Here is a 121,896-nt window from a genome sequence, read left to right as displayed (position 1 = left end):
AGATTAAAATCAAAACGGGTGAACAAAGTCATTGCATTTTTTATTTTATTTTTAATGATTAAGTTGTGTAGGGGTGACAATTTCTGACATGACCTGTTACACACAGTGACAGAACTATTGAGGCGTAAGGAGGTGTAGCTGCACCTCCCCTTGCTAGAAAAATCTTTGTAGTGGTGGAAGGTTGCCCTCTCTTGAGGATGTTACTGCTGCACTCAGGGGCGAACCCACATCGGGGCAAAGGTGGTCAATTGACCCCCGCAGCGCTGTAATTCTCCACTTGAGCCAAATTTGTTGACCCCCACAACGGGCGCAGCAACTATGGTTGCCATGCGATGTAAGCTTTGTGAGGCGATGTCAATGGCTTATTTCTCTCAAAGAAGAATACCCAACTCTAACTCAACTTTTATTTTACTCTAGGTTTTAAGTGAACGACGTAAGATTGAGATGCGTGGGTTTTTTAATGAAACAATGTGTTTCGTGTAGTCTGGTTTCATACAATAAAGACACCACTGTTTGGTTTGTAAAATCCCTTATTTTACCAAAACTCTGCCTTTTGATTGAATTCCATAAAATCCCTACTGTGGAAGCAAAATATCTACGAATCCTAGGTCAAATAATTAAGCCAATCAACTTGGGAATTATTTGGCCTAATTGGGAGTTATAAGATTTAATTGGCAATTATTCGATTCTTACCCTAATTATCAAATCCCTAATTACATCAATCTCCACAAATTAGGGAAGAATAATTCCTTTTCATTTGTGGAATTGTTCTTCTGAAACCCTAGCCTCCAAAGCTCCTATAACTACATGGCTATACCAAGGGTTGAGGTACGTCTAAACTTCAATAATGAGTGATTGAAAGTCCAGGGACCGCCATGCATAATGGTGTCCTGTGCCGCCTTGGTCTGGAACTAGAAAACAAACCTATCCTCCTCCATATCAATAATCTGAACTTAGTGTCTTTGGTCTCAACAGTGCCGCCATCGTGCGTTTGAAAGCCTCCTTATTCAAAGGCTTTCGTGTAAGTAGTTTACCAACCAGAAAATACCTAGATGTAATGAGATTCTGAACCTCATGATGTTCAACAACTAGTTCCGCCTGCTCCTCATCGGTGAGGGCAAAACGAGTCATCAAATTGTCCATAAATCCAAAAAGGAACTCAAGAAGACGAAAACCCCATTGAACTCCCGTGCAAAGGCTGTATATGAGCCAACGTCCGCACGCCCCAGCCATACACCACCATTGGCTGCACTGCGTAGGTGAGAGTCGTCGTTGTCTGCCACCTGAAAACTATAACTCTCCTAAACCCTAGCGGAGGCCTAGAGGTTTTAGAGATACTCAGAAGCCTTGGTGGACCCATTTTTAAAAACCCAAAAACATCCCATTATTTATAAAGAAATAAAAAAGAGAAAAAAAAAGGAAGAGGTTTTATAGTTCTTTCTCTCTCTCTCTCTCTCTCTCTCTCTCTCTCTCTCTCTCAATTTCCTTTTTAAAATAATTTTGTGCCTACAAAAAGAAGAAGAAAAAAAACCATCATCTCATATATTAAAAGCAAGAGATTTTCTCAACGTCATCATTAAGATATTATTGCCAAAAATGAATGTTTGAATTCTAGTTCATGAATATACAAGGAATTAATCCTTTTTATTGGTTTAAAATAAATTAAGGAAATTAAAGAGAAAAAATTGAAGATACAGGCGGCTCATCATGATGGCAATGAACAGTTGTACAAGACAATCAAAGCTAAATTATGATTGTTTCTTCTCTTTCTTCCATCTACTCTGACATTAGTCTGTGTTGTAGTTGAAGGAGAATTAAAATTTTCATTCAAACTCAAAATGTACGTTGAGACTCATATGTGGTAGAAAGGATCGGAGTAGAGGATGGAGGGAGGGAGAGGTCTTGTGAACAAGTCCTAAAAAACGAGTTCAACAATAATGCATGTAGCAATGGTAAAGCCAGACGTTGCAATATCATATCATATCATAGATTCAAAATTGCATGTAGCAATGGTTAAGCCAGACGCTGCCCTTTGAGTTCAACAATTAAGAATCAAGATGTTATAAGGCTTTTGGCTTTTGGCTTTTTATTATGTTAATATTTTAGCTAGTTTTTGGAATGGAAGATGGTTTCCTGGGATTGATGATTGTGGGTGCCTGCTATATTGCCATGAAGATGCGGTAGATCAGTCGATCTTTGTATTAGGTCCTTTAAGAAATTTAGAATCAAGATGTTATTAGGCTTTTGAATTTTGGATTTTTATTATGTTAATATTTTAGCTAGTTTTTGGGATAGAAGAAAGAATGGGGGATTGATTGATATGCATATCATATCATGATATGCGTACCGTATTATTAATAACAAGGGGCAACGAAACTGGTCTAGGTTGGAATTCGAACAAAGGTACTGTTGATGCATCGATGAGTGGTGGAATAATAAAATTCAGGTGTGTGCAATATTTCTTTTTAGATTAATCTTTTGTCTTCCCCTTTTAATTTTATTAACATGCATTTATGTTAACAAACCATATGCCTTTATAATGTAGATAAATGTTGAATATGCAAAGTTGCATAAAAAAGGCATTAATCCTAAGATGGAGGAGAAGCTAGATAGGATGTTCATGAATACCACGGCCACTGGTGAACATGCTTGGGCACCTGTATGTGGTATACTCCCACCAGAAACTGAAGAGACATCCATGAGTGATGTTATTCCACTCGAAGGAAGTGATGACTCAGATGATTCCAATCCAATTGAAACAATTCAAGTTATCAAGAATGCTACAAAGAAATGGAAAATGAGAGTACCTGAGCAATTGAATAAAAAACAGCAAGATAAGAAAGGAAGAAAAATTGGAGGTGTTGAAAAACTAGATGGCCAAATTGACCACATTGTTGGTGTAGTTGAGAGTAGGAGCACAGCAACATCATTGATGATGAAAATGCAATTGGGCAGTAGTATTCCTGAAGTGATGGAAGTTGTATCATCTTTACCTGGATGTGAACCTACTAGCACTTCATGGATGTTTGCGACTCGATTGTTTTTGAATCAAGAGAAGCGAGAGATGTTTTCTACCATGAAGACTCCTAATGTCAAGTTTGCATGGCTAATTTATGAATTTAACAACCAATAAGAAGTTGGTGGTAGGATGGCTACACAAATTAGAACTGATATGTGGCTTTGGTTTCGTGGGATTCTTGATTGTGGGCATCTGCTATATTGCCATGAGGATGCAACAGATCAATCATACTTTGTTACCTTTAAGAAATTAAGAATCAAGATGTTATTAGGCTTTTGAATTTTGGATTTTTATTATGTTAATATTGTAGCTAGTTTTTGGAATGGAAGATGGTTTCGTGGGATTGATGATTGTGAGTGCCTGCTATATTGCCATGAAGATGCGACTGATCAATCGACCTTTGTACTAGGTCCTTTAAGAAATTTGGAATCAAGATGTTATTAGGCTTTTGAATTTTGGATTTTTATTATGTTATCATTTTAGCTAGTTTTTGGGATGGAAGAAAGAATGGGGGATTGATTGATATGCATATCATGATATGCGTATCGTATTATTAATAACAAGGGGCAACGAAACTGGTCTAGGGTGGAATTCGAGCAAAGGTACCGTTGATGCATCTGATGAGTTGTGGAATAATAAAATTCAGGTGTGTGCAATATTTCTTTTTAGATTAATCTTTTGTCTTCCCCTTTTTATTTTATTAACATGCATTTATGTTAACAATCCATATGCCTTTATAATGTAGATAAATGCTGAATATGCAAAGTCGCATAAAAAAGGTTTTAATCCTGAGATGGAGGAGAAGCTAGATAGGATGTTCATGAATACCACGGCCACTGGTGAACATTTGGTATACTCCCACCAGAAACTGAAGAGACATCCATGGGTGATGTTATTCCACTCGAAGGAAGTGATGACTCAGATGATTCCAATCCAAAGAATGCTACAAAGAAAGGGAAAATGAGAGTACCTGAGCAATTGAATAAAAAACAGCAAGATAAGAAAGTAAGAAAAATTAGAGTTGTTGAAAAACTAGATGGCCAAATTGACCACATTGTTGGTGTAGTTGAGAGTAGGAGCACAACAACATCATTAATGATGAAAATGCAACTGGGCAGTAGTATTCCTGAAGTGATGGAAGTTGTATCATATTTACCTGGATGTGAACCTACTAGCACTTTGTGGATGTTTGCGACTTGATTGTTTTTGAATCAAGAGAAGCGAGAGATGTTTTCTACCATGAAGACTCCTAATGTTAAGCTTACATGGCTAACTTATGAATTTAACAACCAATATGGCAGTTGACATATGACTTTGTTGTGGTTATGTTGGATGACTTATGACTTTGTTGCGGTTATGTTGTTTGGATAATTAGTTTGTTGTGCTTATGTTGTTTGGATAATTGACTTTATTGCAATGAATTATTATTTGGACTAAATTTACATCATAGATTATGATTAATTAGGAGTGTTGATGATTATAATTATAAATTGCAAGTTTATTTGAAAAAATAGACAATCCAAATGGTGAAGAGGAGGAGATTAACCTATCTATATGTGCTTGTGCACGAGCAATTGAATTATATTATCTGAAATATATTCATAAAAATCTTTGTATGGATTCTCCACAAATAGGTAATATCTGGTTGATGAAATTATTGCATGGGAATGACAGGCGATGCCATACTATGTTGAGGATGGACAAAGATGTATTTTACGGATTATCTAATGAGTTGCAATCTAATTATGGGTTAAGGGGTTCTAGGAATATGAATTCCATTGAGATATTGGGAATGTTTGTACACACGCTAGGACATGGTGTGGGGAATGGGTTAGCACAAGAAAGATTTCAACACTCGGATGAGACAATGAGTAGATATTTTAGTTACATGTTGGATGTTGTATGTCGTATGGCAATGGATGTCATCAAACCGATGTATCGTAAATTTAGTGATATTCTACAAGCAATATTGGGAGATTCTAGATATATGCATCATTTTAAGGTAAAAATTGCATCTTTCACTTCTCTCTCGTTTTTATTGCTAATTATAGTTGTATTGAAAATTTTGTCAAACTATCATTTTTAGGATTGTATTGGGGCTATAGATGGAGTACATCATGTTCAAGCTTCAATACCACCTCAAGATCAAGTACCTTATATTGGTAGGAAATGGATGCCAACTCAAAACATTATGGCCGTATGTAACTTTGACATGCAATTTATATTTGCATGTGTCGGGTGGGAAAGCACTACACACGATAAAAAAGTGTTCTTTCAGTTCTACGCAATGAAAATTTAAATTTCCCTAAGCCTCCAAGTGGTAAAAATTATGGTCAATTAACCTGTGTGTTTTTCTTTACTTAGTCCAATTATATATACATAGTAAGAAAAATAAATGTTGTATTTCATAGGGAAATATTATTTAGTAGATGCAGGGTGCCTACATATGAGAGGTTATTTGGGACCATATAAGGCGAAAGGTTTCATCTCCCGGATTTTCGTAGGGGAAGCCAACCAACGGGTTATAAAGAGGTATTCAATCATGTTCATTCTTCTCTTAGGAGCGTTATTGAAAGAACCTTTGGAGTGTGGAAGAAAAGATGGAAAATTTTAAGAGATATGCCTAACTATCCGTTCAATAAGCAAGTGAAGATAGTCATTGCTACAATGATACTTCATAATTATATAAGGAGGCATGCCCAACATTATAGACATTTTGATGCTTCAAATGATATTTTAAGTGAAGAGATAGGTGAGGATGTTGATGTACAACAAGAACTTCACAGTCTTCATGACAATGGAACACAAGAGATGGAAGCATTGAGAAATAGCATCGCTACAAGTTTAATGAATGCATCTAATTAGCTTCTTTTATATTGTAGTGATCTATTTGGGCATGTTAAAATTGAACAATTTTTGTATATTTGTTATGCTAACCCTCTCCGAAGCCCTCAAAACATATTGTTATTATTAATATAACAATATTTAGAACTACTTTTGTTACAATATTAATTTATAATTTATGGTAATATATGTGTGCTAATTGTAGATTACAATTTTTGATGAAAAAAATGTAAATTCAAAAAAAAAAAAAAATTTATGTAGTGAAGTTTGTTTTCTTTTTTTAAAGTAAAAAAAGAATGAAGAAAAAAACAAACAGTTTCATCATCATGCCATTTTCGGTCATTATACATATTAAAGCACTTTTGATAAAAATTTACCAAATACTTTAACTACTCACAACAGTTTTTCATATACAGTTTACTAAACGCCTAGCTGCTTTTTTTCACAGTTGATTATTTTCGCAGCACAACATAAGCAGTTTTTTTTTTAAAGCACAATAATGCCAAACTAGTCCTAAGTAGATTAAGAAATTGTGATGCCACAGAACCCTTTTTTTATTATTCTTTTCATGAATTTTCCATCAAAAATACAAAATTCTCATACAAAAAGCAGACATCATGACTAAAGATAGATCTTTTGGTGATATTCGGGATGGCGTATGGGAAATTACACGAAGGGTACAACCATCAATTTTGTCACAAAAAAAAAAAAAATACTGGAACAATGCCTTTGGACCAAAAGAATAGAGATCAAATTGCAACTCAATTTAAGTTTATCAATTAATTTCTATTAGTCAATCTAGTACGCATGGGATATATAGACATATATATATATATATATATATATATTTTTTTTTTACGCATGGCTAGGGCAACAACACTAGCAAATAGCTTGTAAAATGGGTTGAAGATTTGGAATCTTAGCTTTTCTGGACAGCATGATTTCAATAATTGTTTTGCAGGCTCCTTTGCCCTATAAATTCAATTGTGGTCAGTAGCCAGCTCCATCAAGGCAAAGAAAACTTTGCACCATAATGGTTAGCTAATCATGACTAAAGAAATAAGTAACTTATTTAATTATTCAATAAAGAAATAATAATTAAAACATAATTACTAATTAAAGTAATTCAAAAAGGATAAGATATTACTTAATTACATATATTAAATTAAGGAAGTTGACCAAAAGAAAAAGTAAAGAAACTAATTATATATTTTTAAAATTAAAAATTAAAATAAAATAAAGTAAAAAAATAAATGAACACTTCTCCCGACGAAATTTAGTCGGCACAAGTCTATGCCGGCAAAATTTGCCGGATTAGGTTTTTTCCGACTAAAACACCTTTGCCGACGAAATTTCGTCGGGAGAGGTCTTTTTGAAAAAAAATAAATATAAACTTATGATATTTAGGTGAATTAATTTTCAAAAATTTTATTGTTGGTAATTAAATAATATATTTGCCTTATTTAATTAGTGAAATTAGTAATTATATTTTAATTATTATTTATTTAGTGAATAATTAGTGTTAAATTTATTAATTAACTTCATGAATTATATTACTTAATAAATAGTAATTCAATTTTTCCTTTTTCTGTTTTCCTTTAACATTCACTAAGTAAAACATAACTACTAATCAAAGTAATTAAAAAGAGAGGTACTTAAAGGGTATAGCCGCGCGGCTGGACTTTTAAAATATTTTATTATTCGGAGTACAGCCGCTATACTTTGAAGATATTCTTTTGAGATGCCCTTTGTGAACACCCCACATCGAAAATTCACAATCCTATAAAGGTCTTTACGATGGTTTGGTAAGTGTGGTTAACATTGGAGAGTTGGAGTAATGGGCTTGGCTATAGGCTCGGCTTTGGATTTGACGCCAATTAATAATAATTATATTAGGCTTTGGAGAAATTTAATTAAGACACCTAAACGAGGATAAGCAATTAAATTTTTTTGTTTTTGACATATCCTTTCAATTTAAATTTGAATGATATTAGGTTTGAAAACTGCACAAAATAATTAATTACGAATAATGTTGCTCTTACCACATTCCCATGCCACCTTATGTGGCAGATGAGGTGGACAACCACATCAATTAAAATTATTTAATATTTTCTTTTCTTTTTATGATTTATTAACACTTTAAAAAAATGTTAATTAAACTTTCTTTATTAAAATACACTTCATTGATTTAATTGATGTGACATATGATATGAACATGCCACACCATGTAGTATAAAAATGTGGGATAAAAATGTGGTAAGTGTAGCATTACTCATTAATTATTATTTATTGAGCAATTTATGAAATAAGTAACATACCTTGGATATGCTTGACTTTTCTCTGCTTTATTATTTATTTTTAAATATATATATATATATATATATATATATACACAGAGAGCTTCCATTTGAATGACACCTCTTGTAGGGCCCACTCCGGATTGTATTTCACTAATTCAAACCGTCTATTTTGTAGATACTCATTCAAAGATCATCTCTACAAAAAATCACTTGAATCCGATATCATTTGACCATTCAATTGAGTTATTGAATCGATACAGTCCCCTTCCACTGAGGGATCCCTCAAATAATTTTATTTGAGGGACGCCCTTTAGGGTACCTTACAAAATTTTTTTTCCAATGATCCAAACCATCTATTTTTTTAGGTATTCATTCATAAATCATCCTTACAAAAAATTAGACAAATCAAAAACTGTTTCTACATCCAATTGTGTCCTACAAAATCAATAAACACGGTGCTTCAAGAAAGTACTAAAATTTTAAAAACTGAATTGAATGGTCAAATGATATCGGATTCAAGTAATTTTTTGTAGAGATGATCTTTGAATGAGTATCTACAAAATAGACGGTTTGGATTAGTGAAATACAATCCGGAGTGAACCCTACAAGGGTATCCCTCAAATAAGCTTATTTGAGAGATCTCTCGATGGAAGCTCTCTAGATCTGTATATATATAGTGTCAACTTAATAGCCTTTAGATGATTATTTTAATGACATGACAAGCTTTGGATAAAAATCAAATATATCCAAGCATGGAATCCGAATCCGATGGCAAATAGGTAAAATACAGAAGAAATACTCATTGATCCCTAACAATTGACAAAATTTGGACAGGTGAATGAAAATTTAGTGGATCAGTCACTTGTGAAAAGTTGAATCGTTCAAAATGTTGGGTTAAAACAAATTTCAATCATTATTATCTTTTATACAATATGACTAATGACCAATCAATTGATTTGCACACAAAAAATAGAATATATCAGTTTTCAAACAAAATGTAATTGTGAACACTGTAAATTAGAAAAAATGTATTTGGAATAATTAAGTAGAGAAATGGAACTTTCTTTTTGGTTAAGAACTTAAGAGGGAGCCAACCAAACCAAGGCCCGAACACCAATACACAAGGAAACTCACAAAATCCTGAATAGGAACTGAGAAGCCTAAATCAAGAATAATCGTATCAATGGCTGAAATATATTAGGAAACAAAGTATTAATGTAAGGATAATGAACGTCTACATTTACACGTGATGCATTTATTCATATTTCACAACGTTTAGGCAATATTAATAATTTAACGACACATTTCATTTTGAAAAATATTTAGAGAAACAAAAACAAAAACAAAACGTTAAAGTATATGAACTTTTGAGTCAAAATTCAAAGCACTATCTCATGCATTGCAAGCGCGTAAAAGACAGTTAATTAACATTGATTGTTGAATTTGAGTCCACCAAGTCCATGTGATTCTGTGTAAGACTGAAGCAATATATCAATGAAGGAGACGTAAAACTGAGTTCCATTTTAGGCAGGCAAACAAAATTTTTTTTTCCCTTCTCTTTTCATATATAGTACTCATCCAACGGTCACATTTCATGAGAATGTATGTAATATGCTAGGGTTTTTAAATGGTTGGAGTGTCTGACGAAATGAAGGTTTGGGGCCCCATAACTGAAGATAAATCATTATATTCTCATTGCAGTGTTGAAAAATTTTTAGGGGGAGGGTGGGGACCAATCAACAACAATTTTTCAACCTTTGTTCTTTATCCAATTTGGTTGTTCTTGGGGTAAATAATTAACTAGGGTTAATTTGTACCATACAATATGCAATAATTCAGTAATTCACTAAGAAAAAAAGCCTCACACACACAATTAAATTTACATGAAATCTTTGGTAATTTGTTGCCCTAATTAACATAATCTACATATAATTAGTCTCATCAAAACCAGGCAATGCATATGTATTGATTTGCTTAATTTACCCCTCTTGTTTTTTTCCTTATCAAAATTTGGCCAGGCATATAATTGGTGTACAAATAGTAGAAGTTGATGATGTAAATCAAAGTTTATGAGTCATTTGGACGTGCCTAAAAAAGTTGTGACTCATAAAGATCGTCAATTGCAGACTAATGACACTTTAACTAATTAGCAGAAATTCCACGATCATGCTTAATGACTAAGCCATGTTTACATAGATGATTAACACTTAATAATACACTTATCTAACGCCAACCCATAAGCCAACCCAAGTCGTCGTACATATATACATCAACCCAAGTCTTCGATTTGTTTGACATTTGGGGAAAGCCTAGTTGGCTCACTGCCTTAAAAAGTGTCTATAAATGGCAAAATCCATAAGGCTGGGTTTGCAGACGAAAGGGCAAAAGGGCAGGGGTGGTTAACAGTCGCTGCATGCAATAAGACACCAAAGTTTTGTAGTTCTCGACTGAAATTACCTATATACCCCATGTATCTGTAGCATGCATGAATGTGATCTTCTTCTGCGCACTAATTAGGGCATTGAGATTATTGACCATGGATGGACCACTTTGATACAACTGCAATTCCATGTGCTCCTTCTAGCTGCATTTTTAATTTACCATAATACAGAACTAGAAGCAATCAAGTACTTCTACACCTGCTAGGATCCATCCTCACAAAAAATATGCACATGAATTTCACCGTTTTTAATTATTTTTCTCGAGAAAAAAAACATGTGAATAGGTATTAACGATATAGAAGATGAATATTTATACTTAGTGCATAATTAACTTTAGCTCAATTATATATTTTGTACATGGTGTGACGAAGCTGTATTAGCACTGTCTCTCTCTTTCTCTTCACTCATTAATCTGAAATCAATTGGTAGAGAGGCATTTTGGTAAATAGTGGGAAAATGATGGGCAATTTGCCTACCTAAGTTTATCTAAATATAGAGAGTTGCTCAGTTCATTCAGCATTCCAAACTTGAAACCCAACAAGGCAAAGGGAGAAAGCAGAGGTAAAGCACCAATGCCTCTCTAAGTCTGTTGCTTCCAAACTCTTCCTTCTACCTCTCTCTCTCTCTCTCTCTCTCTCTCCCCAATATTTTCACAGTATATACCAAAATGTTAACATATTTACATATGTCGTCATTAGGGTTTTTAGAAAACTAGGTTCCTACTTCTGATCACAGTTCTTTGTTTATTGTGGCATTCCTTCATTTAAGATTTTTATTGGGTATAAGTCTCTCATCATTTATTTTCATCCAACAAAAATAAGAACCCCTTTAGCACTCTTATAGCATAGTAACAATTAAACATTTTTTTTTTCCATATATACAATCCATATATATATGTATATGCTCTTTGTTGTTCAAAGTTTATGTATTTTTGAACTTAGCTAATTGTTGGGTTTTGGGGTCTTGATCTAAATCAGGAATTTGAGCACTGGTAGAGTCAGAGTTCCATAATTTCTTCTCTAGCTTTTCCTACAAAGAAGAAATTGCATAAATATGGGAAGGGGAAAGATAACAATTTCGAGGATAGAAAACCGAACCACAAGGCAAGTCACTTTTGCAAAACGGCGGGCTGGCCTGATCAAGAAGACTCATGAGCTTTCTGTGCTGTGTGATGCTCAGATCGGTCTTGTCATCTTCTCAAGCACTGGGAAGATGTTTCAGTACTGCAGTGAGTCTTCAAGGTGATGAACTAGCACCTACTACGTACTACTTTTGTGGATCTCATTTTTCTCTTTGCTTTGCTTTGATGGGTTCCCTTGTTTTATTTTTTAAATATATTTTTGGTTTATTTTCTCTTTTTTCTTTTGTCAGAAGATCTTGTTTTGATTCATGGGTAGGGCTAATTTTTTTACCTTTTTATTTTTGCAAACTTCCACGCTTTGATTACTTGTAATGTGTTTGATTTGTTTCAATTTTCTCAACTCCTCTCCTTCCTTATGTCATGTTGTTATTTTTTGCCAGTTTTGGTTTTGTTTTCTGGAGTTCTTCTACTGATGATCTGGTCCTCCTCTCTCTCCTCCCTCCCAATATATTATTTTTTAATTTTCTTTTCTTTTTTTCTGAGCACCGTCGCAGGTTGATTTTGACACAGTACTAAGGTTTGGTTTTGAGTTTTGGTCCTTTAGCCTCATCAGATTCAAATGATTTGACCAATTGAGTACATTTACTTGCCATCTACCCAGATCTGCATACCTAGGGTTTTCCTATAGCATATTAATTTCTGACAGAGGCAACTTCATGATTACTGTCAGATAAAAACAAAGAAAATAAAAATTCCTGATTAAATTATTACTTCTGCCTCAGCACAGCTACAATCTCTATCGTCTGATCATACTCTTTACTTTTTGTTTTTCTTTTGTTCTACTTGCTCTTCCTTGTCTGAGTCATAACTACTTACATTTTGAGCAAGTGCATCACTAAATAATATATTGAAATGATCAAATTGTATAAAATTTATACATTAATTCCTTTTTATTTTGGATAAATTGTATCAAATTTATACATTAATTCAGTGGATTCAACGGATATTAATGTCAGCTGCATTCATATTTTGTATGGTTTAGCATGGAGGAGATGATTCAAAGGTACCAGGTTGCTAGAGGGACTAGAATATTTCAACACAACGACACGGTACGTATAAATTTGTAGCTCATTGATCATTGTGTACTGATTTTAATTCAAAATTAATTTGAACTTGATCAGGATTAAGAAATTGTAGCATTATTGAAATTTGTACGTATAGGAATATATGAATGCTGAGCTGAGGAAAATGAGGAGAGAAACTCAGAGTCTGGAACTGAGCTTGCAACGCTACACTGGTGAGGACCTGAGCTGTGTGCGCTTTGAGGATCTGGTGGAGCTTGAGCACCAGCTAGAGGAGTCTGTTAACAGGGTTCGAGCTCGCAAGGTATATTATTTAATTCATCAAATCCTTTTAGTTTATTTGGTGCTTATGTTTTTTATTTGTGTGTACGTACAGTTTGAGGTCTTGCAACAACAGATAGACAATCTTCGTGCAACGGTAATTAATTTGTTAAACACCTATTTCTCTCCAGTTAATTACCATATTAAAATTGTTAATTAATGATCTTGAACTTTGATCTGTCTATGTATATAATTATTTAATAATACTAGACCAAGAGGAGGGAGGAAGAAAATGAGCAACTATTCCATCTGGTGAGTATCATCAGAAGTTGTACCACAAGAAGTTTCCTTAATTACTAGTTTCATTTTTAATTAACATGAAGTGTTTAAATTAATTGTTGAATTTAAATGCATGCAAGATTCAGATTAAGGCGCATCAAGATGCAGCATTTGGTCATGATCAGCAGGCCCATGAGGCAGAACAGGTGGAGAATCTGCAGATTCTACCAAAGTCTGAGGAACATCGACACGTACTGGATCAGTTCCCATTTGGTGGTGAAGAACAACCAAGCAGTGTGCTTAAGCTTGCCACACTGCCTCAGCCTCAGTTCAACCCCTACTCTCTCCAGCCTCCTCATCAGCCCAGCCTCCTTGATTTCAATCTCAGCGGCCGCTCTATATACGGTACGTACACCTATATAGTAATTCGAGCCTTCTCGATTAATCTCAGCCGCCTCTACCATTATCGCTAGTAAACTAGTGTTTGATTATATGCAAACTACATTGGTTATGTTCTTCTGCAGAGTGACCAGCTTATGAGAAGGGCTAGCTTCTGGCATGCAGCACGAAAGAAGAAAAGGGGTGTCTGGATCCTCTCCATGCTGGAATTTATACAAGAGATATATATCTGAATTATTTTCAGGGCTTTTGAACTAGTTATATATATATATATATTTATATATATAAGACTTATTTAGAATATTATTAGCTAATCAGCGTTTTATTTATGTTCTTGAATTTTGTTTATAGCAAAAGTGGATGTTGGTTTCTGTTGATATATATATATGAGTGATCAGAGATCACTAAGAATAGATTGGTATATCTACCATTTGATTACTTAGCCAAAAACTAACGCTACTAAAAGTTCACATAAGGTCAGGGCATCTATGTCCTAATAAAAGATATCACGGTTTATAATAAGGAGAAATTCTTGAGTCCGACTGTCATATCAGGTCACCATATGACTACAAACACAAAACAGTGAAACCCTTGTATTTTGGTCAAATTCAGCCCCACTGAGTATGTTGCTGTATACCACATGCATACACAAGAAGTTCTAATCATCTCATAATTAATCACCTTATTAATTTATTTATTACCATCCTAGTTATCAACTTACCAATTTGACCTCTCGTACGTTGGTACCTCAAAATTTCCTGCGCTGTTACATTTCTCAGCATAGTGACCCAAAAAGTAAAGGTTTTTTTTTTATTTTTTTTTATTTTTTTTTTTATTTTTTTTTTATGGCGTGCGAATAAATGTGAGAGAGGGAGAGACAGAGATGGGAAAGTTATTTATTTTTAGGAAAATTTCACTGATCTACTCCTACGTGGTTTTATTCTCTTAATTAAATTTATTTATAAATAATAAAAAAATAAATGATGATGGGTTGATGAAAAAGAAAAAAGAAAAAAAGGTTAGGCCCAAATAAATAAGGGAATTACGCAAGGCAAACAGTAAGACTTTTCTTTTTTGGTAAATTAGGAGCAGTAAAATTGATGTGGCATAAGATCACACCCTTACTAATTACTATACTAAAACAGTAAAAAACTTTGCTTGTTTAAATTCTAGGAGAAACAATTAATTTTCTAATAAATTATTATTTATTTTTCAGAAAGGGGCAAATTTGTTTTTTTTTTTTTTTTTGGGTTCAAAAGGCACAAAACTTATTTTATTTTATTGAAGAGAAGTCAGAAAATTGAATATTGATGTGAAAATGTAAGCAAATAAATGTGTTTGTTAAACATCCCTACCAATATGAATCAATAATAAAAACGCTGAAAGAAATATGGTTCAGAATTTTAATTATGTCACGACTCACAACTATATCATATCATTTCATAGATTCAAGAATGCAAAATTCCAAAAATTTGCTCAATCAGCCTTTTTACAACCAAGGTGTCTCCCACTACGCGCACAGCGTATGTTAGCGCAGTGCGCCGAGCCCACCCCAAAAGCAATGCCTTTCGGTTTGAGTGAGCTCCGATCCACCAAAACCAAGAAGACCACCAAACCCTCGTCACCTTCTTCAACCTCTCCCCATGCCCACCAAACCCTAACCCTCCCTCAATTCCTCTTCATGGCGCGAAAATCCTCGCTCCTCAAGCAATCCCTAGCCACGATCGTCGTTGTCCTCCTCATCTACGCCTTCCTCAACACCTTCCTCACCCCCACCACCACTGCCAAGCTCGAGACCGCCCTCCCCTCCTTCTCTTCCGCTTCCTCGATCTCCTCCGACGTGTTTGCTTCCCGAGAAAATCAGCTTAATTTTCCCGGGAAGCCCGTGAAAGTCTACCTATACGACCTCCCCAAGCGGTTTACTTACGGAGTTATAGAGCATCACTCACTGGCCCGCGGCGGCCGACCCGACGAAGACGTTTCCAAGCTCAAGTACCCGGGTCACCAGCACATGGGCGAGTGGTACCTCTTTAAGGACCTGCTCAAACCCGAATCGGAACGGTTCGGGTCGCCCGTTCAGAAGGTCTTGGATCCGGAAGAGGCGGACTTCTTCTACGTCCCATTCTTCTCGTCATTGAGCCTAATCGTCAACCCGGCCCGACCGGCTTCCGGGTCCGATAAGCCGCTGTACAGTGACGAGGAGAACCAGGTGGCGTTGATTGAGTGGCTGGAGGAGCAGGTGTATTGGAAGAGGAACAATGGTCGAGACCACGTGATCATGGCCTCGGACCCCAATGCTCTGTACAAAGTGATTGACAAAGTCAAAAACAGTGTGTTGCTTGTTTGTGATTTCGGGCGGTTGAAGGAGGACCAAGGATCGCTTGTTAAGGACGTAATTGTGCCTTACTCTCACCGCATCAACACTTACAGCGGCGATATCAGTGTTGAGGACCGCAACACCTTGTTGTTCTTCATGGGCAATCGGTTCCGCAAAGAGGTACTTCTTCAATTGCTTACTAAATTCCTGTAATAAATTATCTTGTGGGTATGTTTGAAATGTTGCATTTTCATAGAGAATTCAATGATTGATTGTCATTTGAGTCCATGAATTAGGGATTTGAATGTGTATAAAGAAATTTTTTGGTGTACAAGTTTGATCTTAGTCTCAGTTATCTATCTGAGCTAATGTTTGGCTTTTGGGGGTCTATTTTTGTGTTTGTAGGGGGGAAAGATACGTGATTTGCTTTTCCAATTACTTGAAAATGAAGAGGATGTCATAATAAAACATGGAACACAATCCAGAGAGAGTCGACGGGCTGCTTCGCATGGGATGCATACATCAAAGTTCTGTTTAAATCCAGCTGGTGATACTCCATCAGCCTGCAGACTTTTTGATTCGATAGTTAGCTTGTGTGTGCCTGTGATAGTCAGTGATAGCATTGAGCTTCCATTTGAAGATGTTATAGACTACAGAAAGATAGCAATATTTGTAGAATCCAATGCAGCTTTAAAGCCAGAATTCTTGGTCTCAATGCTGAGAGGAATCACAACTGAGAGAATTCTAGAATACCAGAAGGAGCTGAATGAGGTTAGTCCAATTGCTTTGTATTTGGGGTTTGATTTGCCTTTTCTCGCTGTTGTCTTTCAAGTTTCATTCCGCTTTTGTTCTTTCTCTTGTTTTTGAAATTAATGTCTGCTTTACTTCTTGCCGTTGTGGCTTCTTTTACTCATTTCCTGTCGGAAATGTTTAACATTTGATTTGGTTGAAGTCCAAGGGTGGAAAAACAAGTAATGGTTAAATGACGATTAAAACCAGGAAAAGTTATTCAAATTTTACTTTTTGTTTGAGCATGGGGAAGGAAGCTAATGTATATGCACACACAAACACACATTGGTATTCTAATGTGAACCATGAGAGCATTTGTATCTTATCTGTGAGATCGGTATGAGTGACTGAGATGTAAGCCCCAACGTAGGTCCTCATTAGAGTACCTTTGTGTGTGTGCTAGCATGGCCACACTTGTCCATATTCTGAAATCCTCTCTCTCTCTCTCTCTCTCTCTCTCTCTCTCTCTCTCTCTCTCTCTCTCTCTCTCTCTGTGGCCAAAGTCTTGAATTTTGTATTAGTTATGCCTTCTGCAAGATGGCAGACGTGGCCATAAGGGCAAGGGTATGCTGAATACAAACTGATATGCATCTCTAGAGAACCCTGGGCTGGTTGTCTAGGCGGATTGGAATAATGAAGTGGAGTTTGTGGCAAATGTTGTTTAAGCATAAGAGTTCTACAATTGACGTTTTTGTGCATGCCAATTACTGCGGGTGCAATTTGTTGTTCACATTTTTATGAAATATTACAAAATAGTTATGCATTTATTAAGTAATTACAGTGCAAAGCTAAAGCCAGTTCCAAATATTAATCTGTATTAATCTTAATTTCTTGATTCAGGTGAAGCGTTATTTCCAATATGGAGTACCGAATGGAACAGTGAATGAAATCTGGCGCCAGGTTGCACAGAAGCTCCCTTTTATTAAATTGTCGATCAACCGAGACAGACGACTTGTCAAGAGGGATTTGAATGTGCCAGACTGCTCTTGTCTCTGCTCAAATCAGACAGGAATTATAACCAGCCTATAATGCTACTTTCATCAATGAGACTGTTAATCAGAGAGAACTCTCTCTACTTTAAAGGAGGCTACTCCACCTCTGTCAATCATTCGGTGCTTCATATTTAGATCTCCGCGCCTTGGATTGACTATTGGCTGAGAAGGATTCTTTTCTGCATCTTGGAAGAGTGATGACTAGTTAGTGCTTTGTTATAAGCTGCCTGTAACAAAGCTGAAAGATTCTTTGACAGATGGGGTTTTTTTCACTGAGGGGTAATAGAATTTGCCATGGTAGTACAGGGCTTTATACAATTTACTGTAGATACTGTTGTTTTACTTGGTCATGAAAACTTAGCAGCTGGAAAATTAAATTAAATTACATGTAACTTGTAATTCATTTGTACATTCGTAGAGAATAAAAATCAGATTTATTTGGGCTTTTGTTTGTTCTGTCTCCCTAACCAGCTTTTTTGGAGTTTGTCAATTGTTTTATCCGTTTTGGAACCCAAAACAGGATCAACTAACTCTCAGTCTCATAGAAGGATTATTGGTTTATATACATGTATCTTATGTTGGGTTACAATATCATAATAGAAGGTTTTTTGGTTCATATTCGACTTCCTCACAATATTTCTTTCATTTGAATTTTAGCGGGTTCATGTACAAGTACCTACGAAGCCCTTTTCCATCACTTGTATTCCAAGGATGTTAAAACTAGATTGGTAAATCTCAACATTGTATTCCAAGGATGTTAAAACTAGATTGGTAAATACCATAATGTTGAGAGTAGAAGTATGTAACCAATCCTTTACTTAAATACTTATTGGAGAATCTCCCTATAATAGAGTGCTGTGATGAGGCAAAAAAAGAGAAAACGGAAGACTCATGATTAATGGAACCTGATCCACTCCTCATTCTACATCGTCTCATATGCAATACAAAACCAAGTTTCCGCATAAACAAACAAGGGTCTACACAAACTTAATTATGCAAAAAAAAACTCCACTTATTCATCTCCCTCATATGAGATTTATGGTGTCCACCAGCAGCTTCAGATCTTCAACCAGCTGGCCATTTCATCTGTCTTCCACCAAGGACATGCAAGTGGAGATGATAAACAGATTGACCTGGACGGAGTGAGACCATTGATTATTGAACAAGCAAAGCATCACACAACTATGAAAGGAAGGTGACGGTAGAAACTATGCAGAGATACTTACATGCAGCTGGACCGTTGTTGATAACCACACGAAACCCATCAAGAATGCCTTCTATCTCGGCAACTATTTTTGCAGCATGGAGAAGTTGACCCAGTATTTCAACATGCCTAAGTTCAGCCTGCAAAGACAGAATGCACAAATCAAAAGGGAGCGTTTTCTATTCTGCATCATGCTTAGAGAATTTCATTCAAAAATCTTAATTGGAAAAAGTACTTGGCATAGTAAAAATGAAGATTAATACTGGAAGAAAAACCATGTTCGATATTATAAGGGCCAGGAATTACCTTTCTCAGCTCAGTTAATCCATCCCTAAACTTTGGGATGACTAAAACGTGAACAGGAGCCTGTGGGTTGATATCCCGAAATGCCAGGACCTTATCATCCTCATATACAATGCTTGATGGGATTTCCTTTGCAATGATCTTGTCAAATCTAAAACAGGGGGAGAAGGAAGTCCTAAATTCATATGTAAATTTGGATAAAACTTATTGTTTTAACGTGTACTAAATTTCCGTTTAGCTCTTACCCATTTCAATGAAATGTAAGCAATGATTGTGATAACTTTTAGTTATTGAACATAAATAAAATATCAAATTGATCAATATGAAGAAACAGATATTGCCACTTCCAGTGAAAATTTCCTCAGTAAGGCAGAACCCACACTGAGTTCCCATATTTTGATGGGTCAAAACTTAAAAAGTTATATACAAAGTTCCTGACTAAAAAAGTATGCTATGAACTTGAATGTGAGATCAAACCAGTTTTACTATGTCAAGGATGATACATTGTTGGAGCTCCACTGTTGGCATTAGCTGCAGCTACCTTGGCAGCAGCCTCCTCATCGTTTGTAGCGCTAACACGGCACAGGGATCTAAAAAAATATGTAACTGATAATTATATGCAAGGCACCAAGGGACAACCATACCAGTAATTAAAGTGGTTGCAAATGACATATATCACCTTAAAATAAACAACATGCTAAACTATAGTTATTTGACAACAAAATATTAGTATTCTTCAGCAACAGATCACCCATTTGGACCATTTGCAAATCATATTTCTACTATATCAGACTAGCGCGACAATTTTTTATTCTTACAAACTTAATGTGACTTGGATCTTGAGCAGCCAACAAATAGATAAGCATATGCATTGATAATTTGATAGAGTTACCGCAGTATAACAAAGTTGTATCATGAACCACGATGTACTCCAATAAACTATCGATATCTTATTTGGGAGCGCAAAAGTATTTCATATTGGATAAAGTATTCAACCAACTAGATCCTCACTGAGGGTTTCCAACAAACAAGCTACAGTGCTAAAATCTCAAAAGGCCACCGCATCCTGCCCCCATATTCAAGTCCCCTTTTTGATAATTTAAAGTTGGAAAGATGATGGGTAAGGAGATTTTCGGCTCCCAGGTAATGAACACCACCTTTGTGTTTTGTATGAAGTAACGAGCTCAAAAAGCATCGCATATAATTAATCTGCAGAGCATGCAGTAGTATGCCAAAACATTCGAGCAAGACCAAACATAAACCAACCAGTAGACACCACATTTTGGTTTTGGTGTCTACATCGTGAAAATTGGCAAAAGATGTCAAATGAACAATTTTCATGGAAAGAATGGTACATTTTCTACAACAAAACAGTCAAACGAACTCACCAAAAAGGGGAAACAACGCAAACTCTACAGAAAGCTTGTAGCCCTCCCAAAAAATAAAAAATAAAAAAATAAAAAAATAAAAAAATCCAAAAGGCCATCTTTTTCTCATCCTTAATTCTTAAATATAAATTAACAGATACCCAGGTGAAGATTATGGTGTAAGCTCAGAGCATCGCAAGGAGATTTGAGAACTTTCAATTTGGTGACAATTAGACCATCCTTTTTTCCTAGTGAAAAAACAGTTTAACAAAATATCAGAGAGAGAGAGAGAGAGAGAGAGAGAGAGAGAGAGTTTACCTGCGAGAACGAAGAGGAAGAAGGAAGGTTGTGAAATTGGGGTTGGAGGCTTTCACTGTCACAAAAGCTCTCACAGTTGTTGCTGCACGGTTCCTGTTCCAAATTCCAAATTCCAAATTCCAAAACAAAACAAAACATTATAGACGAAACCAACAAAGTGAGTGAAAGTCAAAGAGATAAACAGCAAGCGTACCTAAAGAGAGAAAAGGAGGTAACTGCAGCCATTGGGATTTGTTTGGAACCGAAGGAACTGTCTTTGAGGAACGAATGAACTGGAAAATGGGTTTGGCTAATGCGAAGTGGCAAAAGTATCGGTGGTATCTGGACCGTCCAAATAAATGGGTCATACCAAAAGTCTCCAAAAAAAACAAATAAATTCTCATTGAACAGTTGTGATTAAGCCGAAAATCCAATACCATCCAATCAAAACATGGTGTATATCGTGAATATAGATACACACACACAGAGGCTTACTAGCAAAACAGAGAACAAAAATGGCGAATTTTGTTCTGCAAGTACCAAACAACTTGAGGAGCTTCACTGTTTCTGCTTCGGTTTCATCAAATGGTACAAAAATCTCTCGCTCATATAGATTTTTTTTCTTATAAAAATGAAATCTTTTTTTATAAGAATTACATTTCAGGGTCTCCTCCTTTGAGTTCTAGTGGTGGCAGTGGTGGGGTTGGTGGACCAGTGATTTTGGAGCTTCCTCTTGATAAGATAAGGAGGCCTTTGATGAGAACCAGAGCTAACGACCCAATCAAGGTTCAAGAACTCATGGACAGCATCAGTGAAATTGGCCTTCAGACACCTGTAAGCACTGCTAACAACCTCAAACTCGTAAATTTCTTTATTGGGTTTTGTATATTTTCTGTTTGGCTTCCAAGAAAATGAAAGACAAATTATCTAGGATTAGTTTCGAACTTCTGAGTACTCACATGGTCCTGGTGATTGTTGCATAATGGACGATTTACTTGGGGGGATATGGGAATTTGTTCACTCATTTCTTAATTTTCTCAATTTTAATATATAAATATCAGGCTGTATTTGGCTCTTGTTATGTAATGCTTATTCTTAGAAAATGGACTTCTTTACATAATATCAGTACTCAATGACTCCATGTAATGAAATGCTGACGTATAGAAGTAGGATTTGTGATTATTTAAAAGGTAGACATAATTCATACAGGAATTGCAAGAATCCCCCATTTTATAGTAAGTTACTGGGAAGTATGCAACAAAGGGATCATGAAGGCACCATAAGACATACAAATAGAACTATGATTTTACTCTCGAACTCGGTCAAGTATGGATTTTAAAGTTTACAACCTTATCAAGAGAGTGTATTTTCATGACCAAGTGGTCTTATTATCCACACTCTTAAGCTGGTGTTGGAACCAACCCTACTAAAACAAAGGGATCATGAAGGTGGTTGTTAAATATGGTATGCTATGAATTAGCAAAGGCTAGTAAGAAGTGGAATGCCTTTTATTATTTTTAGGTGAGCCTTCAAGACTTCAGTTGTTTCTTTTTCCTTTTTCCAGTTTCTCTTAGGAAATACACTGGTTTATGTTTCTTTTAGTAGCATAAAACCAATTAAACAGATAATCTGGACAGTTGTCATTATTGATTGTCCATTTTTCTGGTTAGACATTTACCAGGTTTTATCAAATAAATTTTCTATGGAACACAATATATAGGAACATGTAACGAAAAGAGAATTATATATTCAGCTATGTAATAGGTAAAGCAGTAGGTAGCTTTTTGTATGTAGCTATTACATCTTGATACATATTCCAGAATCAATTTTAGTCTGACTCGTCTTACTAATGCAGATTGATGTGCTTGAGGTTGAGGGAGTTTATTATGGTATGCTCTTGTCATTATTCTCCACAAATAGTTATTATTCTTTATATTTCTTCCTTACAAATCACTGGAGAGTTCTAGTTGAAAGCAGTGAAGAAAAGAGAAGGCTAAAAAGCTTTGTATCAGAATATTATAGCCACACATATGCTTTCAGGATTATAGCTAATGATTTTGTCATGGTCTGGTAGGCTTCTCCGGTTGTCATCGTTATGAAGCTCACCAGCGTCTTGGCCTTCCAACAATACGCTGCAAAATCCGGCGTGGAACAAAAGAAACTCTCCGGTATTTTTGTCTAGTCTTATTAGTGCTTATTTAGTTTGACCTGTTTTTTTCAATCAAATTATTTATAACTTTTCTTCTTCTTGCAGGCATCACCTCCGCTGACTTCTTATGGGTTATCTTTCAGAGTGAATTCGCAGTTTTTACCAAGTTACGCACCTTGGTAATTATACTGCAAGTAATTATTGGGCGTGTATAATCTTATGCCTCTACTTGTTTGTATAAAATCTTGTCAATGTCATAATGTTTAGAAGGTTTATCTGTGTGGAATTCATAAAGAAAGTCTGATACAGTGGTGCAAATATTTGTTGCTTAGTTTGGTTTTCCCTTTTCACTAACAGGAATTGAAATCACAGTAAATAATTGATAAAGCGTGGTACAACTTATTTTGATGTGAGAACGATTTCTTGGAAGTTAGATATAAAGAGAGACTACAAATAAATAGATCTAATGATATCTAATCTTTGTTCATGTTTTATGAAGTTCGGTTTCTGTGGCAAGAATTGGGATGGAAGGGCACTTCATCTCAAATTTTGGGTCCGTTTGGGAGTGCTTCTAGAGCAGTTAAAAGCTCTTTTTGACAACCAAAAGCGCTTTTGACATTGTTTGGCAGAAAAGTTTAGAAGCGATTTTGGGTCATAGAAACGCTTTCTGGAGAAGCACCTGTCATGTGCTTCTTGAAGAAGCACTCACAAGTGCTTTTCCAATAAGCACTTCGGTTTCTTATGAAAATTTCAACGTGTTTATAATAAAAGCGCTTTAGGTAGAAGCACTTATAAGTAGAAGTGCTTCCTAAAGAAGCAATCTCAAACAAGCCCTTCTTTTTGACGTGCGCATATAATTTTGTTTACTTAAATAATTTTACTGCGACACTTCACATTTTACATGTTCGGTTATGGGACAAAATAAAAAAGCATTTACCCATTTCCAATTTCATCATTCACCAAGGTCCTATTCTGAATCACAGATTAGCTCAAGAAGGTTCAAATCTTCATTATGCATTCATCTGTATTGAAGCCATGTACATTGTGATTGATGCATCATAAACTTTACAAAATATGGTAAATCAGGAAAATATCGACTTCTCCTCTCCCTCTTTTAAAAAATAAAAATAAAATTATTCATTATGTCTAGAAGCCTTATGTGCGGGAGCTGCGCACCTCGTTGGCTAGTTACAAATCTTTGTTGCTTTGTTTCTTCTTTTCTTTTATTTTTCCCACTAAAAGAAATTGATTTCATGGTAAATATAAATAATTGATAACGCATGGCAGATTTTGAAGTACATAGCTTAATAAACAGACTGGATGTACACAGAGTGACACCAATAGGACGAATTTACAAGATTAAGTCCACTTATAAGGACGAAACTTTGTTTGGCAACCCTAGATATGCAATTTGTCAAAATTTGTATAAACTAGCTCACCTATCTAAATGTGGATGGAGGACTGAGCATTGACAAAATTACAGAGTAGATAAATTACCATCCCTTTATACCCCTTTTAACTCGTGCTTGGTTTTTTACTTGTACGATATTGGACCGGATCTTGAGACAGCAAACCTTGGCAGCGGACTGGGGCCGGTACTTCCTGAAGTTGAGCCTTCCACAAACTTAACTTTACTACGGCTTGAGCTGTAATCCAAAGGCCCTGAACGACGAACATTCCGTTGCCTGCTTTCACTGCTCCGTAAGCTTCCACTGTCAGTATCATAAAGGTGCTCCTGGCCATGGGATGATGATCCTTTGAAATAACCTGAATCATACTGGGGAGTGGGGTCGCCACGGGGATGTCGTACTCCAGGAGATGAATGTGTGAGTGATGCAGCAGGTGAATGGCGAGGTGAACCACTTAGTAATGCGAGTGGTGTAGATGGAGAATTTTCATAATACTGGCTGTATATCGAACGGAGAATGGCATACGGAACGTGGGGTTCGAGAGAGCTTCTTGGAAGATAAGGTGATATCTCACAAAGTTGGTCTAGGAAAATTAGCTGTGCTACAAGATGAGATCTGTGAAGAACAGTTGAAATCATTAGCAGCTTGCACATCATTAGCAGCTTGCACATGGCTAAGTAGGAGAATTGAGAATTTTGAGAGTCAATGACTCCATGAATTTTGAAATCATTAGCAGCTTGCATGACCATTTCTGTAAAGATAAATCAGTGTACCTGTTAGCTTCACTCCATGAATCCAATATAATGCCTGCAGAGAATTTGACGAAGAGCTGCATTGAGGATTTTATGCTTGCTTCAGCTGACAAACGACTTTGACTCTCAGGGTCCCCTGTATCAGCAGCATGTCCATTTGAGAGAGATTGTCTTTGCCGATGCTCACGTTCCAGTCTAACAAACTCACTCCCTGCAATTACAGCACTAATGCACCTGCGAACAAAATTTATTCGTGATAGGCATTAATACATTTCTCAAAAACACCCATAAAAATATTTTATTTCTTAATCAATGAACACAGAAGAATCAAGAAATTACATAAACAAATATATCCCAATTGAACTAAGCACTACTGGGTAGGTATAGGTTTGGATCATTTTGCCTTTAGTAACTTTAAAGAAAAAAAAAATTCCATCTTGTATTAAGAAGTATCTAGCATAAAATATAGTTCTATTTTAAGGTAAAAGTAAATGCAAGCCCACCTTGCCAAGCAATGGATATTGTTATTGAAGCCCCCCGTGTCCACATTGAAGGCAGTGGTATTCCAAATATTAGACGTCATGAAGGTAGCAAATAAATAAGGCAAGAAGCTCCATGAACCATCATTGGCACCTCCAACCTCTTCTAAGATCAATCTCACCCACTGAGAATCATGATCGTAGACTACACCAAAATTGTTTGTCACACTTTTCAATCTCCTGATTTCTATCTTTTCAGGTATTTCTTCAGGTATATGCTTAGCTATCCCAGTCAATAATGAATGTATCAAGGGCGCACCTTCTAAGAGCACAGCTCCAGAAGCTTCAGCTAGAAGTCTATCAAAAGCCAAGGCCAGCCCAGCTTGAACACAAAACCCAATCACGGTGTCTATATCGACTATCTGCTTTATTGATGCTTCTCTTTCTGTTCGGTCACCAGAATGCAGGCTGCCAGAAACTGCTTCTAGCACTTCACGGTTTGATCTCAATGATGTGTCAATACAATTTAAAAGTGCAGCAGTGTGTTCTTTCAGCATTCTGTCTAGCCTGTCAACTCCATAGCCACCAAAAATCCGAACAAAGGCCTTCAGTTCTTTAAGATCAGTGACTGAATCAGCAAAATATCCGCCAACAGGCCTTGTGCTCTTGAAGCATTTGTGAATTGGAGCAAAAAGGATTCCGGCACCAGATATATCCTTGATTATATTTTCAATGTACCAGTTGCAAACAGCCTCAGTGGCTGATCCAGTGTGTTGCTCTGCTGGCTTGTCAAACAAATGTAAAGAAGAAACTGGTCCTGAGAAGGCCTCCGAGAGCAGAACTTCTCGAATACCCTGAGTTAGGTCCATGCTAATGTGCTGCTCTGCCAGATGGATGATGCTTATGTGTCTGCGAATAAGTGACTCCAGAACAGAAGGCCGTTGGAGATCATTATCAGTTTTCAGTGCTGAAAGCAATCTTCTCCTAAGGTTCCCAAGGATGCATTCTCTCATGTACTGTAAAAAATGATTGGTATACTTTAGAAAAATGCAAGAATTGCATCATCTTGTGGTTGAAGAAAAAAGAGAATGCCTTACCTCCCTTAAGACAAAAACATGGTTTAGAACACATATTGGCTCCATATCATTCAAAACTGAGCATAGATTGGTCAGTCTCTGCACCGCAGCTTCTAACCTGCCATTACCAGGAAAAAACAAAGGCACTGTTAGCTGTGTCAATATTGGACTTCAAAAGAGTGCAATGCAAAACATATTCTGCATGAAACTAAGATGACAAATGACTTACATTTTAATAGAACTATTATTTTCAGGATGACTCTCCTGACCAGGAAAGGGGAAACCAGATGGTCCCTTTGGAGATTTAGCTGAAGGAATCGATACTCTTGATGCATAATTCATATAATACGCTGCCTGCTCTGGAAGAAGCTGAATATTTTCACAAAATCAGTTTTGTAAACATAACTGATGGCAACTGTTTCTTATTTCCGTGTGTTACAACATTAAATCAGACAAAAGTGATTACTTGGATATCAAGGGCACCAAATCCTCCTTCAGAATCAAGGATGTTGATTAATCCCTCCAGTCCTCCCATTATTGATTCAATGAGAGATTCAACATAAAGGACTGCATCCCTGCCAATTTTAGTTACCTGCTTTCAAAAGGAGTTAAGCACGGTCATTTCATTTCTGGTCTCATGCATCCATGTGCAAGCTGAAGCATCATGAGGTTTCAGTAAAATGAACTCCCAATTGTCTTATCTAATCAATAACTTTGGGTAAAATGTTATTTTCATCTTCCCAGCAAAAGATGATAAAAGCATCTTTATCAACCTGGAATCTTGAAGAAGAAAAAAAGCTCAAAAAAAGGCTCATTATCACTTTCTATAAGTAACTTAAGAAAAGAAAAGAGTTATGCATGCAACTTTATTTAAAGAATAAATAATGCATGTTGTGACACGTAGATATGTCTAGAAAATTTTAAGGGCCGGTTGAGGAACTTGATGGATCACCTCTTCTGGAACAATGGGAGAGGCACACTCTGGAAAACTACTTGCAACACCAAGCCATGCACAGCAATGCTGTGGACGCCCTTCTGGGCCAAACATAGTGTTCCTGAAGACCTATTTAAAGATAAAATAGAAAATCAATTTTAATTTGTCTCAAGTTTTTGGTTAACTAAAGGGGAGCTAGCAAACCAATTACAGCTAACGAGATCCAGAACTTACTGCTGTAAGGTGCTGATGGTAGAAATACAACTTCTTAAGGCTCGCATGCTTTGATAATTGAGATTCCAGTTCGTCAACACATCTGATTTGAAACAGATACATAAGTGCTATTATTGTCACTCTGACAAATTCAAATGCATATGCAGCCATGTTTTAATCTAATAATGAACGTTGGAGATGAAAGCATTTTATTTACTTCAGCAATTGCTTAACAGATATTTCAAGTAATAACTAAGAAACTATTATGATCATATTATGCTCAACACAATTGACCATAGTCAATTAGATCTTCATTTAACTTCTTGTGAGACTTTTCAGGTAAAACATTGTGCTATCCTGACTCCTAAGGTAACGTAATAAAAATGACAATTACCTTCTTGTTTTTCCTTTAAATATCCTAGAAGACTCATACGTCCTAAGAAAAAACGGCATTTCAAAAATGGCTTCTATTACTCACCAATAAAAAATTTAAATAACACTTTTCCCAATTGTTACATACAGTTGTAACTCGTAAGAATATTTATCTTCATCATTGTAATTAACTAACTGCAATGATGACTACAAAATCCATCACAATGGTCAAAACTAAGTCAGAAAGAGCACCTCGACCAATTGTATGCAGCATTTCCTTCCGATAATAAGCCTTCTTTCCCTGTAGAAACTGTAGCTTTCTCCAAATGTCTTATGTTTATAGATGATCGGGAAGATGTGACTATCATCAATATTGATAACCAATTCTTTCGGAATTCCTGGGTAGAAATCACAAAATTAACACTCCTATGTAAATTGAGAACTATGATACTAGAGCAATGAGTACAATATTGAGAATAATTTTTTATATAGAGCAATACAATGGGGGATGAATTAGGCACTATGCTATGAAATAAAACAACTAAAAGTAAATAGACTTGATTGCATAAAGTATATTTTAAATTTTTTTAATTAAACGAAAATCTGATGTAGCTTAAAACTCTGATAAGGTTTTGTAGAAATTTGTTGGACATGTGGGACTAGCACTTCTGATGAAATAACATAATTGAAGCCCATTTAATTAATTAACTCCACTCCCCACCATAAAAAGAAATAAGGCTACATGTTTTACAATTCCAGCGATTCCCTAATCAAGTAATTTATTTATACAACAAAAACGTAGTGCATTACACATACACACAACATCTTCCTCTTGCCAACAAGAGAGACAGAGACAGTAAATGCTTCCAACCAATGCCTACTGATATATCCATGACTATCTCTAAAATAATTTCCTCTAAACACAATTTATAATCCTTAGGCAGTTCATATCGGTCTAGTAATCTACAGCTATTTTAGCACCTAGATGTAAATTAAAGTGATGAACAAGAAATGAGAAACTCTATATGCAAGAGAGGTGCCAAATAAACACAGGCAAATATATATCAGAATCTACAGGAAACATCTATTTGGCATCCAAAAACCTCGGGAGATTTATTCTAAAGAAAATAGAGCATAGTCTGCAGATTTCTTACAGATAGATCGCATGTAATGGCAGACACATTTTCACCCTGTGGTTTTGGTATGTTTTCCAGCTGCTGAACAATCTGCTGGAAAAGACCTTTCAAGCTTGAATCTAAGTCAAGAGCCACCATCCCAGGGGTATTCAACAAATACCGGATTCTACCAGCACAAGAAGAAAGGTATGATAGTGCATAACCTCGAATCGCTGCATATAAGTTCGCAAAGCATAAAAATAAAGTACACTTTATTTTTAGAATAAATCTCTTACTGCAGTAATAAAACATTGTTGGACACATCCATTTGCAGTTAAAATCACATACAAATTCCAAGTTTATATGCGTTGAATATTGGTCAAGTGTCAAAGAGCATATGTCGTTACATTTTTGGGTTCTGCATTCTCACTGAAGTAATAATTTTAACATACATCAAGATTTCTACATACAAAAATTATCATATTTCCACTATTGAGAAAAATGGCATGGCATATATTAAGTTCAAACTAACCTGCAATGTACTTGCGTACTAAACAGCATAGATGGTCCATTCCATCTAATAAGAACCCAATAGTTGGATCACTCGGGTCCTGCAAACCAAAAAAAAAAAAACACAATAGTTGAAACCAAGCACTTCGTTATCAGTTTGAACATACCAGGACAAGAAATTTATCATGACGGATCTCAACAGGTATGGGCAAACATAGCTTACTATGTCAACTGGTACAATTCGAGTGGTTTTAGATTTTGATGACCCAATTCCAACATGTTGGAAGTACCAGATGACCTCACATTGAGCAAAAGCCAAGGCAGAGAATACCATCTGTCGACATCAGATAATCATAATATTATCAATAAGCACTAGAGAATATCATCGTGAAAAACTTTGTGGACAAAACCCAGCAGTCATTGACAGATAGAGAAGAAAAACCAATGGAGAAAATTATCACCACAACTGATTGGTTGAAGAGTTTCTTCATATCTCACTTTCAAGATTTACTCTCCAGTTTTTAACTTATCCAATTGTGAATGTATTAACTGATTATCCAATTGTGAATGTATTAACTGATTTCAAGCATTTTAGGATAAAAGGCTCCATAGATGTCAGCAGCCGACACTAACCATAGTTCAGAAGAATAAGGGAGCATGGTGATTTATGACTCAAACCCGACCTTTTCAAACAAGAAAAAATACAGACTACAAGTTCTGAAATTGCTGCCAAAGTGTTCATCAGAACTACCTCAATTTACATAAGTATGTCACTACCATCTCCTACCTCCTCAAGTGAGGAATCAAGATCAAGTTTGTTTTTTAAAAAAAAAGTTATTTATTAAGATACAGTTCAGTAAAAAGTTATAACTGATTGTCAACGGAGTAGGAGGAGTAGGACATGACAAAAGATGGGGCATTCAAAACCGTAATCAGTCACACATAGCAGAACAAATATTTGAAGCAAGTAGAAACTGTTGATTTTCCTTTCCTTTTATTATTTCGGTTAAACTTTTACAAAATTCACCCAGGAAAGGAACTTAAGACGAAATAAACCAAAAAATCACTAGTAAAAATAACTTAAATAACTACAAAACTTTTTCATCCTCGAAAGAAAGTCTTTTGAGACTTCATATGCTTAGTAAATTAACAAGAATCTGTTGTTATGGTAAACATCCATCTCCTGCGTAAATTTATGCCAACTTGTCATTTATAACTTGATGTGTTAATAGGAAATTCTAAGGTTTTTCCAATGCCTGATAATGTTTACTGAAAAATCCAACAACTTCCACCCCTTCCAGAATACACATTACAAGGAACACATGTAACCACTTAGTACAAAGAAACAACAATGACAATGTACCTGTATGTTTGGAGCCAACAAACTAGGCTGATCAGTGAAGAAAAGCACCATTCTTCCAATCTCTTGCTTTAACAATATTCTCCTCTCGCGATGAATGGCATCACACGAGAGTAATGCTTGCTCATGCACTTCACTGCATCAAGTGACCATTTTATTATATTCAAGGCACATGGTGCCACAAACATCGTCAAGCATAAAGAAATTCATTTGATGAGAACTAAGGGGTACTGATGGATATTTGAAACCTGAATACGGATATGCCCTCATGGGATACATGCAAATGAGAATTTCTATATCATTATTACACCAGGTATATTATGAAGTAATGAATGATATGGGCCACCACATGGATACATTAACATGATAAGTTTGGAACTACTAGTGTGTTATTTCTTGTGTTTGGCTTGATCTACATTGTTATGTCCATTATGCAAAACATCCACATTGACACCACTTGCATAAGCAAAACAACATCAAGGATTCAAAGGTCATCCTGCAACAAATTTGGGCAGACTACTTAAGCTGGCAACTAGATTTAGGGCACAGAACTATTAAATGTGTTACTTTTCTCTCAATCTTATTTCTGGCAAGTTCCAAGTTCAGCTTTTCATATTTAGACTTTGATTTATGTACGCACCTTATCATTTTCTCAACTTGCTTTGCTACACTATACTCCAGATCTGCTTCTTTTGCCTTCGTACGACCAGACTTTGCCATCTTCTTTGATTCTAAAATTCGTGGCAGGACATATAGTTGATAATCCTCATGCAAAAGTATATACTGCATGTTTAAGTTACAACAATAAGCTACTGAAAATGATGGAAGTAGTTTGAACGACAGAAAACAGGCAGCAAAAATCACCTCATCCCTGAACAATGTAAGAACAAGATTTTCTTTCAATACGACCTGAAAGCCACGACAGAGAAATAAAAATAAGGAAAAAAGCCAAACACATTGTGCATGAGAAATATAACAAAAAAGCACCTACCTACATACAAAAATAAAACTCCTAAGGCAAATGCCAAAATATGCATGTCTTCTATTCCATTTAAGATTGTTCAATTCAAATTCAATATAAAATTGGCAAGAATAATTAGAAATCATGTACAGTGTAAGGTTTACCAGAGCAATATCAATGCTAGTGACACGAAGTAGCTCATCAGGACAAACAAGATACCCAAATAAGACCCATTCACGATAAGAGGTGACGTTTGCTAGATCCTGAGCTCTCTGCAAATGGAACATAACATTAACCATATAATGCAGTTTGCAATAGCACCACTCTAACAAACCATTCAGATTAACAATATAAAAAGGAGAAACAATTTAGCAAATTTTGGCCAGTTTTAAAATTAATAATAGTAAAGATGTCTACCAAGGGATGGGCAGAATTTGTAAGTATGTCTGGATATCGAGGATGATATGGACTTAAAAAACCCTCATTTCTGAGCTTCCTTGTATCAGTTGACAGAAAAATAATAGGACCCACAGCCTCTAGCACCTGGAAAAGAAAAATGAAATTTAGTGGTAATAAATCTTCTACTCTAAATATTATTAAAATTATTTTCTAAGTTAATGGTTGTTCAAACTTCAAACATGACTGATTAAACTTCAAAAGCCAAATAGGTGATATTTCATGCCGCGTGGTCTCTCAAAATGAATTCCTCGTATCAAATAGCAAATAAGATCTAACAATTCTAACCCCTCCCAAACCCACTAGTTCCTGTGCATTTTTTATCACTGCTCAGAGATGGATAGAGGAATAAGGATGTGGAACAATCACCATCAGACAAGTAGTTTATTAAGATTTCCAATTTCCAATTTCATATAATGTATTTCTTTTCCATTTTGACAATTAAAACTTCTACTAAAATTGCCAAAAAAACTAGTGTATCTAATCCACATGGATATTGATTTCAAGGTAATGAAAAACTCCCAAATACTACATGAGATCCTTCTAAAAAGACTACTTAAGAGGCACAATTCATATATTACAATGTCATCAATGAAAAGCAAAGCTATATTTTTTGTTATCAATTATGACACTCGAGGAGGGGATTTGACCTTGGGGCCTTCTCTTCGTGCCCAGCAACAAAAACATAATTATCAAAACAACATTGATAAATTAAAGCACAAACTAACCTCTCCAATACGTGGGCTCACAAAATTTAGGTCTTCTTTTAATCCTTTCAATGGTGGATCATAACTGTCTATAAACTGAACCAACCTATTATCAACAGAAAGAAAATTATAATCAGTTAGGGCATAAACTTTTGCATGGACTTCTTTAGAGGTTAATGCTATTACAACAAAACCAAAGCAATTCATAAATAAATTGAATGAATTCAGGAATGACATGCAGCAAAAACAAGTAACTTATAACTAAAAATAGATCCTACCGATGATAAAAATCACAATCTCGGTCATTTCTGGACATGGAATGCAAAAGGTTATACATTTGTAGCATCATTTTCCTTGGCATCTGTAGTAAGCATAGTGTTAGCAGAACATCAAGTACAGGAATTAACTTATATGCATGCCCCGTTAAGACAAAGCAATTAAGTTCTCAAAAAAATAGACAGTGACAAGAAACAGATACTGAAAAAAAATAAATAAATAAATAAAGAGAGAAGAACAGAAATTAACTTACCTTCTCAGAGAAAAGGTTAACGCGGACAAAGGAGCAAAAGAGATCCATAAATGCATGTAGTATAAGCGAGTTCTGATGGGGCTGCAAAATACTGCGCCAAGTTATTAGAGATGCCATGTAGAAACCTTTGTGTTTTAAACAACAAAGTCATCTAGAATATATAAGGAAATAATGCAAACATTATTCTATTCTGTCAAAATTCCTAGTAAAATGTGACCTTTATTTACATGTTCACTGCCTAATAAAGTAAAAGTATATATTGGGAAGCATTTTATCAATTCATCCCTGCTGCATGTCATCAAATCAGTTACATTGAAAACATTACGTTTGTTACTATCACGAAAAAAGGTGCAAGATAGACATTGAGGCTCCTCTTGTGTCTGAAAAATTGAATTAAAAACTTTTCATTACAAACCTATATTTACATGATCATTTTCATGTACTTCTATCTTCATATGGCTGCTTCTAACAAGCACTATACATCTGATTTCCACAAATATTGTGACATTTACTAATTAGACTAACATATTGTTAACAATCCCATTTGTTTACATAACAGGGAACAATGTTTATTCAACTTTTTCGATCTACACGTTCACCATGTATCAATGAGTGTATGAGGACAGAGATATCAGAAAACCTTAACTTTATAACATCAATTTTATGCTTCTGGATATCAATTTGTGTGGCATCATATATAGAGTTGAAATAGAGAAAAAAGTGTCAATATCATCGTTCCACCCATAACCTATAATTCATACAGGTAAAATAAGTGATCATGAGACTCACCAACAAGGTAATAACTGTACTGCTCAGATCCAATATAAGTCGTAAAGCTTGCTCTCGAAAAGCCATCAAGTCAAGAAGTAGCTGATTCATGCAAAAGAAAAGCTATTAATTGACTCCATCTAAAATATGGTCATTTTAAAATCTATAAATGGGAAGCGAGCTAGTGATTTACAGACCATCTCTCAAATCAAAACCATCACCACCACCCCAACAACAAAAAATAAATGCTTATAATGATTCATGCAATAACTCCTGGTCTGGCCATTTATCAAATTGTTGTTGATAAACTTGCCACAAATTTAGACTTAGGTTTTAGCCTTTTATATATCAATAATAACTAATGAACTAATAGTTCATACCTAAACCTTTATAAAAGATAGATGAAACGAGTAAATGTCACTGATGAGAACTACCATGAGCTTAATTTAGCACCAAAAACACTAGACACTGGAAAACTAATGGTTCTATAGAAGCTTTATATAGAATATTCAGACAATGGAAGAATAAAAGTAAATGGAAATACTAACTCCGTACCTGGATCCATGGTTCCAAGCTTTGTAAATGAAGTTCTGCATTATCATGTAAGGCATCCCAAGCAACCTTATCAACCTGCATCAATATTATTCCATATTAACAATATTCAGCTAGCTCAGTAACGCTGACTACCACAAGAATACCTAATATTTAAATGAAAACAAATAAATTCTTACGCGGTCAAGCTGCAACTTGCTATAATGTTCAGGGAACTTCTTTGAGAGTAACAAGCAAATTCTTGGATGGTTAGGAAACACACCGGCTTTCCAAAATGCTTCTGAAAATACATGGCCAACTGGATCCGGGTAATCCAAAATTTGGTTCAACCTATATATTTTAGCCATAAGACCTTCTGCCACTTCAGTTAGTTGAACTACCCACTGCATGTTCAATCCTTTGTGGGACCCGCCTGAACTGTGGACCTGTCCATCAGGACCTGCATTCCTGGAGCTCCTCAAACTCATTGGAGAAGTTGTTTCTGGACCCAAGTACTCAGTCCATCTTGATGGACCCTCCCATTCTCGTGATCTCACTGAAGTCGGTGACAGTGATGAATCTTGGCTAGAGAAATGTTGTCTCGATCTTGCCATTGGTAAGTAATCAAGACAATTCTGCATTTAGTCATGATACTATAAGAGTAAGAAAGGATTTAAATTTGATATCAACGTTAAATTAGTCTGAAAAACTAATAAAACATTAGATATAATCATAGAATGCATTGAAAATAACTAAATTTAATACATTTGAGATGAATTTGAAATTACTATATGCAAGAAACCATCTGAAGTTCTGGTAATAAACTATTTCCTTTTAGAAAAACCGGCCGGGAAAGACCTCCAATGAATTGAGTTTGAACTAGTAAATTAGTAAAATTAGAGAACAACCATTTCCTATATGTAGAGCATTTCATAGTTTGGACCATTTCCAAATTAGCAGCATTATGTAAAAAGCAAATATATCCGAAACAAGTAATTCTACCAAACAGACACTGTAGCAACCACATGAATCAGAATGCAAACAAAAAAATTCCCCATTTGGCGGCTCGGAGAATGAGAGATTGCAAGGAAGCGAAAATTGTAAGCATTGTTAATTCTTTCGTAGTTTCGAAGACTGTGTTCCCTTGTTTCTTTCCCACATTTTCTAGGCAGACAAACGGAGCAAGTACAGGGAGCAAAAGAGAGAGAGAGAGAGAGAGAGAGAGAGAGAGAGAGAGAGAGAGTAGTAGTAACCTACAAGTCAAAGCTTCAAAGTTGAAACGTAGAGCAAATTGAGGTAGTTGAAGATCATGGAGCTCAGATCTGACTCTCTATACTGCCTTTAGGTTGTGAATTCTGATTTGTGAAGCAGCTCCACTATATGAGAATGAAAGAGAGAGAGAGAGAGAGAGAGAGAGTGGTTGGTTTAGTGGGAGAGCTGGGAATTTGGTTTAATATTTATTTATAATAAAAAGAAAATTGTAATTTTTTTTAATTAGTTAGTAGTTTTCAGACAGGCGGGCGTGGCCCGTGGTCGGTTTCTTTTCTTTTTTTACTTTCTCAAATGGCGAAAGAGTTGAACAAAAGAAGAAGAAGAAAATATCACTGTTTTCCTTTTCTTTTTCTGTTTTTTAACTTTTTTTTCTTTCCATTACAAATCCGAATTTAATGTCACCCCCGACTTCCTTTTGCAGTCGTGTGAGTTTTGAAAATGCTAACAAAACCCTAATATTTATATAAAATAAATAATCATATAAATCATAGTAGTAATTAAACAAATTTATTGTCAACAGAGAGTAGAAAGAGGATAGTTTTGCAGACCACTAATGTTTTAGTTCAAACCTTTATAACACATTGATTGTGTGTTAGAAAAGAAAAACAAGTTTATTGTGGAAAATCAAATTATTTATGTTTTACATATTCATTATTGATAAATGATATATTTGAAGTAGAGCTACTCTAAAAACAAAAACAAAAAATTGAAATATCGGTAGCTTAGGCCCCGTTTGATATAATTGCATGAGCCACATTCTCTGCCTGACCAATTATACGAAGCCATATAATAAATCGTTTCAAATTCAAATTATTACATCATAGGGTAAAAATATGAGGCCATATATATATATATATATATATATATTTTAAAATTCCCTCTATGTATTTAAAAATTAATAGTTAGAAATGTGAATTATTTTACTTTTAAGGTACATTTCGAATAGCAATCACTTGATTTTGAGTAGCAACAATACAAATGATTGAACCTAAAGTGTACAGCTTAGTGGCACCCATGATATTATTATTGCCACATATATATTAAATTTATTTTTATTATATTCTATATGAATAGCTTGACTTTTTGATGATGTGGGTATATATATTTAGAAGGATGCACTCCTTGTCATTTATAAGGTGGAAGACATACTTGGCTTGGACATTAAGCAACCATCATTACATATTTATTTTATTTTATTTCACTATTTTAGGGTGAGTGTGTGAGAGATTGTAGGATGCAAAAACTGCAGAAATCAATTTTAAAGATTTTTATAATAATGATTATTGTCTTTGTGGCCTTCAATATTATGATGGTAGTCATAAAATTAGTGGGCCTCATTTGGGTATTTCACAGGTAAGATAATTATAGGATTATAAAATTTGCTTATGTGATAACGTATTATGGGTTCTAATTGGGCTTTGATAAAATGGGTCGGGTTGACCCAACTTGATACTAAGTCCTTGAAGCCCGAGCCCTCTTCAAACTTGGACCAATTTGACAAGCTCTAATCTATCCATGGGTCGGAAGATTTTTTGGACAGTGGTAGCAACCCAAAGGGAAAAATAGAAAAAGAAAAAAAGTTCCAAGTGGGTTTCAATTTCATTAGACACTTGATGAAGATTAACTATCCATTTGCTCAAAACCATTACATCTTGTTTGGTGGGTAGGATTAGTAGTAGAATTATATTAAAATGAATGTGATTAGAATAAAAGATAATTTCATTATGTGCATTTGTATAGGTAGGATACATAATCCCACAACTCTAAACCTCGAGACTCAGAAGCTGCGACACAAAGTGTTTTGAAGACACGAGAATGCATCCCATCTCTCTTGACAACCGATAAACCCACCAACAGGAATAACACCCATCCTCTTCGACCCAAAATCACACAAATTTAATATGCAAACTAAGAAGAAAAAAATACAGAGGAAGAAGAAAAGAAAAACAAAATAGAGATAGGAAGAAGAACCACCACATACCCGGCTCAACCACCATCATCACTCAATCGAACCACCACATAACCAGCTCAACCACCATCACCACCCAATCAAACCACCACAACCATTAATTAGTAGAGAGAGAGAGAGAGAGAGAGAGAGAGAGAGACGGTCCTATGGGCTGGCTAACGTGGGCTATAACCCAAGTCACTTGATATTTTATAGCTGGAATTAATACCCTAGACCAACCAAACAGGCGCCAGATACCCCCAACCTACCTAAATAAAATTCCATTAACTAACCCTACAAATCATTGTCTCTTGCACATTAGACCATCCTTTAGCTTAGCCAACCTTTGCTCTTCGCAACAGACCATCCTTCGGCTTGATTTGTTGAATTGTCAAATATGATTTGCAATTGATCTTGGTGTTCTTACTTGTACCAAATAGAATTTGTTCATAATATAGATTATGAATCAATAATTAATTATTTTAATTTTGCGAAGAAAAGGGAGAAGAAAAGAGGAAGAAAGAGAGAAAAGGAGCAAAAGGAGGAAAAAAAGAAGAAGAAAGGAGATAAGATAGTTTTTGGGCTTTACTTTTTTTTATATTGTTTATAATAATTTTAGCCTCTAAAGATGTCATAATTAAAAAAATTAGAACTGAAATTAGCAAAAATACACCTAAAAAACAAATCACGTATTATTATTCTCAAATTGTATTACCATATAGTTTTCACTGTTTTTATTTTCTGAATTTGTTTTCCAATTAATCTACCAGACGTATTTTCGAATCCTGAAAATGCAACTTCGTTTTCTCGTTTACATTCTTATAAAATATTTTCAAAAAAATTATCCGAAAACATTATCCAACGAGCCCTTAGTGTAAATAACTCCTATGGTTATTTGTTTTCTTTGATTTTTCAGTCCTTTTTCGGTGCTTTCATTTCGTTGTTTGTCATTTTCTGGGAATTGCTTTTGGTAAAGCAAAAGAAATATCGGGTACGACAAGTAAGAGCATCTTAATGGAGATTTCATGCAAAATGTTAATAAATACTTTCCAAATGTCAAATAACATATTATTTTTTGTTTTCAATTTTTAATTGTAAATGGAGCTCATATTATTAAAAGTTTTTAAAAGAAAATTATCAATGGTGAGGTTCGGTCATGAGAAAATATTAAAATAACATTCATCATGGCACTTGCGGTTTTTAAATTCCTGTAAATTTTGTTTTTATATGTAATTTAACATATTGGTCGAAGATGCTATGACAAGAAAATGGAACTTTCATTTGCAGCACAGTACATACTTTTCTTTAGTAGGTAGAATTCTGTTGACGAAGACTTAAAAATAGCCACAAAATAAGTTTTAGTTTCTTCTCTTCTTCCCATTGTCCCCATTGACTGCAGACTTCATCTGCTCTTCATAGTATTTTGACCTTCAAAAGCAATCTTCACATACAGATACAGTACCAAACAAACACCTTTCAGACCCAAGTATCTCTCTCTCTTTTGATCATTTCTAATTTAGGCTTTTCAAATTAGGATTTACTTGGGTTTTGGGCAGCCATGGATTCTTTTAAAAAAATACCTGCAGCTTGTGCTTCCAATGTGGTTGTTTACTTGATGCTTGTTTGGTCCAAGGCCATGGACTGCTACTTACTGCCCATGTTGAGATTTCCTCTGTTGATCCTCCATGGCTTCTTCAAACGTTGGCTGATTAAGGCCATGACCCTGCAAATTGAAGAGTACCATGGTACAAGTACTAGAAATAAAGTTTATGATGCTTCTGCGCTTTACTTGCAGAGCAAGATCAGCCCTTCAACTCAGATTCTGAAGATTTCACAAACTTGGAGAGAGACTAGTTTAACTGTCAACTTTGCAAACAACCAAGAGTTTGATGACATGTATGAAGGAGTTCCGCTGAAATGGAAATTCAATTCCATGTCAAAGAGATCCAGTAGTTCTAGCACTTCCTCAGCTTTCAAGCCAGAGCAAAAGCAACACTTTGAGCTTGTATTTGACTTGCAGCACAAGGAAAAGGTAATAAATTTGTACTTGCCTTATGTTTTAGAGACATTTGAGGCTATGAAAAACGAAAGGAAGATTGTCAAGCTCCATACACTTGTGAGAATAGATGCTTTTAAAATAAGATGGGAGGCAATCAATCTCGAACACCCCGCAACATTCCAGACGGTAGCCATGGAACCAGAGCTGAAGAAAACGGTTTTGGAGGACTTGGACAGGTTTGTTAAGAGGAAAGAGTTCTATCAAAGTGTGGGAAGGGCTTGGAAGCGTGGGTACCTTCTATATGGTCCTCCAGGCACTGGGAAATCATCCCTAATAGCTGCCATGGCTAATTACCTCAAGTTTGATGTTTATGATTTGCAACTCACACATTTGAAAACAGATATGGAACTGAGAAAAGTATTGCTGTCAACATCAAACAAGTCGATCCTTGTTATTGAGGATATAGATTGTAGCCAGCCGGGGGTGCAAGATCGAAAAAATGCTAATGGCATCAGAAAGCCTGAGTTAGAAGGCAATCAGGTTGGTAGTTTACAAATTGTATCTGCAATGAAAGATTCTTTAGTAACATGGGCAATTTCTGTTATGTATATTACGCTTGACTTTGATGTGCTATTTAAATTGGCTTTTCTTTTGTCACACAGCTTACACTATCTGGACTGCTAAACTTCATAGATGGGCTTTGGTCAAGTTGTGGAGAGGAGAGAATCGTTGTGTTCACTACCAATCACAAGAGCAAGCTTGACCCTGCATTGCTGCGTTCGGGACGAATGGACTTGCACATCCACATGTCGTATTGCACCTACGAAGGCTTCAAAAGTTTGGCTTTTAATTACCTCTCCACAACTTGTGAACAGAAGCACCTTTTGTTTGAGGAGATTGAAAGCCTTCTGAAGAAAACAAAGGTCACTCCTGCACAAGTGGCAGAGCAGCTGATGAAGAGTGAGGAGCCTGAAGTTGCTCTTCAAGGTTTAATCACACTGTTAAAGCAAAAGAAAAACCAAGGGAAAGATGAGTATCAGGAAGAAGATGAATATGAAGGTGAAAACAAACAATTAACATATTTTATTTAGTAAGAGAGAAACAATTGGGCATATTGTTTTCGGAAAAACATGTAATTTCAACTCAGATACAACAATTGTCTTGTATTTCAGTTACCATATCTGACTAACGTGGCTCACTTTGACCTATTTAAAAAAGTTCATAACCTAAAGTGGCTTAGAAAATAAAAATTTAGGCCCCAAATTGAAACTCATTTAAAAGCTCAGCAGACAAAACGGCAGTTTATCCAACAGTTTGAGGACACACATGAAGGCATTGAGCTCAAATGGAAGCTCAATGCCCTGTCCAAGAAAAAAGAGTTCGAGTTTTCCTTTGACGTGGGCTACAAGGACAAAGGGGAGCAGTCTGCTTGCCTTCCTTATTTAATGGAGAGATTTAAGGTCATGAACGAGGAAGCAAAGATTGTGAAGCTGCACAATTGCAAGCTCAGATGGTTCTAAGATCAAATTGGATGAAACCGAATTTCGAAATAACTCTGCAACATTTGACCGTGGCCATGGACCCAGATCTGAAGATGGCAGTTGTGGAGGATTTAGATAGGTCTGCTAAGAGGAGAGAGTTCTATCAAAGGGTGGGAAAGGTTTGGAATCGACAGTATCTTCTATGCGGTCCTCCAGGCACGGGTAAATCGTCCCTAATAGCTCCCATGGTCTCATCACTCTGCTACTCCACAAGAAAGCAGACAAAGAGGTTGGGACAAAGACAAGGATGCAGGTGCAGTGTGTGGAGGAAAACTGACAGACCACCCCTGGAAGAAGAAGCGGCCTAGTTTTCAAGTAGTGTAGTTTGCTTTTCATGAAAAAAAAATACCAGTTCAACCTTTTCTTAGTGGTTTCCTAAGTTAATCAAAGAACAAACTTTTACACGTATTGAAAGGAAAAGCAACATTCTTGAAGAAATATGGGAGAAATTAGTTGAGGGTTAGCATTATCAATACATCTTTCCAGGAAAAAAAGCTATAATCAACTTTAACTAAAGAGACCTTTCATTCGGGAAACCATACTATTCAATGTATTTTAAAGTTAACAAAGGTTCAAGCAAATGTTTATTCCATATGAACTAAAGGGATGAAAACATAGGTACTACTGTACAAGCAACTGTTTGTCGCATATGAACTAAGGTAACTGTTTATTACATGCTATTCAAAACTCATAATGAACAAAACCTTGATTGGAAGAAATACAGTTTGCAACTTGGGTGTACACTGCAAGGATGACCTTTGCCACCTTTGCAAACTCTTTACCGCAGATTTTCAAGCTCTCATGACTGAAGTTCTGATGCAACAGTCTTTTTAGCTCTTCCACAACTTCAAGAGCTTGTTTCATCTTCATATTAAATCCAGATCAAGTCGTACTTGAGTTCCAAAGCTTCTTTGCAAAGCATGGGATAAAAAAGTCCAGGTGGACTCTTTCTCAGCTTTCATCTAGTTCTCTTGACTACATTCACTGAGGAGTTATTCCAGGAACAAAAGGAACAGCTGGCTTTTTCTTCCTCGTTTTCTCCACCAATACAGCTTGAGTTGTAAGAACCACCCCAGCAATGGAGACTGCAATCTGAAGGGCACATCTTGAAACCCTACAAGGATCTATAACTCCTGCATCTGGAAGATCTTCATAACTGCCATTCATTGCATTGTACCCAACTCTCCAATCACAACTTTTCGTCTTCTCCACAACAACTTCTCCATCATCCCCTGCATTAGTTGCAATTGATTTTGCAGGAGCAAGTAGAGCCTGCAGTTCAGACATTGAAAGATCTTCTTACTTGCATAAAAAAAGGTACAGGCCTACAAGGCACAACTGAATATAATACAAAAACAAAAATAACAACAAACGTGTCCATGTCTGCATGTGCGTGCATGCACGTTAATAATGTGCCAGTTTGTGTGTGCGAGTCAAGGAAAGAAATGGAGACCCCCACCTTCGCCACAAGGTCAGCACCTATCTGCTCATCTGTATCTTCCATAGAATTCTTTATGACAGGAATGAATTCGGACAGATGTACGTATGTTGCGCCGCCACCAGGCACCACCCCTTCCTCCATAGCAGCAAATGTAGCATTCTTTGCATCCTCAATTCTGAGTTTGCGATCTTCAAGTTCCACCTCAGTATGTGCTCCTACCTAAGGGACAGGTACACCAATTAATAATAAAGTAATGATAAAAATAGAAAGAAAAAAAAGTTGAGAAAAAAACATTAGTTGAAAAGATTCACTAAATTTTCTATAGAGGTTAAAAGAAGGCCAACAAACAATAAGCTTTGTCCAGTTTGCAGCACAAATGAACAATCATATAGGAATGAAAAAGAACACTAAAAAACGCATATGAATAAATTTAAAAAAAAAACATTTTCTACACACTTGATATCAGATATTGTAGCTCTTTCATATCACAGACCTTAATTACGGCAACTCCACCGCAAAGTTTGGCAATTCTTTCAGAGAGCTTTCTCGACAGGTATGCATTTTCTGTTTCTGCCAGATCCTTCTTGATCTGCAATATTCTTGCCTGAATCTCGGCTTTAGTAGAAGGGTCAGCAACTATTGTTGTTGAATTACTTGTTATTGTCACTCTTCTTGCAACTCCAAGTTGATCTGATGTTGCACTTTCAAGGGTCAGACCAAAATCTCCAGAGAGAAAATCAGCACCTGAAAGTTGCAATGCAAATTATTTTCTTATGAGAAGAAGCATAACAAATAGTGTTATATTTTCATGCAGAAATGTTAGTAGTCTGACACGTCGTTTTATAGACCTTAATAGCAGCTACGGAAGTTGAGGTGAATAACTTGATCTTCCTGTTTTCTTGAAAGGTCTTTTTTATTTGGGGTTTTTATTGAACTCTCTTAAAATCTTTGTAACTAGCAGATTAATATTTTTGATAAATAAAATTTATGTAATCATCAAATGCCATGTTAGTAAATGGTGCTTGCATCAAATTCTCTCATAATTATATAGCTGGATGTGTGTAAGAAAGACGGCTAAAGGTTGGCATATACTAAATATGTTTACCTGTCATGAGTGCAATATCTTGCAAAAGAGCTTTCTTTCCCTCTCCAAATCCAGGACATTTAACAACAGCAACATTAAGTAAACCCTGCATTTTGTTCACCACTAATGTTTCCAGAACTTGCTTTGAGATATCCTCTGCAATGATTAGTAGCGGGATACTCAATTGGGTTGTCTTTTCCAGTAAAGGAACAATTTCTTTAACAGTAGAAATCTTTTGATCAGTTACTAGGACCTTAGCTTTGTCAAACTCCACAACAGATCTTTCCTGGTTGGTAATGAAGTGGGAGGACATGTACCCCTTGTCAAACTGTACTGGACAAAAAATAAAAGATTCAATGCATGCATAAGAATGGGTACTAAGAGATACTCGAAAGATGTACAAATCACAAACCAATTCACTTGAAATATTTGTTGTTTAAACAAGACTTCTAACAGAAATTAAAGAAATAAAACAATCAACCAGAACCTAACTCTAGCTCTAGTATGAGATTTCCTTTGTGATATTTAACATTTAAAAATTATCTATAGGACTTCAAAAAGAGCTACATATATATGTGTGTGTGTGTGCGCGCGCGTGTGTGTGTGTGTTGCCATCTGATCATTTCCTCATGAAAATTCCCATTATCAGAATAGTTCAATTTTTAATTCATAGGTTTATAGACTTTGTCATCTTTTTTACTGGGAGAAAATCATTTTAATTACCTTCAGTCCTTCTTCAACTAAAATAGACGTTTCAAATGATGAGGATGACTCAATTGAGATTACTCCATCAGGGCCAATCTTATCAATAGCTTCAGCAATCAAGTTCCCTATGAATTCATCATTTCCAGCAGAAATTGAGGCCACAGCTGCAAAAAGGGGAAAACGCTATAAATATTGTACTGTATCTAAAAGAAATAAGAGAGATTAAAGAACGCTTGAAAAGTGATTCTAATCTAATGTAATTTGAATGACAAGAAATGATCACCTTTAATATCTTTCCTTCCTTTTACGGGAAGACTCTTCTTCTTCAAGACCTTGACCAACTCATTCAGAGTCTTATCCATTCCTTTCTTCAAAGAAATTGGGTTTGCCCCAAAAGCTACTGCCAACAGTCCACCTTTGATCATTTCTCTTGTCAAAATGATTGCTGTGGTGGTACCATCACCAGCCAAACTATTCATTTTACTTGCAACCTGCAAGTAAAACAGTAAAGATCTAAAAGTCATAAATTTATGCTCGGAAATGCACCAACATAAGCTTCTGTAAGATAACTATCTAGCAACTATGTATGACCTCTTGGATTAGCATTGCTCCGACGTTCTCAATTGTATCTGATAGCTCTATGGATTGAACAATTGTTACACCATCATTAATCACTTTCAGTGTTTCAGACTCAGAAAGAACAACATTACGTCCTGCATGTTTCACTTAAGATCAATCAACAATGCTCGTGTAAATGGAATCACCACTTAATTATTTACAAAAGTCTAAACCCAAAAACAATTTGCATTATTCTCAATTTGGTGCATCTTTTAGTTTCATATCACATAGCATCGCCAATAAGATTCACGCAGGCCTCAATTTGTCTCATATGTGAAACACTTCCAAGTCCTTGGAATAATATGTGTCATGATTATTCCAGATAAGCTGAAGGGTCGACCAACTAAATCAACTATGAATCTTTTTGGTATGACAACAAACCAACATTTAGCAAAACCATGCAATTAAATGGTCAGCCTCTAACTAAAGAAAGAAAGGTATCATATAATACTAGCTACACTGACTGAATTCAAAAAGTTTACTACAACTTCTAACATATGGCAACAAACAATCACGACTCTTTGTATGTCATGCAACAACTGAGCAACTTTCATTTACTTGGGTCTCTACTAGTACAAGATAAGAAAATACATCATAATAGATTAGAAGACAATATGCTTTGGAAAGAGTTAATAATGAAAAAAGATGAAAAGCCAGATACCTTTAGGTCCTAAGGTCAGAGAAACAGCATCAGCAAGCTTATCTATCCCAGCTTGTAAGGCCTCCCTGCTTTCTGTACCAAAAGATATCTTCTTTGGGCCTGCTCTGACCACAAGACTCCTCAAAGCCTGTGGTCTTCTCCAAAACCCAGGTGCTCGTTGCTTCACAAAAAGGCTCTGCAGCTGCAATACAAACCATTAGCCCAAATCGATAATAAACAGAGAGAGAGAGAGAGAGAGAGAGAGAGAGAGAGAGACTTACAGAGAAGAGAGGTTTGTGAAAGAAGAGTTGAGCGGAAGTGAAGGAGACAGACATTTCTGTTGCTGGCTGAACAAGGTTTTGGGAGTTTAGGACGAGTTTCTTGAATTTTGAAGGTTTTTTTTCCTGGAAAATTTTGAGGGGTATGAATACGCAAATTTAGTGGCGTATCCCGTATTGGATACTCATTTGGATACGATACGCTTTGGACACGGTCAAGATACGCTGGGGACAAGGTCAACCCAAGGTCAAGACACGGCGGGGATTCTGTTGCAATTTAAAAAATAAAAACTCTATCTCAGAGGAGGAAGAGATCGAAGATGCTGAACATAGAAGCCTCTGTTTGAAACTTTCCCGATTGAGAACCAGACAGATTGAGAAAATAACCATAGAAGGGATAGATAGAGAGAGAGCTGAACCCACCCACAATCACAGTTTCAACTGAAGCCTCTGCTTGAAACTTTCCCAATTGAATTTGAAAAAATAGGCAAAAGGGAGGGAGAAGGTGAACCGGGGAAAAAAGGAGATGTGGAGGAGGGTTGCGATGTGAGAGAGAGAGAGAGAGAATGGGGAGGTGGGTCTGATGATACTTTGTTTTTTTGTTTTAGATAATTTTAAGTTTTTTTTAATGATTTAAAATATTATTGTACATTTTAACTACCACACCCCTTTTTGAAAGGGATGAAAAGTATCAGAAAATGGGTGAAAGTGAATGGCAGTTTCATTTCTTAAAATTGCTCATAAAACTATTGTATTTAAAATATTGAATATGAATTATTTTTTTAATATTTATAAGTTTATTATTATTTTAATTGCCGTGTCACTGTGTCGTCATATCACATTTCCGTGTCCCCGTATCCGTGTCCATGCAACATAAGTTTTAGAGGAATGACAACTCGAACAACTCTAGCCGAGTCATCGAATCGGCCAGATATTAGGCCAGCTTAGAGCCATTCCAGCTGTTAGGGTTGGGGGCGAGAGCCCATTTTTTGTTTCTAGCGGCCCAGTTTTGCCCTGGCAGGCTATGGGTCTCAAGGGACTGGGCTGGCCTGAAGGCAAGGTGAGCCCGAGCTCCAACCTGCGTTTTCGCTGAAGTAATCGCTGACGCCAAGTTGGCGTCAACCCTTGAGTTTAAATTTTTTTTATCATTGGCGTGTTTGTTGCACAGGCCAACGGTAAAAAAATTTCAACGCTCGCTTTGACGTATCTGCCAACTGCTAGTAGCCATGTGGTGGCCTCTGGGTGCTCCGATTGCTTTTTGTCCTCCAATCCAACATCAGCCAATTTTTTTTGCAATAAAATTATGAAAAAAAATTCTAATTTTAAAAAAAAAAAAAAACCCCAAAATTAATGATTTTTTTCTCTATAAATACCAACCAATACTCTTCACTTTTAACACCAAATCCTCATACATTTTCTTCTCCTTCAACTATTATTCACTATTCACTATCAAATTTTATTTTTCTTTATCATCTTATGGCTTCTTCTATCGAAACCGGAGGGGCATGGAGCATCAAGGAAGATGTTTTGTTGTGTCAGTGTTGGGTCCAAATTAATCATTGTCCCGTCACGGGCAATGAGATGAAATTCTGTCATATGTGGAGAAAAATTCATACCGAATTTTGTGAAAGATCGAGTTCGATCCATACGGAAATGGCATTGTCTAGTATGTGAAAAATTCTCAATAAAGAGTTGGGGAAATGGAGAGATGTCTTGGCAAAAGCGAGGGACAACCATAGAAGCGAGGAAAATCTTAACTATTAGGTATAATATTTGTAATTTTCGTTTTATTAATTTTAATGTCCTATTTTTTGTTTTGTTTAAATGTTTCTTGCATTTTCAATATTTTGTTAATATTTCTTGCATTTCTAATATTTTTTTTAAATGTTTCTTAATATGTCTTGTATTTTTAATGTTTTGTTAATATTTCTTATTCATCGTATCCGAAAATATTATCCAAATTAATTGTTTAGGTAAAAAAATTTGTTAAAAAAACAAAAAAATGAATAGTATTTGCCATTTGCCATGGCCACCCATTGCTTTTTGCAAGGGCAGCCACTACTCATGTGAAATAATAGCCGCCCCCCACCGCACCATGGCAAATGGCAAATGGGTGGAGTTGCTCTTAGAGGCCCTAAAATAAAGAACTTCCCTCAAAAGCCTAAAAGTCCTATGTAGCCTGTATAGTCATTGGATTTGGATCTTCTGCTATGATTTTCTCAGTCATAATCTGTTTTACTTTTAACCTTCATGCGACACCTCATTAAAATTTAATCTAAGGAATTTAAAAGTTGACACAACAACCTAAAAACAAATTTCCAATTTACTCTTAATTAAAAAAGAAAAGAAAACCCTAACACCCCACTAACGGCATAGTTAACGTCTATCATGACTTTTATACAGTAGTAAGCGAAGTATCCCATTTTAAGGGAGGGGATGACACTTGGTCTCACATGGATACGATAGATACTAGTACGAGATTATCAGATGTAATTTATCATCAAGGCCAGTTTCGTGCTGTTACTCAGAATGGTGAGCTTTTCTCAATAAATGTTAAAAAACACTGGTGGCCTTGCTTACTTGCTGCCCCAAAACTTCCCCCAGAAACAGTAATTAATGTTTACAAGTTTTTTATTTTATTTTTTATTTTGAGGACCTTTCCTATTAAAAAGGGCGATAACATATTAAACTCACACACTCAAAAATTATCAAAGCTCTAGGGCAGGACCAAAATACAATGGAAAGTATCTACATAATGACTTGGTTGGGGAGAAACTTGGTGACAAAAAATTGCACCAGACCAGATATTAACTAACATTGTCGTTCCCACATTTGACATAGAGTAGCTCCAGCCAACAATCTTGTCCAGCCATGAGGTTGCCCCTCTTACTTTGAATTTAACCCATCATATCACTTCTTTGCTTAATTTTCTTTTTGATCATCAGTTTAATATGTTACTTTTACTGTTTGTTATTTGTTAATTACTGGGGTTTGAACTCTTTGATTTCCAAACGGATAAAAGCAAACTTTTTGGATATTGATATACTATGGGTTTCGGATTGAGACTTCAAATTAAACTAGGACTGAGACGCTGAGACGCTTTATGTGATAGTTTTCTACGCGGTTTAGGACTGTTGGGACTACTTCTGTATAAAATGCCAAAGCCTAGGCCTGCAAATACGTACAAGTGGTGCAACTATTGATATTTTGAGTGTGAGGAAATTAACGAGCACTATATATGGCGGAGGCAATATCATCAACCTTTGATTCCGGTTGGGCATGGCTCCCAAGCCACGTTCTAGATTTGATACTAGATAAGTTGATACCAATCTCCGATTACATTCGGTTTGGCGTGGTTTGCAAGCGTTGGTGATCAGCAGCTTTGTATCAGAAGCAGCATCGCCTCCAATCATGTCACAAACAGCTTCCTATGCTGATCATCCCCCGCAACCGCGGTGGAAGAGGTTCCTTGTACGGTGCCACACAGGGAAAGACATACAGCTTTGAGTTGCCACAACATGGGCCTAAGTACAATAATCACAATAGCTACGGTTGCTGTAGTTCTTGCCATGGTTGGTTGGCTTATATGGGTGGTGAATTTTTGGTCCTAACCCTCTTCAACCCTTTTACAGGAGGTACCATTCGTCTTCCACCAGTCAAAGAAGTCCCAGATATACATGAAGATATGGATTTTTTTTTGGGTTCCATCCTTTACAGGGTTGCATTGTCCGCTGACCCATCTTTGTCTCCTAATGGTTTTGAAGCTCTGATAGTCTACCATATCAGTGATTCTCCAGTAAGCCAAGTAGCCCATTATAAGGCAGGAGATGTTACTTGGACTCGCATAGATGCGAGGACGATATTATCGGATGTAATTTATTACAAAGGCCAGTTTCTGGTTGTTACTAGCAGTGGTGGGCTTTTGTCAGTTAATGTTAACAGTGACCTAGCAACTACTACTTGGTGTATCAGATCTACCAGAGCTTCACCTTCACACACTATTACTCATTATTCCCTTGTCGAATCGTCACGTGAAGACCTATTGCTCGTGGAGAAGTCCTATTCCAGATCTTGGGATCTGGCTTACAAGGTGTGGTGTGCTTATGGGGATGATGGAGGAACCCAATGGGTTGAGACTGAGAGTATAGGAACTGATGCTTTGTTCTTGGATTGGAATGTATCTATGTCTGTCTCTGCTTTAGACTTTCCGGAGTGTCGTCCAAATTCCATCTACTTCCTTGATTCTGTAGATGGGTTTCCACAGCTGCGTGTCTTCAACTTGGAAAACGGAAATGTGGAAAATTTTTGTGTTTTACATGATCCCAGCGAAAAGTATCTTCTACTGGAGCCCAAGCGAACAGGAATTTGGATTTTACCCACTATGGTATGAGGAGATTATGGGGTTTCACTTTTCTTCTTCACTTCTCCGTGTGATAAATTATGTAACCTCACATTTTCCATTGGAAAATCTATATTGAGCTTTCATTTTGTCCTTATTTGGGAATTGAGATGGTATCATGGTAAGCGTGTCATGAATGCATCTACAAACAACTTATCATCATGTATATATCGTGTTCCTTAAACTATAGAAATCAAAAAATAACCCTAAAGGAATTCACCAGAAAAAAAATAATAAAAACCTATAAATTTGATTAATAATATAATAAAATATATTACAAATACAACTCCATAAATTCGCTTAAATTAATAAAAAATAAAGAAACCCTAAACTCGTAAAAAACCATAGATTCTAGGATAATATCCTTTGATTAACAAGAAAATAATTAAAATCTTACTTAAGTAATAATAGGAAAATAATATCTTACTTATTCTCAAAATATAATATAAATTTTCCTAAGAAATTCATCAAGCAATCCGAAAACTACCAGCCTATGATTTGTGGTACATCATATTATAACGTAAATAGAAAATATTAGAAAATCACATCCCCTCTAGTTTCCACAATTGTTTGTAATTTTTTTTTTCTTTCAAAAAAAGACATTTCTTATATGGGGTTTAGGGTTCATTGGGAACCTCTAGCTTTGGATCAGAAGAAGCAGCACCTCAAATCTTGTCACACCCAGTTTCCTGTGCTGATTATCACTGGCGGAAATTACAAAATAAAATATTATAAAGTACCATAATTGATATAAAATATTACCATAATAAATATATATTAAACAATATTTATTTGTTATTTGTTACTTATTAGTGGTTGCTATGCAAAATCCATTTAACGTTGTATTTTCTAAGGCTCAATCCCAATAAAAATAGAGATATTTAGTCATATGCCCATTATTAGCACTAATATTATTATAGATATACCATACATCATTTAATTTCTATAAACAAACCCAAAAAATGACAGTTGGCCTTATGAAATTTAATTTTGATTATTAAATTACTTTGATGCCGTATTGAGTGTTTTGGACTTTTTTATTTATGAGGTTTTGGAGTTGAGTTTGTTTTAAGAAATCAACGGTAGTTTTGTAATTTAAAAGAAGTTAAAAACCTTTTTGTTATGTTGTAAATGGGTTTTGGGTGTGTTTCTAAAGTCCATTTCATATAGGTTTTTAAAAATAATAATAATAATTTGGGCTCTTATATTGGGTATAATAGTGAATCTTCCATAAAAATAATACGTCTAAATAAGGCATTTGGTTTTATATATATATATATATATATAAAGCAAAATGGTGAAACATTCAAAATACTAGAAAATTCCCTTTGTTAATTTAAATATTAAGAATTGAAATTATTAATTAAATGAGGATAATATGGTAAATTCACATTTTTCATATTAAAAAAATTAAAATTAAACAAAATCAGATAATAAGTCATACTTTTATGAAATATAACTACCCATGTTATCTTTTCTTAATTCTAAAAATAAAAAACAAAATTAAAAAAAAAAAAAACCAATTGACACGTGCATGAGCATGTGCCAAGGGGCTAGTTAGTGTTTTAAGCCCGGGCCATCTCTCTAGTTTTTTTTTCAATTTTCCTTCTCAAACCCTAAGGCTAACACGAGCCGTCTTCTAACCCCTCTCTCTCGCTCACACAAAACCCTCAACCTCTCTTCTTCTTCAATCCTCATCTCTTCCTCTCTTGCTCATAGCACCATCATCATCTCCCCACCCCCAAATCTGAGCCACATCATCACCTCGTCCCTGACCTTGGAGATTCCAAAATGGCCTCTCTTTTTTTTTTTTTTTTCCGGGTCAGACCCCTTCCAAACCCGCCCAGGCCGCCTAGGCGCCACCTAACTCCCTAGCGCCTACCTGGTGAAATCGCGCTGCTGTCCTCCCGCCTAGCTCCTACTCGGCCGCCTAGCGCCAATTTTCCGAACACAAAATGAAAAACAAGTATAACTTTGCACTCTTTGACCTCAATCATGCACTATTTGGCACTAACCCTCTTGAACCCCTCTACCCGGCATAACATTCGCCTTCCACCCTTTCAAAGGCCCCGAATCCCTGGATATTCCTTAGGATTATTTCTGCATGTCCATGCTTGTATTGTCAGCTGACCCTTCTTTGTTTCCTAATGATTTTGAAGCTTTGATGTAATGAGTCAAGTCAGCTTTTTATACTTTTGGAGCTTTCAAAAACTTCATATTGAACCATATTGAATTCTTAAGTTGAATTTGATCATATCGAACCACTTAAGGAAGAAAATCCATAATCTTTCATTGGTTTTGCTTGAATCTGAGAATATTCTGCTTTGTAACCAAGGGGGATAAATATTTATATATTAAAAATGTCATGGCCAAAGAAAAGCCTCTCCATTCCTCATAAATTGTCAATGAAATCCAACCCAAAGCCAGACCTTAAATAATCATATCTAGCACACTATGGAAGAGGCCTTATCTCTAGTTTCAGACTGGGCATGGCTCCCAGCAGCAAACGCAACAACGAACAAATTCGTGGATTGTATAGTGTCACACAATAAGGTACGACTTACAGCCTTGACTTGCATGCGCCGTACAACAAGAGGTATTGCGGTTCTTCCCATGGTTGGTTGGCTTATGTGGATGACAACTTGGTAATAACACTCTTAAACCCTTTCACCGGACGTACCATTAGGCTTCCACCGGTCATGGAAGTCCCACCGGATTTTCTTAGATGTGATTACTACATTATGAAGGTTGTATTGTCTGCTGACCCAAGCTTGTTTGTTTCCCAGTGATTATGAAGTGCTAGCAATCTATGATCATGCTGGAAAGAAAATAGCTCACACATTAAGTCAGGGGATGATGGTTGGGCTCAAATAGTCGTACCTACAGGGATCGGTTTCTGTGATGTAAATTATTATGAAGGCCAGTTTGTAGTTGTTAGTTTCGAAGGTCTGGTTTTTACGATAAATGTCAGCTGTGACTCAACATCTAAACCCCATGTAAGAAAAGTGCTAGAACAGGCTTCACTAGTACACCCTGTCGAATCGTCCGGAGATTTATTGCTCATTAGGAAGTTTGAACTCTTTGATTTTCTGTTACATAGGGTGACTATGAGCTTTAAGGTTTTCAAGCTGATATGTGCTTATGGAGATAGACCAGAAAGGGTTTAGGAGATTGAAAGTATTGGAAATTATGCTTTGTTTTTGTGTGAAACTGAATCCATGTGCGTCTGCTCTAGACTTCCCAGAGTATTGAGCTTTCATTTTGTCCTTATAGTTTAACTAAGGAAATCAAACAATACCCCTAAAGGAATCCACTAGAAAGTAAAAATAAAATATCTAAATTTGATTAATAATATGATAAAATACTACAAATACAGCTTAAATAGAAAACAAAAAAACCCTAAAAAATTGTAAGAAACCATAGATTCTAATAATGTCCTTGACTAAGAAGAAAATAATTAAAATCCTAGTTAAATCATAATAGGAAAATAATATCCTACTTATTCACAAATTAATATACATCTTCCTAAGAAATCAAGCAATCCAAAAACTCCTTACGATATGCTTTTCTTCTTTTCCTGGCGCCATAATTGAGATGCTCAACCCACATTTGAAGCCCATTTTTCTAATTTTGATTTTTTTTTTCCTTTTTCTAAGTGCCCGTTTGGCATTGCTTATTTGGTGTGATAAGTAATTTTTTAAAAATTTGATAAGCCAAACCTATTTGGTAAATTATGAGAAAATCACATTGTTAAAAATTGCGGTGAGAGAAAGCTATAAAGGAAAACAGCTAATGAGGTACTTTCATTTTCTGATTATGAGGGAATCACTTTCGAAGAGGCGCTAGGTTTAATGATTATGCGAAAATTAGTACCAACAACACTTTTAACAAAAAGTTTACCAAATGCCAAACTACTTTATCTCGCAGCAAATCTGATAGCGATTAGTTTCACAGCACAACAATGTCAAACTGGCCCTACATGTCATTCATAGGAACAAGCCAGTGATTTATCGTATATCATATTATACCATAAATTGAAAATATTAGAAAATCTCATCCCCTCTAGTTTACACAATTGTTTTTTTTTTTTAAAATTAAAAATTAAAAAAAGCCCTTCTTTCTTATATGGTTTAGGGTTCGTTGGAACTTGTATAGAAAGTGGAAAAGCTTGTAAACACTCGTATACCTAGAAAACTATTTCCCCAGCTTTGTTTTCCACCATAAATCCAATCCAATAAATTGTCAATATATGGCAGAGGCAATATCATCAACCTTGGATTCTGACTTGGCATGGCTCCGAGGCAACGTTCTAGATTTGATACTAGAAAAGTTGATATTGATTTCCGACTTTATCTGGTTTGGCGCAGTTTGCAAGCTTTGAGAATCTGTACGTAGCTTTGGATATCGGGAGTGCAATTTTCTCAACTTTATCAGTATATGGATTGTTAAAAACACGGCTTGTTCTATTCATCATGTATATCGGGAGTGCAACTTCGTAGCGGATAAATGAGCTGAATTGGGTTCATGTCTTAAGTTGGGTTTGTCAACCTTTCATGACCCTCCTGACAGTATTAGACCCTTTTCTTAGTAAAGATTTACTTGGAGTCTGTAGGCCTTGAGCCATTGTTTAATTTCTTTGTTGGGCGTTAGCCTCGTTTCTTCACCAAATTTTTTTTTTTTTTTTGAAGAAATAGCTCTAGTCCAATGGACTAAAGGGGTATTTCAGCCCCAAACCGTAAAATGATACTAGCCTCTTGGCACATGCTTGCGCATGTGCCAATTGGTTTTCTTCTTTTTTTAAAAAATTAAGAAAAGATAACATGGGTAGTTATGTTCCATAAAAGTAGGACCTATTATCTGATTTTGTTTTTAATTTTAATTTTTTTAATTTGAAAAAAAGTGAATTTACCATATTATCCATATTTAATTAATAATTTCAATTCTTAATGTCTGAATTAACCAATGTCATTTTCTGGTATTTTGAATGTTTCACAATTCTCTGCATTTTGCTTTATATATATATATATATTACAAAATTGTATATTCAAAGAGTATAGCCGGGCGGCTATACTCGCCCAATATATTAGAATATTTTAAAAGTATAGCCACTCGGCTATACGCTTGAAATGTTAATATATTCGAATATTTTAAGAGTATAGCCGTGTGGCTATACTCTTTAAATATGTTCGAACCGAACACGAAGCTTGCACTCGCGGAGGACGGAGGTTGCAGTCGAAGTTTCGCTTCTCTATCAACTTAAGCTTCGATTTGTTTTCTTCGGTTTCGGCTGCTTCGTCCTCCGGGTTTGGCACCGAAAAAAGACCCAACATGCCTAGGAGGCCCGCCCAACCGCATAGCGCCCGCCTAGCCACAGAGGACGGAGGTTGCAGTCGAAGTTTCGCTTCTCCATCAACTCAAGCTTCGATTTGTTTTCTTCGGTTTCGGCTGCTTCGTACTCTGGGTTCGGCCCGCCTAGGAGGCCCGCCCAGCAGCCTAGCGCCTGCCCAGCCGCCTAGCCCCCTAGCGCCAGCCTAGCCTCCTAGCCGCCATCCTAGGCCGATTTTTTAGAGTCTAAAGCACAAGATGCCGAGGATAGACTCAAAACGGTTGCCTCTCAGGCTCATAAGGTCATGCACTGATGTATTCAATCCATCTTTGGTCTATGGCTATGAATGTGTGATGTTATTAGTGTGGTGTTCATTTTGCCATTGGCTTCTTTCTCTTTGCTTTCAGATGGCTGACATTGTTACAGAGCAATGGATTCAAATTCAGCGGCTTTAAGATGCTCTTCATATTACGCAAGTAAGTTTTTTCTGCTTGAAACTGGCGTCAGGTTCTCTATTTGCTAAATTCATAAGTTTTGTTGACTCACTAATATTTGCTAGTTTCTTCTTGGTTGGACTGCTTTTCATTCTTTGGATATTGCATTTCTGTTATAGATTTTGACATTTGATCATGCCCTCTTGTTTGCTGAGAGAAAAAAAAAAAAAAAAGAAGAAGAAGAAGAAAGATTTGTCTCCTCCTCCTGTTGCATAGGAACCCAAAACAAACCCACCAAAGAACATTATTTTTAAATTTAAAAAAAAAGAAAAAAAAAGAAAGAAAGAGATATTACACCACCTCCAGTGAAAAATCTAATTCATTTAAGCTTTTATATTTGTTCTTGTATCAGCATCTGTGTTTCTGTTGTGTGAACTCCACCTCAACTCCAAAGAAAACAAATATAAAAAAATTAGAGGGTGCATTTGCTAACGCATGGGTTGTGAATCTCTTAATTATATTGAACTTTTCAAACTGACTTCAAAAGCACCAGATTAACATACCAACATGAAATATCGTTTATGGAGCCTCCATTAGTGTAAAAGGACTGTGACTTCATTAGCTGAAAATGCTTTAGAAGAAGGATAGACCTCGAGTTCATTGACATCCCTTTCACTATAAAAACCAGGCTTTTAAGGTTGAGGCAATGACCCTTCAATTTTGAAACATAGCAAAGATTATTCAGCAAACATTTCCAATTTTGAAGGATTCAGAAGATGACAAATATTTTAATCTGATCTCTTAACAATTTGTGTCTAACAATGGCTAATATGCCGTTAGAGAAACAGATATAGAGGTGTGCATATCACTGTGCTGGTTGTAACATTTGGCTAATATGTACCTACAGGAACTATGAACATGTCTGTTTTCTAACTGTCCAGCATTCAGTCCCATATAGCATGGCTGGTCTAACAGATGTTCTACAAATCGGTAATAACACTCTTAAATCCTTTCACTGGAAGTGCCATTCGCCTACCGTCAGTCACGAAAGTCCCACGGTTGTTTATTAGACCTGAAAGGTACATTAGGAAGGTTGTATTGTCTACTGACCCTTATTTGTTTCCAAATGATTATGAAGCTCTGGTAATCTATGATCATTCTGAAAAAATAGCCCATCTTAAGTTAAGGGGTGTTTCAACCAAAAAACAAAAGAAAAAGTCGGGGAAAAAAAAAAGTCGGGGGATGATGGTTGGACTCACATAGCCACAGATAGTAGGAGCCAATTCTCTGATGTAATTCATTATAAAGGCCAGTTTCTAGTTGTTAGCTATGATGGATCGGTTTTTTCTATCAATGTCAACGATGCAACTACTGAACCTTATATAAACAAAGTGGTAAAACAGGCTCCACTATTTGGACTTGGACCTTACCTTGTCGAATCGTCCCGTGGAGAGCTATTGCTCATTATGAAGTTTGAAGGTTCTGATTTTCATCTTAGGATGACCGTGCGCGTTAAGGTTTTCAAACTGCTATGTGCTTGTGGGGATAGACCAGAATGCGTTGAGGAGATTGAGAGTATTGGCAGTGATGCTTTGTTTTTGGGTGAAGTTGAGTCCATGTGTGTGTCCGCATTAGACTTCCTGGGGTGTCAACCAAATTGCATATACTTCACTACATCATATTGGGGAATAGCTGAAGGGCCTCTTGACATGGCTGCCTTCAACTTGGCACCCAGAAGAAGGGAAACCCATTATTTCTCCTCCAGTCGTTTAACCAAGAGGATGCCATCATCAGTCTGTATTTTGCCCACCGTGGGGTTAAAGCCTTGAAGCTGAGGCATCAGACGTTAAACACAACTGCTACAGAAAATGTGATTCAAATTTATAAAAAAATATGGATTCCCATTACAATTGACTTTCAAGAAAATATGTTTCATAGTATTCCTACTTCAACTTGTAGCACTTTATCTCATTCTCAGCAATGAACATTTAACAAATCCCACATCTACCACAACATCAAAGGACAGACCAAACAGGAGAACGACAAAACTGATCATTCATTATCCAGATAGAAACAACAATCCCAATAAATTGATTCCTCATGAGGAAGAAAAGCGGTGTAAGAGACAGAATAAATGTGGAAAGCTGAATTTGCACTTTTGACTACCCCTGTTACATTCTATGCACAAGCAACCCATTTTGTGAGGAGTGCCAGCTGCCATTGGCCTGGATCAATCAATGTGCATCTTCTTCTTCACAAAACTTGGTGTACTTTTCTGAGTCCATCAACTTTTTCACTTCACCGCTATCACTTATCTCGACTTTAATTATCCATCCATCCTCATATGGGCTTGAGTTGACCTAGTACAGAAAAATGGATCAAACATTACCACAGGGAAAACATAAGGGGGTGGAATCTTTGATGTGTCTGTAATGAATTGATGTTCATAGAGGATGCATAATCCAACAAATTATGCAAAGCTGAAAGACTTTTGATGGTTTGGGATAACGCTTGAAGAGATAGTTACAAATTTCACAAAGGACCACAAACTTCAATTAAGCCCACCTAATAGTTTATCCAAACATTGATTGTGTCAAAAATATTGGGGGTGGTTGAGCTTAAAACTGACATAATAATTTAATGACATTTTAACCATTAAAAGAAGAGATGAGTGTTTAACCATAAACAAGATACCTTTGTTTAGCCTTTCAATAGATTACCAAGTTGTCTTTTCATCAAAAAATGGGGCATCAACAATAACTAAAATGTTAGTTCTTAATTATGTTTCACTTATGCTACCATCTCCACAACTCTTAAATTACAAAAACTATATGTTCTCCACACTATTCAAATTCAGTCACACAAGTATTTATCAGCTAACCCCACTACTACCAAAAAAATTATGACTAATTATGAGATGGGAACTACTGATTTGAACAGAGAGAGAGAGATAGAGGTTCCATCTGTATGCAGTTATAACCAAGTCTAAGAGAAAATGCCACATGGAAGTCTACCACACATAAAACCTTCCCATAATTCTTTAGAAAATTTTGAGTTGGTAATGGTATCATCATGTAACTGAAGGAAACACTGCCTCACTGTTAAGCACATAACTCTAGACAACTTATAAATTGTAGCACTTATTCTTAGGATTTCACTAAAAATAATGCACAGGACGTTGCCACTACAGATTTAATACAAAACTAATTTCAGGATGTCTTTGACTACATAATTGAAAAATTATTTCAACTTTATATAACTCATGACATTAACAATAACCATTCTCAATTTTTTTCTACTTTGTTTTGGCCTGATATAAAGTAAGTCTTAGTTAAACAAAGACAAATAGCGAATTGTCTTTGTAATTCAGATATAAGGATACCAACGACAAAAGTAGGCAAAAAGCGCAGAAACACACCCAGCTGGCCTGTCTTTATGCAAGTATCATAACAATCCTAAAAATAACATAACCCAAGGGTACCTACCAAACCAGGGGAGTTGCCAAGCTCTTCATTGACTTCAATCACTTTTCCTGACACAGGAGAGTAAACATCACTTGTTGCCTTGACACTTTCAACCGCTCCAAAACCTTCACCCTGCTTCACAGCAGCCCCCACTTCAGGCAACTCAACATAAACAACATCACCTAAATGATCTTGAGCATGATCAGTTATTCCAACAGTTGCAGAGTTTCCATCGACTTTAACCCACTCATGAGAATCGGCATACTTAAGATCCTTCACAACTGCAAGTAAATGGAAATGTAAAAGATGAACCACCAGGAAGCTATGAATGTAACAAAATAAAAATTCACCAGTTCTGATAATATAATACCAGCTATCAATACAATAATAACAACTTCCTTCTGAGTTTGCGAACAGAACAATATTTCGAATTAGGTTCATATCTCATCAGATAATATTACTGGCCAAAACACTTTACAATACACTGAGTAAATAATAATCCCAAAGTTATACCATCTCAGATATTATTTGGCTTGGTTAAACAATTATAAGTCCATATCGAGACTTCATGTTCATGACACCCACTCTGAACTTGTTTTAATTGCAAGAGAAGAGACGACAAGAAATCCCATTTTTTTCATTCACAATGCACAGATATATTTATCTAGAGGCGACCTTGTAACTAGAACAAATGAAAATGAAAGCCTTGAACATGTATCTGTCAAAAACTAATGACAGTCACTCACGGCTGAAACTAAATTCTAGCCAAAGAGCAATAACTATACGATCATAATGCGCTGATTATTATACCTCACTGACATCAAATTTTGCAAAAGACGCAAAAACCCATTAATCTCTGGAAGATTAAATCCACAACCACATAATATCAAACCATTTGGCAAAAAGACGCACAACCCGTCAGGAAAAATCAGATCTTTAGTTGCAAAAGTCATAGATCAATCATTTTAACAAACCCAGAAATGAGATCCACATCTTCACCAATACCAAAACCAATGTCAGAAAAATCAACTTCTTATCAATCTAAGCATTGAATATAAAAATCACTAACAAACCACGTTCAAAAGTATTCGTCTTTCCAGAGGATCATTGTGGAACACATAAAGCAAATCAATAAAAGAAAAGTGATCCAGGAAAAGAGGGAAGCGGTAGGTTTGTATTAGCTTACCAGAAGCAAACCCTCTGTGGGTCACTTGAATTCTGAGGTAGGAAGCAGCCCTTGAAGCCCACAGCAACCTTGAAGCCATTTGTAAATCCAACAGCACTACCACTCTGTTCCTCTCTTTATATATAAACTACACTCGTTCTCTTTTCTCTTTTATATAGTGGGGTTGGTGGGTGTGGTTTTCTATTTGTTTCCACTTTCCCTATAATTAATTAGTCTAATTGGAAATAAATAGAAAATATTGAGCGAATATTTTGAGAAAATTTCTAGAAATTTAAAAAAGAAAAAGAAAAAGTTTGATATGAATATACGAGGTGGTCTGTCAATTTGTCAACAAACCCAATAAGGCCGAAGTTGGTGAGTGTCGCTGTGGCAGAGTGATACTGTCGAATTATTATTTAAAGGACACGTCACATGTTAATGGAACTTCCCTAAAACCATGGTCTATATGACACAAGTGGACATAATTTATAAATCTATTTTCAGTTTATGCCACTTGTGATTTTTTTTTGCTTTTCCTCCCCCCACAATGTTGCACTCTTTTGTTACTTCATTGGGATTAAGAACGATTCCTTGTACTGATTAGTCTAAAACATCTGTAAGACTACCACTCACCACTTCATTCTGTGAAACTTTTCTTTTGTCGAATGATTTATCAATTCCTTGTTTCATCTTCAAATGCAGTTCAAATTTGTTACATACTCTCAGGTGAACTCAAAATGTCTTTCTGCTGTTTGAAGATGGCTTCAGTCGAAGAAAACAATGATCAGTGACTGCATCATCGTTGTCCTGACCGAATCGACTTCTAAGTTGGTTAAGGGAATTGACAATCTAATAAGATAACATTATTTTGTGTACCTTCTTATCTAATTTTACTTGTGGGCGTGTAAAAGCTCAGGCAAACATTGCATAGACAATCATAAAGTGCTTATCCTCCAGTGGTTGCAAACATGGAGCTACCTTTAGTAACGTAGAGATATGAAGCTTGAGCATCCCTTAATGGATAATGCTTTGTGATGATCCTGATGAAGAGATGGATGTTAACAGCATCCGTTTTCGGATCCTGTTGTCTACAGCTGCAACCATTGTAGTTTTTTTCTTTCACAAGTTGTGTGCTGGGTTTACCAACAGAGATAGGGCACCCCCTTCACCTAAAACACTTTCTGACTTTTCTGAACCTACTTCAGTGGCTTATGTATTCAAAAATGCATGTGGTGATGCTTTTTGTTTCATTGTAGTATATGCCTAGTTTTTGACCTTCACATCCATTGTGCTTTGTTATCCAGCACAAGCAGCCCTACCTTTTCATTTGAAACAAAGGGTTAAAATACCTTCACCTACCACAGAAGGTAAAACACTTAAGTCACTTGCATCCCCATTCCCTTCTGTATTAATTTGTAGAGCATGAGGCATCAGAAGAATCAGTTTGTGATGTTTGTGAGAAAGAAAGAAAACCTAAGAGGGAGGGGTTCACTTGCAAATCTTGATCATTTCACTACAAGTTCCAATACTTCAGATAAATTTAGATCCTCCTCTGTTAGAACTTAGCAACTTGCAAATCAAGGGCATAATGCAAGAAGGCCTTTCAACTCCTAATATGAAAAAGATGACAAAATTCTTGCAATTTAATACAACTATACACGGATGACCATAACGTAATCCAAAATATTTGTCCTGAATAAATTCAAGTGGGTGAACTCGTTTGCTGCATATATATAGAATATCTATCTTTATGATCAAAATTAATAAAATCCATCCATCAGATAGGTAAAACAGTCCCGATATCCTTGTGCATTGTTCTAATAACAGTACTAACCTGCTCGGTTTGATCTTCACTTGAACATGCTCCAAGAAGTACTTTGGCAGTTCCACCATCTGGGTAGCAACCAGCATCAATCATTTCTTCAAAAATTTCCAAGCATCTTTTGTATAGTTTCTTTCTAGAGTATGCTCCAAGACGAGAAGTCCAAGTCACAACATCAGGTTTTAAGTTTTTGGTTGGAAGTGATTGAAAGAGCTCTTCCATCTTCTCGAAAAACCCTGCCCGTCCATATATGTTAATCAAGATGTTGTATGTACTGATATCAGCTGCATATGGTCCTTTTTCCATTGCAGTCAAAACTTCCTCCATCTTTTTTAACTGACCTAACCTGCCATACAGGTTTAACATACTGTTAATGACAAAGGTGTCTAGCTCCAGCCCGGACTTTTGCATCTGGTTCACAATGTCCTCACATTTTGTTACATTGCCAGCTTTGGAGTAGGCAGATAAAAGCAGCATATGGGATTTCACTGTTGGGGTTATTCCTAATCGCTTCATCTCTTCAAATGCAACTTCTGCATCTGAAATGCATACAGAGAACGGTTATTATAAATGAAGATGGTTAGAATTTAGAATGCTGCAATGGTTATAGAATTATGCATGGAACGAGAAATATAATAGAAGACAATGATGATAAAGTTATTTCTATCATAAGAACATAATAGCACTGAACAGAACAGACTTATCCATAATAGTTTCATTTGCAATCACAAAGGTGCCTTGAAGTCTGAATGTTAATATTTACCTTCATGAAGACCAGCTCTCCCATATGCATCTACCATGATATTATATGAAGCTCTATCGGGTTCACATCCCATGTGCTGCATGAGAGAGAAAATTTCTGCAGCCCCATAAGGAAACCCTGCACGACTGTAGGGAGAAAAATCATACAGAAGTTTGGGTATATATTGAAACAACTTGGACATATTTTTTGAAGTTGCTTCTCAAGGAGGTGTAGTAATATGTTCTGAAATGATTGCATATTCGTGGAACATTAAACCACCAAATTCAGTAGATATTAACCTGTAAGCTTCCATAAGTGCATTATAAGCATAAACGTCAGGCTCGTGTCCTGCTTCTTGCATCTGCTCAAATATTTCTTCTGCTTTCTCACAAAGTCCTTCCCTAGCAAATGCATTTACCAAAGCAGTATACGTGCATATGTTGGGTTTACATTTCTGACTTCTCATTTCGTGAAACAGCTTTAAGGCCATGTAGGATTTTCTTTCCTGCACAGATCTTAAATTTTGAGGAACATTTTGTTGTATTGTTTAATAAGCAAGCAAGAAATAGAACATTTGCTTGTTAGTAATCTGAAGCAGTGAACTATATCAGTAGACGATCATTAGAAAAGCAGAGGACTTCAAGCTTGCAGAAAGTACTAAAATGCAATACGGCTCACCTTTCCATATAAATTGATTAACGTCGTATATGTGTCAGTAGATGGTTGGCATTGATCTCTTTTCATCCTCTGAAAGATCTCTAGTGCTTTTTGAGGGTTTCCTCCTTTTATTAACCCATTAATATAAGCATCGAACACGATTGCACCTGAGTAAAATTAGGATCTTTCTGCATGAATTCACATTGTACTTAGTTTGAAGGAAATGCAATCAGTCATATGTGATAAACTAACAAGCTGGGGCCAAGGTTTTTGAATTTTGAGATTCAAACAAGATTTACCAAGCAACATTGAAAAGTATTTCGCAGCAGAAGCAGTTATTAGAAGCTAAAAGAACGTTTATATACATGATTACGATGATAATGATCCACAATATTCATTATTTAATTTCTCAAGCTCCTTAGATTAACTTTTTCCTTTCTTAAAAGCAGCTAGAAATTGGAACAGACACATACTTGGAGGAAGACCATACTTTCTCATTTCACCAAAGACGGCTTCAGCCTTATCTAGCAATCCAGACTTGCAGTAGGCCCTCAGAAGAAGGGCATAAGTGTCTTCAGTGGGGATGCATCGAGCTTCAAGAAGTTCTAAATATGTTGATTCTGCCGCTTTATGTTGCGATTTCTGCCCATAAGCATCTAGCAGCAAATTGTAGCAGATGACATCTGGCTTGAAGGAGCTCTTGTACAATATCCACTCACATATCTGGACAGATGATTACAACATTACACTCAGAAATATCAAGTTTATCAAAATATCAGAGACTTTTGATCATTCTAAATATGACAAATTGCAAAGTGCAATATTAGATAGTAATCAAATTCAACATGATGGGGAATACTAGTTTCTCACCAAGATAATGGAGCCCCACTGTTTATTGAGACGAAGTTGAACAGCGACATTAATGATATCATCCCATATGGTATGAGAGGCTGGAAGTGTATCAAGAATTTCCCAAATACTGCTTTTATCAACTTCCTTCTGTACAAGGTCCAGAATCTTCTGACCAGTGGGGCTCATCACTGGGAAAACTCCATCAACAAACCCGGATCCATATTTCCATCCTCGCCCCCTTAGAGAACCACCTAGACAAAGAAGATGGTCTGCATTTTTGAACGTGTGTGTATGCAATAACATCATAGCTAAGACAACAAAATGAGTACAATGTTCTGATTACATCGTTTCCTAGACATTTTCTTGTTGTTGAAGCTTCTGAATTTTCCACGTTTGTCAATATACAGGCCGTCACGCTTGCTCTTCTCGACAGCTCCACCACCAATGGAACTCTTGGTTTTCCATCTGAAATTACTCTTACTACAGATTCTTGGCCCAATGAAAATATAACTGATGGCACATTCAACAATCAACCTATTTAGTTACCAAATGAAATTTCCATTAGAGGAAAGGATGGTAATTGATGCACAAACTAAACTGAAAAATGTAAGATACAGTCAGACAGTGAATGAAGAGAGAAGAAGCTTACATGAATGGTTGGAGGTGGAGGAGGAGCTTCCAGTTTGGTATTTTTGTGAGCTTTCAGTTTGCAAGAAAGAAGATAGTGTTGATAACATGCAGGACGGGTGAGGACAAAACAGATAAATTTCAAAATATCTCACACCTTTTATATGGACAACACATTTTCTTTGTCTTTTCATTCTTATTTACCCCCCAGATTCAATGAAAATTTTACCCTATTGCAAATAATAATAATAATAAAACGGTAATTTAGGAAAGGAATTGGATCCTTATAAATACTAAGGTTACTCAAATCTCAAAACACTCCCTTGGATCCTTATAAATACCAATGTTATTCAAAGAGAATCAACGAAAATTTTACCCTATCGCAAAACACTTCTACATGCAACAAAAACTTCCCCTGTTACATCACCAACAGCCAGACGTTGGCCCCAGGGAGTGTTTGGAGAATTGAAAAAAGTTTTTGTTTTCCGCTGGTACCAACGTCTGGCTGTTGGTGATATAACAGGGGAAGTCCTTAATTGGTGTTGGAAGACTTCAAGGAGTGCAAATGGAGTAAAAACTTGATCAGAGTTCCCTTGAAATTTTTTGAAGGACAATCCAAGTTTGAAGGATAAAATTCAGCCTGTCAGAGCTGAATTAGGTCTACTAATGTTGCATTGGGTTGGACGAGATTTCTTAAATATGATATGAAAAGAAGGATACTGTGGAAGATCACAAATAGAGAGCCCTGGAGGCTGGAAGAAACTCTTTTATCCACATCCACCCAGCCTTGTGACTTTTAAGGAAATGAGATTGAAAAGGGTTCAAGCTACATAACCAGGAATGGGGATTAGAGTAAATTATAATGGCACTCACTTACATGATGGGTTATTGTTTACTAGGTTTTTATTTATTTGTTTGACTTTCATCCTCTTTCAATCTTGATGCTCTGTAACTTTCAACCTTTGATTGACCCTATAACTTTCCGCTTGAGCTCTTTGAATCTTTATGCTCAGTTACTTTCAAGTCTCTTGCTGGCAGTAGATTTTCTGTTTGAGATAGCAAACATTGTAGACAATGACATGATTTCTGAGTCCTCCTTAAGGTCCAAGCCAGAGCCAACCTTCTAATCTCGATCGTGTCCCCCCTTAAGGTCCCAACTGTAATAAAATGATCGATATATTTTCCAACGTACTTCTTTCAAGGGTTTTGTTTAGCACATGATTGCCATGATACGCTTTTTGAAAATCAAGGCCATTTTTAAGTAGTTCATTCCCAACTATCAGCTATTGGTAATGTCAATGAACTGATGAAGCCTACATTACATTCATCTAATGGCAAGCCAATCCTGGAAATTCCACTTCAAATTCATGCAGTGGGGAGTTGATAGATATAACGAGTCTAGGAATTTCGGGTCCGCTGTAAATGTCTTAATGAAGTTCAAAGCTATTGATAATTTGTCTCAGAATTGTAAGAAAGGTAAGGCTACAAACAAATACAAATGAAATTATGGCACTATGCTGCTTCAGCCCAAGATGTTTGTGATTTGGTTCCTAAAGACTCGCAGCATAGCATCCCATACCAAATCATTTTTGCTGAATATGCAACCATCTCACAACATAAACTGGATTGATTAATTTTTTTGGTTTTTCAAATTTTCTGCAGTAACAGGCACACTACTCCACTTCAGCCAAATAATCTTCAATCTCTGCTGGGGTTAGCACTCTGCAGAAAAGTGAGCATAAAAAGATGATTCCGCCACAAAATACTGGAATAGTTTCAAAATCAGAAATTCATCAAGCAAGGATATTAACTTATAATGAGCAAAGCATTTATTGCCAAAGTAGGAAGTAAAGATGGAGCTTGCCTGAATTTTTTGTCTGTGCCAATTATCCCAATCTCAATATTTTTTCCTGAGATTTGTCCTTCAAATCTGCATCAAATATGAAGCAACTAATCAGACCGCTTACAGAAATACTGAACTTGAAAGTAATAACTGAACGGATTGTTGACTGGCTGGCCAGGAAGCAAGATGAAACTTGCATCACTGAAACAATCATTTTGCATCACTGGCTTGTTCTCATTTTGTCAATCTGATTGACTGAAGGTGAACTCCACACAGCATTTGCCCAAGCAGTAACAAATACTTTATAATGAAGCACAAAAACAATTTTCTTTTTCAAGTTTCTTCCCCTTTCTGACTCCTACATATTATGCATTTATAAAAAAGGTTATGTATATATACCCCTCCTTCAGAGTCAAAATAGCCGTGTGCACAGCATCATCAAGTTCCATATCATTGGTATACCTGAATTATAAAAAAAATAATAATAAGATACACTTCACCTTTGAGAACAACAAACAAAGTGAGACATAAATTTGAATCGTAAATATCAAACATAAATAATTGAGAAATGCCAAATGATCTAAGTGCTAAACTATAGAAATAATAAGACAGAAAAGGACATCCAAGAAAGGGTATCGTGTTAAGTTTCTATTTGAACATATATAAATCATGATTGCTTAAAGGCTTGACGTTACATGATGTTTATGACAACCAGAGAAAATGCCGTCGTTATCTATATTTCTTTAGTTAGCAGGGTTACCTATTGGTTCTCAAACCAGTGATGTCAAATACATAAAACATTATGGCAAGCCAAACTGAGAGCATGTGTGGAAGAATAAGAAATTCTCAGATTAGGCAGAGACAGACCACCTAATAGTATATGTAGAAACAATAAACAATTGTAATGGTAGCCCCAAAGCCCACCTAAATTCTTTTATGAAAGAGTATACAAGGCATGAAGGAAGAGATGTCACTTTAGTCGGTTTAAAATGGACGAAATGTCCAAAACCATGTCTTAGTACCTCTTCTCAAGAAATGTTTTTGCATTTGAGACATTCTTCCCCATTGCAGAGGCTTTCCACGAGAAATATGAACCTGAAGGATCAACCTATAGAGAAATAAATTTAAAAATATCAATATTTGCATATAAGCTTTCATATTATTGTCAACAAAGGGCAGAATACAATTTTTTAAATATTACTAACGCCGGACAGGAATTTCCTTCTCTCCCACCAACTAGAATAGAGTTATGATTAAAACAAACAAAAGTTGTCTGGAAATGATTTAAGAAACAAAAAAAGTTTGAAAAATATATTTATCTGCCAAATGATGCAATCCATTCAACTAGATTCAAATTCAGCTAGTGTTCTTAGGAGAAAAGCTTCAAAATGTGCATGTCCTAAAGGCAAAGCACTGAAGTATAAATTTTCCAGGCAGATAAAAGAGTTTCAGTACGCCAACCAAATTCAGGAGTGCAACCTACTGTATGGAGAGCTGGAAATTATTTGAATGAAGCTTAAGCAAGATTACAGAGAATGCAAAAAACTTTTGTTTAACAAACTTTAACACAACCAAATATTGGGCAGAAGCAAGTTCAGAAGCCAAATATGCTTTAAAAATTTAAATTAATGTTCTTTCCTTAAAAGGCATCATCTCTTGCAACCGGAAACAACAAATAGAGAAATGATTCATAACAATATTTAATAAAACATTGGAGAATGGAAATACCTGGTATAGTTGGGGACCACTGTCATCAAACCCAGCAACCAGCAGAGATACCCCAAAAGGCCTTACACCACTACAAAGAAAAGGGGAGAAAAATACTTCAGTAAATTTAAAAAGCATCGATTAGAGGCCATTGGTTTCATATATGGATCGTAGTCTCAATGTGACGAAACATGGGCCAAGAACTAGTGTATTTGTTTCAGTCCAAAAAGGGAACCACATTTTATATTAACATGGACAGAGTGATAGTTACCCAGATTGAGTGAACTCCTGCATAACAGCCGCAGTTTCCCTCACAAGTTGAGTAACAGGGATTGGTTCCTACAAACATGATAGTTTTATACAAGTTAAGACCTTCACAATATACAAGCACATCTTATTATTCTAGTTTGCAAGAACTTGACAAAGATATGATGAAACTTTGTCACATCACATCTCACAAAGTTATAATCAAATAAGGAGAGAAGAAAAACTCAGTACCTTATATAATCTGTGATATTGTTCTGCCTGCTTCCTGCTTTTTCGAACCAAGACTCGAAAATCAGGACCCATACCACTGCAGGAGAGAAACTAATGGTAAGAAGACTTGCACGCTGAATGAAGATAAAATAATAGATTTATGTACAAGTAACTCAGTACTAAGAAAATAATGGGCTTCAGTACAGGAATCACACAAAAACAAACCTGTAAACAACTCCAATATTTGGTGTCAAACTCTGTATCTTTTTAACCTGACCAAAGAAAATACATACCATCAGAAACCAACATCTTAGAAGGGGAACCATTCAAATCATTCCATAAACATGAGAAACAGTCCTATTTAGAAAAGATGTTGTTCAGAACATAGATATGGTGTGAAGCACTTAAATCTTGTAGGTCCAAAAGTTAGTTAATGCTAAAAGTGATACAAACTCATATCATCATGACTCATTACAAATCCAAGTCTCCAGAAGCTATGCCACTAGGCTCTGGCACATAGTCTCCATTTAACTCAAGCAGATAGAAATTGTAATATAAGATAATATCAAACTAGTTAAATTTAAATAGGGAACTTCACAAGTGATCAAGAGGACTTACAGATGCTTCATCAACCAAGATTGAAGGTAGCTTCTTCTCAGTTGCAATAACAACCCCATTAGCAGCTGCAGTAACCATGTAAACACGCACACAATTATACAGACAGCTATGTCTATGTCTGATATAGAAAGCCCAACTTTTAAATTTCCTTTCATATCACATCAGCAGGTTAAATTCCCACCAAATATTTTCTTACTAGTTCGTTCTAAATATATCTGTATACATTGGTCCGTAACAAAAGTTCCAATGTTTATCATTAAAATTGTCAAAACAAAGATCTAGTTTATCCAAATTGTACCATTATCTCACTTCAACATTGCATCTGAAAACTTCTGAGTAGGTTCTATCCAAATATCAGATCACGCATTTGGGCCTAAAGTAAAACCTGAACTAATTTATCTTAAAATTTTCAGCTCAATCCAATATATAGTTCAAATAAATTAAAAAACCTAGCTTTTCATCCAGATGCCAGATTCTACCAATATTTCAATAATCTTCTGACTGGTTCAGCAAATCAATTAGATTACAAGCACCACTTAGAACAAGCACAAAGAACCCTAGCAGGACTAATCACCCAATGGGTAAGCTTAAAATAAAGCTGACAAAGCACTATGACCATTACCTTTGATCCCCAGAGAGGTTTGGCCCGACCCAACTGCTGTCAAAGCGTGCTCGATCTGCACTAGCTTCCCTGAAGGGCTACTCAGCATATGCCGCAAATAAATCAAAAAGTACAAATACCCAACTAAATTTCTACACCAACGCGCGCACACACATATATATGATGAACCTGGAAATGTGAAGAATAACGATAGAGCGGGAGAGTTACCTGAAAGTGGTGAGAGAAAACGAGTACTGACTGTCTCCCATTGCGTGCTATAGAGAGAAAGACTCAAGCTTTTTTCTGTGTTTCTGAAAAACGGAGAGAGATTTGACGGAAGTTTTGGCGAAAAAACATAAAAGTGGTCTGAAGACCCTGCTTTACTTGTTGGAGAAGAAGGTTTTGGTTTGGTTCATGTTGGGTGGGCTTTCAAATTATTAGGCCGAGAAATTTCAATGGACCTTGATGAGTTTCAGCTTCGTCTTCAACTTTGCATGGGTTTGGCCCAAAACAAAGTTGACCCGACCCGACTCTGTTTAGAGGTTTTTTCTTTTTCTTTTTCTTTTTTCAAGGAGTGGAAGAAAAAGGAAAAACCCTTCTTCTCCAACACGAAAGCATATCATAAATCACCATCTCTCTGCAGAAGGAGCACTCATCGCAGTGAAGCAAATCACATACTAATTCGGTATCTCTCTCTCTCTCTCTCTCTCTCTCTCTCTCTCTCTACATTAACACATGATTAGTTCCGTCTATCTTTACTGAATGGTCACTGAAAGTTGATAGAGAACTGAGTCTCTCTGAAGATTTCTTAGAGTGTTCTGTTTGGGTTGCACGAAATTTCAATTTTGTTTCATAGTATTTGTTTTCTCCCGATCTTTTTCAGTATAGAAGGTACTCGGGTAAAAGTCCTTTCGCTGTTTTACGAGCTAGAGACAGATCTGTCCTTATTCACTGAAACCCATTTCTTGTTTATTTGTGTTGATTCAGATCAATCTCAAAGTTCCAATCAAACCAAGATGTTTCTCACAAGGTGAATTTCATTTCTGAGGAGTTTTCTTAAGTAAATTATATGTCTCAATTATATGCATACACATATTCTTTTTTTACTTCTTTCCTTGTTGATTATTTTTTGGGTATGTGTGTGTTGTGAAGGACTGAGTATGACAGAGGAGTAAACACCTTCTCCCCTGAAGGCAGGTTGTTTCAGGTTGAGTATGCCATTGAGGCCATCAAGGTACGACCTTATTATATCCCACTTTCACTCTTTTTCAGATTCTTAAAAAAAAAAAAAAAGAAAGGAAAAAAAAAAAGCCTCATTTTGCATAAAATGTAGGATTAAGCAGAGTGTCAGTGGCACAAAAATAGCTATTGTTTTAACACATTTTCTCTATATAATTACTGGATATTGAAAGTTGGGTTTTGATGAATTACAGTTGGGTTCGACTGCTATTGGGTTAAAGACAAAAGAGGGTGTTGTGCTTGCTGTGGAAAAACGTATCACTTCGCCTTTGCTGGTATGCAAATTATCTCCTTATGTGAATTCTTTTACTTACCTCTTTGTATTAGTTGATACTGTTATAGCTACAAGTTTAAGCCAAAGTTGTTAGAGGCCTTTTGTCCTAGAACACATGGCACCCTTTTTGTGTATCCTGTGTTTAAGAATCATGCTTAAGTTAGGAGCAATAAAGCCTCTGACTTTATCTCATTTTCAAATTGTATTGGGTCAATCAATTTTTATTTTCCAAATTCTACCTTTTCTTTATCCAGCTCTAACTTGTTTCCATGGATAATATGTTCATGTTTCAAATTTAGACATTTTCAGTTTCACTGATGAATGATATTCTATACTTTTCACCTTCAGGAACCCAGCAGTGTGGAGAAAATTATGGAAATTGATGACCATATAGGATGTGCCATGAGTGGACTGATTGCTGATGCTCGTACACTCGTTGAGCATGCACGCGTTGAAACTCAGGTACTATTCTCATTGGTTTTACAGATTGATATCCTAACCTTTATACTTGTATTCTAACTTCCAATTTTTGCAGAATCATAGGTTCTCCTATGGTGAGCCAATGACTGTGGAATCTACAACACAAGCTCTTTGTGATCTGGCCCTTCGGTTTGGTGAAGGTGATGAAGAGTCCATGGTAATAACCATTTTATTTGGTTTATATGAAAATTTATGTTTATAGTCAAATAATTGAATTTGCTTAGTTTGGAAGAAAAATTTGATATTAAGATTAGTGAAATTGTGCTTATACTTTACCAATACTCCTCATCATTATTGATTTTTCTGTTTATTTCGTAGCAATTCATAATCAAGCACTTTAGGATACCTGTTTTATCTTTGATAAAGAGATGAACCAGGGACATACTGTTCTTTCTTTTTAATATGAGTGAAGCATCTTTTGGCATCTGTTATTAGATCTCTGTTGCATTGTTCCTATATTATCCCTGTGATGTTATATGTTATTGCTATATAATTGGTTTTTTATGTTCTCGTTTGCAGTCTCGACCATTTGGAGTATCTCTTCTAATTGCAGGTCATGATGAGCATGGGCCCAGCTTGTAAGTGATACTTCCTTTTTCTTTTTCTTTTCTTGTTGTGAGATGTGTATAATATGATTGTGTGTGTGAATTACCATTAAAGAGAGAAAGCCTGTGCTTATTTAAAAATGAATCACTAATGAGGCATTTGGCATATATATGTCAATGCAATCCCAAAGAGAGAGTTAAGAAGGATCTTTGCAGTAAGATATCATTTTGACAATCACCATTCCATGTTTTGTTATATTCCTACCATTTATGTATACAAGCAGTATCAGTTCTTTTGTTTGGCTCCAAGTTGAGATGCCTGTGCCTTTTCTTTTAGCTTGATGTAAGCAGGAGAGCACATTGTAGACCTTTGTAATGCTACAATGGTTTTGTTTCTTAGGGATATGTAGTTTTATGTAGTATTGTTGATCTATGTAAACATTAATAAGTTATACTCTCTTTCTTTTTCTTTTTTTTCTAAAGTTTACTTCCAAATTCTTGCTGCTTCTGTTTTGTATGTTCTTGTCTCTTTGACCCAGGAAAGAAAACTTCTGTTATGCAGGTACTATACTGATCCATCTGGCACATTTTGGCAATGCAATGCAAAAGCTATTGGTTCAGGTTCAGAAGGTGCAGACAGCTCTCTGCAAGAGCAATACAACAAGGTATCTCTGCTTGTTATAACTTATTCGTTTTCTTATTTGTGTACATATTCTACCAAGTCGCCTTATAAGTTACGGAGCATGAAATGCTGAAGTGGTTAGCCATATGTTTAAGATGAATTTGCTTGTACGCATGATTGAAGTCATCCTTCTAGGACGAAGCCATTTTACTTTTTTGACAATTTTCTGGTGGAATCAAGTTATGGAAATGCTTTCTGCTTCATGCTTTTTCAACCATATAAATCAGTATTTTCATTTGATGACGGGTTTCAGGAATTGACTCTTCAAGAAGCTGAGACAATTGCTCTGTCTATTCTTAAGCAAGTTATGGAAGAAAAGGTGAACCTTTATAATTGATATGGATTTTGACCTATTTTAGTGTTTACATATGTCTAGTTTGCATAGGGTTACTTTAATTGACCTATTTTACTGTTTGCAGGTGACTCCCAATAATGTTGATATCGCAAAGGTTGCTCCAACATACCATCTGTATACCCCTTCTGAGGTGGAGGCTGTCATTAGTCGCCTATAAGCTCTCGTTTTAATCCGAATTGAATTTGTTTCTGTATTTGTTAAGTTACAGAAAAGGATTTCGGATTTGTTTATGGTTGATGATTTTGACCAGTAAGCCAAGAATATTATCATCCGACTTTGATGAGCAGATGCCATCCTGTGCTCTAATGAAAGATTTCATGTGAACTGATGAAAATTTTGCAGTCATTTTGTTTGGCGCACAATTCTCCCATTATCTTCTAGAGTGGTGGCATGTTGTGTTTAATGCAGGCTGTTTACCCAATGGTGGTTAGTTGGCAGTGCAATTTTAGTGCCTTTTATTTGACATTGTCATCCATTGCAGTTCATGTTTTAATTGAATGTTAGCAATATGAGAATGAAGAAAATTGGTGTAGGTTTTCCACGTTGGAATTTATAAATATATAAAGACAAAATACAAAAAGTAAACCCATCGACCTAGTAAATTAAGACAGAAAATGGAATTTATAAATACATAAAAATAAAACAATTATATTTTAAAAAAAAATCAAGAAAATCAAAATTGAATGAAGACCGAAAAAGTGAAAAGGAATTATAATCTTTTGCACAGGCGTGGTTCCAATCAGGAGCATCCCCGTCATCATCATCACCATCAAGCTACACGTTCCCGATCATCAAGGAGACAGAAGAACAGGGAACCTGGAAGCGGAACTGATTTTTTTTTTTTTTTTTCTTTCTAGAAAATGAAATCTGTTCAGCTTCATGGCCAGTTGAAGTTTCATTGGATCCACTTGAACTTTGGTTCTTTAGTGATTTATGAAATTTGTTTGAGATGATAAACAAAATATCTCAATTATCAACGCTTATCATTAATATTAACTTTCATAATATAAATAAATATTATTTACAGTACTAACAAATATATTCAGCATCAAACTAATTGGTCTGATATTGCAGAGATCTTATCTCACCCCCTCTCAAGACTCAACTATCCTTAGAATTAGAAGCTCAAAATTGTATGCTTCCCTTCTAAATTTCTAATGACAGGAAATTAATCCCAACTAAATTTCAAAATTGAGCTCTATTCTTTGTGTCCAGGTCCAGGAATGGCAATTACTGTCCCCATTGGTCTCTTTCTGTATACTATATATCCAAGAACAAAATCATTGGATTCTTCTTTTTATTGAATTAAAACTTCAAGTGAAGTTGTCATTTCCTTTGCCTCCAGCCCTACTCGGGGTGTATAACTAGTGCCGCTATATACGTATTCTATGGTGCACATCGCAGACATACGCTTCTTTGGCAAGATGATCCGCAACAACATCAGCCTTGCGGCATAAACGCAAAGCTACATTTGAAGTATTGCCGAAGAACTGGTGGAGAAATCTTTCAAAATTTTGATTTCCTGCATGATAGGAAATAAGAACCATGTAATTCAATTTCAAACTCAAACAAACTACTAGAACACGTCAAAATAAAAGATCCAGGCAAGTCAGTTTTGTGGGAAGAACAGTAGAGTTCATTTTGAAAATTAATTACAAGGTGTCTCTTATCTTGCTCTACCTGAAGAACAAAAGGCCATCAAGTTCAGTCATATCTCATGCTAGGGTTGCCCTCTTTCCCTTTGCATCTCTTGACTGCAAAACCGTTATTTGTTAGTCACAACGTAAATTTTACTTTGAAGATATACTTCTCAAATAACAAATGAGCCTACTGCAAGCACATAAAGAAAAGAGAGAGAGACCTGTGCAGCAACAGATCTTTTTGAATCCAAGAACTCGCCGTAAATGCCATACAATCTTTTCTTCTCAGCTTCGGAAACAGATGGCCTTGCCCTGGAAGCAGTAGACTTCAAGAGAACATCATTAATAACTGGCTTTTTCCCCGGATCATTGGTATCTAAACCAGCCAGAATTTCATGCACTGCTGCAAGCTGAGCATCTGAGAGAAGAGCTTGAAGGTCAGCCCCACTAAATCCCTCAGTCATATAAGCTATGGCTCTTAAATCCACGTCACCATCCAGTGGCAGCTGAAGCAGTTGACCAAAAAAAAAAAAAAAAAAAAAAAAAAAAAAAAAAGGGGAGGATAACAATTAAACAAATTGCAAAATAGCTAAATACAAGTGTAAATCATATGCTTTGATTAGATAATTTCATTTCTAACCTTTTTTGAAAGGACCGTCAAAATATCCAACCTTTCACCCAGAGATGGAAAATCACAAAATAGAAGGCGATCTAGCCTACCAGGTCTCAACAGTGCAGCATCAAGTAAATCTGGTCTACTGCTTGCCATGAAAATGCAGTCATTTTTCATTAGACAAGTGGTATATACTCAGTAAAGACAAGAAAATATGATTGAAACAATCTATAAACAGGACCTATGTCTGCATAGGAGCAACACTGTTGACAAAAGATGGAGGCAATTTGCACAAGCTTCACTGTCTTGTTCTAGTATGTTATAGCATTCATGCATGGGTCATAGCTACAAATAATAAAATTACAATCGCTACCTTTAATTTCTATAGGAAATTTAACTGACCACCATGAGTGAGTACTTTGGACAAATCTATTTTCTGACCTAGAAACTGATATCAGAAATTCAGCACTTATAAATGAATCTAAAAATAAAACAATTACTCTGAAGAGAATCTAACCTTGTTGCAGCAAACACAAAAACACCAGTCAAAACTTCAACACCATCCAATTCAGTCAGAAACTGTGAGAAAGCAATATACTAGGATAAGAGAATCAACTATGAAGAGGGGAAGAAGATAAATTGGGGCAAGAAAACAAGAGAGGACCTGATTGACAACACGATCAGTTACTCCAGTATTGTCATGTCCTCTTTTGGGGGCTATAGAATCAAATTCGTCAAAAAAGAGAAGGCATGGTGCTGCAGCAGCAGCTTTGGTGAATATATCCCGGACCTAGACGTCAGCATCAACCAATGTGCATTACACCACACAGAAGATTGTTCTAAAATAAAACGTATAAGGAACCACTACACATTTTCTATCTTCCCCCTGAAACATTAACGTATCTGTTGTGGAGCCGGTTATTTAACTCTAAGAAGAAATATACCTCTCATTTTTCACATGATTATGTAAGAATTTCACATCATATTATAGAACAATAAAATCAACTTGAAATCTAAAGACTTTGGACAGAATAGTCAGACACTTTCTGTAGCCAAGTTCACCGAGTACCAATGAAAATAATCATTGATCATCGGCTCATATATCTCCAAAAATATTTTTTTGACAATGCTAGTCTGAATTCCTACTCCACACAATTTTTTCACGTTACTTGATCACTAAGCTGCAGAAACACAAAAGAAAAGGTGTATGCAACATAATTTCACAAAACAACTGACGCACAATTCAATGGATTGAGAATCAGGTAGAGGCAAAGACTGATACATTATGTAAATAAATGTAGTATAGAGTCTACTAGAAATCAATGCAAAAGGAATGTGTACATGAATAATTCACCACTTACAGCTTGCTCTGAAGCACCAATATATTTATTCAACAGCTCAGGTCCTTTGACTGATATAAATCGTAGTGAACAGGCTGCAGCAGCAGAACCAACTATATGTGTCTTTCCACAGCCAGGAGGCCCATACAATAGAACATTGGACCGCAACCTTAAAGGAGCTTTTGCAAAGATCATTGGGAATTTTGAAGGCAATTCAATCATCTGATATTGATAATAGGAATTGAAAATAGAGATAGAACAATTAGATTACAAAAACAGAAAGACAAGTACTGAAACAAATGAATTATATTACATCATGGAAAGTAAGATATGACAGCAGTACAAAATATCAAACCAATTTTACTAAACATCAACAGGCTAATAAAAAAAAAAATTATTCTCATGGTCGAACAACTTTGATTGAAATCAATTAAGTGGAGCCAAACCATCTTTGGATTCATTGAAACTGTAGATAATCATACAGCTGAGGAGACAATGTAATATAATGAAACAGAGAAAGAAAAACGAAAAAATGGCAGAGACAAGACAAAAGAAAATAAGAGTAAAAAAACTCTACCTTCAATAAGCAGCAAATCAGTGATTAAAGGCAGCATGAGAAGTGAAAAACGCTGATATAGATGATTTCCCAAAACAAAAACTGAATTGATAAAATTATACCTCTTTAATTGCATTGCGAATGTCAACAAGACCACCAACGTCGTCCCACCCAGTCCGACCACCTTCAGGAGCAGATTTAGTGACGTCGCGCATGGCAACCGGAAGGAAATCGTGCATTGCCCGAGAGAAATCATCCCTTATTAAAGTGGGATTTTCACTTTTGTCAAAAGCAAAATGATAAGGCATAAAACGACCTATGGCAGCATGAACAGCTCTATCGACCAAGATTTCCTGCAACGGCAAGATTGTTAAGATAGTCCAACCAAAACAAAATCTAACACATACACCAGAAAAGACTTTAACAGTTCTCAATGATCAGATTACCTACAAAAACATTCTCAATTTGAAACTACCACAAGCCGCAAAATTCATGCTTAAGGCACTGAAAGCATTCTCTTTTGTGCCCATCAAAAGTAAAAACTTAAAGGGGAAAGACACAATGCATTGAAGCAGAGATGATCAGATCTCTGCATTCATTTGTACTTGTATGCAGGTAGCACTCTCCCAAACTATTCCAAACATTCTAACTTTAAATAACAATATATATGTTGGAGACCTGGACAGTCAGGATTATAATCGCACTTTCCAACGGAGTTTATTAGTTTTCAAGAGAAGAGAGAAGATTGTCAACATTATCCACTGTCATCACCTCCATAAGCAGTCTTTTATCTAGAGCACATAATTTAAAGTTCTGAAGGCTGGAAGAATAAGGATGCAATAGTGGACTAATAACAGCCCATACAGCATATAAAGATGAATTTCATGAATGTAATAATATTTGTGCAACTTCTACCCTCCAAGGTGTAATGTAGAAACATGAAGAATACCAGATCATATGAATCATAGCCATCGCATTTTGAGGCTACATCTTGTAAGATATCATCAGAACATTGTAAGCAACGTCTCTGAATTTCATGCTTCAAAATGGCTTCACGTTGTGAGGCAGCAGGAGCAGGCAATTGCACATGAAAGTCGAACCTTCCTGATAATGAAAAAAGTCAAAAAAATATAGCATTCAAATGTTTTAATTAAAGAAGCAGACAAATCTCTATGATTCAGTATAATGCATTTCTCATTCTATATTCAGAAAGAACAAACCTGAAGAGCTCAATGATTGCGGTATACTCTCTAAAGACTTTACCGAAGCTATGAATGCAAGGGGACCAATTCCACACGAGCTCTTCCTTTTTTCCTGTTCAGAGTCCCAGTAGATTTGTTAGCTGACTAAAGGACATAAACCCATCTAATGATGGTATGAAATTGAAAGGTTAGCTTGTTGCATTTTATCATTTATAGCTGGTACAATAGATTAAAAGTATTTGACCCCCTACAAAAATTAAGAGCAATTCAGGCATTATGACAACAAGACAGCATAGGCTAAATTTTATGCTAATATGAAGTAGCCAAGGTCTGATTGAGCAACACATATTTTAATAAAGAAGGGATTTAAAGGAAATTTAAGATATAAATGCCCAATGGACTGCCAGTATACTGGGATGAGAGATTGAGCATTTACTGATTCTGCTCAAGTTTTTCCCTATTTTTAGCTCAAGCGGTACAGAGATTTCAGGGTCATAATTCCATAAGATTAGGGACTTTTTAGTTGAATAAATATATAAGACTCATTATTCAATCTACTAGCTCTGTTGCAAATTAGCATAGCATTCCAGGAGACAAATAAATGACAGAATTTCTATAAACTCTTTACAAGTTTGAAAGAACTATTTCTACAAATACAATTTGGTCCCAACAAGAATAACTTGAACTTGAAATAAGGTTCATTTATTCATTGCAGTGCCAAACAAATTATATTTTACTATTCTGGCATACTAAATCAATTGTAGTACCATGTCACAACAATCATTTATGTATTCTAGAAAATTAATAGATAAACATATCATTCTAGCATCAGCGTCATTGCTTACATCCTAGGAACCTTCACAAAAATCTTACCCAATATTCATCCATAATGTCGTTGAGAAATTCTGTCAGAGCAAGAACAGAGGTTGAAGTTTGAGATCCTTCTGAGTCTGAAGAGGATGAAACAATGCTATCAAGATCATCAAGAATTACAAGAGATGGAGCATGATCTAAAGCCTCAGACATATAGCTTGAAAGTGCTTGGCGAATGGTCAAGGCCTTTTCCATGGCAAGTTGTGAACAAGACACAAAAACTCTGCAAAGGCAAAAATAGGGCATTACAGTACATGCATATTTTACCATCATGATGCACTAAGTTGAAAATTTAAATGAAAATTCATTTCGGGTTACTTTTCAATAATTCAATGACCAAATGAAAAACAAAGGAAATTCGTCAAGATAACAACATACACATGTGCTAAGATGTCTTTATCTTCTTCGAGACACTTTGCAACAGTTCTTGCTAATAATGTCTTTCCAGAACCCTAATAGGAGAAATGGGAAGAAGAGGAAAAAACAATATCAAGTATTTGAAAGACAAACAAACAAACAAAACACTGTGTTGATAGATAGAAACCGCAAAATATGTCATTTAACTTCAAAAATTGCATCACCCAATGGAAAAACCAAATTTCAAAAGATGATGCACTCACAGGAGGTCCATATATCAGAACATGTCCAGGGAGAGGAAGATCGTGTGAACTGAACCATGCCCCAGAAGCAGGAGTTAACAACACCAACATTCCTACATTGGAAAACAGCATGTATTAGGGAACAGCAAGGAATCATTTAAAGTGAGAGGGGAAATATACTGAAAAACTAGTAGGATGTCAATTTCAGAGGATATGAAAAAAGACTGGTTTTTTATTTGCAAGTTAAGAAAATCAAAAGTTTCCTTTTTCTTTGTAACTCCTAACTGTCCACCCTGAGATATTGCCATATTTTAACTGAAAATGACAAGAAGACAAAATACATGCCTCTAACTCAACCATTTCAGTCTTCTCAGTCTTGTATGTGTGCATTATGGTAGTTAAACTCCAATCCTCCTTTACTACTCAACCAATACTTTCAATAGTAAACCAATACTTTTGTAAGACAACCAGTAGATTACTGATTGCTTATTCAAAAATCAAAAGTAAAATTGTTCTATTTTTTCTTATCCATAGTCTAGTTTAAATATCAGAATCATTCATCAAAATATTCTTCTCCCAGAACAGCCAGAGCATCCACCTTGAGATAAAGACAGCAATGAAAACAAAACATAGCAGTTTTCTAAAATCTCAAACACTACTCATTCATGTCCTTATTGTTGAGTGTCCGTCTATTTGTGTATTCCCTTGTGTTTCCATCCACAGCTACACTAAACCAACATAGGCTACCACAGTGTACTTCCCATAGACCATCAAAATTATATGTAAATAAGAGTTGGTTAGGTGTCAGAAGTGGAAACAGCTTCACGAGGAACTACAAATACCTACTATTTAAAACGTCAGAAGCAATTGTCCCCATCCAGCTCAAGGATGATACATCAGCAGGGACATCTTTTTCAGACATTCTCTCTCTTACTGAGTAAAAAGACACAGGATCACCCTCCTTCAGCTTTATAATTGTCTCTAGACCTCCAAGATTATTGTTGTCTTTGTTTCTTTCATCAAATACAAGCTCATATGCATTTCCAGCATGTTGAGATTCCTTGGAAAATGTCAATACATATAAGATTTCAACTGGTAGTTCAGCATTCTCATTTTTGTTTTCGAGGCAGCCACTTGATGATTCATGTACCTTCTCCTCAATCCCAGATTTCTGTCCTTTCACTTCAAAGTGAAGTATAGTTTCATTTCCCAAAACCAAGGAATTAATTTCTTCTCCTGCATTGGAAGCAATAGCATCAAGTTGTGCAAGGATCCATGCTTTAACAAGACTTTCTACTCCCTTTCCCTCCTCAGACTTCTGATTAGCCCCTTCATCCTCTTTGCAAGAAGATTCATATGAAAAAGCATCAACCACTTTGTCATGGGTTGACCAATCAGTGACATCTATGTAGGTGCTTGAGCCGGTCGTTAGAAGCATGTTTTTCTTCTTACGAATTTTATGCCTATCGAGAACTTCTATACCATTTCTTTCAACAGCTTTGTCCTTCCCAAATATCTTAAAGTGGCAAGGAGAAAGTGACAATAGGGGAATGTCAGTCTTCAAAATACCATTGCATCCCTTTAAATAAACCCCTGCAGGCATGAGAGCAATCTCATTAAAACAACCAGCTTCTTCAATGAAAGGTTATAAATGATTTCATTGTGAAACATAAGACTATTAACGGTAGGATAACTTGTGTTTCTCTGTTCTTATTCAGCAGATGCCATGGCCAATTTAAAGAGGGAGACATGGAAAATCCACAAGAATTCACCCAACTCTTGTGATTGATTGTGGAAGAAACAGTGTCATAAGGCACATGAATGTATAATTAGAAAATTAAATTTGCGGCTAAAGGAGCAAGAACAATCCAAACTCTAGATGGCGTTCCAAAAGAATATTTCATTTTAAAAATAAGATCCAGATGTAAATTCCAGTGAACATCTTTTGAGTCTATATTTCTAAATGCATTATAGTTAAATTGTACTCTATTCAACACTGGGTAGAACTTACGCACATGAATGCAGACGAGCTCTCAAATAAAGACGAAGAGACTGGGCAACCATTACATGCCCTTTAGCCACTGAATCAGAAATCAACAGCCGAACAATTGTTTCACGATTATCCTTCTTGTCATTTGAAATTCCATTGTTGGATTCTTTTGGAGTTGAACTGCTTCTTGTTCTCAAACCATCATTTTCCGAATTTTTCATGCTCTCTTTTGGTGATAATCTTGGCACAACAGCTACTAACTGAAGAGAGTTTAAGGAGAACATTTTTGCTGTTTCTGGGTGAATCATAGCAACAGAAGTGAGAACAACTCCAAGCTCAACACCTTTGACATAACCACTTTTGTGAACTAGTCTCCTGTCTGGATCTTGAATGCGCAGTAGTGCCTTTGAAATATGGCGCTTTCCATTAGAAGCAAGAGTGGATGAATCTCCATGTGAGTTGACAGTCTTGCGTCTCTTTGGAGCAACTGCAACTTCAGTCCCTGGAACCAGTTGCACTGGTAATAACCCACAAGTCAAAACATAATTCTGATAGACTAAGATATCATCATAGAGCACAAGTTATAAATCCCAGCTCATCGAGTTCTAAATTCTAACACTGAAAATTAATTGAATAACTGAATCAGGACGGAGAATACAGCTTCTTACCCACCGATTTCCTGGGGAAGGTTGAAACAACAAGAAATGTAATGGTAGTGCGGCCGTGCAACCACAGAGGAAATCTCATTGCTTCATGGACAATCCTCACCTGCATTTATCAAAGTTACGATACACTGATACACTGATAGACTGATGCACATATACAGAAAGATTATATACAACCACAAAGACCTTGAATTGACAACACTTGGAGCACCTGATTCAATATAGCAGCCTCTGCAAGCTCAGAATTAAGTTCCAAAACCTCCCAATCATCCTCCGTAGAAGGCTCAATTGTGACCAGAGTAGCCTTCGTCACATTCGAAAGAGCACGAACTTGAACCCTAGCATGACCTGGCAACGAAATGCAATCCCCAAATTGCTGAGCAACCTGCAATGCATCGACACAATCAATCACTGAAAAATTTCATAGCTTTCCTCAGCTGAAGCAGAAAAATTGAAAATTGAGCTTACCTCAATGGCTTGAGAAGTGGAAGTGGCGCCGGACCAAGCGACATTCCAGCGGCTGTCGTTTGAGGAGGAGCGAAGCTCCAGAGCGAGAACATGAGGGAGGGAGGACGACGAGGACTGGAGGGTTTGGATTAGGGCCAGAGGAAGAGAGACGTAACAGTTCTCTATGCCCCCAACTAACCTAACCTCAAACTCCATTGCCGAAGAGACTCAGAGTCAGAGAGAGATAAGAGGCTAGTTTTAGAAAGAAGATAAAGAAGCAAGCTTGACTGGGTGAGCGCAGCGCCGCAAAACGTCGTCTCTCCCGAGCCGTTCTCGAATTTAGTAACGCTTACGTCATCCTCCCTTCAAATTATCCCAACTTGCGTTTTTTTTTTTTTTTTGGGGTGCAATTTGCAACGTACAAAATAAAATCGTATAGCCGCGCGCGGCTATACTTGTTTAATATATTCGAATATTTAAATAGTTCAGCCGTCCGGCTACACAAATTTTTAAAAAATAGTACAGCCCGGCTATACTTTCTCAGCATATTCCAATATTTAGTTAGTATAGCCGCTCGGCTATACTTTTTTTATTCTTTTTTAAATTAATATAGCCGCGCGGCTGTACTCTTTTCCTCTAGAGAATTCCCCCTCTCTTCCTCTCTCCATTTCCTCTCGTTCTTCTGTCTTCGTTGTAGCTAAAACAAGCTGCCAGATTAAGTAGTACCATGTTATAATATGATAAAACACATATTATTAAGACTCAAACCATCTCTGGAAATTTATCAAAATTACTGCAAGCCTCTTTAAATATTTGAATTATGTTTTGTTGCTTCAATCGCAGTTCTTTCCCCTATAATACAAAATAAAGTGAAAAGGGAAACAAACTAAGCAATAAAATGAGAATATCTATGAGTCATCCACATAGAAACTAGGTAACTGAGTTGATGACTTTTCTCCAAACGTGTAAGAGAGTACATTCACTCATAAACATGCAGATAAAACAAAGAACAATAATGATAAAACCATGTTTCTTTTCTTCAAAATTCCAAATGAGTAAACATGATTTCCAACATAATGCTGGAAAAGAAAGAAACCATCATGTACCAAACTCAAACTTTTTAAATGTTTACATGGTGGATATAGAAACGCAGCGAAATAACAGCATGATTAATATTATACTCCAAAATCCTAAAGTTTGAGAGTTCAAGCTATCCGTATAATTCTTATACAAAATATGTTGATAAACTGTCCCAGCACATCTATAAAAACCTTAATGATAGGCACAATGGAAAATCTTCATCTCATTGAAACACGTATAGCCGTGCGGCTATACGACGGTTTTTATTACTGAAAAACGTATAGCCGCGTGGATAGACTTGGGTTATTTTTTATTATAAAAAAATAGAGTGCCTCCGGGCAGCTATACTATTTTTGACTTGACAAAATGTGCACTTAGTGCCAGGCAGGTCCCCTTTTTAAAAGAATTAGTATAGCCGTACGGCTATACTTGAATCCTTATATTATATAAATGGTATAGCCGATTGGCTATTCTACGGTTTTTATTATAAAAAATTGTATAGCCAAACGGCTATACCGTTTTGACACGTGGCTACACAGGCGCAAGTCTCCATCGGTGGTCCTTTTTTAATTATAAATAGTAGTATAGCCGCGCGGCTATACTGAGGGTTTTAAAATAAAACTAGTTTTAAATTAAAATAGTATAGCCGCACGGCTATACTATTTTTGACACGTGACGAAGTGGCTCTAGAGCCAGCGGGCATTATGCATAGTATAGCCGCGCGGCTATACTCAGATTGTTATATAATAAAAATAGTGTAGCCGCTTGGCTATACTTGTTTGACACGTGGCGAGGCGGCGCTTGCGCCTGGGCGGGTCCTTTTTTTATTTATTTTTAAAAAATTATAGCCGCCCGGCGATACTCGGCGTTTTGGTTTTATTAAAAAGGTATAGCTGCACGAGCAAAGTATGGGTTTTTATTATTAAAAACGTATAGCCGCTCGGCTATACTCTGGATTTTTTATTTATTTTTTATTTGGGAGAGTACAGCCAGTTTCTGCTTGAGCGTATCATCTTTTGATACAATACAATACAATACATATTCAAAATATATTATAAATAAGCAATAAATAACTGCATTAAGAAGAAACAAGCAAACCTTCACGAACGGTTTCCAGGGTACAATACACTACTTATATTTTCTGGTTTCTGTCTAGAAGCAACAGCATTCATGTAATCTCCAGTATTATAAGCTTCCTGCATGTGGGGATCATTGCATATAAGAATTAGTCTCACCTAAAACTTATAGGAGGCAAGAGATGGATTCTGTGGGATTTCCGTGGGATATTGATTAAAAAAGCATTTCTTGAAATGCATATAATGTTTAATGTCAGTAAAAGACACAGAAAAATATTTAAAACAAATTAAGCACAACTTTGTATTAACTGTTTCTAAAAGAAAATATAATGTGTGAGAAACAGGCAAATTATCTACTCACAGGGGTGAAACACAACTCCCGGATTCCACAGGATGAATAATTTTGGGTACAGTATCAACAACGTCAGGAGAAGTGCTTTTGGGGAAGGCAAATAGAAGCAAACCACTCTTTGTTAACGAGCTAAAGAAGAGGACTTGTGTCTCCTTCCCCATCCACCTTCGCAGGAGACAAAGGAGGACCCTTTTGAAGATCATCTGTCATTGCCATTATGATTACAATCAAGTGATGTCACAAAACAGAAGCTCACTATCTAATTGCATATGAAGTAAAAGTAAAAGCGATACCATTAGTGTCCTCAGAGTTAGCAGTAGCCTCCTCGCCATCTGTATTCTCTTTGGAAAGCTCCCTTCTTTTAGAAACGGCTTCTTCTTCTGAACTGCAACTATTAAGGCACTGAACATACTGAAAACATAGACATAGAAACAAATTGTTATAAAAGACTACTGATTTCAGCTAAAAGCTGGCTAGTATAAAGTTATAAACTTTTCTTTTATGTACATATAGCAAAAGCATTAATAATGAAGCATTAATAATTGATACGAGAACAGTAGGATAAGATGTTAACAACAGGTGTCACTTTTAATTTAAGGAAATGGGTTCCAAAACAGAAGAGAAAGCAACTAGAGATTGGGAACCAAAATAGGAAGCACAGGACATCACCCGCAATCTTCCTAAAATTCTCTCTCCTTTGCTCATCACCTCACTGAGCTTCCTCTGTTCCTTTTGCAAGAATCAATGGCGGTGGCAGGTGATAAGGGCATTTGGACATCCAGGAAGTACACCTCATCCCAAAAGAATATCCCGTGATCATGAAGATGCGTATAATCGTCTCCTTGGTCAGCTTCCATGTCCAAAGTTGGATCAACCCGTCAAGCTTTCTACGAGCTTCCCTCGCCAATACCTCATCCTGCTTCAAAAACATTACCAGCTCCTCATCCTCAGCGGCTCTGCTTCAGCTGCAGCAGCATACCCTGCGCTTTGGAGGTATTCAGCTCGAAAATACTTTGTCCAGAAGTCTTTTTCTGTCGTCTTGCTGGGGAGCAAGAAACGCCTGGTGAACAGATGGTTTCAGGGCAAAAATCTGATACTTTATCTCGGGAGTCAAAACTAAAAGTAACCTTGTTCGTCCTGCCATCCGTCATGGGTTTGGTGTCCATTATCATTGAGCTTTTAAAACCAACCCGTAGCTTCGGCTTCGGGTTGCTATCTCCATAATCGCCAAACTTCTTCCTAGCTGCCCAGAACTCAGCTTCTGTCAAGACACCACCACTAATTACATACTGCACATGAAGCTTCTCCAATTCACTGTCTTCTTGTAATAGCTTCATACGGTGCATTATTTCTGTTGTACTGATTTAGGCCAATTACCCCTAGCAATGTATACAAACTCATATAAAAGGCCTTGCTTATCGGGGCTTCCCCTTCGAAGTCCTCATTGAGATTTGGGCTGGTTGCGGTTCAAGTGCGTGTGCAGGCAATGGTGTTCCACGTTTCAAGAAGCCAAGTTCATTGCAAAACATAGGGTTCGGGCCAGCACTCTGCGACTTCCTCATCGATACAAATGGAATTTTTATTCTTTAGTCGATCATAACGATGAAAATTTCGAGCTTATCAACGATTCTTGTGGCTTCTTTTTGGAGCAGTGTCCTGGTTCTAAAGTTCTCTGTATCAGGATTTTTGCAATGCACCAAGTACTCTACTTGCCATATCAATTGTGTGAACCCAGCACAGTGGGTTTTGTTTTCAATTTATCGACTGGTGAGTGTAAAGTGGGGTGTTCTTGGCAAGAATGACTCAGGTTTTAAAGTTCTAACAGTTGGAAGTGATTGCCAATGGAGACACCTGAAGCTCCCCCACCAAAATAAAACCAACAGGTAGGACGCATCGTTTACAACCAAACCAAACTGAAGGGGCCGCTCGGTGGACACTATTATTAGAGATCGACAAGATTCGTTCCTAGAAGTTCAGTCTCTTGATCTTTGGACTGAATGCTTCTTCACTACTAGACTGCCCCATGGAGTTTTCGGAGACTTGAAAAAAGTTTTTGTTTTCCCTTGGAACCACCGTCTGGCTGTTGGTGAGATAATAGAGGAAGCCCTTGATGTATTGGTATTAGAAGACTTCAAGGAGCATAAATAAGATCGTAGTTCCCTTGAAATTTTTACAGGACAATCCAAGTTTGAAGAATCAAATTTTGTCAGTCAGGGTTATTTTTGTTAAACTTGAGTTGCGGGGAGTGGAAAGTCTTCTTTTGTATGATATGAAAACGGAGACAATTACATGGATCGCAAATGGGCTCGGGAATGAACCCAATTTACTGACTGGCAAGCAACACTTTGCTCCTCTTAATCACTTGATCTACAAGCCCTTTGTATTGTTGCGAGTTGTCCCACGGTAGTAGTTGATATCCACAAGATACAAGATAAGTGACTCTATATTTATCTTGGTATCCCACGGTAGACTGCTCTCAAACTCTTATTTCAAAAAACAAGACCCATTCCTTCTCATGGGTATTGTAGAATGTTGTGTCGTCTATGTTGACATTGGTTAATAGAAGCAAAAGATATCAACAATGAAAATAGTGATCCCCAAAATTCAAAAATTTATTGGCGAGACATAAGCAAATCATAATCCATACAATATCAACCGCATAAGAGGATTCAATTCAACCAAACCAAAAGTGTCCGTTCCACCATCATGAACAAGTCTAAGTGATCCATAGATTGTGATTGTTGATCAACTTCCTTTTTTCTTTTCCTTTTTTTGGTCTCAAATTTTAATTTATCAACATTTGTTTATTTTAATTTATGTCCTTAAAAAAAATAATAATAATAATTTATGTCAAAAATTTAATGGAACACCTCCTCCTATCCCATGTAGGATTATTTTCGGATTATAGTTTCATATTCCAAGTAGGATATTGATTACTCTGCTACTTCTCACAAAATTAGATCTGTATACATACCTTCTCCTCTCCATCCCAGTGTATTTGCTATATGTTTTCTAGGTTATGGATTCTTTTGAGGAAGAAAATCAATCAAAGATGGCCAGTGAGCAATATTATATGTCGTTACATCCTGAAGTTCGATTTCAACCCAAAGATGAAGAACTGATTACACATTTCTTGAAGAGAAAAATCTCCGGCGATCCTCTCCCAATTAACATAATCATTGACGAATTGTCCTTCTATGAATACAGTCCTATCCAACTCTCACGTAAAATTTCTTTCGTTTCTTTCCGGTTGTTTTTTTTTTTTTGGTAGACTTCAAATTATGAGATAGCATTTTTGTTTTTCGTTCACAGAGATGTATGCGTTTGCAAACCAGAAAGAGATGTATTTCTTCACTCCAGTCGAACGGAAATTTACAGACTCTACTTTGCCACGACGCAAAGCTCGTAATGGGTATTGGATACCAACTAGTAAATATGAAAACATTGAACAAGGTACTCAGATAATTGGAGTGAAAAAGTCATTACGATTTTTTGCTGGGCGTCATAGGAACGCTTCAACAAAAACCAACTGGACTATGTTAGAGTATATAGCTGGGGGAACGGCAGCAGTATCACAAAGCCCTTATTTTGTGAGTAACTTTTTTCCTCACCCCTAGTCCTAAACTATTTATGAAAGCACTTCTGCTGATAAGCGTTTTTACTAGAAGCGCCATTACACACCTAATGTTCATTATGATGTCACACGTGTTTTACAATATTTCTCCTCACTTCACTTCAATATGCATGTATGATTAACTATATGCTTTTAATTCTACTGTGCAGTTGTATGATTGGGTTTTGTGCAAGGTTTATGAAGAAGAATTGAGTGCCAAGAAAGTACCAGAATCGAACAATCAAGGCAACGCTGCCGATGAAGAAGTTACTGGAGAGCAACTCCATCCCCATGTAGGTTTCTTTAATGATGGAAGTCAATGCGGGAACCAGTGTCCTTCAACAATTGCACTTTTTCTAAATCATGATAATAAATAATTCATTTTTGTATATTATGTTCTTTGATCTGCAGATAAGAACTTCACCCTTGGAAGATCTATTTGGAGCAAAAAAGAGGCGATGCTTGTCCAAGAAATATTCAGGCCAATTGCCCCTAACAATATGTACAAGCTCATATCGAAGGCCTTGCTTACCGGAGCTTCCCTTCGAAGTCGTCATTGAGATTTTGAGCCGGTTGCCTGTAGAGTCTGTACTAAGGTTCAAGTGTGTGTGCAGGCAATGGTGTTCCACGTTTCAAGAAGAAGATTTCATTGCAAAACATTGGGTTCGGGCCAGTCCTCTACGACTTCCTTATCGATACAGATGGGACTATAGCTATTCGGTCAGTTTTTATGAAGAAAATTTCAAGCTTATCGGTAATTCTTGCGGCTTGTTTTTGGAGAAAAATTATTCTTCGCAAGTTTTCCGTATTAGGAATTTTGCGATGCACCAAGTACTCTACTTGCCTCATGCGCTCAATGCATACATCAACACAATGTGTTTTGTTTTGAATTTATCGACTGGTGAGTGTAAAGTGGCATATTTTTATATCCAGGGGAATTTGGACGCTGAAGTAGGACTTAAAGTTTTAACAGTTGGAATTGATTGCCAATGGAGACCTCTGAAGCTCTCCAACCAAACTATATGGGGGCAACATGAAAAATATTTGCTGAAACGACATATTCTAAAGCCAAATCAGACTGAAGGGGCTGCTCATTATGTGGAAATCATTAGAGCTGGACAAGATTTATACCTAGAAGTTCAGTCTTTTGATCTTTGGACTGAATGTTTCGTCACTAGTAGACTGCCCGAGCGGGTGTTTGGAAACTTGGAAAAAGTTTTTGTGTTCAGTTGGAACCACCATTTGGCTGTTGGTGAGATTGTAGAGGAAGCCCTTAATATATTGGTGCTGGAAGACTTCAAGGACCATAAATGGAGTGAAAATAAGATCGTAGTTCCCTATAAATTTTTAAAGGACAATCCAAGTTTGAAGAATCAAATTTGGGCGCCAGTCAGAGTTATTTATGGTAAACTTGAGTTGCAGGGAGTGAAAAGTTTTCTTACTTATGATATGGAAAGGGAGATAATTACAAGGATCGAGGTCGGTAACGATCCTGACAGGGAACATTTTGCTTCACATAAACCCAGCCTCTTGACTTTTAAGGGGATGAGACCGAAAAGAGTTAGGTGCGATTAGAGTGAAGTATGATTTCACTCACTTACATAGTGCCCAAAGCCTCCTCAAGTTGGTGTTCAATCTTCTTATGGATTTTTTATGTTTTCTCTCTTTTGGAAATTTTATTGTTATCATCATCTTTTGCATATTGTTTCTTTTTTCCATTGACTAATTTGAATTAACCAGCCTATCCTTCCTCATATTATTTCGAATCTTACTGTATATATCGTGCAAGCTTCAAATTTGTATTATGATATGAACATAACTGGAGGGTGCCCCATGTGAACTAAAATCTTGCCTCTGGCTCTTTTGTTTACCAAGTTCTTTTTGTTCTTTTTATAAATAAAAAAAATAAAAGGTTAAGTATAACAGTTCAAAGATTATAGCAAAAGCATAAGGAAAAGAAAGAAAGTCCAACAAAAAGAAAGAGAGAGAGAGAGAGAGATGAAATGCCATTTCAGGGCTAAGTGTGACCTCAATCCTATTGGCAATTGGTTGATTCACTCATCTTATATTAGTATACTGCAGATGCAGAAAGTTGTGCTTTCTTTCTGTGTTGACATTGGTTAATCGAAGTAATAGGTATCAACTATCAACTTTCTTTCTTTGTCTCAGTTAGTTTTTTTGATACAAACGATATTCTATACTTTAATATAAACTACAGAGAAGGGGATTTGAATTCGGATGCAAAGTGGAGAGCACATCCAATCTAGCCAACTTGGCTAAAGCCCATGTCTCCTTCTGTGTCTCAAATTTTTAATTTATTATAATCTACATATGTCAGAAGAAAAAAATTGTGGAAATATTATTGTCATCCTTGAATTTGTTATTTGGTTTTCTGTGTGTAATTGGTTTCCAGTTTTTATTATTTTCCCATTTAGTTTTCTATTCCTAGTAGAATTGGGAAATATTATTTTCCTATTTCTAGTAAGATTGGCATTTTTCTCCGTACTTCTCACAAAATTAGATCCTTATTAAATTAAAGACCTCCTCCTATCCCCAGTGTATTTGCTATTTTTTAGGGCTATGGATTTCTTTTGAGGAAGAAAATCAATCAATGACGAGTTAGTGACATGTTTTTATCGACTGGTGAGTGTAAAGTGGCATGTTTTTATTGCAAGAGAGCAGAGTTGAACGGTGAAGCAGGTGTTAAAGAAGTGATCACGAATGGCGACCCCTGAAGCACAGCAACAAAACCGACATATCGCTGCTGAGGCAGCGTGTGCCGGAACAACAGTGCTTAGGGCCAAATCAGATTGCAGGGGCTGCTCTGCTCAGACGGTGAAAGTTATTAGAGATGGACAAGATTTGTTCCTTGAAGTTCAGTCTCTTGATCTTTGGACTGAATGCTACTTCACTACCAGAGTGCCCCGGGGAGTGTTTGGAAACTTGGAAAAAGTTTGTGCTTTCCTTTGGAACCAACGTCTGGCCGTTGCTGATATAGCAGGGGAAGCCCTTAATGTGTTGGTTTTCGAAGATGCGGGAGCTAGGAGCTAGGAGCCAGGCGCCAGGCGTGTGGCCCATTTTTTATATTATAAATAGTATAGCCGCGCGGCTATACTATTTTTGACACGTGGCGAAAAGGCTCAGGCCGAGCGGCTATACTACGGTTTTTTATTAAAAATAATATAGCCGCCCGGCTCTACTATTTTTGACACGTGCGATACCCGCGGGCCTATTTGTTAATTTGTATAGCCGCGCGGCTATACTCGGGGGTTTTTTAATAAAAACAGTACAGCCGTGCGGCTATACACGAGGTTTTTAAATAAATAAAAAGAGTATAGCCGCTCGGCTATACTAAGCGAAGACATCAGCCAAGCGCGCGCACCTCAAAAAGAGTCGTGCAGTTAGGGTCATCGCCGCATAAAGCAGGGAAAAAAAAAAAATTGAAAAAAGGGCCAGGGTCCCACGTCGTCGTTTAAGATGATCTGCGTGGCTCCACCAGCGTAAAGCCAAAAACTCTGAACAAATTCATTCACCACTCTCGAGAAGCCACGGCGCGACACTTCTGTCTGTCTCTCTCTCTCTCTCTCTCTCTCTCTCCCTCTTCTCCTTCTGCTGGTGTCTCTCTCTCTCTCTCTGTAGGTTTGTATTGTATTCATATATATTCTGCTATTTTCTCGCTACTATTTCTCCGGGTTCTTTTTCTTAAATTCAAATTTTCAATGCTGCTTGTTTTTGCTTTCTGTTTCAATCCATAGCCTTTTTTTCTCCTGGTCCAGATCTCTCTTTGTGCTTGTGTTCGCTTGACGTTCTGTTTGATATCGTAAATTCTTTACCGATAAAGTTTATCTAATTTGCTGTGTGTATGTGTGTATATACGTGTTATATAATATATATATATGTCAGATAAAAATAAAATTGTGGAATTATTATTTGTCAGAAAAAATGGCATCTTAGTAATGAGAAATAGTTCCTAACTGTACCTCCTTTAATCTTTTATTTTTGGAAAAAGTTATGATAATAATTTTCTGAAGATTCTTAGTTTTTCGGGGTATGCAAGTTGAGGAAATTTTGTGCTTCATAGACTAGGTTTACTGAAAGAGGAGGAGAAAGGGAGAATATGTGCATGCATTTTCTATTGGAATGAAAGTGGTATAGAAACAAACTGATTATATTAATGTTTGGAATATTTTCGGTGTCATATGTTTATTGCAGTAGTTTTTCTCAGTCCTGGTGTACAACCGGTCTGACACAAAATATGTTTGATTATGGAAAATTTGGATTAAACACCTCACTGTCAGGACTTATACCCTTGTGCTAAACCCTTTTCAATTTTGTACTTAACCCAGTTTTGAATTTCAAAATTACCTGAGTAAGCAATAGTTATGGTTCCCATGATGAGTGAATTTGACAGCCTTTTGCTAAGAACAATTATGGAGTCAGACGAGGAGCAGGATACTTTTCATGGAGTTTATCCCGAATCCGGTGCAATTTTCATGTCAAGCAGTGTAACAAAAAATGAGTGTTTTAGACGAAGACTGTTTGGCCTTCCATCTGCAAAAGGCCACTTTGTTGAGCAGGTTAAAAGAGGAATGATTTTGTTTCTGTTTGAATATCAGAGGAGAGAACTTCATGGTGTTTTTCAGGCATGCTCTGATGGGACAATGAACATTTCCCCTCGTGCATATAAGTCATCAGGAAATCAGTTTCCTGCACAGGTACCGTATGACTAATGTGGTCATATCCTGTCATCATATATGCCCTTAAATATTTTAGCTGGGAGAAGGCTTTTGTGCTTTTGTTTACCTTCAGTTATCTAGTGTTTCCTTTATGTTTTGGTTTATGACAATCTGATTGATTCTTGTTATTCATTTATCCAGGTAAAATTCAAACAAATATGGTGTTGTCATCCACTTCATGAATCTGAATTCAGTGATGCAATCAAAGAAAACTATTTTTCTAAATGGAAGTTCAATTTTGGTCTCTCTAAAGCTCAGGTATTCTTCTTTCCCATTCATTCAGACCCTTATGGGATTAAAAATCACCTTCTTGAAGTATTGTATCATGGATATTTGTAGGTTCGAAGGCTTCTAACATTGTTCAGTCCACGAAAGGTAGAAGATCAATGGCCTCCAAGAGAATTAGCGAGAAGTAAAGAGTCAAGCCCAATGTACGCTACTGCTAAAGTCAGGGAAGTCGATGAAGGCAGGTCTGTATTGAATGATAAGGTAAACAATGAGCTTGATGCTGACAACAATACAGAGCCAATGATGACTCAGTATATGGGGACCTCCTTTGAGAATGTTGGAAGAGAAGATGGTGGCAGGCTGGAAAGTGATAAAGTAGACAATAAGAGTGGGGAGATCGTACAGAGTGTGAATTTTGGGCGCTTTCTGGATAAAGTTGGAATGTACAAGAGGGCACAGAATGAACTTAATGTGGATATTGAACATGTGGCATCCATGTCAACAGAGTATCCAAAGTTGAGTAAATCTGGATTAGGCGATGGTGCCATGGTAATGCAGGGAACAGCAGCAAACGTCAATTACTTGGATGTTGAGATTGGGCCAGCTAGATCAACAGAAAATCTTGGCTATCCTTTTGAAAAAGTTAGAATTGATGATGATTCCAGGTTTTTAATGAGTGGTAAGTTGCAAATTGGAAATAGTGAAGGTAATGGTTTTGGGCCAGCTGTTTCATCTGAGTACCCTGCTTTCTTTCAGTCTAGTCTGGATACACCCGTCCGTCCTGGCATGCCTGTTCAAGAAGCAGGTTCTTTGATTCAAGATCAAACTAGATCAACCTCCACTGTTAGCCATCAAATGGAGCTGCAAATCACTAGCCATTCTTATACAGCATCCTACGGAGATGCATTTGTCACCAGCACTCTTCCCTATGATCCTGATGCTCTTACTCTGAACCATCCATGCTCACCGTCACCATCGACGGTGGTCAATCACAGTTCAAATTCTGTTCAAGATTGTTATGACCAAGCTGGCATTCCTTCCTTGAGAAATCAGGCATATCCTTTGTATACTGAGCCAAACACAACAAATCGAAGCTTAGGTGACACTTCTAAGTTTGTTGTTCGTGTCCCATTCACAGCACCTGACCATTATGAGCTCTCATGTCACGGGAACATCATGCCTTTTCCAGGGACGGCATACTCTGAAGAAATGGCTTTAGAATCCACTGGAAAAAATAGTTATGGAGAACCATTTTTGAAGCCTTCTTTAGCATCTGAAACTTTATCAGAAATTGGAAGTAATCAGAGGGAAATCAAGAGCCATTCATCTTATCCTTCCTTCGTGATTGATCATGGACATTCTGTTGCATCACAAGACAAAATTGACCATGAAATAGCACATAAGGTGAAATTCGAACAATTCACTTCTAGTGTAACTCCACCAGAGGAGCTTGAGTGCCAGTTACAACGCCGTGTTCATCCTGGTGATCGGGGCAGTGTGGACCACCATGAGCATAAATCTTTTGATCCTGATCTCAAGTCTTTTGAAACTTCTGAAGGAAGGAGTTCTGATCTTGTGAATAACAGAAGTGTGTTTTCTCGTTTGGGGTTGAATTCAGATAAGCATGTCAAAAAGTATAGTACAGATGCTGCATATGAGGAAAATGATAAGGATTCATCAGTGGATGAAGTCATGTCAATGCTGAGCAAGAGTCTCTACGACTGGGTGAAGTCAAAAAAATCTAAACCACCTACTAGACGACATGATGTAGAGAAGTTTAAGAATAAAAAGCAGACCACAGTACACTCTGAGTTGGATAGTAATTACTTGGAAATGATTTCAGATAAGTCAAACATGATTTCTGCTACACCCACTGAAGATAAAGATGATCAAAGGAGTGAAGAGATACCATTTGTGGATTTTAAGCGGCGGAGCAAATTGCGGAAATTTAATGGTGATGACAAAGCTAGAGCGAATGATGAAAGTGCAGGAAGTGATGGAGTCTTGGGTGGGCAGCACAAGAGAAGGAAGCTGATCAGGCCAAACTTCAGTGACAACGAGCCACTTGATGATAAAAGGAAAATTGCAAACACTTCTCTGATTGTACAAGTATCGTCAAAAGAACCTCTTCATGATGTTGGCGGCCCAATTGCTAGCCTTGCAAATAATCCTAACATTCAGAATGACCTTGAGTATAAGGATCCTATTTTTAACAAATCGCCTCAAGATTGTTATGAGAACAGTCAGTTCACTGTGAAGGAGTCAGCCCTGCAAATACCTAAACCAAATTCTGGAACAGCAAATGAATTTTCTGTATTTGAATGTAGCAGAGGCAATGAACTGGAGTTGCTTCCAAGAGTCGAACTTTGTCCAAACAATGCTGATCTTAGTATCGGTAATGTAGGCAGCTTAAGGAATCTGCACTCTGAGTTGGAAAGAGTAGCCAAAGAAGTTGCAATTTGTGTAGATGCTGGTATAGGTAATAACCACCACGGATCCAATGATATACAGTCTGAGGCATCTCTTAACACTGATGGTTGCTTCGACAAACAAGAACCATCTCAAGAGCACAGATCCAGTAAACTATCTGAGGCATCTTTTGGCACTGTCGGTCGCCTCAACAAGTCAAAACCTTCTCAGGAAGTTCGGGACCTGAATGTCCAATTTGGAGAGAGACTTTTTATACTTAGTAATGGTCTCAAAAACTTTGAACGTGATGCTTCTAAGCATGTGGGTGAAAAGAGGGATGTTCTTCCAATCAGCAGGGGTATTGTTTGCAAAAGTTCTGACATTGGTACTTCTGAGAATGTGGAAGAGAGGAAGGATGTTCTTCTAAGCAGTCGTAGAGTCAGAAAAGGCGAACTCAGGAGAGCCTACGACCGCTCTGAAACTGATACTTCTAAGCATGTGGTCGATAGAAAGGATGTTCTTCCAATCAGCGGCTGTAGCAAAAGCTCTGACACTGATACCTCTGAGCCTGTGGAAGATAGGAAGGATGTTATTCAAAGCAGTGACGGAGTCAGAAAATGTGAACTCAAGACGACCTACGACCCCTCTGAAATTGATACTTCTAAGCATGTGAGCAGTCAGAAAGATGCTATTCCAATCAACGGTGGTAATGTTTGCAAAAGCTCAGACATTGGTACCGCTTTGAATGTGGAAGACAGGGAGGGTGCTCTTCAAAGCAGTGGCGGAATTAGAAACTCTGAACTTAAGACAGCCCACAACCAAAATACAAGATTAACTCGTGATTTTGAGTTTGATGATGCTTCTGCAAGTGTTGACAGTGAAAGAGAAAACAAGAGGCTGTGGAGTATTTTAACCTCCAGGTTGAATAATCTGAAGAATGCTCAACAACAGTGACAAGCTCCTGGATTTTGGTCGATGCCATTTTTGCGTAGGCTCTCTGATCTTGGTTATGAATTCAAGTACTTTTTTTTGGATATGTTGACTGGAATTTTAACTTTCAAGTAGTCGTCGGGTGTGTCTGGTGGTTTTGTGGGTGATGATGACTTCAAAATGAACGTTGTCAATCTGCTAGTTTTGAGGGCTCACCTCAATCTTGCGCTTTGGCAGGAAACACGAAATTCAATCTCAATGTTATTAACGAATATATATCTAATGCTTATGGTGCCGTACAATGTATGTGCTAATATGACTGCTCTTATACCCACAGTTTCAATTTTGAGAACAGTCCATCTCCATGTGTGTTTTTACTTGTTGCAGAAGTTTTCAAGCGTAGGAAGACTTTAAACTTGTTGAAGAAAAAAAGAAAGGAATGCTCAGAAATTGGGTATGTGAGGGGTGCCCACAAAACCACCATAATTGTTCAAACTGGCCAAGTGAAATCAATCCAACCGATTTAGGTTCGATTTTTACATTAAAAAAATATAATCTTAGATTGAACCAAATCAAAATGCAATTGGATTAGTTTCGTTTGGTTTGAGACTTGGCTTTTCTCTTGGTTACTATGTTTCATCTACAATGTTGATATCTATTTCTTCATCTTCAATAGTAAAGAGTTTTGTCAATTATTGTTAAATTTGCAGTATCAACTTCTCTTTGAGATATGTAACAAAATATAGAATGTTTGCATAATTGTTTGGGTAGGTAAATGAACGACCAAATCGTCGACATTAATTTGATTCGATTGTGCTACTAGTTTGAGGTCTAAATCTAACCAAAACAAGATAAAGAAAAAAATAAATTAATGGCACAGGAAGAAAATAAAATTTGTGTTTTTATTTTGGCGGAAAATAGTAGGAACATGGATCAAAATATTAACTGGATTTTGCTCTAACCCACCAAAAGGTGACATTTTTGAACAATTTCCTTGATTGTATTACTGAAAAAGACTGCAATTGTGAAAGCGGGCAGTTATTTGCTCGCTCTCTCTCTCTCTCTCTCTCTCTCACTCCTCTGCCCTCTTCCGATGACACCCAAACCTCGCAACCCCAAAACGGACCCAAAATGCTGAGAAGCATTCGGTCCCGACGGCCCCACCGACCCCGTTACGGCGTTTACATCTGCGCCGTTATCTCCGCCCTCCTCCTCCTCCTCTCCGTCTCTCTCCTCTACACTCGCCTCTCCCACTCCGAATCTCACCACTTCCACTACCGCCACCAGAACCCCAATGCTCAATACGGCGACGTTTCTCTCACCAACCCCCTCATCTCCGACGAGCTGAACGACGGCGTTTCCATCGCCACTGAGGACAAGATCGACGAGCTCGATGACGTCGCAGAAGAGACACCTAAAGACGAGGAAGTGGAGGACGAGGAGGATCCGCAATCCGACATTTCTCAGTCGAAGGTTTCTGGGTATGTATTTGATCATGTAACTGGGGTTATTAGGAGGGGTTTCAATAAGCGTAAAATTGAGGATTGGGACGAGGATTACAATGGGTTTACTGCGGGATTGGGTGCACTAGATAAGAGTAAGGTCGCGTTTGGATCTGATGATGTGCCTGTGGATATGGAGGTGCGGAGGAGGATGAGTGAGGTTGTGGGCATTGAGGACGCGCTTTTGTTGAAGGTGGGAAGGAAGGTTTCGCCGTTGAGAGAAGGCTGGGGAGAGTGGTTTGATAAAAAAGGCGACTTTTTGAGGAGGGATAGGATGTTTAAGTCCAATCTGGAGATGTTGAACCCTTTGCACAATCCAATGCTGCAAGACCCTGATGCGGCTGGCGTTACTGGGTTGACTAGGGGTGATAAGGTGTTGCAGAAATGGTGGTTGAATCACTTTAAGAAGGTCCCATTTACCGGGAAGAAGCAGTTGGGAATTTCAAGCAGGGCCCGAGAAGTGAAGCTTTATGAAAATGGCGGTGAGGGTGGGAAAAAGGGGAGTAGTAGTGGAGATGGTGTTGTGAATGTAAGTGGAATAGGTTTAGGAACAGAGCTTGATGAAAATGAGAATGATAGGAAGGCCGGTAAGGATTTGAATTCTGGTGCAAATGGAAAATCTAATACGGATAGAAATTTATCCTATATGAGTAATGCGACTGATAAAGAGATTGGGAACACTGTTGAACAAATTAGTGATTCTGATCAAGTGGGTGGCTTCAAGGATGAGTTTTCAGGTGTTATATATGCAGATGGCAAGAGATGGGGTTACTATCCCGGTTTGAGTCCCTTTTTATCATTCTCAGATTTTGTAGATACATTTTTCAGGAAGGGGAAATGTAATATGAGGGTGTTTATGGTGTGGAATTCTCCGCCTTGGATGTATAGTGTTCGACAGCAGCGGGGACTTGAGAGTTTACTCTCCCATCATCGAGATGCCTGTGTTCTAGTGTTTTCTGAGACAATTGAGCTTGATTTCTTTAAAGATAACTTTGTAAAGGACGGGTAATTTCTTGAAATTTGCTTATTTTAATACATTTATTTGTTGATATGCTAATCTACATTTTGTACTGAGGCAATTCTTTTTCAATAGTTACAAAGTTGCTGTTGCAATGCCAAACCTTGATGAATTACTAAAGGATACTCCGACCCACATATTTGCTTCTGCCTGGTTTGAATGGAGAAAGACGAAGTATTATGCTACTCATTACAGTGAGCTTGTCCGCCTTGCTGCTCTCTACAAGTAAGCTTGTTTAGTTGCATAGACATCTTTATACGGAGTAGTGAGTTTTTTGACACCACTTGTGACTGTTGTGAACTTTTTTATTTGGTACAGTATTGGTAAACATGCACAAAAATATATCTATAGTCATAGATCTAGAACTTATGTGGGCATTACTGATCATATTTCTGAAGAGAATGCATGAATAATCAAAGTTTTAAAATTTTTTATTTTAACAAAGCTGTGTACTAAAAATATAGTCGCACAAGGGAAGTTAACTAATTTCTTTCCCTGTTTTGGAGTGTGGAGGGAAAATATGAAATGTTTTGTCTGCAAGATATCATCCCTCCAAATTATTCGGAAAATTTCATTCCCCTTGCTCCATTCCACTTCCATGAATTTTTTTTTGACAAATAAATTTTAAGTCAGTTGCAGAGATGTCATATTGTATTTGCTTAGGTGGTTGAGTTTTATAAGACTGCAACTTTTGTTAAGATGAGAAGTTCAATTTTTGCGCAACACAAGATGAGTTAATTTGCCTGCTGAACATCTCTTGGAATACTTGATGTGTGTGTTAAATTTTTATTTTCTATGAATTGAGTATGGCCATTACCTTCCTTTCTGATATTATCAAGTAAGCATGTGTAGGCTACCTTGAATAGGATAGTACACTATACATAACTTCAACATTTTTTCTGTTGAGGGTAAATATCAATCTAACTTCAGTTATTCGTTTTCTGTTGCATTTCCAGATATGGCGGAATATATCTTGATTCTGATATCATAGTCCTGAAGCCATTATCTTCACTTCGCAATTCTGTTGGTAAAGAGGATCAACTTGCTGCAAGTTCTTTGAATGGTGCTGTTATGGCATTTGAGAGGAACAGGTATTAAAATACTATATCGGGCAAAATCATTTTGAATTGGACTAATTATATTAAATATTTTTATGGTGAGGTTCTTTTGCATTCTTGGGTTCAGTAAGTAGCTTTTATGGGTACATTGTCTAGAGTTCACTCGTAATGCTTGCCCTTCACCTCATCTATCCTATTGGTTTAGGAATTCATAAGCAGGAGCCATGGCTTTCTAGAATTTCTTTTTCACATTGCACTGAGCCAATAATTTTTTCTATTAATGTTCTGGGGGGAGATATTAAACGTTTTGGTGGATATTAAGTAGCATTGTTTAATACAGTTACATTTGTGTGTGTGCACTGGGCTATATGTTCATGTGTATTTAGTTACTATTCATCTCACGCATCTCAAAATTGTTGATGAACTGCAAAACCTTTATTGAAAATACTCTGGAGAAACAGAGTCCAGGGCTAGAAGATATTTGCATTTAAAATTAGGAAATTGAGTCATACTTCGCAATTTTTAATGGCATTTTCTGTCTCCGTTTATTAACTTTTTTGTTTATATAATTTTGAGTGGCACTGTTGGGGAGGATTTTGAACTACTATATCGAATTGTGTGAAAAAAGTTTGGATTTGAGATTTTTTTTTCACGTTTGCATGCAGTCCCTTCATAATGGAGTGCTTGAAAGATTTTTATATGACATATGATGATACTCGTTTGAGATGGAATGGGGCTGATCTGTTGTCAAGAGTTGCACGAAGGTTTTTGGGCGTTCGTAATAAATCAGTTAGACAGCTGCAGTTGAAAGTGCAACCTTCTTTCATCTTTTTCCCAATTACTTCTCAGAATATCTCAAGGTAATCTTCTGGTTAATTTTCTTCAAAGCTGGATGAGTGTTGCAGGGTGTGCTGTGAGAGTGAATTGATCTGTGAAAATTCACTGTAGATCACCAATCACATCCCACAGCAGTCCTGCAACATTCATCCCTCATTGGAGAACACCCCTGACGTTCTCATTTCTTGCTCCTTTTATGCCTTATATGGATGCATGTGGTGTAGGTGCATTTTGCTCGTATAATTTTTTGAGTATGTGTGCTATTTTTTTCTTTTCAGTTTGTCTTTGAGTTCTTATGGTGTCATTTTTATTCAAATACCACTATTAGGAAGTTTCTTTTTCATAAGAGCAAAACTATTAACAAGGGTGTTTCTTTAAAGAAGATCACGTACAGTAAATCACGCAATGCTACTATTCTGAAACTAATAAAGCTACCTCAGAAGACATGCTGTCCACCCATATTGTCTTTGAATTAACAGTTCCTTTCTTAGCTAGATCTCCTATTTAGCTGGCAAGCGAATCATACGGTCATGAATGGTCAAGAGCTCCATTGCTTTTTCACAGAAGATAAGCCAAAGTCAGAAGTTCTAAGATTAGTTAGTTTATTTGTATCAATGGTTAATGCTCAATAGTTTATAGAAGGCAGGTAACAGGTGTTATGATTATGGTACTGTTAGCTTTGACCGAACGCAAGTTTGATTTGTCTTTTCACTCACTGATAGCATGCAAGTTTGGGCAAAGCATGCACATGCATCAAGGGTGACTGTTTTTGTTCACGCACTTGATAAATTGCCTTGGTTAGTGAGCTGGGAAACTCAATTTCTTCAAGCATTTTTGTAACTTCCTACATGCCGGATGGGCAAAGGCTATGTGGGCTAAAGAGTTCTGTAATCATTGGAAAAATCAAATACTCTTCAACATTTTTTGCTTTTATTTAGCAGTTTGTCATTTCTGGTTTACAAATCTCCCATGGCACTTTCCTCCTTTATGAATTAACCCAATTGAATTCAAACAGATATTTCACTGCACCGACAACAGAGACTGAAAAAGCTGAACAAGATGCTCTGTTCAGAAAGATTCTAAATGAATCGTTGACATTCCATTTTTGGAACAGCTTGACATCCTCTCTCATTCCAGAGCTAGAGAGCCTTGCTACCAGGCTTATTGACCATACTTGTATCCGATGCACAGATGTTTTGTGAATTCACTTGATTCCTCTATTTGGTCAAGACTGGAGGTCTAGATAACATCCAAGCTATTACACTTCTGGCTGATGATTAAAAGATGGGTGTTGACCTGCATTGGTGATCTGACTGTAGCTTGGGGACATGAAAGCGCAAGCCCGTTGTTGTGGTTCTTGGATCGTGCATCTTCTTTGTATGCTCATGATAAAAAATAATAAAAAAAGAAGGGGTTTTTTTCCTTTAAATTAAAAAGAAAAAAGAGTTGGAGTTGCTTAGGTGGCTTTTTTTGGTTAAATCATTAGTCTATGCCATTCTTCTTCGTAGTGTAGAGTATCTCTGATCAAAGGTTTAAAATGCTATATTTGTTTATGATAGTGGTTCGGCAAATCATTCACCTGTATTAAAAGAGACAATTTGTTACTTGTCCACATGGAAATATAGAAAGATGCCTTATTCTTTATTTATTTTCCCATGATTCTCTCTCTCTCTCTCTCTCTCTCTCTCTGTGCACAGTGATGCAATGTGTTCTTGCTGATGCCTTCATATTTAAAAGTTGTCCAGGGTCAGGTTTTTTAAGCATGGACTCCTTGAAATTGTCCAACTTGCAAGATACAAACCAAGTGTGCGCTCAGCATACTTGATGGTTCCTCCCAGAAACAACAGGATTGTTTTGTTGGTGGGAAATGATTGAATGAAGACATTATGCATGGCAGCAATTACTTGGAATATGAGGCGAAGAAAATGCCTTAGCCACAGCGTGTTATCTTCAAGAGCAAACGCAGTAATGGTGTAACGAGAATTGGAGGCCAAAATGCCAAAAGATCCTCATTGTTATTGCCTGGACCTCGCCCATCGCCTTGGTCTGGGCAGTTTTTTTTTCAGATTTTTTTTTTTCCCTGACTTGAAAGAAAACTAAACTCACGTTGTCGCCTCCACCAAATTCAAGAAAATCAAGCTGTTTAATTACCAGAATATCTCGGTTGGATAAGAACCGATCCAGGTAGTTAGTGGGAAGGTTTAGTATGAAAGGTTGGAAGGAAGGTTGCAAGAATATTGTGCCTGATAAATTATGAGAAGTTTAGACCAATATGCATGAACAGAGAGAGAAATTAACTGAAGAAACAGAGCTCACAGGTATTCTTTTTTTCTTTTTTTTTCCCTTCTTCTATTTCATTTTTTACCTGCAAAAACAGAGAAATGGCTTCGAGGCAAAATGCGTAGTAGAAATCTGAGTCTTTTGAGCAGCTTTGATTGAGACTCAGTCTGCGTTTTTCCACACACCATTCTCATCACATGGGATGAGACTGAGTTTAGGACACTTGACTATCTCCAAGTAGGTCAGGCCTGGAAACAACTTCAATCCATCTGCAACTTTTCCAACAACTTCAAGCGCACCATTTGCACAACCCATTTGCATTGTTTCCCGTGACACAGTTTGAGAGCCATCATCAATGGAGGCTTTTTGGGAGTGTCATAAAATCTTGACCATGATATGGATAAAGATGAGCCAAAAACAGCCCTTTTACATAAATGTACATAAACTTATTTATTCATGCTGCTGCAATTGCTAAATACTGCCTGCATTTACATGGGTACTGTATTCTACAACATCAACAAATATAATGCACACAGAAAAAAGTAGCTATAGATTGAACAAACAAAGCATAATAAAAGTCCTTTAGTCTTCATGAAAACCGCATTAATTCCCAACAAATCAAGCAATTCCAATCCCTTTAACATTACATGGGCCCAACCTTGATTCATTTGATTACATGTTTCTCCTTCCTCTAACTGACCCTCTCTGCCTTCTCTCTTTAGAAACATAAAGAGCAAGGAGGTGATGGAAAGAGATCATAAGCAATTATGCCTAAGCATTGATTAGTTAAGCACAGTGTTCCTAGTCCATGGCATTGGGACCAAAGCATCTTCTTTTCACAGGGCTCCATACCCATTGCACTAAGAACTTCCTTCCTTTCACCCCATTCACATTAAACCCATTTCCCCATTTGTCCTTTGACACTACACCAACATACCCTCCACCCCCACCACTCCCATAAACACCCATACACAAATCTGCAATTTCTGTTGGCGCAGTTGGGTCATCACCTGCATACCATGCATTCACAAGTGGGTTACTTGAAACCTCTGCTAGCTCATGAGCTATCACGCTGATCATCCCGTCAGCACCGGCATCCCCATTCGGTGCACGCATAATGTTGTTGCCGCCATTTGTGCTTGGCGGTGGCTTGCCTGAATACTTAGGCCAGGCAAAAGGGTAAGCACACACCCCTGGACACTGAGTGCCACTATTACCAACCCAAGCATAAGGAACAGTGACACCAACAATGGTTGGAAATGTGAAGTAGTGAAAACCACAAACTGCCCTGCAGAAATCTTGAACTCTAACATCAGGAGATGACAAAACTAAGTAAAGGCCATTGTGAGGATTGAGAGGTAAAGCTGTTGGATATGGTGAAGTGACAGCATATTTTATGATGGATTGCATTGATAAACGGCTGAGATAGTTGCCATGGGAGTAGGCAGAGTCATAGAACTCTCCAGAGAGAGCAATGCTTCTGGTGATGTTTGATCCAGTTTGATCAGTGTAGAGCCTCACAGTGCTCCACCAATCAGCAACAGAAGGGTAAGGGACAGGAGAAGAAAGAGAATAGATGAAATCTCTAATTGTGGATTGGTGTGTTGGGTTCCATTTGCCATACCAAATTATGTAAAGGTTGATGGGAGAAGTAAGGACAGGACCCATGTGATACTGAAGGTCCACCAGATCAGAAGACCCCTCATAGTTCTTGGCCTGGTTGAATTCCCTGTTTTGGCTCCATGAATGAGCCAGAGTAGCAGAGAAAACAAAGCAAGCAAGAAAGAAGAAATTGCAATGCAGCTTTTGCATATTGATTTTCTTTTTGAATGGTCTTGTGTGTTTGTGGGTGGTGGTGACAGAGGGAGCTTCTTATAGACAGAAACCAATGAAAGTAAATGGGGTGGGTGAGATTCTTCTTTATAATTTGCTTGTGGTTTGCATGTTTACATGATAATTTCAAGTCCTTGTCTACTTTTTAATGATAACTATGTTGTGTTTCCCCCTTTCTTTTTTCTGTTTCTTTTATTATAAAAAACTCTTTAATATTCTTATTATTTATCATATTAGAATACAATAAAGGTGTTATGCTAACCAACCTTTCAATGTGTAATTGTTCCATCCTACTCTTAGGGTAGGAGATTGGGATCATCCAAGACAAGCAACTGTTTCTTTATCCCCAAAACAGTTATGGCACAAGTTTTTATATAATTTATGATTCTCTCTCTCTTTCTTAGATTTTTATTTTCTTTTCCTCTGCCACCTCTCTTGAATTGCTCAAGTTTTAAATGCCTAGATGCTAATGAAATGCTAGTTTATTGTTCTTCCATGTAATATAATTCTCTGTATGCTGAAAAACTTGGTTATTGTCAAACTTCAACTCATTTTAATACTCAAATTTATATTTTAGCAGTAAGCGATATATATTCTCTTCTCTTATGTGAACTTCCAAATATTATTACCGTGTGGATACTTTATATATATATATATATATATTATGTTTCCTGCTCATAAACTTACTACTCTTATAGTAAGCAATCAGATTAACTTCCAATGACTAATAAATTCTGCTACCATCAATGATTAATCATATTATTTGAAGAATAAATCTCCCAAATAACATTTTCTTATGTTTAAACTATTCAAGATTTTCATGCATGGCCAATCATCCTGAAAGAAGAGTCCCACACGGTTTGCCCTAAACATAGTTGTGATATTGTAAAATATTCCCTTTATTAAAAGCTAAAACATCACCAACCTGTGATTAGGATTAAAGGTCTTTACAAGCAAGAAGAACAAGAACAAGAAAAATGATCTGGGTCAAAACCAAGTGTTAAAAAGTAAATGATGGGTGTGCCCTGTAGTAAACGCAAGCATGTGATGCCTTTCCATAATTTCCCCCCTTTTGGACTACCCCCCCATTGCTTTTCTAGATCATTGACTAAATCTATGTATTTTGGCATTACTTAAATGGTTGATGCATCAAATGCATTACATAGTTTTGCTTGGCCAATTTACTCCCAAAAATTCCATGGTGGAAGAGTCAAGTGGCAACATGCGGAACCATAAAACAATATATCCATCCAAACGATGTTGGGGAGATTGGGGTTTTTCACAGATACACACACTATCAACGTGTCATAAAAGTTCGAACTTAAAACTATTAGTCTCTAAGTTAAAGTTCTCTTCCACTTAACTAGACCTCACAGAAAAGGTAACTTGAACTGATGGTAAAGACAGATGTGGACCAAAGCAGGTTTGTATTCATTAATTTATAAGTGGATTGACAATTTGACATGACCTCTCAAAATATCAAAAGTTCATGACACTGTTGGTTCTTGTATAGTTTTTTTTTTTCTTCATAGTAAAAAATATCTTGCAATCAAGTAAAGGTTGGGAGTTCCCCATGTGATGGGTTTTGATGAGCACATATTCAACTCTCATCAGCCCATGAAAATAGGGATGGATTGGATTTTTAAAGGCAAAGCTTAAAAGAAGGAACTGTGTTGCTCGTTTGCTGCTACCTAATCATCACAAAGGTCTTCCAATTGAGTGTCAAATGGCCAATGCTTTTTTCAGTTACCGCAGTTAGAGGCATCGACTGGTAGCTCAGTTCATGCCTTAACACTTTTTCAATGGCCTGTTGGAATAGAAGGTTGAAATGATTTAAAAGGGCATCACAGAGGATTGTAGTGAAATATGATAAGTGAAATAACAGAGAAAACTTAAGTGCACCCAAAGAGAATCATTACAATGGACTTGTGCTGTGTTGTTGTTGTGTGTGTGTGTGTGTTTTTTTTTTTTTTTTTTTTTTTTTTTTTTTTTTTTTTTTTTTTTTTTTTTTTTCTATATCAGTATCTCTAGAAATGGTGGTTATAAGGATCTTGGAAGATCTTAATTTCTTCTAAATTAATCCTATCAGTTCAGCAAATTGTTAATGAAAGGTGCAGTGTACCTTGCAGATTTTCGAAGTTCACATGTAAAATAAGCTGAATCAATGCATCAAGTGATTTAGGTATCTGCATGTAGTCTATATTAATACAACAAAACCAACTTCTTCTTTTTTGGGTGAGTTTTTGTGTGTGACTTTAGGTTTGAATTGTCGTCCCTTTTCTTCCACAAGAATCTAACTTGCACCTGTTGGGTATACATAGTGAGAATCTAAACTACTTTAATCACATGAAAGGATGAATGAATTTAAGTGTAAGAAGACAAACAGACTACCTTAATCAATTATGACAAATTAGATTAGGATTCAGCATCTCTCGCAAATTAGTCAAATGGATATACCCTATTTGCCACCAGGCCAAGCACTAACTCTTAACTCTAAGGTAGGAGCAATAACTAACTCTAATTTCAAAAATATATACTGACCTCAAATGAAAAATCCCATAGACTTGATAGCTTATATGGTTCATCGCATTCATACCTCTTTTGTATGAAGATGTATGGAAACCTACTACTTGCAGTAGTGGTAATGCGTCTACATGTTCACACTTCATCTTAAATGAATAAAAATATGAGAACTTTAGTGTTTTACAAGATGTCACGTGATATGTATTAGTATCTAACGTAATGCGTTCAACTTATTAAATGTAAATCTCATATTATATAACAATTAGAGTAATTAATCTGATCTAACTTCTAAGCACAGTGAATGGTAAACAATACTACACCAATAACATGAGATTCATAAAATCCTCAATCAATTGCAGCCATAAAATAAAAGAAAGTTTAATTGCTAGAAATATATGTTCATAAAACGTGCTGCCAAAACCCCTTCTGTGCTGCAGATTCTGTAACCCAAGAAACGAAAAAAGCCCTATATTCATAATTGGGCCTGGGCCGGGCCCATTTTACTCTAAAACATTAAACAACCCAAATATAAATCGGAAAAAGTTCTTGAAGCCAAGGATACAGGGGAGACCAGTCGAACTGACTGAGAAGCCTCTGTGAGCCTTTTTCACTTTCATGGTTTCTCTTCGAATTCTCAGAAGAACTCATGAACTCCAACAGAAGCTATTATCGCCTGCTTCAAATCCCATTTCTATCTTCTACACCCTCTTCTCTCTCAGAACACTCTCTTCCTACACTCACTATGATGACCCATACTCCACAACTACCATCACCACCGCCACCTCCACCACCTCCACCTCCAGCTCTTCCCAATCTCAGTCTCTTGTCAGAACAATCTGTGCATTGGTATGTCAGTCCTATTCCCCACAAACCCATCTGAGATCATCACCTCCCAAGCTCAACCTCGACTTAAATGCTGATTCTTTGACCAATGAACAGGCTATTTCTGTTGTTGCTTCACTGGCTGAAGAGGCTGGTTCCATGGTGGCCTTGAGTTTCTTCTATTGGGCAATTGGGTTTCCCAAATTTCGGTATTTTATGCGGCTTTATATATTTTGTGCAATGTCGTTATTTGGGAATGGTAATTTGGAGAGAGCCCATGAAGTGGTTCATTGTATGGTGAGGAATTTTGCTGAGATTGAGAGGTTGAAGGAGGCTGCCGATATGGTCTTTGAGATGCAAAACCAAGGCCTTATGTTGAGTACTCGAACGTTGAATTGTGTTCTTGGGATTGCCTGTGACTTGGGTTTGGTTGAGTATGCAGAGAATTTGTTTGAGGAAATGTGCGTGAGAGGGGTGTCGCCTGATTCTTTGAGCTATAAGTCTATGGTTGTTGGGTATTGTAGGAACAGAAGAGTTTTGGAGGTGGATAGGTGGTTGAGTAAGATGCTTGAGAGAGGCTTTGTTTTGGATAATGTTACGTTTACTTTGATTATAAGTCTGTTTTGCGAAAAGAGTCTTGTAAGTCGAGCGTCTTGGTGCTTTGATAAGATGATTCGGATGGGTGTGAAGCCAAATTTGATTAATTTCACATCTTTGATTCATGGGTTGTGCCAGAGGGGCAGCATTAAACAAGCATTTGAAATGTTGGAGGAAATGGTTAGGAAAGGTTGGAAGCCTAATGTGTATACACATACAGCTTTGATTGACGGGCTCTGCAAGAAAGGTTGGACTGAAAGGGCATTCAGGCTGTTTCTTAAGCTTGTCCGGAGCGATAATTACAAGCCAAATGTACATACATATACTGCCATGATCCGTGGATATTGCGAAGAAGACAAAATGAGCCGTGCAGAGATGTTATTGAGCAGAATGAAAGAACAAGGATTAATTCCTAACACCAATACGTATACTACTCTCGTTTCTGGGCATTGCAAAGCTGGGAATTTTGATAGAGCATATGAATTGATGGATATAATGGGAAAAGAAGGATTCGCTCCTAATATCTGTACATACAATGCCGTTTTTGACAGCCTCTGTAAAAAGGGGAGGGTTCAAGAGGCATATAAATTGATTAAGAAGGGCTTTCGCCGAGGACTGGAAGCTGACAGGGTCACGTATACCATTTTCATATCTGAGCACTGCAAAAGGGGTGATATTAACGGGGCCCTGGTGTTTTTTAACAAGATGCTCAAGGTTGGTTTGCAGCCTGATATGCATTCGTATACCACTTTGATTGCTGCCTTCTGTAGGCAAAAGAAAATGAAAGAAAGCGAGAAATTTTTTGAGTTATCTGTAAGGCTTGGCTCTATTCCCACCAAGGAAACCTATACTTCAATGATATGCGGCTACTGTCGGGATGAAAATATTGCCTTGGCCGTTAAGTTTTTCCGTAGGATGGGTGACCATGGTTGTGCCCCAGATAGTTTTACGTATGGTGCTCTAATAAGCGGGCTCTGCAAGGAGGAGAAATTGGAAGAGGCTCGTAGGTTATATGATACCATGATGGACAAAGGGCTGTCGCCCTGTGAAGTTACTAGGTTGACATTAGCTTACAAGTACTGCAAAAAAGATGACTCTGCAGCTGCTATGGTTTTATTGGAAAGGCTAGAGAAGAAGCTCTGGATCCGCACAGTGAATACATTGGTGAGGAAGCTTTGTAGCGAGAAGAAAGTGGGCATCGCGGCATTGTTCTTTCATAAATTAGTGGACAAGGATCAGAATGTGGATCGTGTAACATTGGCGGCGTTTAAGACTGCATGCTATGAGAGCAACAAGTACGCTCTTGTTTCGGATTTGACTGAGAGGATCTCTAAAGGAATTGGCTAGCAGCTGAAATATACTGACAAATGGCTCACATAATTTGCTGGTCTTGAACTTGTGCAGCAGGTGCCAATGCCATGACTGTCTTCAAAAGGGCTCGAGTCTTTATGTCAATTTCATTGGTGAGCAACCAGCATGCTAAGCCAGTGATTCTTTTTGTGCTTTGAGGAGCTTTGTTGTAACTCAAAACTGCAATTTCATAACAGTTAATATTCCAACTGTAATTGAAGAGGGGGGATATTTCTGCCATGCAATCTTCTTGGATATCTCTTGATGAGTTAAGTTGGAGGAGGGTTTATTTTCTTTACTCTAATATCCCTTGTAATCAAATAAATTGCTTGAAGGAATTCCGCATGTGGCGGAGGCCCACGTGCAATGCACGTGTGATCCTACCATTTACAAACAAAAAGAACAGGATGAGTGTCAAAATGACGTAATTGATTATCTTTTTCTCTTTAGACTATTTGTACCACTTTCAATATTTAAAAAGAAAAAAAGAAGAAGAAAAAGAGTATTTGTATCCCTGGGTCGGACCTCCACAACATCTCCTTTACTCTCTTCCCCCAGTCTCTCCCTCAGATCCCCTTGAAGGTAAACTTATTTTTATTAGTTTTCGCTGTTCCTCATTTTTCCAATTCTGGATGGCAAGAAAGCTACTGAATTTCGTTTGAAAATTTTCATTTTGTTATTGTGTTGCTTTTGCTTCAGCTGGATTTCTATTGTTATAATTGTTTGTCTGGTGCTTTTCTTAATTTGATTCATTTGGTTATTGTGAATTGTTGAACTATCTATACAGTGGAAAACAATGAATTTGGTTGGTTGGAGAATTTTCAAAAACAATAATCCAGTGGGTAAGAAACTAAGAATTGTTAAATAGATTATCCGTTAACTACCCAGATAACAGAGCCTGACTTTAGACTCATCCAACGGTCCATTAGTCAGCTTGAAAATTTCCTTTCAGTCCTAATTTTCTAATCAAGATTTGATTTTCTAATTATATTTAGTTCTAGCTGAATTGAAGAAAATGTTATAAATTTCATTACATAGATTTCCTTTCAATCCATTCAACCGGCCTTTGATTGGGAATTTGATCCCCCCTTTGTTCAATATTGGATGAAATATACACAAAGGGTGGAAATATTTTGTATTTTTTTAGTCTCTTAGAACCATTGGATGAAATGTCCTTGAGGTCATACATAATTGATCAAATATAGGGAATAATACTAATTGTTGCATGTGTTGATTCTTCAGCAGACTATCAGATGGCTCGATCTGCATTAGATGAGACCTCACTATCTGGTGCATTTGTGAGAACTGCTTCTGTATTCCGTAACTTCATTGCACGGGACCCAAATTCGCAGTTTCCAGCAGAACCTGGAAGATATCATCTGTATATATCATATGCTTGCCCTTGGGCTTCCAGGTGCCTTGCATACTTGAAAATTAAAGGACTTGAGAAAGCCATCAGCTTTACGGTAACTCTATTAGGTTGTTACACATATTAGATTCACCTTGTAAGAGCCAAACTGACCTTGTGTGTTTGTTGTTTTGCTCAGTCAGTCAAACCCATATGGGAAAGAACAAAAGAAAGTGATGAGCATATGGGGTGGGTTTTTCCTGCATCTGATACAGAGCTAGCAGGAGCTGAACCTGACCCTTTGAATGGAGCAAAAAGTATTAGAGAACTTTATGAGCTTGCAAGCACCAACTATACTGGAAAGTACACAGTTCCAGTATGTTCACTCATATTAAGTGGCCTTTTCATGTTTTATCTTTCTTTTCCTTCTGCTTTTGTTAAACCAAATGACTGACCTTTTCGCTTTGGTAGGTTCTATGGGATAAAAGACTCAAAACAATTGTCAGTAACGAGAGTGCAGAGATTATTCGCATGTTCAATACCGAATTCAATGATATAGCAGAAAATGCAGCTTTGTACTTGTATCCTCCTCACTTGCAATCCCAAATTGATCAGACTAATGAATGGATATATAACAAGATAAATAATGGGGTCTATAAATGTGGGTTTGCAAGGAAGCAAGAGCCTTATGATGAGGTATATTTTACATGCTCGGATTAGTTTTGACTATGGAAGTTCTGGTGTTTATGTTCTCTTTAAGGACTATCTGTGCCTCATCAAACACGTTGGTTGATATTTTTTGCTTCAGGCTGTGAAACAATTGTATGAAGCTTTAGACAAATGCGAGGAGATACTGAGCAAGCAACGATACTTGTGTGGGAACACATTGTCTGAAGCGGATATTCGGTTGTTTGTCACTATTATAAGATTTGATGAGGTACTGATATTTCCCCTCAAGCAAGAATTTGTACCTGTCAGAAAATTTGCCAATTTAATTGTTTTCAGTCTAATATGATTGTTCTGTTTGAATAGAACCAAGAACCATGCTATAAATGCAAGAATTTGTTTCTAACCAAATCCAAAGCATATCAGATTTTTCAATAGGATATTACTTCTTCATTCTTCTAAAACTTTTCTTTTCCCTTGGATTGGGGTTTTCATTAGCTCATTGTGATTTCTTATTAATAACGGAACCACTCACTTATAGGTTGTATTTTATTTTGTCAAGATTCCGTAACGTGATATTTTTGCTTAGCTAACATTTTGTTTATTCGGTTAGGCTTTTTTTAGCACAAAACTTCTATCACATCACATGATTCCACTGCCTAAACAATTCAATTTTTTATGTTGTTTTTGTTATTGATTACAGGTTTATGCAGTGCACTTCAAGTGCAACAAGAAATTACTACGAGAGTACCCAAATTTGTTTAACTACACCAAAGAAATTTTCCAAGTTCCTGGGATGAGCAGCACCGTCAACATAGATCACATAAAACGACACTATTATGGAAGCCATCCCTCCATCAATCCATTTGGCATAATTCCCAGCGGACCAGATATCGACTTTTCTTCTCCTCACGACAGAGACAGGTTTTCTATCTAAGTTTTGTAAAAACTACATACAGATATCATTTTCATTTGTGGGCTGAGGTTGTGTGTTTTCATCTATTTGTAAAGCTCGTTTGTCGGACCATCTTTCTTGCGCCATTATGTAAAACTCTTGATTGCCAATCTTAAGGAGTGCGTTATTAGATTTTACGCGAAAGCGCTAATTGGTTAGGAAGTTAATATGGCATTAATCTTATGTGGTTGCCTACTCTACAGTGCGATTTCACAATCCGAAATCATTCAAAAATCATTTCTGCAAAATTTAGGCCAATTAGAAATTCATTTAACCACTTGATTATTACGAGGCAATTAACATTTACTTGTAACCTTGTTTATTCAAAACGTTGTATTAACACAAACTTTGATATACTCTGTGAGCTTAATCCAATGAACCAATCACAAAATAAAAACAAAAGCTTCATCCATCAAAATTACATTTTTGTATTAAGCATCCTAATTATTAACAAAATAAAAAGTAAAAAAAAGAATATATCTTCTATTCTGCATTTGGGTTGTTGAGTTGGTGTTGGTGAGAGGAGAGGCAGACTGAGAGCGAGAGCTGAGCCTCTTGGCACTGCGACCGCTTCAGACTCGTTCCTCCACTACCGCACAGGCTCCGAACCGCTTCCCACTCCTCCGGGCACGCCACGGACACCAGGCACTCCGCCAGACCCCGGTTCAAGTGCCGGCACGCCGCCTCGGGAGCCAGACCCGGCCCAATCCGCCTGTGGCAATCCATCAACGCGCTTTGCAGCCGATCGCATTTCGTCATCGCCGGTTGCTTCTCTTCAGGCATCGTCCGTTTTTTCGTTCGTCTTCCTCTGCTGCGTTTTGAGCTGCGGTTTGCGGTGCGAAAATCGCGCTTTGATGTGTGAATTTTGTTGTGGGCTTAGCTCGTCAATTGACCTGGTGGGCTATCTTATGGGCCGTATTTTCATATAATACCAATGTTCACCCAAAAAGAAAATCAGACCCAAAATTTGACACAAATTAGGTTTTAAGCATGTAAGTTGGAGGATGGTAGAGATGTAAAGCTTTTCTCCTTTGCGGGACTTATAGGTTCACTGGTAGAGCATTTATCCTTACATTCGCAATGCGAGTCTCGTTCTCGACATTCTTTTTACTTTAGGCCTCTTTTGAACAAAGGAAAAAAAAAAAAAAAAAGTAGGCTTTTGAGGAAGCTTTACTCACAAATTATGTCCCATGCAAAGGCCTAATGCCAAGGGAAGAAATAGAATTGTCAGAGCACCTTTTCTTATTTCTCGTGGGATCTGCTTCTTCAATCCACTCGAGCAAAATTTGAAGCTGCAGCCTGTTTTTATTTTTGTTTTGTCTTTTTTCTATTTAGTAGGCCTGGGCACGGTTCGGGTCGGGTCAAATTTTGGCCGACCCGCGGGCCAAACCAAAGGAGAACTCGGTTCTCGGGTCGGGTCGAGTCTAGGGTGAAAACCGAAAATGGGCCAAACTGGAAATGGGCTCGGTTCTCGTTCGGTTCTGATTCTTCTCGGTTTGGACTTGAGCCCATTTTTACAATTTTCCAAAAGCCCAAATCTTATTTATTTTCGGCCAAAAAAAACCCAATTCATATTTTTTAGCAAAACAAAGCCCAAATCCAATTCCCTTTCAGCCAAAACCCTTTTTTTGTTGTCAAATTGCCAAAACCTATTAAATTCTTATGAACAAGCCCAAAACACTTTTTACTTCTCTTTCAAAACCTGAAATTATGTACATTCAAGCAATAAAAATCCATCATTCCAATCTAAGTTTCTAAACTAAATAAATCTCACATACACACATTCAACCAACCAACCAACCAAGAAAGGAAATATAATCTCTTACAAACCATTACAAAAAATAATACACAAACCAAATTAAACTTATGACATTAAAGATTACAACCCATCACAAAAATACACAGAGATAATATCCTTGCAAAAAATATGATGCATCCATTCTTCCAAAAGCCTTCACAAAGCAACCTACACAACACTTAAAAGAATTAACACAAAGTTTCACCATCAACAAATCATAATTAAAATAAGATGCAATAAAAATACCTTCCAACATATCTTAATCACACTAAGAAGGGAGAGTCTTATTCAAATTTGTAGTGGATGTTTTACTCCCCATTTCTACAATATATAATATATCAAACTCCTCATCAATGGATTCAAGTGGATCCAACAAGTACCTATCCATTTGTGATGTTTTTGAAGTTATTAGGGTCATATACAGAAATATTATTAGGGTCATATTCTGTCATCTTGAAGAAATATCAGTACAAGTTTTTGTGTCGCTTTTCTTGTCCCAAGTTTTATATCAGCTACTGGAAGCTCAACAACTATTATCTTCCTTTCAAAAATCAACTATTAGTTGGGAAGATGTATAAAACTACACTATGTATACATTTGAACTTTATATTTCATACATCAAAGCAAATAAAAACTTGAGCAATTCACAGTTTCATTAGTTTTGTTAAATTTTAAAAAAATATATATGTATAAAAATAAAATAACAGAAGTTGTCAAATTTCAAGCAGAATTCAGCTTCTTGTACTGATAAACCATCCCATATATGAGAAAGTAAAAGAACAAACAGTATTTTTACACAAACTTTTAAGAAGCCCAGAAACCCACGCAAGGAGCACCAATCAAAGTGCGTAGCTTCTATATCCAAAGCAGAAAACAACCCAGGAACAAAGGGGTAATCTTTATCACAGAATGTAAAGCATGCCCACAAGGGAGACTAACAGAGAGGGAGAGAGATTTGGTTGTGGCGGCTCTTGATCGGGTTTGTGTTGTGTGTGCCTGAAACAGAGAGAGGTGATGTGGGTTAGGCTGAGGTCGACTTGAGAGAGAGAGAGAGAGAGAGAGAGAGAGAGAGAGAGAGAAGGGATGATACCTAGGCCTGGGCGGGAGATCGTGAAATCGCAGCAGCCACAGGCACAGCCGCAGCAGAGGTGCAGCTCTGGATTGAAGATTTGAGCAGCCACAGGCACAGCACAGCCGTTAGGTCAAAATAGAAGAAGAAATGAAAAACTGAAGGGAAGAGAAGAGAAGAGACTCGGGTGTCTCGTGCGAGAGAGAGGGATACGGAAGGAAAAGAAAAAAAAATAAATCTGAGGGATACGCTGCAACATGTCTCACATGCAACTATTTTTTGGCCAATCAAACGACGCCACGTGTAACGTGTATATATATATAAAAATATTGTCCGGTTCGGTTCAGGTCCACCGGTTCTGAAAAATTTGGAACCGAAAGCCGAACCGTGAACCTTCGGTTCGGTTCAGGTCCATAGTTGACTTTTTCGGTTTAGTCAAAAAACTTCTTTTTTCGGTTTAGTTTGGTTTGGTTCGGTCGGTTTGATCGGTTTATCGGTTTTTATGCCCACCCCTACTATTTAGTTCTTTTTAAGAGTTGTCACTTTTTGAAACAGGAAATGGGCCTATTATGCAAAAACAAAAGACAAAAAAAAAAAAAAAAGTTGGGGGGAAGAAAAAAGAAAAATTTAGACTCAAGGACTCAAGGACACTTGTGTGAGTGCTCCTACAAAATCAAAATTCCTTTTTAAAAGAACAAGATCATTGTGGTGGAACCCATATTGTGGACAGTGATCCAATAATTGCATTGTTGAAATTTCCTTGTTGGAGTCTTTTGATTCCTCTATCATAAACAGTCTCATGCTTGAGCTAGCTGGGCAAATTTATCCTTGTCAATTGTAGACTACAAATATATACATGACAAAAAAGCTTACATATCCAATGTTGCAATCTTCCAATTATAAAGGGTCCCAAGCAAATAGTCTTGGCGGGCTAAAAGTGATTGCTGGCTTGTTAGCTTGTTCATCTGAAATATTATAGAATTAATACATCAGTTTGTATCACTATCACTTATATTGGAAGTACTGTTGTTTAGTATAAGCAATCCCAATTTGTGTGGATAGTTTAATGAGAGGAGACTGATAATTATTATCATTGTATGATAATTAGAAGATGAATGAAGAAGATAATGTGTGAGCTAAAAGTTGAAGATAATGCAAGGGATATCTGATTGGATGGAGAGAGAGAGAGAGAGAGAGAGAGAGAGAGAGAGAGAGAGAGAGAATTTAACTTCTAGAAAGACAATTTCCTTTAGCAAGGTCTACCAGATAGCCTTTGCAAAGAAGAATAATGGCAGTAGCACATGATGTAAGAGAGAGAGAGAGGGCTCTGAGAAATTTCACTATTAAGATAAAACCCATTAAGGCTGAGAAGTTATAATTATATTAGAGGGACACAAGTGTTTGTCTCCAACTCTCTCCCTCATACCCCACATCTAATCATTCCCTAGTGTATGTCTAATTTTCTATCAAACCTTTGATTAACTATAGCTTAAAAACATTTAAACCCAAATGAATTAAGCAAGGATCCATATTACAATTCCTGAAGAGAATGCAAGAAGACCACCAAAATGAAAAAAGAAAATTTGGTCACCCTAACCCTATAGCTAGATGGGAATTGAATTATTAGGATGAAGAGTGTGCTACTTTTGGGGAGCAAATATGGATGGGACCCTATTCCCCACCACCAAATTAAAATATCAATGGGATCCAAGAAAATCAATTTGCTCTCTGCCAATCTCTCCTCCATTAAAACTCCCCACCAAGAAATGTGATGAGGTGCAAAAAGGGCAAAGAAAAAGAAAAAAAAGAAAAAAAAAAGAAAAGGAAAAGGAAAAAAGGGTGGTATAAACAAATACTCCTAAATGGTTCTTTGTATTTTTATAAAACAAATACCAGATACTAGATATTATATGGTCTTTCTCTCCAAAGTAGCATGGAAAGTATAACCTTCTCATTCTCTAAACTTTAAAGCTCTCTTTCTAAATATAGATGTTCTTTTCCTCACACTGTCACTTTTTCTCTTTGCACACATACAATACTAATCTTTGTGCTGGATGGTAATTAGATTCTATCATGAAGTGATTGTAGCACACAATCTTGATCTTTTAGATGATGGGTTTGCGGGAAAATCTTTACTAGGGCATGAAAGTCTTCAAGGGGCTTTGCTTTGAGCCCTCCACAGCTCCACCATTAGTGATCAGTGAGTTCTCTCTGAGTTATGCCTTTAACTTTGTTCATATTTTTGGTGTTCATAAATTCTATCTGGGTTATGCGCAAAGTGTGAATTTGGGGTGTTGTGCTTTCCGGGTTCAGTCTCTCCCCTCATTATGAACAATCCTAACAATCTAGGACCGTTTGCTCATTTTACGTCTACCTATTTCATGAATTTGGGGCGTTGTGCTTATTGGGTTCAGTCTCTTCTCTCATTTTCCCTTTTTTGCTTTAATTTTGTGTGTTATTTCTTGTCGTGTATCCATGAATTTTCTTGAAGTTCCAATCTTTACTGTGGGATTCATTTCCCCAGATACATTTTGAAGAGTTTGCAAGCCTTCTTGAGCTTTGTAACAGAGGTGCAGCTAATATTTATAAAATGCTTGTTTTTTAGTTTTCTGGATGCATTTTCAAACACGATAGAGGCCAAAAATTGAATTTCATAGCTCTTTCGGTATGCTTGGCATGATTAAATGTATCCAAAATGAAATTTTTGGTTAAATGACAGCTTATGTTAGTGTCTCCTCTGAGACAAGAAGTTAGAGAGCT

At 36.8% G+C, this 121,896-nt stretch overlaps 18 protein-coding genes, 1 long non-coding RNA gene and 1 pseudogene across 33 annotated transcripts in view; 10 read left to right on the top strand and 10 right to left on the bottom strand.

The window, feature by feature from the left end:
- The first annotated feature begins 11,095 nt into the window (after positions 1-11,095).
- Positions 11,096-14,047, top strand: LOC117623979 (MADS-box protein defh21-like). Of its 5 annotated transcripts, none has more exons than XM_034355056.1 (8): positions 11,096-11,165; positions 11,582-11,845; positions 12,728-12,794; positions 12,907-13,071; positions 13,144-13,185; positions 13,299-13,340; positions 13,454-13,712; positions 13,832-13,979. In XM_034355056.1, exons 2-8 carry the CDS (start codon positions 11,658-11,660, stop codon positions 13,834-13,836), a joined length of 768 nt encoding a protein of 255 aa, XP_034210947.1. In that variant the 5' UTR covers positions 11,096-11,165; positions 11,582-11,657; the 3' UTR covers positions 13,837-13,979. The 5 variants fall into 5 exon arrangements, with proteins under 5 accessions (XP_034210947.1, XP_034210944.1, XP_034210948.1 ...); XM_034355053.1 differs by having other exon boundaries at positions 11,131-11,165; positions 13,448-13,712; positions 13,832-13,973; XM_034355057.1 differs by lacking the exon at positions 11,096-11,165 and adding an exon at positions 11,249-11,383 and having other exon boundaries at positions 13,832-14,047.
- A 1,031-nt stretch (positions 14,048-15,078) lies between these two features.
- LOC117623978 (probable arabinosyltransferase ARAD1) lies at positions 15,079-18,255 on the top strand. Its single transcript, XM_034355052.1, has 3 exons — positions 15,079-16,203; positions 16,429-16,794; positions 17,653-18,255. Exons 1-3 carry the CDS (start codon positions 15,097-15,099, stop codon positions 17,839-17,841), a joined length of 1,662 nt encoding a protein of 553 aa, XP_034210943.1. The 5' UTR covers positions 15,079-15,096; the 3' UTR covers positions 17,842-18,255.
- Positions 18,256-18,590: 335 nt separating this feature from the next.
- On the bottom strand, positions 18,591-21,383 carry LOC117625192 (14 kDa zinc-binding protein; the record flags this gene model as incomplete). The annotated part of the gene is made up of 6 exons (XM_034356799.1): positions 18,591-18,937; positions 19,031-19,148; positions 19,315-19,462; positions 19,815-19,901; positions 20,997-21,089; positions 21,190-21,383. Coding segments are annotated over 6 exons (708 nt in total), but the record flags the coding sequence as incomplete, so codon positions are not given.
- A 1-nt stretch (position 21,384) lies between these two features.
- On the top strand, positions 21,385-23,455 carry LOC117623980 (sulfiredoxin, chloroplastic/mitochondrial). The gene is made up of 5 exons (XM_034355058.1): positions 21,385-21,563; positions 21,640-21,809; positions 22,831-22,864; positions 23,050-23,143; positions 23,230-23,455. The coding sequence occupies exons 1-5, from the start codon at positions 21,491-21,493 to the stop codon at positions 23,243-23,245; spliced, it is 387 nt and encodes a 128-aa protein (XP_034210949.1). The 5' UTR covers positions 21,385-21,490; the 3' UTR covers positions 23,246-23,455.
- Positions 23,456-24,373: 918 nt separating this feature from the next.
- LOC117624537 (protein NAP1) lies at positions 24,374-36,707 on the bottom strand. Of its 5 annotated transcripts, XM_034355844.1 has the most exons (24): positions 36,554-36,707; positions 35,497-35,931; positions 35,321-35,395; positions 34,787-34,867; positions 33,998-34,078; positions 33,747-33,829; positions 33,490-33,574; positions 32,723-32,848; positions 32,470-32,577; positions 32,209-32,253; positions 31,985-32,127; positions 31,348-31,480; positions 30,208-30,318; positions 30,007-30,085; positions 29,514-29,707; positions 28,612-28,757; positions 28,009-28,090; positions 27,793-27,903; positions 27,307-27,432; positions 27,070-27,209; positions 26,862-26,958; positions 25,789-26,780; positions 25,307-25,519; positions 24,374-25,148 (listed from the first exon to the last, which is right to left on the bottom strand). In XM_034355844.1, the coding sequence occupies exons 2-24, from the start codon at positions 35,908-35,910 to the stop codon at positions 24,659-24,661; spliced, it is 4,155 nt and encodes a 1,384-aa protein (XP_034211735.1). In that variant the 5' UTR covers positions 35,911-35,931; positions 36,554-36,707; the 3' UTR covers positions 24,374-24,658. The 5 variants fall into 5 exon arrangements, with proteins under 5 accessions (XP_034211735.1, XP_034211732.1, XP_034211731.1 ...); XM_034355841.1 differs by having other exon boundaries at positions 31,985-32,253; positions 36,550-36,707; XM_034355840.1 differs by having other exon boundaries at positions 31,985-32,253.
- A 3,209-nt stretch (positions 36,708-39,916) lies between these two features.
- Positions 39,917-41,652, top strand: LOC117625803 (AAA-ATPase At3g50940-like). Its single transcript, XM_034357366.1, has 2 exons — positions 39,917-41,055; positions 41,178-41,652. Exons 1-2 carry the CDS (start codon positions 40,075-40,077, stop codon positions 41,604-41,606), a joined length of 1,410 nt encoding a protein of 469 aa, XP_034213257.1. The 5' UTR covers positions 39,917-40,074; the 3' UTR covers positions 41,607-41,652.
- Positions 41,653-42,578: 926 nt separating this feature from the next.
- Positions 42,579-47,388, bottom strand: LOC117626592 (chaperonin 60 subunit alpha 2, chloroplastic). The gene is made up of 9 exons (XM_034358340.1): positions 46,826-47,388; positions 46,566-46,746; positions 45,878-45,999; positions 45,570-45,777; positions 45,305-45,450; positions 44,603-44,909; positions 43,991-44,241; positions 43,516-43,716; positions 42,579-43,328 (listed from the first exon to the last, which is right to left on the bottom strand). Exons 1-9 carry the CDS (start codon positions 46,877-46,879, stop codon positions 43,038-43,040), a joined length of 1,761 nt encoding a protein of 586 aa, XP_034214231.1. The 5' UTR covers positions 46,880-47,388; the 3' UTR covers positions 42,579-43,037.
- Positions 47,389-58,861: 11,473 nt separating this feature from the next.
- On the bottom strand, positions 58,862-61,843 carry LOC117626390 (glycine cleavage system H protein 2, mitochondrial). The gene is made up of 3 exons (XM_034358067.1): positions 61,632-61,843; positions 60,467-60,726; positions 58,862-59,341 (listed from the first exon to the last, which is right to left on the bottom strand). Exons 1-3 carry the CDS (start codon positions 61,708-61,710, stop codon positions 59,216-59,218), a joined length of 465 nt encoding a protein of 154 aa, XP_034213958.1. The 5' UTR covers positions 61,711-61,843; the 3' UTR covers positions 58,862-59,215.
- A 1,508-nt stretch (positions 61,844-63,351) lies between these two features.
- LOC117625160 (pentatricopeptide repeat-containing protein At2g35130) lies at positions 63,352-66,979 on the bottom strand. The gene is made up of 8 exons (XM_034356763.1): positions 66,333-66,979; positions 66,027-66,217; positions 65,702-65,934; positions 65,305-65,554; positions 64,853-64,998; positions 64,474-64,679; positions 64,196-64,320; positions 63,352-63,971 (listed from the first exon to the last, which is right to left on the bottom strand). Coding segments are annotated over exons 1-8 (1,737 nt in total). The 5' UTR covers positions 66,335-66,979; the 3' UTR covers positions 63,352-63,387.
- A 677-nt stretch (positions 66,980-67,656) lies between these two features.
- On the bottom strand, positions 67,657-72,013 carry LOC117625161 (proteasome subunit alpha type-2-B-like). The gene is made up of 11 exons (XM_034356764.1): positions 71,785-72,013; positions 71,578-71,654; positions 70,956-71,020; positions 70,563-70,609; positions 70,359-70,434; positions 70,132-70,199; positions 69,882-69,951; positions 69,176-69,261; positions 68,553-68,615; positions 68,175-68,240; positions 67,657-68,032 (listed from the first exon to the last, which is right to left on the bottom strand). The coding sequence occupies exons 1-11, from the start codon at positions 71,823-71,825 to the stop codon at positions 67,984-67,986; spliced, it is 708 nt and encodes a 235-aa protein (XP_034212655.1). The 5' UTR covers positions 71,826-72,013; the 3' UTR covers positions 67,657-67,983.
- Positions 72,014-72,115: 102 nt separating this feature from the next.
- LOC117625696 (proteasome subunit alpha type-5) lies at positions 72,116-75,501 on the top strand. The gene is made up of 10 exons (XM_034357229.1): positions 72,116-72,241; positions 72,544-72,586; positions 72,709-72,790; positions 72,990-73,070; positions 73,418-73,531; positions 73,605-73,706; positions 74,069-74,127; positions 74,657-74,759; positions 75,030-75,095; positions 75,196-75,501. Exons 2-10 carry the CDS (start codon positions 72,573-72,575, stop codon positions 75,286-75,288), a joined length of 714 nt encoding a protein of 237 aa, XP_034213120.1. The 5' UTR covers positions 72,116-72,241; positions 72,544-72,572; the 3' UTR covers positions 75,289-75,501.
- Positions 75,502-76,093: 592 nt separating this feature from the next.
- LOC117625835 (peroxisome biogenesis protein 1-like) lies at positions 76,094-85,413 on the bottom strand. Of its 4 annotated transcripts, XM_034357406.1 has the most exons (18): positions 85,078-85,407; positions 84,821-84,994; positions 84,613-84,712; positions 83,970-84,461; positions 82,801-83,547; positions 81,976-82,067; positions 81,734-81,807; positions 81,356-81,578; positions 80,501-80,594; positions 80,230-80,384; positions 79,403-79,633; positions 78,746-78,946; positions 78,049-78,174; positions 77,902-77,963; positions 77,412-77,529; positions 76,993-77,277; positions 76,812-76,885; positions 76,094-76,653 (listed from the first exon to the last, which is right to left on the bottom strand). In XM_034357406.1, the coding sequence occupies exons 1-17, from the start codon at positions 85,270-85,272 to the stop codon at positions 76,847-76,849; spliced, it is 3,408 nt and encodes a 1,135-aa protein (XP_034213297.1). In that variant the 5' UTR covers positions 85,273-85,407; the 3' UTR covers positions 76,094-76,653; positions 76,812-76,846. The 4 variants fall into 4 exon arrangements, with proteins under 4 accessions (XP_034213297.1, XP_034213301.1, XP_034213298.1 ...); XM_034357410.1 differs by lacking the exon at positions 85,078-85,407 and having other exon boundaries at positions 84,617-84,712; positions 84,821-84,837; XM_034357407.1 differs by lacking the exons at positions 76,094-76,653; positions 76,812-76,885 and having other exon boundaries at positions 77,153-77,279; positions 77,413-77,529; positions 85,078-85,411.
- A 2,280-nt stretch (positions 85,414-87,693) lies between these two features.
- On the bottom strand, positions 87,694-88,910 carry LOC117625191 (annotated as a pseudogene).
- Positions 88,911-95,242: 6,332 nt separating this feature from the next.
- LOC117625800 lies at positions 95,243-99,796 on the top strand. The gene is made up of 3 exons (XM_034357363.1): positions 95,243-95,892; positions 96,055-96,171; positions 96,253-99,796. Exons 1-3 carry the CDS (start codon positions 95,560-95,562, stop codon positions 99,502-99,504), a joined length of 3,702 nt encoding a protein of 1,233 aa, XP_034213254.1. The 5' UTR covers positions 95,243-95,559; the 3' UTR covers positions 99,505-99,796.
- Positions 99,797-100,392: 596 nt separating this feature from the next.
- Positions 100,393-105,859, top strand: LOC117626073 (uncharacterized protein At4g19900-like). 2 transcript variants are annotated; one of them, XM_034357715.1, is made up of 5 exons: positions 100,393-101,987; positions 102,076-102,225; positions 102,957-103,091; positions 103,724-103,918; positions 105,641-105,859. In XM_034357715.1, exons 1-5 carry the CDS (start codon positions 100,612-100,614, stop codon positions 105,768-105,770), a joined length of 1,986 nt encoding a protein of 661 aa, XP_034213606.1. In that variant the 5' UTR covers positions 100,393-100,611; the 3' UTR covers positions 105,771-105,859. The 2 variants fall into 2 exon arrangements, with proteins under 2 accessions (XP_034213606.1, XP_034213605.1); XM_034357714.1 differs by lacking the exon at positions 105,641-105,859 and adding an exon at positions 104,911-105,543 and having other exon boundaries at positions 100,403-101,987.
- Positions 105,860-106,548: 689 nt separating this feature from the next.
- LOC117625056 (protein EXORDIUM-like 7) lies at positions 106,549-108,106 on the bottom strand. The gene has a single exon (XM_034356625.1). It carries the CDS (start codon positions 107,985-107,987, stop codon positions 106,977-106,979), a length of 1,011 nt encoding a protein of 336 aa, XP_034212516.1. The 5' UTR covers positions 107,988-108,106; the 3' UTR covers positions 106,549-106,976.
- A 2,996-nt stretch (positions 108,107-111,102) lies between these two features.
- LOC117626159 (pentatricopeptide repeat-containing protein At4g19890-like) lies at positions 111,103-113,598 on the top strand. The gene has a single exon (XM_034357808.1). It carries the CDS (start codon positions 111,147-111,149, stop codon positions 113,295-113,297), a length of 2,151 nt encoding a protein of 716 aa, XP_034213699.1. The 5' UTR covers positions 111,103-111,146; the 3' UTR covers positions 113,298-113,598.
- A 186-nt stretch (positions 113,599-113,784) lies between these two features.
- Positions 113,785-116,420, top strand: LOC117626160 (glutathionyl-hydroquinone reductase YqjG-like). Of its 2 annotated transcripts, none has more exons than XM_034357810.1 (6): positions 113,785-113,882; positions 114,546-114,766; positions 114,848-115,024; positions 115,120-115,344; positions 115,457-115,585; positions 116,018-116,420. In XM_034357810.1, the coding sequence occupies exons 2-6, from the start codon at positions 114,554-114,556 to the stop codon at positions 116,249-116,251; spliced, it is 978 nt and encodes a 325-aa protein (XP_034213701.1). In that variant the 5' UTR covers positions 113,785-113,882; positions 114,546-114,553; the 3' UTR covers positions 116,252-116,420. The 2 variants fall into 2 exon arrangements, with proteins under 2 accessions (XP_034213701.1, XP_034213702.1); XM_034357811.1 differs by having other exon boundaries at positions 113,789-113,882; positions 114,543-114,766.
- A 1,518-nt stretch (positions 116,421-117,938) lies between these two features.
- LOC117624983 lies at positions 117,939-119,362 on the bottom strand. Its single transcript, XR_004585396.1, has 3 exons — positions 119,158-119,362; positions 118,314-119,063; positions 117,939-118,235 (listed from the first exon to the last, which is right to left on the bottom strand). It is a non-coding gene; the product is annotated as an uncharacterized LOC117624983 (long non-coding RNA).
- A 1,634-nt stretch (positions 119,363-120,996) lies between these two features.
- LOC117626226 (protein NARROW LEAF 1-like) overlaps positions 120,997-121,896 on the top strand; it is a 5,496-nt gene continuing 4,596 nt past the window's right edge. Inside the window, exons 1-2 of one of the 2 annotated variants that reach the window (XM_034357886.1) lie at positions 120,997-121,076; positions 121,202-121,336. The gene's annotated coding sequence lies outside the window, so the exon portion shown is untranslated. Of the gene's footprint in view, positions 121,337-121,896 lie in introns of both variants that reach the window. The other variant, XM_034357885.1, reaches the window with a different exon arrangement.

This window comes from Prunus dulcis, chromosome 4, assembly GCF_902201215.1.
Source record: "Prunus dulcis chromosome 4, ALMONDv2, whole genome shotgun sequence".
In the NCBI taxonomy this organism is placed as follows: domain Eukaryota; kingdom Viridiplantae; phylum Streptophyta; class Magnoliopsida; order Rosales; family Rosaceae; genus Prunus; species Prunus dulcis.
Note: the sequence above shows the minus strand (reverse complement) of the source record. Positions and strands in the feature narration are given on the sequence as shown.

Bases quoted from the DNA above. Each gene is read 5' to 3' on its own strand.
- LOC117625835 (XM_034357406.1), bottom strand. From the start codon at position 85,272: ATGGAGTTTGAGGTTAGGTTAGTTGGGGGCATAGAGAACTGTTACGTC. The intron at 84,462-84,612 runs GTAAGAAGCTGT...GGTTATTACCAG, and splicing joins CTTCCCCAGGAAATCGGTGG to TGCAACTGGTTCCAGGGACT. The intron at 78,947-79,402 runs GTATAATTTTAT...TATCAATATCAG, and splicing joins TTCGCAATGCAATTAAAGAG to ATGATTGAATTGCCTTCAAA.
- LOC117625803 (XM_034357366.1), top strand. From the start codon at position 40,075: ATGGATTCTTTTAAAAAAATACCTGCAGCTTGTGCTTCCAATGTGGTT. The intron at 41,056-41,177 runs GTTGGTAGTTTA...TTTGTCACACAG, and splicing joins CTGAGTTAGAAGGCAATCAG to CTTACACTATCTGGACTGCT.
- LOC117626390 (XM_034358067.1), bottom strand. From the start codon at position 61,710: ATGGCTTCAAGGTTGCTGTGGGCTTCAAGGGCTGCTTCCTACCTCAGA. The intron at 60,727-61,631 runs GTAAGCTAATAC...ATTTACTTGCAG, and splicing joins CCACAGAGGGTTTGCTTCTG to TTGTGAAGGATCTTAAGTAT. The intron at 59,342-60,466 runs GTAGGTACCCTT...TTTCTGTACTAG, and splicing joins TTGGCAACTCCCCTGGTTTG to GTCAACTCAAGCCCATATGA.
- LOC117625056 (XM_034356625.1), bottom strand. From the start codon at position 107,987: ATGCAAAAGCTGCATTGCAATTTCTTCTTTCTTGCTTGCTTTGTTTTC.
- LOC117623980 (XM_034355058.1), top strand. From the start codon at position 21,491: ATGGCGAATTTTGTTCTGCAAGTACCAAACAACTTGAGGAGCTTCACT. The intron at 21,564-21,639 runs GTACAAAAATCT...ATTACATTTCAG, and splicing joins TGCTTCGGTTTCATCAAATG to GGTCTCCTCCTTTGAGTTCT. The intron at 21,810-22,830 runs GTAAGCACTGCT...TTACTAATGCAG, and splicing joins AAATTGGCCTTCAGACACCT to ATTGATGTGCTTGAGGTTGA.
- LOC117625161 (XM_034356764.1), bottom strand. From the start codon at position 71,825: ATGGGAGACAGTCAGTACTCGTTTTCTCTCACCACTTTCAG. The intron at 70,610-70,955 runs GTAAGTCCTCTT...TTCTTTGGTCAG, and splicing joins TCTTGGTTGATGAAGCATCT to GTTAAAAAGATACAGAGTTT. The intron at 69,262-69,881 runs GTATTTCCATTC...ATTTCTCTATAG, and splicing joins GTGGTCCCCAACTATACCAG to GTTGATCCTTCAGGTTCATA.
- LOC117625160 (XM_034356763.1), bottom strand. The intron at 65,555-65,701 runs GTGAGAAACTAG...TCATCTGTCCAG, and splicing joins AGTGGGGCTCCATTATCTTG to ATATGTGAGTGGATATTGTA. The intron at 64,999-65,304 runs GTATGTGTCTGT...AATTTTACTCAG, and splicing joins AAAGTATGGTCTTCCTCCAA to GTGCAATCGTGTTCGATGCT.
- LOC117626073 (XM_034357714.1), top strand. From the start codon at position 100,612: ATGCTGAGAAGCATTCGGTCCCGACGGCCCCACCGACCCCGTTACGGC. The intron at 102,226-102,956 runs GTAAGCTTGTTT...TTGCATTTCCAG, and splicing joins CGCCTTGCTGCTCTCTACAA to ATATGGCGGAATATATCTTG. The intron at 103,092-103,723 runs GTATTAAAATAC...GTTTGCATGCAG, and splicing joins ATGGCATTTGAGAGGAACAG to TCCCTTCATAATGGAGTGCT.
- LOC117625800 (XM_034357363.1), top strand. From the start codon at position 95,560: ATGGTTCCCATGATGAGTGAATTTGACAGCCTTTTGCTAAGAACAATT. The intron at 95,893-96,054 runs GTACCGTATGAC...TCATTTATCCAG, and splicing joins GAAATCAGTTTCCTGCACAG to GTAAAATTCAAACAAATATG. The intron at 96,172-96,252 runs GTATTCTTCTTT...GGATATTTGTAG, and splicing joins TTGGTCTCTCTAAAGCTCAG to GTTCGAAGGCTTCTAACATT.
- LOC117626160 (XM_034357810.1), top strand. From the start codon at position 114,554: ATGGCTCGATCTGCATTAGATGAGACCTCACTATCTGGTGCATTTGTG. The intron at 114,767-114,847 runs GTAACTCTATTA...TGTTTTGCTCAG, and splicing joins AGAAAGCCATCAGCTTTACG to TCAGTCAAACCCATATGGGA. The intron at 115,025-115,119 runs GTATGTTCACTC...TCGCTTTGGTAG, and splicing joins CTGGAAAGTACACAGTTCCA to GTTCTATGGGATAAAAGACT.
- LOC117623978 (XM_034355052.1), top strand. From the start codon at position 15,097: ATGGTTCAGAATTTTAATTATGTCACGACTCACAACTATATCATATCA. The intron at 16,204-16,428 runs GTACTTCTTCAA...TTGTGTTTGTAG, and splicing joins GCAATCGGTTCCGCAAAGAG to GGGGGAAAGATACGTGATTT. The intron at 16,795-17,652 runs GTTAGTCCAATT...TTCTTGATTCAG, and splicing joins ACCAGAAGGAGCTGAATGAG to GTGAAGCGTTATTTCCAATA.
- LOC117624537 (XM_034355841.1), bottom strand. From the start codon at position 35,910: ATGGCAAGATCGAGACAACATTTCTCTAGCCAAGATTCATCACTGTCA. The intron at 35,396-35,496 runs GTAAGAATTTAT...ATATTGATGCAG, and splicing joins GCAAGTTGCAGCTTGACCGC to GTTGATAAGGTTGCTTGGGA. The intron at 28,091-28,611 runs GTGCTCTTTCTG...GTTTCAAATCAG, and splicing joins GCTGCATACAATTGGTCGAG to ATGTGTTGACGAACTGGAAT.
- LOC117626159 (XM_034357808.1), top strand. From the start codon at position 111,147: ATGGTTTCTCTTCGAATTCTCAGAAGAACTCATGAACTCCAACAGAAG.
- LOC117625696 (XM_034357229.1), top strand. The intron at 72,791-72,989 runs GTACGACCTTAT...GATGAATTACAG, and splicing joins ATGCCATTGAGGCCATCAAG to TTGGGTTCGACTGCTATTGG. The intron at 74,128-74,656 runs GTAAGTGATACT...TCTGTTATGCAG, and splicing joins GATGAGCATGGGCCCAGCTT to GTACTATACTGATCCATCTG.
- LOC117623979 (XM_034355053.1), top strand. From the start codon at position 11,658: ATGGGAAGGGGAAAGATAACAATTTCGAGGATAGAAAACCGAACCACA. The intron at 12,795-12,906 runs GTACGTATAAAT...TTGTACGTATAG, and splicing joins TATTTCAACACAACGACACG to GAATATATGAATGCTGAGCT. The intron at 13,186-13,298 runs GTAATTAATTTG...TAATAATACTAG, and splicing joins TAGACAATCTTCGTGCAACG to ACCAAGAGGAGGGAGGAAGA.
- LOC117626592 (XM_034358340.1), bottom strand. From the start codon at position 46,879: ATGTCTGTCTCCTTCACTTCCGCTCAACTCTTCTTTCACAAACCTCTC. The intron at 46,000-46,565 runs GTATCTGGCTTT...TGAAACATGCAG, and splicing joins TCTGACCTTAGGACCTAAAG to GACGTAATGTTGTTCTTTCT. The intron at 45,778-45,877 runs GTCATACATAGT...TTTTACTTGCAG, and splicing joins GAGCAATGCTAATCCAAGAG to GTTGCAAGTAAAATGAATAG.